This window comes from Oryza brachyantha, chromosome 3 (genome assembly GCF_000231095.2).
Source record: "Oryza brachyantha chromosome 3, ObraRS2, whole genome shotgun sequence".
Classification (NCBI taxonomy): domain Eukaryota; kingdom Viridiplantae; phylum Streptophyta; class Magnoliopsida; order Poales; family Poaceae; genus Oryza; species Oryza brachyantha.
The window spans coordinates 23,450,794-23,557,553 of record NC_023165.2 but is presented as its reverse complement, the minus strand read 5'-3'; the positions used below and the strand labels follow the sequence as shown (position 1 = coordinate 23,557,553).

Genomic DNA, 106,760 nt, shown 5'->3' with positions numbered 1-106,760 from the left:
CTCCAATGATATAATCTAACGCCGAGGAAGGGTAGACATGGACGTACCGAAGCCATTCACAATTTGGAGACATGGCTAGTGGTCTCATCACGTCATGTTCGTCGTAGTAGATGAGAGAGAGAGGGCGGAGCGAGTAGCCTTGCTAGTTGCTAGGCTGTTGGTGTCTTCTGCAAGCCGCGGGGATCTCGGCATAGGGTGGCGCAGGGGGATGCCAGGGAACAACATTGTGGAGGTCGTGCATTTGCCTCCCCGCCGTCTGCGAGCAGAGAATGGAGAGGAAGTGATGGCAGCAAGAGAGAAAGGAGTGAGGAGGGCATCATCCGGAGAGGGGGGCATGGGGTTACCTCACTGAGTGGCGGCCGTTGCATATATCTCTGCACCGTCCAAGCTCCGTCAGCGGCTCACTTGAGCTTCATAGGCAGTTGCCACGTTGATCCACGTCGCCCTAGCTCTGGGTGTCTTTCCTCATCGATCTAAAAGGCCATCGTTCACCGAGCTCATTCCCCCACTACTGTCGAGCTCAGATCCACGCCGCAGGAGCCCTCGTCTCCTTAATCTACGCCGCTGCTAGGGAGATGGTGACACCAAAGGGAGAGGGAGCGCAGTCAACGGTAGGGGCGGGAAGGAGTAGCGCCGGCGAAGAGGGATGTGAGAGGGGTTTGTCAGCGGTGCCAATGAGAGGAGATGAAGAGGTGAATATGTCTGTTGTGACCGACAAGGGAAAAGGAGACCTAGTCAAAAGGAGGTTTAAGCTGTATGTGACTTTCAGGGTCTTTGATGTAATTTTTAGGATTTATATGTAAATCAAAAAGCTAAAAGGATTCAAATATAATATGTTAAGGGTTGACGTGCATATCTCAAGCTATTGCTGGAGGACACTTATGCTGGGAAACAACTTTTAAAACATGTGGTCTCATTCTACGTGGCATATTAAGACCACTAGATAGGGCGGCATGCACTAAATGCCTTGGCGAACTTGCTTAAGCAAGTACTCCCTTCATATTAAATTGTATGATCTATTTTAGTATAAGAATTTGATGAAATATTATTCTATTAATATATCACATGAATATAATCATAAGAAAAATAATTTCCAATATAAATATTATAATAATAGTTTTTTTTTATTTTAATAGATTAATATTTGGTTAAACCACTTTCCTAACGAAATAAAATATGTCATATATTTTGAATAGATGGAGTACTCTCAAAATAAAGTCAATCTTCCATGTTCAAATTTAAAATAAGTTTCTTTTTCATTTAAATCTAAACTAAAAAAAACTAATTTAATTTAAGACGGGGAATAGACGATGGACATTTCTCATATCAATGCAGGCAGCTGATGTGAGTACTACGGTACATTGACAACCGGTCATCTCGGGTAAACAGACTGCAAGGCAATGTCTACCATCGATGACAATTTACAGGATACCGAACTGGATGAACATCTTACTGTAGGAGGGTAGGGTTTGTTTACCTTTCCGGAGGTCAGCTGAATCCCAACCCCAACGGTACGACAGTTTTCACCAGATTTTGCTCGAATTTACTTTTTTTTTTTGAAATTTGCCTTGAAAACTGCTTTTGATCCATGTTGAAACATTGAAGTATCGTGATTTTCAATCAGTTTCCATCAGAAAACATGAACAGAGGGTAAAAACAGAGGTGCACAGTAAAACTTTAAAGCTTTAGCTTTACAACGGTTTGACGATTTACGGTCGGCATGGTGCTAATACCATAGCAATAATTTCTTGTGTTTAGTTTCCCCCGTAATTATTTTGTTTTATCTAGATTTTTTTGCATAATATTTTATCTAGATTAAGTTTGGCTTGGTTAAGAGCATGCATACATACATACATACATACATACATACATACATACATACATACATACATACATACATACATACATATATCAACCAGTTTGGTCCTCTGCCAGAGACAGAGGGGTTGAAAGAGTTTTTTGTTTGGATGGTTACATGTATCTTATATAAGATTACATATCTTTCTTAAGTGGTGAGATTCATATGGTTTTAACTTTAATATACTCGTTGCTGAAAGACGTGGGATAGTTTATAGTAATTTCAATTAGATTTAAATAAAATCCTCACTAAGGTTGTGTTTGACTATTTAAGAGAACAAATAAGACGATATATTTATAAATAAAAATAATTTATAAATAAAACCTTTATATCCACAAGCCTATCAAATCTGGTGGCATCAAACAGTCGGATGTTGCATCACACTCACACATCTATTGGAGAGAAAAAATCTTGGATCTTGTTGGTACCGGCCCCTCCTTTCCATCCTATTCGCCCCAAAGCGAGCCTCAAAGTGGCATGTTCGGTCGAGGTGCCTTGGTATTCGAGTATATGCCTCCGGTGGCATGTTCGGCTAAGATGCCTTGGTATTCGAGTATCATGCCTCATGTGGCATGTTCGGCCAAGATGCCTTGGTATTCGAGTAAAACACTTAGGCGCTACCGGCACCCCCTCGACGATTCGGACTAGGTCAGAATACGGAAGCTTGCCCGTCACGACTCTGACGGATATTCCAGCCAAGATGCCTGGGGACCAGCTCTTAAGTGCACTCGAGTGCAGAAGACAGCTGGTATGGTGGTCCCCAAGAAGCTACTTATTTTACCCCTGTACCCTTAGGCTCTATTGTAACTGCCTAGGGGTATTTGGGTCATTGTACAAGGGGTTTTCCGGGACTATAAAAGCCCGTACCCCTACCCTGTTGAACTTAAGGTTAATGAGATATACAAAGCCGAGGCATCTTGAACATTCTCTACTTGGACTTTTTATGTATATGTGCGACTGACTTTTTCATAGTTGCATATATATTTTCATGTTCGTGCCATAAAGTCACAACATTGGCGCCGTCCGTGGGGACTCCGTAAATCTCCAAGAAGGTGAAGTCAAGTGGTAGATGTACACAAGGCCTCGGAGGAAAAGAACAGCCCCAGTCAGATATGGTTTCACTCCTAGTCCAGTGGACACCTCAAGAGGAGCAACGAGTCAGAATATGGAAGGTGGTAGCGGGGCTGGTGGAAGCCCGTCAAGGAGCGGGGAGCTGACTGAGACCGAGTTGGCAGAGATGTTGCTAGCCCAAGGGGCTCTCATGGTGAATAGAGAACAGTTTGAGGAAATGCAAAGGGAGCTGCAGAGGTTGAGAGAATTGCAGAGCTCGACTCAAATTCCCTCGACTCAAGTTCCATCGGCTCAAATTCCCTCGACTCAAGTTCCGTCGACTCAAATTCCCTCAACTCAAGTTCCATCAACTCAAATTCCCTCAACTCAAATTCCGTCGACTCAAACTCCCACCCAAGTTTTTCAGCCCAGATACCCCCAATGCAGCCCAACATTCCATTCCCATGCTCCCTCCCACAGCAATCACCCTACTTCCAGAACCAGCATATGCCTTACATTCCATCGATCCAGACACATACGACTTTACCTCCATATGTTCCACCTCAAACAGAAAGTACATCGTTTCAAGAGTACACGTCAGGAGGGGGCCAGTGGGGGTTCAACGTACCGTAAACACCAGGCTTGCATGCTCCATATCAGCCAACACAGCCAACGCCGCAGCAAATGGTGAACTTGCAGCAGTTCTGGGCAAGTTAAATGAACATACCTCAGCAAACTCAACAGATGTACATGCCACACCAGCAAACGCAGAATACGAAAGGACTCTTGGATACTAGCCCGCGCTAAGTCCCATGTTGCAGTTGGCACCCTGGCCAATCAACTTCAAGATACCAAATATTACAAAGTATAAGGGAGATTCCAACCTAAGTGAATATCTAAGGATATATGAAACAACTGTGGAGGCAGCAGGAGGAGATAATGTGACAAAGGCTAACATGCTTCCCACCATGCTAGAAGGTGTCGCTATCTCTTGGTACATCACGTTCCCCTCGATGTCCATATACTCGTGGGAGCATATGAAGGATATCTTCAAGGCAGGCTTTATTGGGGCATATGAGGAACCAAAGGAGTCAGATGATCTATATGCGGTCAAGCAGATGCCGGGAGAAACCATAAGGGAGTTCATGTGCAAGTTCTCAAGAGTGAAATGTCAAATTAAAAAAGTAGATGATAGCATAGTCATTGCAGCAGCTAGAAGGGATTTGCTCAAAGTGCCATTGCGTTTTGACATAAACAAAGACATGCCAAATTCAGCAAGAGAATTGTTTGAAAGAATGGAGAAGTTTGCAAGAGCAGAAGAAGATGAATTGCGCATGGACGCAGAACGCGGACCCGTTGTGGTGGCACCTACACCTCAACCGGCAACTAGTTCAGCCCAACAACCCCAGCAACAAGATGACCAACAACAAAATCAAAAACCCTGGAAACAATTCAAGAACGATAAGAAACAAGTCAACAACATCAAAGGGAAGCCTAACCAATGGAAGTAGAGCAAGAACAAGGGCAATTTCAAGAACAAGCAGAATGACAACAGGCAATTTGACAATTCGAAGTATTGCAGATTGCATGGCCAAACTAATCACACGACGAATGAGTGCCGAACAATTCCTTTCTTATACCAGAGGCAAATGCAAGGGTCACAAAATAGACAACAAGCTCAGAATCAACAACAACATGCTCAGAATATGATCGAAGCCCCTCAGGTCATGAAGGTGGAGGTGATTGAAGAGCCACAAAAAGAGTAATTAATACGATCACTGGAGGCTCGTCTTCAGGGATGAGTTCAAAAAGACAAAGAAAGGCATACGTGAGGCAAGTTAACCATGTTGCAGCAAGCTTCAAATATGCTAAACCAGCACATGCGCAAACAGTAATTTCATTTGGCCCAGAAGACGCAGAAGGTATAATTTTTCCTCACCAAGACCCCCTGGTTACATCATTGGATATAGCACAATGTGAAGTACGAAGAGTCTTGGTAGACGGAGGAAGTTCGGCAGATGTTCTTTTACTTGATGCATTCAGGAAGATGCAGATACCTTTGGACATGCTAACAAGGTCAGAGGTACCATTGCAAGGTTTTGGAGGGCAGCAAGTGGAAGCGATTGGCAAAATAGGCCTCGAGGTGATATTGGGGCAAGGGGCTAATGTCAGAAGTGAAGTTGTGGTTTTTGATGTGCTGGACGTCCCATACCAGTATAACGCCATATTGGGAAGGTCTGCCATCAACAAGTTTGAAGCGGTGATCCACCACAATTACATTTGCATGAAGTTGCCAGGCCCTCAAGGCGTCATTAAGGTACAAGGGAGTCAGCTAGCAGCCAGGAAATCAGAGATGGTTGGGACACCAAGTAACAAAGGTATTCACATGGTGGAGCATCATGTGAAAGTGAACATGCAAGAAAGGAATGTTGGCCAAGCCGCCTACACATCAAAAAGACCAACCCCAGAGGGAAAAACGAAAAAAGTGATTGTGGATGAATCCAACCCGGAAAAGTGCATATTAGTGAGGGAAAATTTGTCCAAGGAAGAAGAAGATGACATCATGAAAGTCATGAAAAACAACTTTGATGTTTTCGCCTGGTCAGCACAAGAGCTTAGGGGAGTAAGTAGAAACTTAATACAACATGAACTTGCAGTAAACGGTGAATGCAAGCCAAAAAAGCAAAAGTTGAGGAAAATGTCGATTGATAGGCAAGAGGCCGCCAAAGTCGAAATAGACAAGTTGCTCAGGGCAAACGTGATAAGAGAAGTCAAACACCCAGAGTGGCTGGCAAATCCAGTGTTAGTCAAGAAGGCGAATGGCAAATGGAGAATGTGCGTCGACTTCACAGACTTGAACAAGGCTTGTCCAAAAGATGATTTCCCACTGCCACGGATTGACCAGCTAGTCGATTCAACCGCTGGATGCGAGTTGATTAGCTTTCTGGATGCATACTCAGGATATCATCAAGTATTCATGGTACAGTAGGATGAGGAGAAAACATCATTCATCACACCATTTGGAACATACTGTTTTGTGAGAATGCCTTTTGGGCTAAAGAATGCAGGCGCCACCTTCGCAAGGCTAGTGGCCAAGGTGCTAGCTAGTCAACTTGGTAGAAATGTGGAAGCATATGTGGACGATATTGTGGTAAAAAGCGTGAAAGCAAAAACCCATGCAGATGACTTACAAGAAACATTCAGCAACTTGAAAAAGGCGCAAATGAAGTTGAACCCAGAAAAATGTGTTTTTAGTGTCCAGGCGGGCAAGTTGCTCGGATTTTTGGTCACGAAAAGAGGAATAGAAGCGAACCCAGAAAAGATAGAAGCAATTTGACAAATAGAACCGCCCATAAATGCAAGGGAAGTGCAACGTCTCACAGGCAGATTGGCCTCCCTAAGCCGATTCTTGGCAAGATATGCGGAAAAAGGCTTACCGTTTTTCAAAACCCTGAGAGGGGCATCAGAATTCAATTGAACAAGCGAATGTCAATAAGCATTTGATAATCTAAAACAGTACTTGCACAACATGCCAACTTTGGTAAGCCCAAAGACAGGAGAACAACTGTTGTTATACGTGGCAACAACAATGGAAACAGTCAGTGCAGTGTTGGTACAAGAACAAGATAATAAGCAAGTACCAATATACTTTGTATCGGAATCATTGCAAGGTGCCAAAATGAGATACTCTGAAATGGAAAAGTTTGTATATGCCATTGTGATGGCATCAAGGAAGTTGAAGCACTACTTCATGGCTCATGAAATCAAGATTCCGTCTTCCCACCCTCTAGGAGAAATAATAGGAAACAAGGAGGCAACGGGAAGAATCGCTAAGTGGGCAATGGAACTGGCCCCATTCGACTTAAAGTATGTGGCGAGAACCTCCATAAAGTCACAGGTACTGGCTGATTTTATGGCAGAGTGGACTTCCACGAAAGCTGAGAAATCCGACAAGGAGGAACAACCATGGGTCATATACTCGGATGGATCTTGGAATGACAAAGGTGCAGGGGCTGCAGCAGTGATCAAGACGCCAATGAAGCAGACGTTGCGCTATTCCGTGCAAATACTCTTCCCTTCCACAAACAACATGGCAGAATATGAAGGAATTTTGTTAGCCATGAGAAAAGCAAAAGCTCTAGGGGCTAAAAGATTGCTCATCAGGACAGACTCCAAGTTAGTGGCAGGACACTTTAGCAAAACATTCGAAGCAAAGGATGAAACAATGCAGAGATATTTGCAAGAAGTAAGGAACAAAGAGAAATATTTCACAGGAATAACAGTAAAGGCAATACCAAGAGGGGAAAATAGTGAAGCTGACGAATTGGCACGTGCAGGGTCATTAGGCGAACCCTTGGAAAATGCATTCTTTGACAAATTAACAAGCTCAAGTGCGCCTAGAGCGGAGCAAGTTACATGCATAGAACATGCCCAAAAGGATTGGAGGGAACCGATACTCAAGTATCTTGTGAGTGGAGAACTCCAGAAGACAAACTAGAGGCAAAAAGAATGCAAACAATGGCCCGCAAATACAAAGTGATCAATGGGCAACTATATAAAAGTGGAGTAACAACACCATTGCTGAAATGTGTAGCACAAGAAGATGGAATGGACATGATTAGAGAGATACATGAAGGTGCATGTGGAGCGCATCAGGCGGCACGCGCAGTAGCTGCAAAAGTCATAAGGCAGGGCATATACTGGCCTACAGTAATAAGAGATACAGAGAAATACATCAAGATGTGCAAAGCATGCCAAATGCACGGGCCAGTCACAAAGGCGTACCCGAATGAATTGCAAAGCATACCACCAGTATGGCCTTTTTATCGATGGGGAATTGACATTGTGGGACCCCTGCCGAGAGCGAAGGGGGACTTCAAGTTCGTCATTGTGGCCATCGAGTACTTTTCAAGATGGGTAGAAGTAGAGCCTGTAGCCAAGATCACTTTCGTCGCAGTACAGAAATTTGTGTGGAAAAACATAGTTTGTCGCTTCGGTGTTCCAAAGGAAATTGTATGTGACAATGACAAACAATTCGAGTCTGGCAAGTTCAAGGAGATGTGCCAGGGGCTGAACCTTCAAATCGACTTCGCTTCCGTTGGACACCCTCAAACCAATGGTGCAGTGGAGAGAGCAAATGGCAAAGTTGTAGAGGCAATCAAGAAAAGGCTACAAGATAAAGCAAAGAGCAAGTGGCCAGAGGAATTGCTCTCAGTACTATGGGCACTTAGGACAACACCAGTAAGGGCGACCGGAGCGTTTCCTTTCAGACTGGTATATGGAGATGAGGCAATGACCCCAAGAGAGATAGGAGCCTTTTCCCCAGAGTCATTTTTGACCAAGGGTCCTTGGATGATAGAAAGATATCCTTGGACGAAGTGGATGAAGTTCGTATCAAGGCATTGCAAAGAATGGCACGTTATGCCGATGGAACAACAAAATACTACAACAGCAAAGTGAAACCAAAAATTATCAAGCAGGGCGACCTGGTGCTGAAGAAAGTACTCAATGAAGTATCAGTTGGGAAGTTGGAATCCAAGTGGAAAGGACCGTTCATCGTCAAAGAACAAGTGCGGGTTGGAACTTTCAAGTTGGCGACCCTCAAAGGAAGAGAGTTGGACCACACTTGGAACACAATGTCACTCAAGAAGTTCTATATGTAAAAAAGAGAAGAGAAAAAAAGAGAGAAAAAAAGAAGAGAAAAGGAAAGAAAAAAAAGAGAGAGAAAGTAGATCACTTGTATAGGAGGCACGCGGTGTACATACTCACAAAAGTTATGGTAAGTAAACACAGGACGTAGGGCTATTATCCGTAATGGAGGCCTGAACCTGTATAAAACAAGTTTCCTAAACAAAAACTTAATAATGTGCAACTAGAAGCACATTGCCTCATTGCCTCAACAAGACGAGGCAGAAAAGTTTTTGAATATGCATAAGAAGCATATTCTCCTCAACAAGATAAGGACAAAAACTTAATAATGTGTAACTAGAAGCACATTGCCTCATTGCCTCAACAAGACGAGGCAGAAAATTTTTTGAATATGTATAAGAAGCATATTCTCCTCAACAAGATGAGGACAAAAACTTAATAATGTGCAACTAGAAGCACATTGTCTCAACAAGATGAGGCAGAAAAGTTTTTGACTATGCATAAGAAGCATATTCTCCTCAATAAGATGAGGACAAAAACTGAATGTGCAACTAGAAGCACATTGCCTCAAAAAGACAAGGCAGAAAAGTTTTTGAATATGCACGAGGCATATTTCCCCAGCAAGATGGGGACAAACTTAATAATGTGCAACTAAAAGCACATTGCCTCATAAAGACGACGCAGAAAAGTTTTCGAATATGTACAAGAAGCATATTCCCTCAACAAGACGAGGGCAGTACAGCAAAGATGCTCTTGCCAAATTTTCTAAGTGAACGACATAGTCGAACTGCGACCGGCGCTTAGGTCGAGTTCGAATTGTCAAAGTCGAACTCAAAAACTATCTCCTACGCCTATCCAAAAGGGTGAGGGGAAAGGCGAGCTCGAGCATAATGATACTCTCGCCAAATTTCCTAAGTGAACGGCGTAGTCGAACTACGACCGGCGCTTAGGTCGAGTTCGAATTGTCGAAGACGAACTCGAAAACTATCTCCTACGCCTATCCGAAAGGGTGAGGGGAAATGCGAGCTTGAGCATAATGATGCTCTCGCCAAATTTCCTAAGTGAACGGCGTAGTCGAACTGCGACCGGCGCTTAGGTCGAGTTCGAATTGTCAAAGACGAACTCAAAAATTATCACCTACGCCTATCCGGAAGGGTGAGGGGAAAGGCGAGCTCGAGCATAATGATGCTCTCGCCAAATTTCCTAAGTGAACGGCGTAGTCGAACTGCGACCGGCACTTAGGTCGAGTTCGAATTGTCAAAGATGAACTCAAAAACTATCTCCTACGCCTATCCGAAAGGGTGAGGGGAAAGGCGAGCTCGAGCACCAAGTTGCTCTTGCCAAAAATTTCAAATATGTACGTGGCGTAGTCCAAATATACTAAGAGCGTTGATTGAATTCGAGTTTTCGTGATCAAACTCGAATACTATTCTTGTCACCTACCAAAAGCACATATGCTCAGCATGAACACACACAAAAGCAGAGTGAAGCACAAGGTGTCGTATTATTCAAGATTATTAGATTACAACAAGTACATGAATCAGGCATCCAAATCGAAGTAAACGTTTAGGGGAAAAACGTCTGTCTCAATGGGAACAGTGGAATAGCGCCTCGCTCGAATACCTAGCTGTCTGAGTGACGGGACAAAGTAACGCCAAAAGCTGGCGCAACCCTCCTCTGTAACTTCACGCTGACGGCGACACTCGAGTACATATTGCCTCAAACTACCGTTTTCGTGTTCACGGGACCATCGCAGAAATCGAAGGGTAAACAATCTTTGCTCGTCATAATGCGCACATGCAATTCCATGTGTGGAATCATCGGGTGAATAACACTTCTCGAATGAACGAGAAGCAACATGCTTCAGATTAAACTTAGCCAAAACAGGGCATCGCCCAGCAGTGCATTTCCATCGATGTTCGACCTGCAGCTAACAATCCGAACACCAGCAAAAAATAGTTTAATTACAAAATGAGGGGGACTTCGATTCGAGTTCACCCACCCAACTTAAAAACATGTCACACCTGGCGCCCAGTGTCGGCATCCCTAGCTGGCGATTTCGGGCCAGAGGTAGATGCACCAACAGGTCCATGTGCGAGCGAGGCTTTCAAGGCTTCGAGTGCGTCAGACAAACCACGTGGATGCCAGTATAACACTTGAAAAGCTCGAACAGTCGAAGTGACAACATCTCTCCGAGCTCGAAACTTGGCGTCGTCAGCAAGCAGACGGTTCATCACGGCTGGGATGTCGTTCATATGAGTACATCTGGAGGAATACTGAGCGGCAAGTAGCGCCTCAGTCGCAACCCTCGAACACCTGGCAGCCAGGGAAGGTACGCCAGCCTGCAAACCTGTAGAAGCTTCGATTAACCAGTCAGCAAGCTCTGGAAAACCTTGGGTGCCTTCAGGAATGCTTGATTCGACTCCTATGGCTTGAAGGGTCTTGTGGACTTCTTGGCAGCAGGCGGAGAGTTGTTGGTTCATGTTATTTAAAGCAGTTACATACTGCTCGAGCTCAAAGAAGGTTGATTTCTTCACATCCTCGAGTTGCAGAGCAAGAGTATAATTTGATTTTTTCAGCTCCTCGTTTTCAACTATCAAGCGCTCGAGTTCAGCCTGTCGACTTTGCAGCTTGTGCAAAAGGCGTCGTGCGCCTTTTGCGTGTCCTCGGCGATACGGGGCGCGTCATCCCTCTCGATAGCTAGCCTATCAGCCCGAGCCATGATGTCACGCCGTGATGACTCGAGGTGGCTGACTCGTTCTCGGCTAGCCTGCCCTCGGGTCGAAATGTCGCGTAGAACCTTTTTTGTCACGACACGTTGAAGGCGGGCCATGCACAAGTTCTGCAGGTAGCACGTAAAAAGTGTAATCTTGCAAGCACAGCAAATCGAAACAAAACTACGGACAGACATAATTCGAAAACGCACCTTTGCGGCAGCAACCTCCAAAGCATTAAAAGCAACCCCAATAGGATACTTAGATAAAAATTCACGCTCGAGATCGGGGCTGACAAGGCTCGAGGCAGCAAGACCGGCAACTTGACTTAGGGGAGACCGGTTCGTCAAGTCATCAAGTTTAAAAGATTCTGCCACCATTGAAGACGAACCTGTCTCCGGAAATGTCGGAATGCCAAGACGCCGAGCGCCGTCACCATGGCATATACGAGCAACCGTACAAAGTAATTGATTCACGATGTCATCACAGGGAGTGGCCACTCGAGGCTCGTCGAAAGAGCCGATTTCGAGTTCAGCGGAACATAGCTCCACAATCTGCTGTAGCCCAGAAGCTTTAGGCACAAGAGCGGGGGCCGAAGGAATGGTAACGTTTTCGACTCGAGTGCTAACAGCAGAATCTTGAGCAATGGCAGGACAAGGTGAGCCGGCGGCTGTGCCAATTCGAACAGGAGCCAGGGGCACAGAGGGTGACTCGGCTCGAACAGAATTGGCAACGGCGGGAGCTTGATCACGTTCCTCCTCCGATACCTCTAGAGGGTGAACAGGAACGGAGAGAGGAGAGGATCAAGGAGGAAGGGTGAAGTCAAAATTATCTTCACGACATACACTGGAAGGAGCAACTCGAATTCGCTTCAAGCGTCAGCACCTTTACCTTCAGCGGACCGGAGCGGTTTGGCAGGGATGGGAGACGTGTAAAGGCGGCTCGAAGAAGATGAGTCGTCACCGCCGCATTCGCCGCCGCTACCGTCAATGTCGACCTCTACATCATCCTCGCTACCGCTGCGGTCAGCATGGTCGGAGCTGGGCGAAGCCCTCCTTTTTCTCGAGGCGCTACTGCGACCGCGGGAGCTGAGCTCTCGAACTGGGGCGGTATCACCCTGAGAAAGCAGCACCTGGTTACGGCGCAGGTTGCTTTGGGGACCAACGAAGGCATCGTGCTCCGAGATGGTATACGGACCAAGGAGGTTAACACCAATCTTCTCGGCCTTTTCAATCGGTAGAGCTGGAAGGAAACGCAACAAGTGCATAAATAATAACGAATAAATAATAGCAAGAAAGAAGATAACGATTGGACTTACTTTTCGAGCTATCAACGGGCTCGAAGGGAGGCAGCAGGTGGACTTGGTCAGGTTTGTAGAGTCAAATACCCCAATTGGCGAAAGTCGGCCACACCCTCAAAGTGGCGAATTCCTCAACCAGATCTCGAACACTGTATAGGAAGCATAACTCCTTAACACGGCCCTCAATTTGTTTGAAGTCAGCAGACCGGGAAACCTAGGGCTCCGGCACGAAATCAGTTACGTCGCCACGAAACTGAAGAATGCGGTTCCCGCCAGTCCCATCAGGAGACCCAACCTTGTGGTAAAACCAGCGAGGCTGCCAATCCTTACCCCACTTCGTTCGAATTCCAGAAATGGGCCACAGATGATTTCGCCCGCTGCGAGTAAGAAAGTTCATCCCCCCAAAGTATGAGTTCCGCTGCGTATAATGCCTGATGTTGTGAATGTACGCAAAGTCAACACCATGAGGTTTCCCGCCACAGCTTCGAATCATCCACCCGAAAACGCCTAACTGAATAATAGCGCTAGGCGCGAGCTGACACAATTCGATCTGATAAATACTCAACACTTCGCCTATTAACTTGGAGCAAGGGAAGCGGAGGCCAGCATCGAAGTAGGATTGAAACACGACGGTATAGCCAGCATGTGTGGTAACCGGGAACTCCTCATTCTCAGGAAGGATAACATCATCCGCTTTCCGAATCTGTTTCAACTTGATCATCCGGGACAGAATACTTGAGTCCATACTGGTCAGCCCGAGCAAACTGCTACTACCACGCGGCGAATAAACCAGAGTTTTCGACTTGCCCCGGGGAGCAGGAAGCTTACTGTTCTTCATGCTCGAAAGAATGAGAATGGTCGACAAAAGCGAAATGTTGAGGACGCTGGGACAATCAAACTCGAAAACCATTGGAACAGAACGGCGAAGTCAAAGAACGTGCAAGGGGAGAGTAAGAATCCTCAGAGGGGCACCCCCCTCCTTTTATAGAGGACCCGGTGAGAGAATGCGACGGTTCGATTACCGAGGAGTGGTAAAATAATAATAATAATAATTAATATATATATATTAATAATAATAATAAATAATAATAATGAAAAATATAAAGTAAATAAAAAATATATAAAAAATAATAAATATATATATATGTAAAGTAATAATGAACATAATATCTGCATCGACCTTTTCGGTCCAAGCATGCCACTTGAGGCTCGTTTCGGCCGAATAGGGGAAAGGCGAGCCCGACATTCTCGAAGGAACACGTGTTCAGCCGAAGCGAGTTTTCAACCTCACCCGTGAGGGGCTTGTTGGTACCGGCCCCTCCTTTCCATCCTATTCGCCCCAAAGCGAGCCTCAAAGTGGCATGTTCGGTCGAGGTGCCTTGGTATTCGAGTATCATGCCTCCGGTGGCATGTTCGGCCAAGATGCCTTGGTATTCGAGTATCATGCCTCCTATGGCATGTTTGGCCAAGATACCTTGGTATTCGAGTAAAACACTTAGGCGCTATTGGCACCCCCTCGACGATTCGAACCAGGTCAGAATACGAAAGCTTGCCCGTCACGACTCCGAGGGATATTCTAGTCAAGATACCTGGGGACCATCTCTCAAGTGCACTCGAGTGCGGAAGACAGCTGGTGTGGTGGTCCCCAAGAAGCTACTTAGTTTACCCTTGTACCCTTAGTCTCTATTAGTAACTACCCAGGGGTATTTGGGTCATTGTACAAGGGGTTTTCCGAGGCTATAAAAGCCCGTACCCCTACCCTGTTGAACTCAAGGTTAATGAGATAGGTTAATGAGATATAGAAAGCCGAGGCATCTTGAACATTCTCTACTTGGACTTTTTATGTATATGTGCGACTGACTTTTTCATAGTTGCATATATATTTTTATGTTCGTGCCATAAAGTCACAACAGATTAAAAAAATAAAAACAGAGAAATTCTCTTCCCATATATTCATTTTCAAACCATGCACCGAGAATCTTTGACCCCCCACAGACCCGGGGCCTAGCTGCAGCAGCGGCACCACCACCAGTGAACAGACTGGAACTAGCAGCAGGCTACCGGCATCTCGATGCTGAAAAACAGCAAAAAATCGCCGTCCCCGTCCAACCTTGGGCCACGCCACGCGACCGGCTGCCGTTGCAACGAACCCTCCCCACCGCCCGGCCCACCCCCCGCACCCCTCGCTGACCAGTGAGCATCGGTCTCACTGTAGCTGCAGCCCGTGACCCCACTTCTCAGTCAAGCCGCGGTCTCTCACTGGCGGCCAAACCGACCCGAGCCGTGAGCCGCAAGGCGAGCACGCGCCGCGCGAGTCGAGCCCTCCGCTTCCACTACATCCGCTGCGGCTTCGGCCGTGTCCCTACTAGCACGCGCTCTCTTCTCTCTCTCTCGCTCTCGTGTGGACTCGCGCAGTATCGCTTGCTCGCTCGGCCGCCCCCACCACCTGTTCGACAGAACGCCTCCCCGGCGGAGGGCGGGGAAGAGGAGAGGGAGGGGAGGGAGGAGATGGTGTTCAAGGGAAGGTTCTTCTCGTCGCGGCACAAGTCGTCGGAGTCGTCGAGTCCGACAGACGGGAGCAACAGCCCGAGGACGCCCACGTCCGCGCCGGCGACCGCGGCGGCGGGGTCGCCGGCGTCGTCGTCCAGATCCGACAAGAAGAAGCCCAAATCGGAGACCCCCAGGAGGCGCGACAAGCTGTTCGGCTCCGCGTCCGGGTCCGCGGCGGCTGGGTCGAAGGGCGGGGCGGGGGCGTCGGCCTCGGCCTCGTCGAGCCCGTCGGCGGATGGGAGGAAGGCCGCCGCGGCGCAGCTTAGGGATGGGGGCGCGGGCGGGGCGTCGGCGGCGGCGCTTTCGCCGATCCTGGCGTCCTCGCTGGGGCTCAACCGGATCAAGACGAGATCCGGGCCTCTGCCGCAGGAGGGGCACCGCATCGCCGCCTCACTCGGGAATAGTAATCTATCGCGTGGGCAGGCACAGGCGGACCCGTCGGCTGCTTCGGCTGGCGGCGGCGGGAGGAAGGCTGGAAGCTCATGGGCAGATTCGATTAGTAGTAGCCGGGGGAAAGGGAAAGCGGCCGAGCATCCAGTGCGGGGTGCCGCAACAACGAACATGGAAGGGAAGAGCTCTGCAAAAGGTTAACATCCTGTTGATGTAAACTTGTTTATAGTTTTTTGCATCATGATCATGCAAGCTGGCTACTGATTTTTGGAAGCTAGGGATTAGCTTCGCAGTGCTGATCTCTCTTGCATTGGCAGTGAAGGGGAGATAAACCTTAAGCAACTCAATTCAAGCTCCCTTTGGAGCTTACTGAGTCGACTGTAGTTTTTAAAACCAGTAAAGACATAATAATTTGACCTTAGATGTGCTGAGTTATCAGGAGATTAGCTCTCATGATTTTCATTTTGCTACATGGTATCTAGATGACTAGACACTAAACTTGAACAACCGATGCTACAGGAAGGCTGATTCTTACCATTTAAGTAAGGAGGACCTGGAAAATTAGCAAGGTGTAGACAATGTATTCAAAGTTAGTCATTGCTTGCTTATTTTAGCAGTTGATCATAAGTTATTCTTTATGAGCTCGTGATTGAAAACAATCTAATTGTATGCACCTGCTAATTTCTGTATACACAGCTCATTGTATATATGACTTGAGTGAGGTGCTCATTTGACTTGTGGTAGAGTACTCACAGTTGCACTTTAATACTTATTCTATAATATGTGCTTCTAGCATTTTATGTTACTGCTCCTCTCATATGAAACAGCCTTTTTTTAGCCGCCCGTAGCACATTCAACTTTATTCAATGTGCCTTGGTAACTATAGCCGAACAACTGTATAATATTTCTATAAATTAGAATCAAATGCTTCTTTTGTAAATTGAGAATCTGATATGTGCATGCCCAATCTATCTCATACACAGTCAAACCGAATGCATTGCGGAACCATTCTGGAGATTTGAGGACTCCAACTCACATACCAGATAATGTGGTACTGCTGCTTCTACATGACCATTTCACAATTCAGATTAAGCAAATGATGACGAAATCAGTTTTTGCTCTTTTCTTAAATGTCATATCTGTACTGACATCTTAATCCACAGTGTGCATATGATCCCTGTGAAACGCCAAAGGAATCAGAATCTCCACGCTTTAAGGCCATCATGCAAGCTACCAGTGCTCCAAGGAAGAGAGTCCCTGCAGATATAAAAAGTTTTTCACATGAGTTGAACTCCAAGGGGGTCCGACCGTTCCCTTTCTGGAAACCTCGGGGCATTTATAACTTGAAGGTATTCTCAATTCATGGCCTTCGTGGATAGTGATTAGTATCCTTCATATTATTATTCATTGAGCAGAAATAATCTTGTCTTCTGTCATCAACACAGGAAGTGTTAAAAGTTATTCAGGTGAGATTTGAGAAAGCAAAGGAAGAGGTAAATTCAGATTTGGCAGTATTTGCGGGAGACTTGGTCGGTGTGATGGAAAAGTACGCAGATTCCCATCCTGAGTGGAAGGAAACTTTGGAAGATTTGCTAATACTTGCACGTAGCTGCTGTGTAATGACACCGGGGGAATTTTGGCTTCAGTGTGAAGGCATAGTGCAAGATTTAGATGATCATCGTCAGGAGCTCCCAATGGGTGTGCTGAAGAAACTGTACACTCGGATGCTTTTTATCCTTACGAGATGTACAAGATTGCTTCAATTTCACAAGGAGAGTGGCTTTGCAGAGGATGAAGTTGTTATGGATCAACGTGATAAAATCATACAGTCTGCTGATAGGCAGATATTGCCTCAACCTGGTGCAGATGACACTACAACCAGAAGCAGTAAAAGTGATGTAAGAAAATCATACAGTCAAGAGCAGCATAATTTAAAATGGAAAAGAAGCCAGGAGATAAAGCCTGTTAAGCTTCTTTCTCCACTTGATACAGATGCTAAGAAAGAGGCTGTCTCTCCAACCAGGGAGCGTTTTTCTTCCTGGAGACCTTTACCGTCACCTGTTGCAAAACCCCCCAAAGACCCTACCCCTATCAAAGAGGAATCACCTAATAAGAAAACAGATACACCCCCTGCAGTTAGTAGCCGTGTGGAATTAAACAGTCCAGTAGAATCTACATCACATCAATCTCTTCCGCCCAAGCATCAACACAAAACTTCGTGGGGTCACTGGTCTGACCAGCCAAATATTTCTGAAGAGGGTTCAATTATGTGTCGCATATGTGAAGAATATGTCCCTACTCATTATGTAGAAAATCACTCAGCAATATGCGCAAGTGCTGACAGGTGTGACCAAAAAGGTGTAAGTGTTGATGAGCGTCTAATCAGAGTTGCTGAAGCACTGGAAAAGTTGGTAGAGTCTTACACACAGAAAGACCTTCCAAATGCTGTTGGCAGTCCTGATATTGCAAAAGTTTCAAATTCAAGCATCAATGAAGAATCTGATGGTCCATCTCCAAAGCTTTCTGATTGGTCTAGAAGAGGCTCCACTGATATGCTTGATTGCCTCCAGGAGGTTGATAGCACTATTTCACTGGATGACATAAAAAATCTTCCTTCAATGACATGTAAGACTCGTTTTGGGCCAAAATCTGATCATGGAATGGCCACATCATCAGCAGGAAGTATGACCCCTAGATCTCCACTAACAACTCCAAGGTCAAATCATATAGACATGCTTTTAGCTGGCCGAAGTGCAATTAATGAGAGTGATGATCTTCCTCAGGTAAGCTCTCTCAGTCACATGCACATACATTACATGCTGATCATTTTGCTATATTATCAAACTATAGAAAAACAATCAGTGTTTATGTTTATACCCTAGACCATGATAAAATATTTTGTGTATGAAAATTTAGTTTGTATTTGTGCAGAATATATTTATATTGTTCCAATCAGCCACTGTGTTATATGTACATTATGATGGCTGGTGGCTGGAACAAATGTGCATGTATGATTGTGGGCTCAGCTGCCCCAGGCCACAGCCACACATTAGATATCATTAGAAATGCTGTTAATTGATTTGCTTGCTTTGTTATCAAGTATGCTTCATAGTGTTGATTTTATGTCTTATCTGCACAATTTGGGACCTCAAGGGGGATTTGTTTTCTTCTAAGAATTAAGAAGAAAGGTTAAGAAATTCATTTCTCATGTTTACTTCCCTTTACAAAAGGACTCCCCCCTTCAACCATCAAAGCAGTCATCCTCAGGGTGGTGTTTTCCTCGTAACTATCTAGGATCGCTGTGCGTGACCTGCTGATATAAGTGATTTTACAATATAATGCAACGCGTGCTGATTAACAGTGTCCGTCAATCTGTGCAGATTGCTGAACTTGCTGATATTGCACGATGCATTGCAAATACTCCTGGAGATGAAGAAAGGGCACTCACACATTTGGTTACCTGCATAGAAGATCTGCAAGAAATTGTGAATCGTAGGAAGCATGAGGCTCTCACAGTACAAACATTTGGCACGCGTATAGAGAAACTCCACCGGTCAGTCTCCTGATTTCTGTGCGCAAGTGACCTTTTGTAGTTGACATTATTACTCAATAACAGCATATGAAAATAATTTTTGAAGGTTGCTTTAGCAGTTATGTTATTTCCATTTTGTAATTTCTCTTAACATTTGTTTAATTTTTTAGGGAGAAGTACCTACTGCTTTGTGATTCGGTTGATATGGACAAAGTTGATTCAGCAAGTACTGTGATGGATGAAGAAGATGATGTTGTGCGTAGCTTACGAGCTAGTCCTGTTCACCCAGTCAAGGACCGTACATCGATTGATGACTTCGAAATTATTAAACCTATCAGCCGCGGAGCATTTGGACGTGTTTTCTTGGCCAAGAAAAGAACTACAGGAGACCTCTTTGCTATAAAGGTATTTGCTGGCATATATTTGTTCCTTATGTTCCCAGACATGTGTCCTTGGTTGTACCTGTAAAGGTGTAGACACTGGTGACCAAAAACTAAAATTTATTGCTATCTATCTAATTATCTGTCAGAGATGTAAACCAGAACTTTTCCATGCAAAAAAAAGGAAAACGAAATTGTTTTTGATGTAAGTACTTATAGATTTTCAGTCTTTGCTCTCCACAATTCAATAAAGCACTCTCAATAATATTTGTTCTTGTTGATACTCGGCTGTAGTTTTGTTTCAGTTGATAATCCCACCATAGTGCAATAGATTGCAAGTTTGCAATGATAGTCTAGAAAAAAGCCTTGAGGTTTTGTGCATGTATGCATACATTTCAGAACCACACTTTCCTATGAGAACCACTAGCTAGAATGCATTCATAATTTAAGATCAAGATCCACTTGCAATCAACATGACATGGTCAAATAATTGAATTGAAATCATTTGCATGCTTATTTACCTAAAGAAAGGAAATACTTATTGGGACTTCAATGTTCAGTGGGAGATTAGAGAAATGTATAATGTTTTTCTCATCTGTGCTTCTTTATATGCTCCTAGTTGGCTAGTTGACTAAATAAAAAGAGATGTGGACTTATTCTTAGTTGTCTTGACACTGTACTATTTTTTACACCTCTTTGTTTTTGACATCTGCCATTTTGTTAGCAGCTGAATTATTTTCTAATACTAGCATATTGCTCCTGCGTTGCAACAGGATTTTATTAAAAAAAAGTATCATTAGAATGCTATAACATTATTTCTGCATATATCACCTCTTAATTCCTGCAAATATTTGTTACTTACATGTGGACCCATTAATTCCACATCCCTTTTTTCTTCCCACAAAAAATAGAGTTGGTGGGGGTGATTGACATGTGGGTTCCTCAGTAATTTTTCCTTTCAAATAAATAGGGAGTTTGTGGTGGGGTGGGTGGTAGATTCACCACTCACCACCACCACTACTTTTAAGAGGAGTATAGATAAAACATTATGTGGGCACATAGTCACACATGCAAGAACTGTACTGTAATTTTCTGATGGTATGATTTCTCCCCTCTACTGGTACCAAGCACTAGTTATCCTTAAGTTCTAAGGTTGCGCTACCCATAACCATAATACATAAACTTTGCTGTACGACTTGCTCCATTGATTGTTTCATGCATAAACATTCCTTTTCATTTGGTAATTGATAGATGTACTCGATGATATGAATTATACCACCTTTTTTAGATAATGGAAGCTTTTATTGAACTTAGTCAATTACATCATGGCGATATAACCACATTGAGATCACTCCTGGCCTTTGCATAGCTAAGATGCACAGTCAAACTCGCACGCACAAAAGTTTTAAAAGTTAAAACCAGAGCTTTAGGAAGTGCTAAGGATCATCAATACGTAGACTAGGGCTGCGTTCGCTGTTGGCGTTAACTTAACCCCCTCGTTTTTTGCGCGCATGCTCTGCTAAATGGTGTATTTTTTGCAAAAGTTCTCTATAGGAAAGTTGTTTTAAAAAATCATATTAATCTATTTTATATTTTTAATAATTAATAATTAATTAATCATGTACTAATCTATTACTACGTTTTCTATGCCGGGTAAGTTAACTTATCTTCCCCACTTACCGAACACGGCCTAGATCATGACCCTTGTTGCCCGGTAAAACACTCTTTGAACACCTGCTCCATGTTTTGACAGACGGCAGCAACGAACTGCCCATGAATTATATCACTTACTCTAGAATGGATTCAATTTCACTACTTCGGTCTCCCTTATTTTTGTTTAAAATCGTATCTGCCTTTTGTTAGATAAGTAACAACGGTGTAATTACAGGGCAAGTTAACATTATATGAACTGTTTTCTTTAAACAATGACTAATTTGGAGCTGGTTCCTGTGGGATCACACTCTAGTTGCTCCTGTTAAATCATTATACTGTTACCGTACTTTCTAGACCATGGTGTAGATTTACCTGCATCCTTAGAGTCATAGTAGCTTACTAACAAAAATTGGATCAAACATGACAGTGGAGCAGTCTGTCGTGATATTTGTGCTCTACTAGCTGTGACAACTTTACCATCATAGCTTTTATATTGAAGAGACTTCAGTTCCCACGAATGATAAATAGTCTGCTCAAAAATAGAAGAATGATAAATTGGTAATAATTTGGTTATGTCTTGCTGACCATGCGACACCTGCCCAGCATGATAGCTCTAAGGTGTCAAGCAGTAGTCAGGGGCTAGTTTGACTGCTAAACTCCCATTGTTTTGGAGAGAGAAGGGGGTGGTTTAACAGCATGGAGTGGTTAGTGTAACCATCTTAGATGTAACTACTGAGTTGTTAAAGTCAAGATGTAATAGAAAAAAGCTCCTGTACCGCTCTTTGTTTTCTTTTGTCTGTGTCGTGGTGTTTGGCTAAGTGCACTATTTGCAGAGGCTGGATGCTTTCATTTAGTTGATGAAATGTCCATTACCTAAAAAATTACAACCTCCGTCCCAAAATAAACGAATTTCTAAGTTTTTCTATAGAATTTTTGTCTCTTCATCTTATTTGAATTTTTTTAAGATTAATATTTTAATTGTTATCACATGATAAAACATAACTAGTACTTTACGTGTGACTAAATTTTTTTTAACTTTTTCATAAATTTTTCAAATAAGACGGATGGTCAAACGTCAAACCTAGAAAACTCAGAAATGCTCTTTTTTTGGGACGCAGTAGTATGGTCTAACAGCAATTGCGTACTTTTCAAGCAGGTACTAAGGAAGGCAGATATGATTCGAAAAAATGCTGTTGAGAGTATATTGGCTGAACGTGATATCTTGATTACAGTGAGGAATCCTTTTGTGGTGAGGGAACTTACAAATGCAACTCTTATTTTTTGAAAGTTATATGATCCTGAAAATGGTTATGTTTTTTTTTAAGGTTCGTTTCTTCTATTCCTTTACCTCCCGGGAAAATTTGTATCTAGTCATGGAGTACCTAAATGGAGGGGACCTGTATTCTTTACTGAGAAATTTAGGGTGTTTGGATGAAGATGTTGCTCGCATATACCTTGCAGAAGTTGTAAGTCTCTTCTAACAATTTCTGTCTACCCATCTCATTTCTACTCTGTCTAATAGTCACTTTATCCTGCAGGTGCTAGCTTTGGAATATTTGCACTCCATGCATATAGTTCATAGAGATCTAAAACCTGACAACTTATTGATAGCGCATGACGGGCACATAAAGGTACTTACGTGTGTGCATGGTTGTTAATCTTTCTTCCATTTTTCTTGTTTTATGTTTGATGTTACATATTCCCTCCATTTCATATTGTAAGAAGTTTTGGCTATACAATGATTCATCTATATACCAATGTATATTGTTTATATATATAGAGTGAAGTGCACCAGTGGTCCCTAAATTTGTATGCATGTGTCATCTAGGTCCCTAAACTCTTAAAATGTATTTTTGGGTCCCCGAACTTGTCCAGGGGTGTCATATAGGTCCAAACGAGCTCCGACCCGCTCTATCCGCTGACGTGGCATGCCACGGTGGCGCCTACGAGAAGGGAGAGAAAAGAATAAGGAGGAGAGGGAGAAACTGACACGTGGGACCCACGTGGCACCACCAACATGTAGGTGCCACCGTGGCATGCCACGTCAGCGGATGGAGCGGGTTGGACTCGTTTGGACCTATATGACATCCCGGACAAGTTCGGGGACCCAAAAATGCATTTTGAGAGTTTAGGGACCTAGATGACACATGCATATAAGTTTAGGGACTGCTGGTGCACTTCACTCATATATATATATGTGTGTGTGTGTAAATTTATTAGCATCCATATGAATCTAGGCAATACTAGAAAGTCTTACATTATGAAACAGAGGTAGTACATGATAAACTAACATTCATTCACATGCCTCTTAAAGGTAAGCTCTTTTCTCTTGTCTGATTACTGGAAGATATATCACTATTTTTAGTTAAAGCAACCAAAAGAGAGAATGAAACAGCAGTTCATACCATCTGTCACAGTGGCATGCTCTGGTGAGACAAATAAACACCTGTCCTACAGACACCTCCGAGGAGAATCAATTTTGGATCTCGTGATGCATGATTAGAGAACTTGAAATGCCAACATAACCTTTGTTTTGGAGCGAGGTTTAAAACTTGTGTTGCATTAGGCAATGCCTAGAAACTTTGATAATCTGCGACATTTTGGTTGCCACACAAGTCAAATATATGCTGATCTTAGCTCCGTAAGGTCATCTCTAATTGGGTGAATCCATATTTTAATTGAGTGAATCTATATCTTAATGAATTGATGATGATGCTACGCAGATTCTTAGTTCTCATTTCATTTAGCCTGCAATTCTTATAGCGACAATATTATGTACATGAAAAATATTGTTTTGGTTCCTTCTCAAATATGCTTATCAATCTTAATTTGTCTCCAGTTGACAGATTTTGGGTTGTCCAAGGTTGGTCTGATCAATAGCACAGATGATCTGTCTGGTCCTGCTGTTAGCGGGTCTTCATTGTATGGAGATGACGAACCTCAGATGAGTGAATTTGAGCAAATGGATCATCGAGCACGCAGACAAAAGCGCTCTGCTGTTGGAACCCCAGATTATTTAGCACCAGAGATCCTTTTGGGGACAGGACATGGTAAAATACCCAACTTAGTTTTCTTTTAACCTCTGCATTTTCCCCTCATTTTGACTCACTGTTGGTTAATAACTAATATGTTCTGTATATTATCTTCTCAGGTACTAGTGCTGATTGGTGGTCTGTAGGTGTTATACTTTTTGAGCTAATTGTTGGAATACCTCCATTCAATGCAGAACACCCCCAGGTTTCATACTTTCATTTATCAAATAGTTCTCTGCCATTCATGTGATGTTAAATAAAGTTCTTTACTTAAGCACGCAAGACTTTATGTGCATAGATACTTTGCAGTAATAAGTCAGAAGTAGACTGTTTGCCTCTGTTGTTGTGCGGATATTTTGGTAGGTTGATTTTGTGCAGTCATGTGAATTTTCTATAATGCCAAGGCTTTTTGTTAGTCTTTCTGTAACTTTCAACATGCCCATAGCATAAGGCTATCACTGTAACACAAATGAAGTGTTACGACACAGGCGCACAACCCCATAAAGAGAGGAGGGAGAAAAGTCAGCCAGGGATTAACTAGGTCTGCTAGAAAATACTACATGGCTTTCATTCATTTAATACAAAATGTTGGTTATAGGAGGACCTTTCATGATCAGAGTATCAGACTATAAGATATTTGCTATAACTCAATTTTGGTTTTTGCTATTACCTTTGTTTAATATTATAAGATGTTATAGCCTTATGTAGATTCATATGGATGCTAATAAGTCCGGACACATATATAAAAACTTATACATTGATCCATGGATGATTTAAGGTAGGGCCAAAACATCTTATATTATTAAACGGAGGGAGTATATGAAACTGAGATGACTTGACATTCTTGTTGTACTTGGTGTAGACTATTTTTGACAATATTCTGAATCGCGAAATACCTTGGCCACATGTCCCAGGAGAGATGAGTTCTGAAGCTCGGGATCTAATTAGCAAGTAAGAAATGCTGCAAAGATTTTAAGAAGGCAGTAATTCATGTTTTGGTTTTACAGGATTGTATGTTACTATTTCTTGTTTCCAAGTTTTAATATGATATATGATTGTGCTAGATCGTCATAGATTTTATGGCACTGAGGGTCAATGGTCCAATTATGTAATAAAGTTCATGTTTATACTACATTCTTCTTTGTATTATCCCCAATGACAACTATGTGATTTCTGTGCTAAAACCGATAAGGAATTAGTTATCACTACCAATAAAAACTGAAGCATGAGCTCCCTTATTTTTACTATAAATTACCATGTAAGTTGCTCCAGATCATTTTTCTGGTAGCGAACATCATAATGTTAATTGTATTATGCAGGTTCCAAATTACACATGACTGTTTGGATCAATTAGGGCTGTTTGGTTGCATGCCTCCAATTGCCAAGCCAAACTTTAGGCATGCCACACATTCTTAGTTAGTTGTTTGGTTCATGCCACAGTTATGGCTGACCACGCATTTCAACCTTTGTGACCCCACATGTCAATGACACAGTTTCCTAGCTAAGCTTGCCTAAGGTGTGGCAATGGGTCAAGGCCCTTCGGTTCTTTCATAACCCTACTTAACCCTTAAAACTTTAGCTTAAAATCTATAAAATTTTGGCCTAACTCATTTTGGACCCAACCCTTAAATTTTGTAGGAAAAAAAAAAGTAGGACCCACTACCACCCCTAGGTGTGGCTATCATTTTGCTGGTCACACTTATTGTGGCAAGCCACATTTTTCCTAAGATGAGGTTTGGCAAATTTAGCCATCAACCAAACAACCTGTATATTTCAGGTCAAAGTAGGCAGGGCGACTTCTGCTCTACAATGGTATTACATTTTATGACATGCGCTATATTATTTGAGAGTCTTACGCAAGTCCCTATCTTTTTTTTATCCGGTTTCAGCCTTTAGGTTCACAGTAGCACACTGCTATATTATATTATTATATAAGTTCAGTTTTGTTCTGTGGTTTATAATATCTGCTTCCTGTTTGCTCGAAGGTATAACTGTGTACTACGATTTGTATTTTGGATTATTTACACACATGATTTAGGCATATTATTACAAAGCTCCCTATCCATGCTTAATTTCAAAATCGTTTTGCCAAGTTTATTGTGGTTATGGTTTTCATATCTCTAATATGATTCTACGACTACTTCATGCAGACTATTGACGGAAGATCCTCACCAACGGTTAGGTGCAAATGGCGCCTCTGAGGTATTGACTTTTGAAGGTGTTAGAAACCTTCATCTGTGGTATGCATTATTCAAACTTCTTATGATACAGACACGATTGATGCTGACAATTCTACTCCCTTCAGGTTAAGCAGCATCAATTTTTTAAAGACATTAGCTGGGATACCCTTGCTAGGCAGAAGGTGGGATTTACTATTTATTCATGAAACACGAATTACATCTCCATTGTAAAGATATACCAGGGATAACACAGAATCATGTGCAGGCTGCCTTTGTCCCCTCTTCAGATAGTGCATTTGACACGAGCTACTTTACCAGTCGTTATTCTTGGAATCCATCAGATGAAAACATATACGAAGCATACGAATTTGAGGATTCCAGTGATAACGGAAGCCTTAGTGGCAGCAGTAGCTGTGTGAGCAATCACCAAGATGATATGGTATGAATCATTTGTTGTGTTACTTGACAAAAATCATGTTCCATAGTAGTTATAGGGAGGGAAGAAAAACACAATTAGTATGTCTTCCTTTTAATTCTTCGGTCACTTCGCTAAATGATTATGTAATTGTGCAAATAGGGGGATGAGTCTAGTGGCTTCACCGAGATTGAATCTGGTTCAAACGTTAACTATTCTTTCAGCAATTTCTCGTTCAAGGTAATCCTACAATTTCACAGATCATTTATTCATATCCTTGTAATAATTGAAGCTTGTCGATATGCATGATGGAGTTGCCATGGTGGATAACCTGTTTTTTTTCTTTTCAACTTTCCATTCAAAGGCCTACAGCTTGACAGGCCATTCATTTTCATTCATGTTCTTAATAGAGTAAAAATTTTAGAAAACCACAATTATTTTGTCAAAACTATCACTTCACTACAACTTTAAATTGATATTTCACAAAACTCAAATAATAATAAACGATTGTCATAAAACTGCAACTTTACCCCATCTTTGTGTATGACATACGGGGCCAACTTACACCAGCATGTATGTATGACATATTAGCCCAAAACTTTTCAAACAATAATAAAATCAAACACTAGTGTTACAGTTTTCTGAAATGTCTAGCTAAAGTTGCAACAAACTGCTAATTTTAATAAAAAAAAGTTGTAGTTATCTGCAATTTACTCTTCTTAATATGATCAAAGGGATTATCATGAAACCCAGCCTATTCTTTAAAGTGATTGTGTTATTCATGTCCTTCTCTTATGTATGCAAAAGTTTATTGGCAGCTCTTCACATTTCCCTTTTATATCTCCTCACGGCCAAGTCATCAATATTTGCATTACTGAGCAATCACATTGCTAGAAAATTGATGTTATTGGTATAACCCAAAATAATCAGTAATAGTCAACGTTTACGCTCAGAAGCACATGTCATGTAAAACTAGTTGAATGCCCGTGCTTTGTTATGGATAAAATCAAATGTATTATAGTACTGCCTAAAATAAATAAAGATATATTCTTTTTGTGAAATGCGTTACCCATATTTTTTTCTAGGGAATAGTCACCTTAATTTGATTTTGTATGTGGCTATCAATTTAGATTTGATCATTTCTTAATATTAAGAAGTTCAAGGGTTAATTTGCAAATTTTACAATGGGAGTAGGTGATGGTGGCAAACTCACTAGCATTGTCACTACCCTATTTTAAAGGAGTATAGATATATATAGTTCGATGATCTTCTTGAATATATTACCTCTATTTCATATTATAAGGTGTTCTAGCTGTCTTTATATTTATATGTATGCTAATAAATCTAAACACACATCAAACATACACATCTATCTATGGATAAATCTAAGGACCAAAACATCATATTATAATATGAAAGAGGGAGTAGCAAAATTGTGCCAGAGAGTGAACAGTACGTTGTTCATAGGAAAATAGCACCTAGATGCTTGTGTCCACTGAATATTTCATCTCATCAAAGACTCACTAACGTGGGTAGATGAGACAATGAGTGGGCATATGAGAAATCCTTAATTCACAAAGACAAATCGAAGTTCTTAATTTAAGTGGTCCAACAAAGCAAATACACTTTTTTCTAGTTATGTTTGTGATGGTCAGGTTTCAAACACGGTATCAATCCTTAAAAGCAGAAAAAAAAAAATTTATCTTCTGCACCCCGTTTAACACTTTTAGCCCTTTTGTGCCTATATTCTCCACACCGTTCTAACTTCTTTTGCTGCAGAATCTGTCACAACTTGCCTCTATCAATTATGATTTACTCTCCAAAGGATTGAAGGATGATCCCCCAACAAAATCTGAAACGTAGCAGTTTGTGTTACATCAGAGTTTATTCACTTGAAGTAACCAGACAATTTACAAGGTGCTCGCATGGTGTAGATCTTGTACATGTAAGTATGCGAGTCCTTCGATGTGCAGTCAATTGTCGTTCTGTTTCATGATTTAATCCTGTGGTTATTACAAATGCTGCAGATGAAAGTGCGAGGCATGGGCTGTTCCTATTGAGGTCGTTCCTACATCTCACGGAGCTGAGTACAGTTTTGATGTTGCTTGTTTTGAAACAATTGCTGTGTCACCATCGATGAGACATCCTTGACCAAAAATTGGGATGAGTCACCTAGGAGCGCTGTTTTTTTTTTCCTTTTCACTTTTCGCACTTCATCGGCCTTGGGTACCACCAATATTTGGTCGAGGTTACTGTATGCAGATAGAACTCTTTGAAGATGTAGATGGTCTGAGCAATTTTTCATTGTGGCATGTGATTAGGAATAAAGTTCCTAAAGCTGACATCTTGGGAGGTTTCCCTGTACCCAGAACTGTCAAAGCAGTGCCCTAATTTTCTCGGGAGCAGGTATCCTGCTCTGTTGGTCAATGGATCCTGAGTTCTTTTTTCCTCGTTGAATGGTGAATCTAATACTAAAAACTTTGGCCAATTTCCATTTTTAGCAATACGCAGTTATGCATGTCCTTCATTGTCCTCCAGACCATTCTCCACAGGCTTCATTGTTCTCCAGACCATTCTCCACAGGTTTGTCATAGGTGTTTAAGAAAATTCATTCTGTACAACCGGCTCTAGTCCAATTCAATAATTTTGTCAGTGACTTTGCTCAGTACTATAATATGCCATCGATTTTTCTTAACTTCTATGATCTACCATTGCTGTCCAGATATCCTCTACTGTTTGTTTTTGTTATAATGATCAAAATATCTTTGGATCAAAAACTTTCAAAATTTGGAGAAAAATTCAAAATATCAAATTCTATCTTTTCAGTCAAATTTTAGATGTTTTACAATATAATATTTACAATATGAAATTTTAGAACATTTAGAAAAAAAATAAAGTTTTGTCCTAAGGAGTTTCAGTCATTCGTTAAAACAAAATAAACAGTACTAACAAGAGGCTAACGTGGACAGTGATGGCAAATTATAGAACTTAAGTAAAAAACAATGGTATATTATAAAATTGAACAAAATCAACAATGGTATATTATAAAATTGAACAAAATCAACAATGGTATATTATAAAATTGAACAAAATCGGTGGCAAACATTGAACTAAAACAAAGTCGGTCGGTGGCATATAGCAGATTCTCTCTAGGTGTTTTGGCTTGGTGCCAAAATTTTGACGATATAACAGAAGTATAGAGGTAATCGTTTAGGTTGCTACCTCTGTTCCAGGATTTAAATTTTATATCACGACAAGATATAAGCATTCGTGCGCTAACTTTCATGATTTTAATTATTTTAATAATTCCATATCCAATTAGATGTGTAGAAAGAAAATCTAAGCAATTTAAATTCTGACCATTAAATTGATTAAAAGAAAATATTTTGATCCAAATTTAATGTTTACTAAATAATCTAAAAATACTTGTATTTTAATGGAGGTAGTACCTTGTAAAAACTTTGGCATTTGAGGTAACTAAAGACGAAAACTAATAACGAATGGATTTTAAAATCCTTCTGAATTCTTAAAATTGTTCAATTTATACTTTTTCTTTTTTGAAAAAAAATCAAGATTGAGATGAGAAATAATTATGATTGGTTGAGTCAAGAAATCAGTTGAAGAAATTAAATGAGGTAAGGTTTTGATTGGTCGATATGGAAAGGTTGACGGAGTAGTACTCTCTAGAGAATATTTTATTTTGTTAGGAAAGGGTTGAACTAAAAATTATTTTATTAGAATATAATTTTTATAACACGAAATTAATAATTAGACTGGTACTCAAAAGTACTTTCTTATTTTTATACTTTAATTTTTATACTTTAATGTAACTTTTATACTTTCATGTTAAAGGAGTAACTTTGGTCAAACATCTGTCTTAACGAAACAAAATGACATATTTTAAAATAAAAATAGTGTTATGAAATAAATTTAAATCTTGTTTTATTATATTTTAAGATGGATGAAATAGCTAATATAAATACTCGTCACGACCCAGAACGTGAACCAAACCAGCTACATACAGATACAGGTCGGGCCGTCGCGGGCTCAAAACCACCAGGTAATGCGAATTTGTGCCGATAAGTTCAAAAACCTCTCCTTAAGTTAAAAAAATTAATCCCTAAAAATGATAACTTGATCAGAGTGTGAAAGCTCCGACAGAAAATAATTTGGACCAACAACAGAAGCTCTCACGATGTGCTTTTCCCGGGAGCTACAGTAGCTGAACATGTTGATTTATGGAGCATGTCGAAACGGCAGAATTCGAGGGCATAAAGGATTATAGGGCAGTAATTGAGTTTATACGGGTACTGTAAGCTCCAAAATGCAGCTTCAGGTTATATTCTTTAATCTTTAGAAAGGAGAAATACTTTGGTTATTTGCACCTCCGAAAAATAGCATGGTCGGGGATGGAATGGAGGGCTAATCCAAAAGGAGTCAGCGCAAACACAAAGGATTGTGATTTTACACAGCTAAACAGCATCCATAATACATGTTAAGGCAACACAACAATTTCAAAATCACATATCATGTCAAAGCACGAGCATTTTTAGACCAGAATTGAAGAATTGTTCTTACTAAGGTGACTACTGGTTCTCATTGAACTTATGACGACAGTCTCGGCACTCAAAGAAAACAGTTTGCCCTTCATCTGCTGAGCGTAGCTGCAATTACACGTTTCATATGGTAATAAAGGGTCAGAACTAGAAAACAGAAATTTGAACTGATTGACCATCAAATGTTCAAAGATCATTAGCTGACCTGCTTGGTGTAATATTCAAGTTCATGATATCCGCATTCTGGGCATAATCTATTTATCTAATAGAGAAAAAGACTTATTAATATGCTTAGAAATTCAAAATACTATTGGACTACATTTTGATGAAAAACTTACTGTAGCTCTTTTGACAGCTGTCTCATCCTTCAGTGTTGATTCAAGAACCACAAATGGATCAAGTTTTAGGTCCCTTCTAATATCCTGTCAACAGCATGCAGTTCAAAGTCAACTACATATAAATACCATGAAAATCCAATTCAATATCTGGTATTGTACAAGATTAGCATTCAAGAGCCGAGCATATCATTAAAAAGGCAGGATCAGTGGTCCCTAAAATTAAAAGTTTTCATTTGGCAAATACTGTTAGGTGCCATGTACTTGGTAAGCATAGCTGTACTGCTATCTAATAGGAGTATGTCTCAATCAGACTAACCTACAAATGCCATAGAAAATAGCATACCTGCTTATAAGATATTGTGTGCGATTTACAATGTTCCATTACCACAGGACAAAAAGGAAAAAAAAAAAAACAGGTGGCATTATCCCAGGCATGGATAATTGCGATAATTTTTTTGTTGAGAAATTCAAAATTTAAGTTAGCAAGACAATGCAATGCAGAATCAGCAATCGCAAAGTCAATCCCTCTCGATGAAATATGATATAGAAGTACGATATTCTTTTGTCTAAACGAAAAAGATTACAAGATTGAGTTGCTTCCCCGAATAAACCATATACTCCACTTCTCAAGTAAACCAAACTACTGTTATCTCTTAGGTTTTACTACTCTCATAGCATCCTCAACAGTTCATCTAAATTTGATCATCCATATCTTTATTTAGATGATAATTTAAAATAGTTTTATTCTTCATATCTGTTTGTACTTCAGCAGATCATCGACATCCTCCATATTTCTTTGGAGGATGGAGAGAGAAAAGATAGAGTTTCTCTCTGCTGATATAGATATAGATGACATCTACAAATAAAAAATGCGATAGATGTTCGGTTCAGCGGAATAGAAGAGCTGTTGGGGATGCTCTTAGGTTTTACTTCATTGGACTGTAGGAGGAGGAAGCGGAGAAATCCATGGGAACGCGCGAGCTACATAGAGAGAGAGAAAGCAGTCGGCCGCACCTCGCCAGTGACCGCGTACCGTGTCTCTTTCCCTTGGATCTCTGCATCGACAAGGATGCATCAGCCGCAGGAACACACCGAAAGCTTGTAGAGAGAGAGGGGGGGGGGGACCTTTGGTCTTGCGCTTGAAGCCGCAGAGAGGGCAGGACGCGTAGTGGAGGGAGTCGAAGGTGAGGAGGGTGCCGCACACGCCGCAGAACAGGAAGTCGCGCGCCTGCCAGAAGGCCATGCCGCCGCCGCCGCCGCTCGCTGCCGGCGAGTGCTCCTTCTCAGCTCTCTCCTGTGGCTTGGCTGGTGGTGACGGCGTGTTTTAGGGTTTTTTCTTTTGGGCCGGGCTCGTTGGTGGGCCTTACGGGCCTACAAGCTCTTTTGTTTTCTCACGCGGCCCACTGAAGTGATGAACTGAACAGTTGCACATTGCGTCCTGTTTGATGTGCCATCATGAGGGCCATGACCCGGTGCAGAATTAGGGACAAAAAGGTGGATTAATTTTATTGTTATATTGTTTTCATAATTATAAATCGATTTTATTTAGATTAGTACAGGAACTAAGAAAAATGATTTTCCCATCACGTCGAGAAAATGGGTCATTTCTTTATATAAGTATAAGTATTTTTTTAGATACGCAAAACAGATTTGGAAAGAGCAAATGAAAAAACTTACTTCCCCGTCTCGAGATATCCACACTTCTAGTATAATTTAAATACATCCCATAATGCTATACCTATCTCATCATCTCAACCAACCAAAACCTTAAGCCATTTTTTTCACATACTTTCCTATTTTAACCATCATTTCTCACAGCTTCTATTAACTTACATCTATGTGTAGAAAAACAGAAGGTAGTACTAAGACATTCTAAACCGGAGAGGACATAATTGCCCTTGCCGTAATCATTTTCAATGGCTATAGTTATTTTTCCTAATAGTATTTTATCCATTCTAAAATATACTCCATTCCATCAAAAAAAATTATTATAGTTTATAATGAGATTTGGTCAAACTTTTAAAATTTTGAAATTTTTTTATTAAAATAAATTTATGATATTACGATAGTATTTTTTAGAGATATCACTGTATGTAAACTAATATTTCTAAGAAATTATAATGGAATTTTATAAGTTTGACTAAATCATATTTTAAGCAATAAATATGTTTGTAAACACTCAATCATAAAGTATTTCCAAATTACGACACATCCATGGATCAAACCAAATTTAAGGCACTAAACCAGCACCGACTAATCCAGATGATTAAAAACTATTCACCTTAACGAAATTACAAAGGATCAATCAACTGTCGCCACCACGCAACACCATCGCTTACCGTCGTCGCAAGTCACGTGAAAACGACCGCGAAACTCGCATCAAAGTCGCGTGCATCTGATGAGACCAACCCTTTCCCCCTCGTTAGCACTTCGACGAAAACCAGACGAGCGCGAGACCACGTCCATGCGAGCGAGCGCCGAGCGGTTTAGGCCCAGTTTGATTCAGCTTATGATTATTATAATTTAGCTTATTAGAAGTAAGCTCATCCAAATATGTTTTTTTAATTATTGGGTAGCTTTAGACCTACTACCCTACTATACTTTAAAATAATTATTCATATTTATCATTCGTTTTTACTTTAGCTTATAATAATCCAGCTTACAGTAATCTGACTTAATAATCCAGATTACAATAATCCCTAGCTAAAATAAACATGGCCTTAGCCAAACCACGCACGCACTAATCACCAGCTGCGCGGGTGCGTTTAGACCGTGAAAAGAAAATTTGTGAGTGTCACGTCAAACGTTTAATATAAAAAGTGGTTTTTGACACGAATAAAAAAATAAAATTTATATCTCATACGAAAACCGCGAGACAAATCTTTTGAGTCTAATTAATCGGTCATAGTACACGGGGGTTACTTTAGTACTTGTGGCTAATCTTGGACTGATTAGGCTCAAAAGATGCGTGTTATGAGTTCTCCGTAACCGTACAATTTATTAATTTTTTAAAAAAAAATCTTAATTTTTGATACGATGTTATTGAAAAAAAATAAACGGCCGTGAGCTGACCCAGAAAACCAGCAACAGCAAACCGGGTGGTGTAAAAGACCAGACCGGACCGGGGAGGCGGGGAGGGAGGTCGTCCGGCCCGGTACCACCCGACAGATTCCTTGTCTAAACTGTACTTGCATTCCATTCCCCCGCAGGCAGCGGCCGCTCGCTCTCCCCCGCTCAGATCCGCGTCGCGGCGGCCCCAATTTTCCCACCTCCCAAATCCCACACGCGCACAGCGCAACGGAGGAAGGAGACAGCGCCACCCAGGCAGTCAGGCAGCCACCACCCAGGCCAGGGAGGGAGGGAGGCAGGGATGGCCACTTCCACTTCCAGGGGCGACGAGTCGCCCCGCGCCGCCGACCTCGTCCTCCCCTCCTACCCCGAGGCAGGCGCTTCCTCTCTCTTTCTATCTCGCTCTGTCTAAACCCTAGCTGAGTGGGCCGCTTTTGCGGCCAGATCTGTGGCTGATCTCGCCGGAATTGACCGGTTCTTGGTGTGTCTGCCTGCTTGCCTGCTGCAGATGATCGTCGAGGCGATCGCGTCGCTGGCGGAGGAGAACGGCTCTAGCCAGGCCGCCATCGCGCGCCGCATCGAGGCGGCCCGCGGCGCCGCCGGCGGGCTCCCGCCGTCGCACCCCGCGCTTGTCGCGGCGCACCTCTCCCGGATGTCGGCCGCGGGGGAGCTCGTCGCCGTCGCCGGAGGGAAGTACGCTCTTCGGCCGCCGCCGCCGTTGCCGCCGGTGCTGCCAGATGCGGCGGCGGAGTTCCCCACCGACGACGAGTCAGAGGACGACTTGCCGCCGTCGCCGCCGCCTCCTCCCCCTAAGCGAGGTCGCGGTCGGCCGCCTAAGGTGCGTTCCCCTGGCTACCCAGGGTTACCCGCCGCCGTCTCCGCCCCTGTCGTTGCGCCGGGTGATGGGTTACCCGCCGCCGCCGCTGCCCCCGCCGTGCCTCGCCGGCGAGGCCGCCCGCCCAAGCCGCGGGACCCGCACGCGCCACCCAAGATCCCACGCCCGCGAGGGCGCCCGCGCAAGAACCCTCTCCCGGACGGCATGGTGCTGCCACCACCGCGTCCGGGCGCGGCGGCGAAGCCGCGTCCGCAGTTCGCCGAGGTCGGCTTCGTGTGAGAGGGCGGCCTTCAACCCAAGGCCGAAGAGGAAGCGGGCGCTAACATTTCACTCAAGTTTATGCTGCTGCTGTTGTTTGATGTGGAGTTCTTTTTTCTTCTCCGTTCGTGTTGTTCTAATTCAGGGAGGAGCGTGTAGGTGCTGGATGACGCCGGCGGCGGTCAGTCGCCGGAGATGGTGTGTCAGTTCGTGGTGTTGATGCTGTCTTGGTCGCCGGAGCAGTTTGCTCCGGCGGTGTATCATGTATCTGTTGTCACGCTCAGGAAATTGCAGTGCAATTAGTTGATCATTTCGATTTGGGAAGATCAGCTCGGGTTCGTGATGCTACCTTTCAGTGTATGATCAATTGATCATTTAGTCATTAGCTTCTGTTCAGATCGGTTGACATGTAATGTACTAGTGGTTTGATTTCAAGCAAGAACAGCAAAGGTCTCACAGCATCTCTGTTGCTTCATGGTGTTCTTGCTGCATTATTATCATGCTTGAGCTTGAGCTTGAGCCTTGCTTTAGGATGATTTTCACGGGAATTGAACTAATTCCTGTAAAGTTTCTACCTTCCGTAGGAGGCCTGAATTTTGTTGATGAAATGTTCCAATGTCGTTGCTTACCTTCATATACTGGTAATCTATCTGCTTATGTTCCACAAAACTGTGTTGTTCTTCTGTAATTACAGTGTGCTGATCAGCTGATGCTCCATGGTTGGAGCGTTTAACCTGAACGCAATCTGCTACAATCAGATAATCTGGAGAAACTTCAGACGAAAACAGTACCGAAGTTGCTATAATCGCTTGGGATGGGCGCGGGATGACTTAAATTGCAGTAACCGCTAGGGATTGGTGCAGTTCGCAGGTCAACCCCGCGGATAATTTAGGATCAATTTTAATTCAACTAAATAAGCTAAGGTGGTGTTTTAGACAAGGGATTTATTTTTAGTCTCTTGTCCCATTGAATATTTAGATGTTTATTATAAATAGTAAACGTAGACTATTAATAAAACCCATCCATAATCTTGGACTAATTTACGAGACGAATCCATTGAGCCTAATTAATCCACGATTAGCCTATGTGACGCTACAGTAAACATTCTCTAATTATGTATTAATTAGGCTTCAAAAATTCGTCTCGTCGATTACCACTCATTTATGTAATTAGTTTTTTTATTAGTCTATATTTAATATTTTAAATTAGTGTTCAAACATCCGATGCAATATAGGACTAAAAAGTTTAGTCCCATCTAAAACAACCCCTTACACTAGTCGACTTCTCGACGACCAATAATTCCACGGAATTTCCTGTGCCTCAGATGATGCAGAGAATGTGATGTTCCTTGCTTTGGACCGAAACTGAGCGATCTGCTGACGCAGAGAAAGAAGCATCACATGGCAAAGAGGATCTCAATCAGCTCTACACCGGATAAGATGCATAATAACGATGATACTGATCAAGTGCGTCATTGTTCATGTGCTGCTGCTGCTGGGTGATGGCGACACTGACGAGGTCCCAGGTTTCATCGTGGCGTGCCTTGATGTCGCAGGTAGAGGTGGTAGGTAAGAAGGGTCCCTGGACATCACAAGATTTTCACAGGGTCTCACGCTTACCGGTCACGCAACGCTCGCACTGGGCAAGATCTGTTCCAGCTCGCTCGCGCGTGCGTGGTTGTGTTTTTAGCTCAGTGATTAGTGCTTCTCACTTTCGGTATAGGTGGCTTTGTTTGTGGTGAAGTCGTAGCTGCCTTTTGGAAAAAACGGAGTTTGTTGGGGGAATTTTCAGGGGCCCTGGCCTGGCCGCATTCAGAGACTCGCAGGCTGTTACCTGTCCACGTCCGTGTCCATGCCGTTTTCGCGGGGTGCATGTGGTCAGGGCGCTTCTCCTGGACAGTACAGTACTCCACTGCTGGATTTGGATGCGTGGGATCGGGATCAGCTGCAGGTAGTGTGACGGTAACTTATTCAGCGTACTCTTATCGTTGGATTCAGATCTAAGGGCTAAAATTTGTTCTAGACCTTAGCATGTACGGTGGTGTACTGTTTATTGCTGTAGCCCACGGTCCAAACAGGTCATCACAAAATTAGATTTGGATGCGTGGGATTAGGATTGGCTGCGGTTAGTAGTGTGACCGTGACTTATTCAGTCTACTCTTGACCGTTGGATTCAGATCTAAGGGTTAAAATTTGTTCTAGACCTTAGCATGTACAGTGGTGTACTGTTTATTGCTGTAGCTCACGGTCCAAACAGGTCATCACAAAATTGGACTTGGATGCGTGGGATCAGGATCAGTTGTGGCTAGTAGTGTGACCGTAACTTATTCAGTCTACTCTTGACCGTTGGATTCAGATCTAAAGGCTAAAATTTGTTCTAGACCTTAGCATGTATGGTGGTGTACTGTTTATTACTGTAGCTCACGGTCCAAACAGGTCATCACAAAAATTGGTCGGACGATAATATATGCAATAGCTTTAACGTCCGGTCTGTATTGGCACTGCACATGATTCCAATCCATAGTTATATCGAAGAGGATGTGTTGGCTGGATCTGACTGGTTGGAGAGCAACGGTGGAGATGGTCTCTGGTATCAGTAAAAGGGTTAAAAGATGTTCATTGTTGTCAGACCTTTGACTTGCTGAGTTGTTGTGAATAGCAAGCTTCACTATATGGATGGAAGTTCACATAAAAAAATATTTCGACAAAAAGATAGTATGTATGCATATTGCAATCAACAAATGAAAAGCCATACAATTTAATTTCAACAATTGTGATATTCCCTCATATTTCAAATATAAGTTTGTCGTTTTTTCCATGAAGTTTGTATGTACAGTAATGGTTTTATCGATGTTCGTGCAAACTACATATAATACGAGTCATTTTCATAATGCTCTTGGGCGGTCATCCAACGTGAGACGATTCATCAAATGTTGCCCATATACATATTTACCAGTCTTAGTGAAATCAATGCTTCTAAAAACCCCATGCCATTGGTCTCACTAGAAAAGGCGGAAGAGGAGGAGGTGCACTGAGTGTGTGCACGCTAACACCTACTTTTGCACCAAGACATGCCATGGCTGCGTCACGAGAAAAGTGCACTACACAATCAACCATGTTATCTTTGGGACAAGCGAAACCATAAGCACAAGCAGCATTGGCGATTGGATTATACGAGACACGAAACATCACAAGTGCAATCGCTCACTACAACCTCCTGCGTTAGAAGGCAACATGGCCTTAGGTGATGGCGGCAGTAACTTCACGAGTAAAACCTCCTTGTCATGGTTCTAGTTATTAATCATGTGTGTTCTCTAGCTAGGAGGGCATGAGAGGTGAGTGAGAAGATGAGGAATACCACAATGAGGAGGAAAGCAATGTCAACGACACTAATAATCATTCTTTGCAGACAAAGAATATAGAAGAGGAAGGTGGGCCAATTGGGTAGAGAGGACAGCGGTGGGGATCAAGCAATGGTGGGTAAGGGTCAAGGAAGAGTGATGCCGCATTTGTAGGATTTTTTTCCATATATTATTTGATGTTTCAACAATTGAAATATAATTTTTCATCTGCAAGAAGCAAAATGTTTAAACCGGAATTTGGTTTTACTAGCTAGAAGTCAATGAGCAAAAACTTAAATTTGACGTTGTTTCAAATTTTTATATTTATTATTATTTATTGCACAATGTTTCTCAAGATTATAGCGTTATTTCGTCAAGCAATATGTGAGGACGTCCCAAAGCCTAGGTGGTGCAATGCTCCGAGACATGTCAGCGCGAAATATCTGGATGGATGGGGTCTCAAAGTAAACCCAAATAATTATGGTAACCATCTAACCTCATCGCAGACCCCGACATGTCTTGAAGAGGGCACTGCAAAGGCTCTAAGCCATCGGATATGAAATAGAAGACATAACCATTGGAATAGCCACGTCAGTCATCTACGTCATACGCCCGTCAACCACTCGATGGTGGCCATCAAAAGCGTACCCCAGAGACCCGATCTCAACAAAGGCATATTCCCCGGTTATCTCAACCATTTCAAACCCATCCTCATGTGGGACTAGTTGTCCAGGAATGCAACATAGTCTCACATAACTCATCTCAGGCACGATATCCAAATTATAAGTGGTTCTAAGCATAACGCATAAATAGTCTTAATAAGTTCTAAGTAGTACTTGGCGACAAGCCATACATATTGGTTCATGCGGTAAGCGTGCTACCCAAAAGCCCACAGGCAAACCGGCTAGGGTAAATCCCTAGTTAGAACCATCCTGGAAATCACAAGCTGCATCAAACTACTCATCCAAACAGTCAATACATGCAGCAGGGTCTGAGCCAAAAACAAGTAAAAGAAAGCAAGAAATCAGTACATTAATCAAATTAATGTACTGGCAAGTCGGTGACAACCCTAGCATGCTACATGTTGGCCATATTCAAGGATAAGCTGTGTATAGGTTAATTTGCATAAATGCTAGTTTTAGTTCACAACATTTTCTCAACGGAATTTTTTTTAACAATAGTATAGAGTTAGTAAAACTTGTAATGTAAATGAATAAATAACACGCGTCTACCCCTCAAGGTAGATCATCACCACTTACCATCATATCATCACCATTCACCGAACTTTACCCAAGTTCACCAACAAAACATTCCAACCATTTTTCAAGTTCACAAAGAGTTTATCAAAATCACAAACTATACTCATGACACTTTACCATGCCGCTCATGACCGTGAGCACGGCTAATCGATTAGTTTTAGACTCTGCAGAGTTTGTACAACTTTTAAGCCCACATGATATGGTTCGCTCTAGTTTGTCCGATACCCGTCGGTATCATCACATTCTACACATTGAGTGTGATCTAGAGGTCATAACAAAACCGTTACATTGTTTATTGTCTAGCCTTGCACCAGCACGATGTGTGTTTTACCCACGCTACTAGCAAAGTAGCGCCACTAGGTAGCGGGCCCACACTTTAACCTAGCGCCGTAAGGAACCCTACCCGGAATCCCTCATGAGGCACGGCACCGTTGTATTGGACAGACTGCCCGCTCAAATCATCACATACCACATGTCGTTAATAAACTTCATCACAAACCATAGGAAGTTCCGATAAGTTACCAAAACCCGGTAACCCATACCCTTCGGCCTACCCAGATGCAAGGCTAAACTCTAAACAACTTAATAGGTTATGGCCAGCCCATACTTAGCACATGTGGTTTGTACTGTTTTCATTAGTTGGTGACATAGAGTGAGGTCCTTAATCGACCAGGGCGAACGCTCCCCCTATCGGTGCACATCTACTACCATATGTACACCACTCGTCGCCCAAGTCTAAAAACAAGTTTCCTCCATTTTCTATTCACAATACTCACACATTTAAAATTCTGTCCAGCAGCATCAAAATAACCTTTTTCACATATAACATTTATCAAAATGAGTAATTTGTAAGGCGGTAACCGAATATATAAGCATATAGCGGCAATATAAGCATAGCATAATCCCAAATAACACAATAATTGTATCCAAGAGCACTCTATGGTTACAACCAGCAAGGATTCAATATTTCAAGATAGATTATGCAGCAATTTGGTCATATCTACCATTCCCATATTTATATAATTTCTTTTTCTAAAATTAATACTAGCTAACGTATGCATGTTTGCAATAGAATCATTTAGCCCAATAAAACATAGGATCAAAGTGGTCAAAGGAGGGGCTGACTTGCCTTCGTCCGCAAACACCTGAACCTGGCCTTCAACAAACTCACCCTCTTCTTCTTCGACGTATTATTCCTCTATTCAAAATACGCGTATACGATAAATACAAAAATGTATAAAAACAAAAAATGCATGAGACTTATGCAGTGAGTGTGTGCTGGTCTCAGGTGGCCTCTAGTGAAGAAATTTTTATTTTATCACTTTGTTTTACAGAGATATGCATTTAGTAATTAAAAAGGTTTAAAAAGGGCTAAGTTTTATTAAGCAACATTTTTGTACAGAAGTGAAGAAAATTACTTTTACAAAGTTACAGAGCATGATTTTAGAAAATTAACAGAAGTGGTTTCAAAATTTTTAGAGCTATTTTCAATTTGTTATGGATTTAACAAGCTCTAGGAGACATTTAGGGCAAAACAAAAATAAAGAAAAAGTTTGTACAAAAAGTACCAAGTTTTATATTTTTCTAAAATAGTTCACAGCTCCACGGATCTAACAAAACTGGTTTCACAATTTTCGGAGTTAAAATGAATTTTCTACAAAATTTTGAAGTTCTGCTCATTCTCAGCTTAAAAAAAAATAGAAATCAGTTTTCAAAATTTAATTTCAGCCGGGCCCACATGTCAGTGAATGGCGTTTTCTGAAGTGAGGGGCGTTTTGCAGAAAGGCCCTCGTAAGATAGGAAATCAACCCGTACTCCCTTGCTACAGTAATATGTGTCTACGCAGTTTTCGGATAGGACCCTAGCTTTAGTCGAATTCTCCGAAGGAGGTCCCTGGTCGGCTCAAACAAGGGGCAGCCATGGGTGAGTTGGATTTTTAGCTCGCCGGCGATGATCGGTGGCCTGAATCGATTCGAGCGCAAAAGAGAAAAAGTAGAGGAAGTCCTTGCGCATCCGTGAGTGGTGGTGGTGAGGGAAATGGTGGTCCGTAGCCCATGAAACACGAGCAACAATAGTGGTATGTCTTGGTATGGCCATGCATGTGCTTGTAGTGGCTTGGTTAGTGCATGCAAGGGCTCGGTTAGTGCAAAATAGTTAGTGCCAGAGATGTCTCAAGGTACTAGGGTGCTCACCAAGCGAAGAAACGGATAAAACGATGTCCACGGGAGTGGTGAAGACGTTGGCCGGCGGCGAGGTCGGTGACGCCCACCACGTGTTCGATAGATTGCTTCTTGGGCAAAAGAGGCACGGATGAGCTCGGCGTGATACGTAGATCACGTTCCATAGGAAGAAAGTGAGAGGGACTCACCGGGGATGGAGAACGACGACGCCTAAGTTGCCGGTGCCGGGAAAGACGGCCGAGCTCCGGGCAATCTGGGCATGGTATGCGTTTGCTCGGGCTTGGAACGCGATGTGGGGAGGATGCCCTTGCTACTGGCGCGCTGGCTTGTGAAATAAGCGAGAGTGAAGTGGGGGGAGTGAGAGAGAGAGGGGTGGCTAGTGAAATCATGGGGTTTCTTGGGCTCCCATTGGGCATGGAGGGCGGTGGAGGCTGTGAGGAGAGAGTGGGAGGCTGCCATGTGGGTCCTAGGGGTGTGGGGCCCACTTGCCATTGAAAGAAATTTAAAATCTGGCTTGAAGGCTAAGTTAAGAAGAGTTGGCTGCAAAGGATTTTTGGAGGGGATTGAAGGAAGATTTTGTGCAGCAACAAGCGTGTACTAGTGATCCTCTTGGTCGGGGGTGATGTGGAGAGTGAAAGGGCTGAAGTGGTTTTGGTTAGAAGTCTTTGGTTTAGGCTTAATAAAGGGATGAACATGGGTTGATAACATGATTAGCAGCCGTTGACAGTGCAGTTAGTAGTTGATTCGATTTTTGGAGGGAGAGAAGAAAGGGTTAAAGAGTGATCCATGGTGTGACACTCCTCGTAGTGTTAGAGGAAAGTTAGTAGAAGACTTTGGCTGAAACAAAACTTCAAAAAGAGGTTTTTAAATAAATTTTACCAAGAGAGCAAGTTTGAATCTACTAAGCAGTTTTTCAGGATTTTTGAGAGATTAAAATAGATCAAAGAGATAGCAAACCTTAATGAAAAATTTTGAAACTTTGAGGGTTGATTTCTGACATATCAAGGTATTTTTCAGAATTTTTGTAGAATTTTTGGATGCACATAAATACCAAATTAATTATTTTTGTGAATCTAGGTCTATTATTGCATGTGATGATGAGATGATTAAGATCCAAAAATAATTAAAATCACTCCCAACCACATGATGCATTTACGTTAAGTTTAGTTCTCGGGTTTACGGGCTTGGGTATGTTACACAATATTTTCTCATATATTTTTATTTTTTACTAAATCTTTTGTTTTACATTGTACAACTATATGTTTCAATGACGATTGGCGTAAATATTTTGGCTATTTGATTTCTAGGGTTAGATCTAATGCCAGATTCCTAGTTTCCTAGTATTTCCCTTGTTTGTTTACAATAATACTATCAAGGATGTTTTGGTAAATGGACAAAAAGATGAAAAACACCTGAAAAATCGAAAGCAAATCACATTTGGGATTAGAGAATGCTCTACAATCTATTTGCTCAAGCTGGCGAGCTGTTTTTCTTTGAATTGAAATGTTTGGCTTCCATCATGACATATAAGAGCATGCTATGTACTCCCCCCGTTTCATAATTAATACTTTTTAGCATTGTCTAGATTTATATGGATGCTAATGAATCTATATATATATATAAATTATATACATTCATCGATCGATGAATTTAAGTAAGACTAGAAAGTCTTATAATATGAAACGGAGGTAGTATCTAACAATTAGGTCACTAATCCTACACTCCTAGTAATTCCATAGTAGTGTTAAGTACTCCATCCATTATATATTATAAAGAGATATCTCGACCTCGTGGTACCAAATCGTTTATGATTATTAGATCTAACAGTACATATCCTACTCAGCTAGATCCAACGGTGAAAAACGATTTGGTACCTCAAGGTACTGTTACTTCGAGGTATTTTTGTTGGACCAGGCTAATCTCTATTATAAAACTTTTCGAGCTTGTTAAGTTTCTTCCATGTATCAATCTATATGTGTCTAGATTAATTAACACAGAAATAAATATAAGTAAGCTAGAAAACCTTATAATGTAAAACGGAGGGAATAACTTTTGTGCATCACGGATTCTGATTTTTTTTTAAAAAAAAGAATTGCAGCTGCTGGAGTGAAGGAAAAGGAGGGAAAAGATCCGCCGTTGGTTGCTCCTTGGATGGCTGGATCGGAAGCGACTGCTTAAGCTGCAATCTCACAACCATACCATCCTGTCTCTCTCTCTCTTCCCCCTCTCCACCCCGCCCCAGATCCAGCACCTCCTCCTCCGCTCGCCTCAGGGGCTCGCCTCCGCCGTCGCCGTCGCCGGGGACGACGAGCCGGGGCCCAGCGAAGATGCTGACCAAGTTCGAGACGAAGAGCAACCGGGTTAAGGGGCTCACCTTCCACCCGCGCCGGCCATGGATCCTGGCCAGCCTCCACAGCGGGGTGATCCAGATGTGGGACTACCGCATGGGCACCCTCCTCGACCGCTTCGACGAGCACGACGGCCCCGTCCGCGGCGTCCACTTCCACGCCACCCAGCCGCTCTTCGTCTCCGGAGGTAAGCAGGCCCGCTAGATCTCGGGCACCTGCTGCGTGATTTGCCACTCGCGGGGTTGTGGCCTCGTGGCGTATTCGCGTGTTTGCTCGGATCCTGCCTTGGATCGGACGACGTATCGAGGTTTTTAGTTGCCTGCGTGATCCATCGAGGTTGCTTTGCTACGCGAACACTCGCGCTGCGATTAGATCACGTTTGATGTGGAGTGATGGTTGGTTGTCAAGGGATCCTGGTTGGTAGGGTGGGTTGGTTGGATCTAGTGCTTGTCTAATCTCGGTTACTCTTAAGTCTTAACTAGTTAGTGAATTGTTGGTTTGGAACATTCAAGCGCCATTTGGTTCCTGTTTATGGCCAGGATCTCCATCGATTTTACAATCCTTCCAATAAGAGGTAGGGTAGGAGCTAGACTGAGTCGATGTATAGTCCTTAACTAAAGAGTAGCAGCTTCCATGCGGTCGTGTGTTTCTGATACCATAGTCCATAGCAATGCCGGGGTTGGCAATTGACCATTTGGATTGGAACTTGAAACTAAGTCACACACCAGTTTCGTTTGTATTTCTGGTGTAACAGTAGCCCCATATGATCGCAACATGCCATATGATAAGATCGAACAACTTCAGAACTCATCTAAGTTTTCCATGATGCATTGCAGGCGATGATTACAAGATTAAGGTGTGGAATTACAAGACACACCGCTGCCTCTTCACGCTTCATGGTCACCTTGACTACATTCGCACGGTGCAATTCCACCATGAGTGCCCGTGGATCGTAAGTGCTAGTGATGACCAGACAATCCGGATTTGGAACTGGCAGTCTCGCACATGTGTGGCTGTGCTGACTGGGCATAACCATTATGTCATGTGTGCATCTTTCCACCCTAAGGAAGATCTGGTTGTGTCAGCATCACTTGATCAGACTGTCCGTGTCTGGGATACTAGTGCTTTGAGGAAGAAGTCAGTGTCACCTGCGGATGACATCCTGCGTCTTACCCAGATGAACACAGATCTGTTTGGAGGTGTTGATGCGGTTGTAAAATATGTGTTGGAAGGGCATGATCGTGGGGTCAACTGGGCTTCATTTCATCCCACGCTACCACTAATTGTTTCTGGGGCAGATGATCGGCAAGTGAAGTTATGGAGAATGAATGGTAATACTGGTATTATGTCATGAATTTTTTTATTATTGTTTTCATAGAGAAACAACTTCAATATTTGTGCTTGATTGCATCGTTCTTCCATAGAATAGGGCTGCAGAATTATGAATTAGGTTTTCTTATGAATTGTTTTTGTGTTGCTTGATTGGTCTTACTTTGACAGAAAAATTGGCTACAATTTCTCCCATATGGCTAAATTAATCTGAAGTAACTTGTCATTAAAACAAGCAGAATGCAAGAGATGTTTCACAACTAGTAAACAAGTGCCAGCAGGACTAAAGATGATTCACTCTCATCATATTGGTCAAACATAAATTGCCAATAATCGAAATATTCGAAACCAGTTAAATGGCCGTGTGTGCTGCTTGCGACAAATAAAAATGAATCTTGCATGTGCTAATATTATTTGAAGCGCATAACTTGTGACATTTTCGTTCAACACAACCTTCAAATTTTTTTGTGTCATTTTAGGTACAGGTAGCACTTGTCAATTTTTACATTACTCTAATCCAAAATAGCATGTTTACTGAATAGATGTGTCGGTTTCATCGCCATTGACCTTTTCCAAGATAAACATGTTTTTCAAACGGGAATAAGATATTGTCAACATGTAAAGCACCCTTTGCAATAGTAAAGAGCTTCAAGGAATAGTTAGTAACAATTATCCTGCAAAGTTGGTAGGGGCGGATCACCGCCATTACCACAATTGCATTCTTTAAAAGTATTATAGATAATGCAATCTAATTGTGCTATTCATGGACAGACACCAAAGCTTGGGAAGTTGATACTTTGCGGGGGCACATGAATAATGTGTCTTGTGTGATGTTCCATGCAAAACAAGACATCATTGTGTCCAACTCAGAGGACAAAAGCATTCGCATATGGGATGCCACAAAGCGAACCGGTGTTCAAACATTCAGGCGGGAACACGACCGTTTCTGGATTCTTGCTGCGCATCCTGAGATGAACCTTCTTGCTGCTGGTCATGATAGTGGCATGATTGTGTTTAAATTAGAGAGGGAACGTCCAGCTTTCTCAGTGAGTGGAGATACTGTGTTCTATGTGAAGGACCGTTTTCTTCGGTTCTTTGAATACTCCTCACAGAAGGAAGTTCAATTGGCTCCAATAAGAAGACCTGGATCTGTAAGCTTGAACCAGTCACCCAGGACACTGTCCTATAGTCCAACTGAAAATGCTGTCTTGATTTGCTCTGATGTGGACGGAGGCTCATACGAACTCTACATTGTTCCCAAGGATTCTGCTGGCAGGGCTGACTATTTGCAGGATGCAAAGAAGGGAGCTGGTGGGTCAGCTGTTTTTGTGGCCCGCAACAGGTTTGCTGTCCTTGAGAAGAGTAGCAATCAAGTTTTGGTGAAGAATCTTAAGAATGAAATTGTGAAGAAAACCCCTCTTCCTATTGCGACTGATGCAATTTATTATGCTGGCACTGGTAACTTGCTGTGTAAAGCCGAAGACCGAGTGACCATCCTTGATCTGCAGCAACGGTTAGTTCTTGGTGAGCTCCAGGCACCTGCTGTTAAATATGTTGTTTGGTCAAGTGATATGGAATCTGTTGCATTGCTGAGCAAGCACGCGGTGGTTATAGCAAACAAGAAGCTTGTCCATCGTTGTACGCTGCATGAAACCATCCGTGTGAAAAGCGGTGCCTGGGATGAGAATGATGTGTTTATTTACACTACGTTGAACCATATCAAGTATTGTCTTCCCAACGGAGATAGTGGGATTATTAAAACCCTTGATGTTCCTATTTACATAACAAGGGTTACTGGGAACAACATTTTCTGTCTGGACCGTGATGGGAAGAACAAGCTGATCACAGTTGATGCTTCTGAGTACATTTTCAAGCTGGCACTTCTGCGAAAACGATATGATCATGTGATGAGTATGATTAAAAATTCTCAGCTGTGTGGGCAGGCTGTTATTTCTTATTTACAACAGAAAGGGTTTCCTGAAGTTGCCCTCCACTTTGTGAAAGATGAGAAGACCAGATTCAACCTCGCTCTTGAGAGTGGAAATATCCAAATTGCAGTTGCTTCTGCAAAAGAGATTGATGACAAGGATCATTGGTATAGGTTGGGAATTGAGGCCCTGAGGCAGGGAAACGTTGGTATTGTGGAATACGCGTATCAACGGACAAAGAATTTTGATAGGCTTGCTTTCCTGTATCTTATTACTGGTTTCATGGACAAGGTGGGCTTCATGTGCAAAATTGCTGGACAGAACAATAACCTGATGGGGCAATTCCACAATGCACTGTACCTTGGAGATGCTAAGAAAAGAGTGGAGATCCTGGAGAACGCTGGACAGCTACCCCTTGCCTACATTACTGCTGCTACTCATGGGCTGACTGAAATTGCTGATAGGCTTGCAGAAGAATTGGGTGAGAATGTTCCTTCTCTACCTGAAGGAAAATCTCAATCATTGTTGATCCCTCCTGCACCTCTAATGGCTAGTGGTGATTGGCCATTGCTGAGGGTGATGCGTGGTATCTTTGAGGGTGGACTGGATGCCACTGGGAGGGCGGAACTTGAGGAAGACGATGAAGCTGCTGGTGCTGACTGGGGTGATGAGGACCTGGATATGGTTGATGTGAACGAAGCGATGGCAAATGGTGGTGATGGTTTTGATGCTGAGGAGGGTGAAGAAGCAAATGAGGAGGATGGCGAGGAAGGTGGCTGGGACCTTGAAGATCTAGAACTACCACCTGAAGCAGAGACCCCCAAAAACGCTGGCAATGCTCGCTCGACAGTCTTTGTTACTCCTCCACCAGGCATGCCTGTCAGCCAGATTTGGACTCAGAAATCTTCTCTTGCAGGGGAGCACGCAGCTGCAGGCAACTTTGACACAGCAATGAGGTTGCTTAGTCGACAATTGGGCGTAAAAAACTTTGCTCCCCTGAAGCCCTTATTTCTGGATCTGCACATGGGCAGCCATTCGTATCTTCGGGCACTTGCAGCTACACCCATTATACCAGTTGCTGTTGAGAAAGGTTGGAGCGAGTCATCAAGCCCTAATGTGAGAGGCCCTCCTGCACTTGTTTTCACCTTCTCACAAATGGAAGACAGACTCAAGGCTGCCTACAAGGCCACTACAGAGGGCAAGTTCCCGGAAGCTCTGAGGCAGTTCCTTAGCATCTTGCATACCATCCCTCTTATCGTGGTAGACTCGAGGAGGGAAGTTGATGAAGTGAAAGAGTTGATTGAGATTGTGAAGGAGTATATTCTTGGCCTTAGGATGGAACTGAAGAGGAAGGAATTGAGAGACGATGTCAACCGTCAACAAGAATTGGCGGCATACTTCACTAACTGCAAGCTTCAGAGAGTTCATATGAGGCTTGTGCTTGCAAGTGCTATGGCTCTGTGCTACAAGCAAAAGAACTTTGCCACTGCAGAGCATTTTGCAAGGATGCTGCTGGAGAACAGCCCTAATGAGGGCCAAGCAAAGAAGGCCCGACAGGTGCAGCAACAGTGCAGTGGGAAGAAGGATAGCTCTGAGCTGAACTATGACTACAGAAATCCATTTGTTGTCTGTGGTGCCACGTATGTTCCAATCTACCGTGGCCAGAAGGATATTTCCTGTCCGTACTGTGGATCCCGGTTTGTTCCTTCTGTTGAAGGGCAGCTTTGTACCATATGTGAGCTTGCCGTGGTTGGTGCGGATGCTTCTGGCCTCCTTTGCTCCCCTACGCAGTTGAGATAAGTGGTCTTAAGGTAGATCTCCCCTACATTTTTTCTAGTCTTTAGAACACTTTGTTATGATATTTTTACCATGATTGGAGGATGTTTACTGATTGTAACAAGTATTATATATGTCATGTTTACTTTGTAAAATCTTGTTCGAGTGTTTTTTTAAAAATTTTTGTTATTGAAATTTCATAATTTTTATATCAGAAATGAGAAACAGCTACCAACCACATGATTGCTTTCTGTTTTTTCCTTTCTATGTAGTACTATAGCTGTATCATTTTTATATGCCAGCTCTCTAAAACTTTTACTGCTGGTAACCGTAGTTTAGTAGTTTTAACAAATAGTTATTTTGCTGTATATCTCATTATCTTCATGTCAACATACACATATGGTGATTGTTTTTGAATTAGGTTGTCCGATGCTTCAAGTGGCCTGAAGCCTACTGATAGTAAATTTTGTACTCTTGTTGGCAATGTTGTTAGAGTAATATGATCGTTGCATCCACTACTGCTGCTATTTAGTACCAGAAGGAAATCCCTTGGTTCTTAGCTAATATGTTCATTACATGCCATACTAGGCCTGTAGAGGCCCTTATATTTACTTGTACTAAATCTCTTTGTTTCATGTATTTCTTGTACTGTATCTAGTAAATGTTTATTTGAGTAATCTTCCCAAACAATATTGCTTTCTGTATACTTCTGTTTGACAAAAAATACTATGCTTGTATCCTTTCTTTAGTTGTTTATTTGAATCTTGTTTCTGTATACTTCTGTTCGACAAATAATACTATGCATGTATCCCTTTTTAGTTATTTATTTGAAACTTGTTTCTCAATGAAGCAGTAATAGCTACATAGCAAATGAGTTAGCTTACAGATTTGTGCCCTGTTTATATATTGATTGCCCTTTTGTAACAATTGGACTTGCAGTAGCTAGTAGTATAGTATAGACAATGTGCTGTTACAGTGGGTGTCGCCACGTCTTAAAAAATTTGATCTATCAGAGTATTGATAGATAATTGAATTTTCAGGGTTCAAGTTAGAGGAGAAATCTTGTGCAGTTCCAGCAATACGATTATCAGGAGAAAAAAAATCCAAGTTCCTTTTTGTCCATGGAGAACACTCGGGAGGGTCTGGTGGCAGTGTTACAATGTCAGGAATTCACGATATTAACAGACCAGCTAGCATGGCTCTTCTTGCCCGTATGTAAACTCCAGCCTTATTGTTTTGACTCTTCATCATTCTTGATCAAGACTTTGTAACCCCGTGTGGGATGTGGATGCATGACGATAGATACTGAATTTGATTTTTGAGGCTTTGATGATAGTGTTATCATATCATAAACTTGGCTGTTATGAATGATACCCCACATTGACTTTTGTTTATTTTACTACATGTTCATAAATCAAATGTACCATTATGACCTTAGTATGTGGTGTAGATTATTTATTATTATTTTCATGATTATTCATGATGCAGTAAAGGATTCCCCATTTCCATAATTTTCTGAATTCTCTGTATGTTGGCTTTTTACGTTTTATATTTTTCTGGGTTTTCTGATGAATTTTTCCACTTCATCTCGATATTCCCATGCCTTTTTCCCTTCTCCCAAATGAGCTATTAGTGTTTTTTTTTTTTTGCTGTCTTAATGTATGCAATGTATGTTTTCAGCGTGAAACCATGAAACAGGTAATTTCACCGTAATCAACCTCTGACGGGGCATCACAAATATTCATGTACCATGCCTAGGCCCGTTTGATCGGGCTTGTGCTTCGATTTTTGGTCCGCAGGCCTCAGCTAAAAAAACGGGAAGGCCTCATTGTGTATATAATTGTTGAAATATCTTTATTCATGATTAATTGGTTCAAAATACACTCTAATCCAGGTGGAACAAGGCATCCTAGGTCCAACTGGCAGGCCTGTTTGGTGAGCTTCTCCCAGCAGCGGGAAAAGCTGTTTCTGTCAGAAGCTGCTCCAAACGGTTCTTAGCTTATAAGAATCTGTAGTTACAGATTCTGAAAAATGAACTAAGAATCCAGAAGCTGGGTTTAGGTACTTTTTCAGATTTTCAGAAGCTGGCTACCAAGCAGCTGCTTCTCAGAATTTAAAACTTCCCCAAACAAACCTTAAGCCCTAAAACTTCCCCAAACAAACCTTAAGCCCTAAGACAGAAAGCCTTGGGCCAAAGTCCAATCGTGAAACATTAAAGTCTCCTTTGCATTGGAGGATTTGAATGCTTAGTTTTTTTTCCCTGATTGAGATGTTTGGTTTGTAGGATTATGAGCTGTAAAATTTCTTTGGAATATGCTTGCACGCCAATCTCATACTCCCTCTGTCCCATATAATATGGGATTTTGACTTTCTGTTATGAATGTTTGACCACTCGTCTTATAAAAGAATTTAAAATATTATTTATTTTGTTTATTATTAAAAGTAGTTTAATTATTACTTATAAATTTTTATATTTACACTAAATTTTCAAATAAAATAAATAGTTAAAAATTACAAGTAAATAGTTAAAATTCCATATAATATAGGACGGAGGGAATATATAACTTAAAACTCCTCATCGTTTTTGTTTCTTTTGCGAACTCTAATGTGATATCTTTTTCTCCACTCACACGCAATTAAACGCAATTAAAGAGTGTGTTTGTTGGAGATGATTCCTCTAACTTTAAATGTGATCTGATGTGGCCACTGACACTTAGGTTTGTGACCATGAGACCCGCATGTCATCTACCATGTCAAGGTACAGTTATGTTATGAGATCTCAATCTATGTTCCTTTGGGGAGGTTGGGAGTCTTTTCTCAACACACAAAATGGAGCAGCGAATTAGATTAAAAAACTTAAAAGTTGGTTAATATTATTTTAAAAGCAACTTTCTATCGAAGCACTTGAAAAATAAGGGATTAGAAGTTGGGAAAGAGCTCCTTCAAACACAACCCAAGTACCCCAATATATAGTTCCTATATGTTTTGAGTCATGCGAGCACATGGTTTGAGGCTACCATTGTTGCGTTTTTCTCATACTTATAAGTCAAACTTTTGATTTTAAAATTAGACTTTGGAGCTATTTTGTGTTTCACCATTGTTTATTTTAGAATATTTTTAAATAGCCATGAACACATATATAAAAAGTTTTACCCATAATTTATTTCTTAGTTGCTAGTTATGTCTTATTCTTACAACAAACCAAATGATGGAGCCTAAGTAATTCATGCAGCTACGTTTCATGTAGAATCATGTTGGATTGGACATTCAGATCCTATATATTTTTTTATTTATGTAGTTTTGGATTCTTGCATTTCAAAGGGTCTCTAACTCTCGTTAGAATTGTCCAATTGAAAAATGTCATCCTAGCTTGGGTTTGGTGTCAAATATCTCTATGCTCCTAGGGCTGCGTTTGAAACAGCGAGCCACAAAAGCTAATTAACAGCACAGAAAACGATAAACGTAATTAACACATGATTAATTAAGTATTACTTATTAAGAATTTGAAAAATAGAGTTATTTGATCTTTTAGAACAATTTTTATATAGAAAATTTTTGCACGAATACATCATTTAGTAGTTTGAAAAGTGTGCTAATAGAAAATGAGGAGAAGTTTAGTCCAACCTGCCAAAACGAACGCATCCTAGGTGTGGTAGTCATTTGTGAAATGATAAATTTCTTCTATGCCAACAAAAACATTGAATTGAGTGAATTTTCTAACAGCATAGAAGGAATTGCCTCCTGAATTGGTGAAATGGTGTGTAAGGATGAAAAACCTATTGACGGCACTAAAAATGCTTGCTTTGTTGTTAATAAAGAAGCTAAATATCGATGCTTTACGATGGGTATACACATGCAAATTGAGTTTTTTTAACTTGTTATCCATGTAGATGTTTTTGCACAATAAATTAGTAGCATGTATTTATAGTTGAAATATGATATATCCACAATATGTATAGGGACTATTTTGTAATATGAAAGTAAATCAAAGACTAGCGAGTACAAAATATAAAAACAAAGTTGGCGAGGTGACAAATTTCAGTCATCGCCACTGTCTTCGTTTAGAAGAATAAGAGTACTGTAGATACGTGAGGGAAATATTTTTCTGATGATGTAGGATAAGAAGCATCCAATCAACCTAGCCTCGTTGTGCCAATGTCTGCAGTCTAAGACCTCGTTGTAGCCCAACACCCTAATCTTGCACTTCGTGGAACGCACGGTGCTTCCCCGAGACAACGAGTGGTATACAAGATTTCAATATTTTATTCGGTTTGGAGAAATTTTAATGTATAAGAATAGGAAAAGTGGATAAATAGTAATGTATAATACTATCAATCTATAGGAATTTTTCTAATTTAAGTGGATAAAAATTTCCTATATTTTCGCTCCGCAACCTGCAGGAAAGTAAAGTTCTTTTTAATTTTCCTATATTTTATTCCTACGAATCAAATGGTTTTTTAACATAATCCAAAAACGAATAGTCCCTAAACTAAGCTACTTCTTAGCGAGCATTTAGCCTCCATGATCTAAGCTGTGATCGATGTTATATAGAGCAGTAACTTTGTAAAACTGAATATTTGTTTCTCCCTCCTCCTTTATAAAAAAGCGCAACTCCTGCATCCTCGTTTTTTTAAAAAAAAAATCATAATAAAGAGCTTAAATCAGATTATTGGTGGGTAAATTTCAGCAGCGTATTGATCATTCGATATATTGTTTCCTTGTAGTGCATCTCGATCGCTTTCGACCGAATTACTCCCCAGGCTCGATTAGGCACAAACGTCGAGTTCACCCTTGCTCTCAGTGACAAGATTGACAACAGTGAGGACACCCTTGACGGCAAACATGAGGGTATTCACAGTGCAGAATACTGCCTCGAGTGGTCTTAGGTTGCCACGTCAGCTAAGATCATAGACCCAAATTTTTGTTTTCCTCACAATGCAAGTGGTTCTAGGCATGTCAGCCCCTAACATTTCATACTTTAGTCCTCTTTTTTTTTTCAATTTATGAAGCGGTATAATATTTTGCACTACCACCCTACAAACCGGAAAAGAAAATAAATTACATCCCAACCATCTCCATCAACGGTCCGACACAACCACTCATCTATCAGTGCTACGCCTCCTCCGCCGGTGTCGTGCCCCCGTCCGCTGCCGCCTCCTCCTCCAACATCGACACCGGTGCAGGGTCAGGCTGCTCGACAAGGGGCTCAGTGGACGGCGGATGACGACTGCTCTGCTTCTCCAGATCTAGGGCGGCGGGTCGACGCGGTGGCCGGTGACGAGGCTCGGGGTGGCGCGCCTCCCTTTGTTGGCCCCGTCCTCCCTTCATCGGTGTCGTGCCCGCCTCCCTCCACCGGCGCTGCGCCTCTCTCCGCTGGCGCTGTGCCCTCCTCCGCCAACTCCTCATCCTCTTCCTCCTTTGTCACCCCCGTCCTCCCTCATCCTCTGCTTGCCCTGTCCTCCCTTCGTCGGTGCCGCGCCTCTCGCCGCCGGCGATGTGCCCTTCTCCACTGACGTCCGCGTCATCTTCCTTCTTCATCGACCCTGTCCTTCTTTCGCCTGTGTCGTCCCTTCGATCTCTCTCCATCGGTGTCGCCCCCTCCATCTCCTCTCTCCAAATCACTCGCCGAAGCCATGAGCTCCATAGTGCGTAGATAGGGCGTGCCTCCGCCCAGCTCAAGGTGAAGCCGGACGCGTCTTCACCAAGCTCCGTGACCTTCCATAGGGCAACGGAAATGTGGGGCCCATGTGCACTGTGGCCAATGTGGCGGGTCGGGGGCCCTCGCCATGTCGTCGCAGTCGCAGTGTGAATGCCTTAAGAACTGTTTTTAAGGGGAATGTGAGCATGGGTGTGGCTCGCAATCGCATGGTGCTGCCTTTTTTTCCGTTGTTGTACTATCAAATGCATTCTAAACATGATTCATCTATAATGCAATATTTCACATTTTTATATGGACTACTTAGTCCATATACATGGATCTACATATGTAAACTTTTATTATTTTAATTTACACAATGTATAAAGATAACCATATCCAGTAGTCCGAGCTCTCTCATAAGAGAGAAGAGAGATGAAAACGATAATATATTTTAATTTATATGGGTAGTCCATATGGCTAAAGTTAGATCATTTTATTTTATTTTCTAATGCTCCTCAGGATGGTAAAATAGTCTATATAGAGCTATAAGGAGTATGGATGTCCTAAGGCCTCCTCCAATGGATATCTATAAGTTATCTATAATGTGTCCTATACAATTTTTTAATAGAAGAGAGATAAAAACTATCTCTTAATTAAGAGATAGACTTTTGCACATATTTTAATGTCAAGTGAGAATGAATTCTGAGGTCATTTGTATTATGAGCTATTTGCTAAGAGCTAGACTATTGGAGAAGTTGTCTTTTAGAATGCTGTTGGAGGTGGCCCAAGAGGTGACCCGAAGTACAGTTTACACAAAATTAAATAACAGATTAATATGTTCGCAGAAAATGCTTCCGAAGCTGTGTACTCACCCTAAGCTAGTCTACGGACTCTGAAGATCCCGGCACACCCACGCCAACGGCCCCGATCTCCCACTCCGAAGATCCAACGGAGGGCAACACCTCACCGCCGCGTCCGAAACCCCAGATCCCCCCTTCCTCCCCCGGAGCCCGAGATCTAAAAACACCTTCGTCCTCTCCACCCAACGCCATGTCATCCTCCTCTCCCCGCTCCCCCCTCCTCCTCCTCCTCCTCCTCCCCCTCAAGCGAGATCCGCCACCGCCTCTCCCCTCCGCTCGCCTCAGCGGCTAGGTGGGGTTTCGCTTCCGCCGTGAGGAGCAGTCCTTTCGAACGAGGCCCGGCGGGGGGGGGGGCGAACTAGCGAAGATGCTGACCAAGTTCGAGACGAAGAGCAACCGGGTGAAGGGGCTCACCTTCCACCCGCGCCGGCCATGGATCCTGGCCAGCCTCCACAGCGGGGTGATCCAGATGTGGGACTACCGCATGGGCACCCTCCTCGACCGCTTCGACGAGCACGACGGCCCCGTCCGCGGCGTCCACTTCCACGCCACCCAGCCGCTCTTCGTCTCCGGAGGTAAGCAGGCCCGCTAGATCTCGGGCACCTGCTGCGTGATTTGCCACTCGCGGGGTTGTGGCCTCGTGGCGTATTCGCGTGTTTGCTCGGATCCTGCCTTGGATCGGACGACGTATCGAGGTTTTTAGTTGCCTGCGTGATCCATCGAGGTTGCTTTGCTACGCGAACACTCGCGCTGCGATTAGATCACGTTTGATGTGGAGTGATGGTTGGTTGTCAAGGGATCCTGGTTGGTAGGGTGGGTTGGTTGGATCTAGTGCTTGTCTAATCTCGGTTACTCTTAAGTCTTAACTAGTTAGTGAATTGTTGGTTTGGAACATTCAAGCGCCATTTGGTTCCTGTTTATGGCCAGGATCTCCATCGATTTTACAATCCTTCCAATAAGAGGTAGGGTAGGAGCTAGACTGAGTCGATGTATAGTCCTTAACTAAAGAGTAGCAGCTTCCATGCGGTCGTGTGTTTCTGATACCATAGTCCATAGCAATGCCGGGGTTGGCAATTGACCATTTGGATTGGAACTTGAAACTAAGTCACACACCAGTTTCGTTTGTATTTCTGGTGTAACAGTAGCCCCATATGATCGCAACATGCCATATGATAAGATCGAACAACTTCAGAACTCATCTAAGTTTTCCATGATGCATTGCAGGCGATGATTACAAGATTAAGGTGTGGAATTACAAGACACACCGCTGCCTCTTCACGCTTCATGGTCACCTTGACTACATTCGCACGGTGCAATTCCACCATGAGTGCCCGTGGATCGTAAGTGCTAGTGATGACCAGACAATCCGGATTTGGAACTGGCAGTCTCGCACATGTGTGGCTGTGCTGACTGGGCATAACCATTATGTCATGTGTGCATCTTTCCACCCTAAGGAAGATCTGGTTGTGTCAGCATCACTTGATCAGACTGTCCGTGTCTGGGATACCAGTGCTTTGAGGAAGAAGTCAGTGTCACCTGCGGATGACATCCTGCGTCTCACCCAGATGAACACAGATCTGTTTGGAGGTGTTGATGCGGTTGTAAAATATGTGTTGGAAGGGCATGATCGTGGGGTCAACTGGGCTTCATTTCATCCCACATTGCCACTAATTGTTTCTGGGGCAGATGATCGGCAAGTGAAGTTATGGAGAATGAATGGTAATACTGCTATTGTTGTTTTCCTTAGATAAGCAACTTCAATATTTGTGCTCACGTCCATCGTTCGTTTATAGAACATAGCTACTGAATTATAAATTTGGTTTTATTACGCCTACAACTTTTTCTATTATCATTTTCCATAGATAACACTTACATGTTTGTGTTTCTATCTGTTCGTCCTTCCATATACTACTACTACAAATCTATGAATTTAGTCTCATTATTATGAGTTTGTTTTGTTTGCTCAATTTATCTTACTTTAACAGAAGAACTAAGTAGCTTGTCACCAAACAAGCTGCAACAAACAATTTTCACAATTATGCAAACAGTAACTAGCTCAAGCCATTCAGCATGTCACCTTTTGTTTTGGGACAGGCGGTTATTCTTGCTGCGTAGTACCTCCATTAACTGCATATTGGTAGACTAACCGAACACAAAGTATATGCATAACACTATCATGGTATTTGAAATAATGCAATCTAAATGTTCTGTTTATGGACAGACACCAAGGCCTGGGAAGTTGATACTTTGCGGGGCCACATGAATAACGTGTCTTGCGTGATGTTCCATGCAAAGCAAGACATCATTGTGTCCAACTCAGAGGACAAAAGCATTCGCATATGGGATGCTACAAAGCGAACCGGTATCCAAACATTCAGGAGGGAACATGACCGTTTCTGGATTCTTGCTGCCCATCCTGAGATGAATCTTCTTGCTGCTGGTCATGACAGTGGTATGATTGTGTTTAAATTAGAGAGGGAACGCCCAGCTTTCTCTGTAAGCGGTGATACCGTCTTCTATGTGAAGGACCGTTTTCTTCGGTTCTTTGAATACTCCACACAGAAGGAAGTTCAGCTAGCTCCAATAAGAAGGCCTGGATCTGTGAGCTTGAACCAGTCACCCCGAACACTGTCCTACAGTCCAACAGAAAATGCTGTCTTGATTTGCTCTGATGTGGATGGAGGCTCGTATGAACTCTACATTGTTCCCAAGGATTCTGCTGGCAGGGCTGACTATTTGCAGGATGCAAAGAAGGGAGCTGGTGGGTCAGCTGTTTTTGTGGCACGCAACAGGTTTGCTGTCCTTGAGAAGAGTAGCAATCAAGTTTTGGTGAAGAATCTTAAGAACGAAATTGTTAAAAAAAGCCCTCTTCCTATCGCCACTGATGCAATTTATTATGCTGGCACTGGTAACTTGCTGTGCAAAGCTGAAGACCGAGTGACCATCTTTGATCTGCAGCAAAGGTTAATTCTTGGAGAGCTCCTGGCACCTGCTGTTAAATATGTTGTTTGGTCAAGTGATATGGAATCTGTTGCACTGCTGAGCAAGCATGCGGTGCTTATAGCAAACAAGAAGCTTGTCCATCGTTGCACACTGCATGAAACCATCCGTGTGAAAAGTGGTGCCTGGGATGAGAATGATGTGTTTATTTACACCACGTTGAACCATATCAAGTATTGCCTTCCCAACGGAGATAGTGGGATTATTAAGACCCTCGATGTTCCTATTTACATAACAAGAGTTATTGGGAACAACATTTTCTGTCTTGACCGTGATGGGAAGAACAAGCTGATCACAGTTGATGCTTCCGAGTACATTTTCAAGCTGGCACTTCTGCGAAAACGATACGATCATGTGATGAGTATGATTAAGAATTCCCAGCTGTGTGGGCAGGCTGTTATTTCTTATTTACAACAGAAGGGGTTTCCTGAAGTTGCCCTCCACTTTGTGAAAGATGAGAAGACCAGATTCAACCTCGCTCTTGAGAGTGGAAATATCCAAATTGCAGTTGCTTCTGCAAAAGAGATTGATGACAAGGATCATTGGTATAGGTTGGGAATTGAGGCCCTGAGGCAGGGAAACATTGGTATTGTGGAATACGCGTACCAACGGACAAAGAATTTTGATAGGCTTGCTTTCCTATATCTTATTACTGGTTTCAGGGACAAGGTGGGCTTCATGTGCAAAATTGCTGGACAGAACAATAACCTGATGGGACAATTCCACAATGCACTGTACCTTGGAGATGCTAAGAAAAGAGTGGAGATCCTGGAGAACGCTGGACAGCTACCTCTTGCCTACATTACTGCTGCTACTCATGGGCTCACTGAAATTGCTGATAGGCTTGCAGAAGAATTGGGTGAGAACGTTCCTTCTCTACCTGAAGGAAAATCTCGATCATTGTTGATCCCTCCTGCACCTCTAATGGCTAGTGGTGATTGGCCATTGCTGAGGGTGATGCGTGGTATCTTTGAGGGTGGACTGGATGCCACCGGGAGGGCAGAACTTGAGGAAGACGATGAAGCTGCTGGTGCTGACTGGGGTGATGAGGACCTGGATATGGTTGATGTGAACGAAGCGATGGCAAATGGTGGTGATGGTTTTGATGCTGAGGAGGGTGAAGAAGCAAATGAGGAGGATGGCGAGGAAGGTGGCTGGGACCTTGAAGATCTAGAACTGCCACCTGAAGCAGAGACCCCCAAAAACACTGGCAATACTCGCTCGACAGTCTTTGTTGCTCCTCCACCAGGCATGCCTGTCAGCCAGATTTGGACTCAGAAATCTTCTCTTGCAGGGGAGCACGCAGCTGCAGGCAACTTTGACACAGCAATGAGGTTGCTTAGTCGCCAATTGGGCGTAAAAAACTTTGCTCCCCTGAAGCCCTTATTTCTGGATCTGCACATGGGCAGCCATTCGTATCTTCGGGCACTTGCAGCTACACCCATTATACCAGTTGCTGTTGAGAAAGGTTGGAGCGAGTCATCAAGCCCTAATGTGAGAGGCCCTCCTGCACTTGTTTTCACCTTCTCACAAATGGAAGACAGACTCAAGGCTGCCTACAAGGCCACTACAGAGGGCAAGTTCCCGGAAGCTCTGAGGCAGTTCCTTAGCATCTTGCATACCATCCCTCTTATCGTGGTAGACTCGAGGAGGGAAGTTGATGAAGTGAAAGAGTTGATTGAGATTGTGAAGGAGTATATTCTTGGCCTTAGGATGGAACTGAAGAGGAAGGAATTGAGAGACGATGTCAACCGTCAACAAGAATTGGCGGCATACTTCACTAACTGCAAGCTTCAGAGAGTTCATATGAGACTTGTGCTTGCAAGTGCTATGGCTCTGTGCTACAAGCAAAAGAACTTTGCCACTGCAGAGCATTTTGCAAGGATGCTGCTGGAGAACAGCCCTAATGAGGGCCAAGCAAAGAAGGCCCGACAGGTGCAGCAACAGTGCAGTGGGAAGAAGGATAGCTCTGAGCTGAACTATGACTACAGAAATCCATTTGTTGTCTGTGGTGCCACGTATGTTCCAATCTACCGTGGCCAAAAGGATATTTCCTGCCCGTACTGTGGATCCCGGTTCGTTCCTTCCATTGAATGGCAGCTTTGTACCATATGTGAACTCGCGGTTGTTGGTGCAGATGCTTCAGGCCTCGTGTGCTCCCCTACACAGTTGAGATAAGAAGCGCTAGGTAGAGGTCCCTTGTATTCTTTCTTGTCTCTAAGACTTTGCTATTATATATTTTACCAGGATGTTTACTGATTGTAAGGAATAAATATCTATACATGTCAAGTTTTTGTTTCTCCTTTCACCTTCCCCGTTCTTGATTTTTGTTTGCCTTGAGGCTGTTGTTACACTTGATATATGCCTGAGGACTTCTGATCTACTCATGCAGATCTTATGGTCGGGACAAAATGTACCACAATGTTTATTTCACTTTAGGAATTTTTTTGTTCCGTGGTGTTGCATTCACTCTTCTGTATGGTTGAGGCAAAATATCGATGGATAAATCTAGGTAATATCATAAAATCTTGTAATGTGAAACTGAAGGATGATATTGATTTTTCTTGTCCTCTCAATCATTTATTAGGTTGAGTTGACACCTTCTGGTGAGAAATCTATTTAGGCCCTATTTGTTTCGGCTATGAATTATTATAATCAGGATTATTGAGTTAGATTTATATAAGTTGGATTATTATAGGCTAAAGTAGAAATAAATGATAAAGATAAAGAATTATTTTAAATTATGTAAGGGCACATTTGGATAAGCTTATCAGATTATAGTAATTTGTGTCTAAATTATAACAATTTGTTATAATAATTCATCTGTTAATCTCAAACTCGAATGAAACAGGGCCTTAGCGAAGTCAGCAGCAAGCCCTCGCTCATGCTTACAAGTCAAAATTTAAAATTTTAACCTTAAATTTGGAGTTGATTTGGAGTGGAGGTTTACTGAAATTTATTTTTCGGTTTTGGGTTTAGATAAAAAGAATACGTATATAAAAAATTTAATTTATAAATTATTTTTTTTTACATATATGCAGTTCAATAAGTTACCAAAGAATCGATACATGACACCTTACGTAAGTTGTATTGACAAACAGACTGCATACAGTGATATAGGTTTGTCGTCCAGATGTATACAAACTATAGGCCCTGTTTAGTTGCCCAAAATTTTTGGGTTCTTGCAAAAAAATTTGGAACATGGCAGGTTTTTGGGTTTTTGGGGGACTAAACAGCTAAAACATTTTGCAAAGTTCCATGTGAACACAAAAGAATGAAGTCAAAAATGCCCAACATAAATGGCCAATGTGAACAACATTTAAATGACCATGTGATGGTAAAGTGGTGTTTAGATTGAGGAAATTTTTGGGAGAAGTGTCACGTTAAATATTTGATCGGATGTCGGAAAAGGTTTTCGGACACGAATAAAAAAACGAATTTCACGGCTAGCCTAGAAACCGCGAGACGAATCTTTTGAGCCTAATTAATCCGTCATTAGCACATGTTAGTTACTGTAGTACTTATGGCTAATTATGGACTAATTAGGCTCAAAAGATTCGTCTCAAGATTTCTTACATAACTGTGCAATTAGTTTTTTGGTTCATCTATGTTTAGTGCTTTATTTAGGTGTCTAAAAATTCGATGTGATGTTTTTAGAAAGAAATTTTAGGAACTTGTTAAGGCCTAAATACATGCAGCACCGAGGGGTAGAGGTTGTCCAGCAAATATCAATCCTCCTGCACAGTACGTGTGAAAGCAAAATTTTTTGCCTCCCCCCTTCAGTTCCCAAAGTCCAAAAAGGCCTCCCTCTAAATTTTTTTGTTACCAACCCCAAAATTTTGGGATCTAAAAGCTGCCATAATATCAAAATTGTGTAGCTCACCGACATCCATGGGGCTACAACATTGTAGTTGATACTTGACGATACCCTTTTCATTTAAAATTTAGGTGTACAAATTTTTGCTACGAAATATATGTGAAAACAATATTTGATGAAGACGTGCTCTGTATGAAAATATATTTACTAAGATCTAGAACTCCCTAGTTGATGATACTTTTACTTAAAGCTATTTATAGTGACAAGCAAACGTTGCGAGTTTTGGAGAACTGAAATTACAAAGAATAGCACCTTCGATAGTGAGGCAGTAAAAAAGAGTGCGTGGAGAAATATCTTGTCACTATAAATTTTTGCTACGAAATATATGTGAAAACAATATTTGATGAAGACGTGCTCTGTATGAAAATATATTTACTAAGATCTAGAACTCCCTAGTTGATGATACTTTTACTTAAAGCTATTTATAGTGACAAGCAAACGTTGCGAGTCTCGGAGAACTGAAATTACAAAGAATAGCACCTTCCACAGTGAGGCAGTAAAAAAGAGTGCGTGGAGAAATATCTTGTGTTTGGAATCTTACATGTACATAAAGGGGTGATCGTTTAGGTCTTTTATGACAAGCCAAATGGTATATTTCGGATTAAAAATAATTTGTGTAAAAACTTTATATATGTATTCTTAGTGACTGAAAAGTAAGTTTTGGTAACAAACTCTAAAATCAACTCTAAATTTAAGGTTAAAAATTCAAAATTTATCAAATAAGTATAAGTATAAGCAAAAAAAAGATGAGGGTAATTTTTTTTCATATATAGTCTTTTAATCTAATTGCAAAAAATATTCATTTATACAATCCATTTGTTAGGCACATCTTTGAAAACACGTTTCCTGACAAAAAAAGAGAGAGAATATTTTTATGATTTGGGGTCTTCTCTTTAGGATGTCCGCAGCAAAACTGAGTCAGCTAGCTATTTGGTTGTACACATCAGCATGCATTCTACGTTGAGGAAAGTGAAGTTGTATAAAAAATCAAGCCGGTGACTCTCTCGTCGCTCATCTCGCACACACGACGATGCGCTAAATTACCGGCATCCTCGCCTTCTGCTAGCTATTCTTTGAGCCATTTTGCTCGGACTCAGATCCACTGTGCGCACAAAGCTCACTCCTTCTTCCCTCTCCCGCGATGAGCCACAAAGGTGATGCGCAATGTATCTATTTTCTCTTTGTCTGTATGAAACTATTAAAAGTACAATAGCTAGTGATATAGATAACTCTTTAGACTGCTTGCTATTTTGTTCATGACGATGACATGGACATCTCCTAGCTAGCAACTAGCAACTAGCTAGGACTACTGCGGACACCCTTAACGACTATTGAAGCATTAGTGTCGGACCAAAGTTATGCATTTATTGCAATGTATATGTATTTTTTCTAGTTGACAGTCATATGTCAATAAAATGTAATTATTTGTCAGATACTTCTATAAAAGCCAATCGATCATTTCTACATTTATTTTGTTAAGCCCATATCTAAAAACATGTTTTGCCTGTTTACAATTTTTCTTTTATAAGGATATAGTGAACTATTGAAGCATTAGTGGCGAACCAAAATATATTTCTAGTATTACACGTACCTATATAGTTCTTATATTTGTTGTATTGTACATACCTTTATTATTACTATGTCTGTGTAGCTAGATACATGTATCAAGTCTATTGGTTTGCGAAACAAAATCCCTTAGCTTCTTTTAAGTTATAACATATATTTGATTGATACTCTTAACTTATCACACCCCATTATATTTTCTTACGTTATGATTTTATGCATTAGTTCAACACTAACTTACTTAATTTATCTTTTGTACTATCCAACACATCAGCAACTTAGGTCCTGTTTATATCCTCCAAAATAGCAAAAGTTTTGCTATTTTGAGGCACTTTTTTGGTAAAATGGATCTAAACAACAGAGTAAGAAAACAATAACTTTACATTTTACATTTGACAGTCTAAACTAGTAAATTTCACCAAAAAGTGCATAGGAACGCGGACCATCTCTCACCTTTTACAAAAAAAATGACAAACTTTTACATGCCTCTAAACACCAACTTGCAAAAATACAATACCAAAATTTTTGCCACAAAAACTTTTGTCATTGTCATTTGACATTTTAAATGTCTCTAAACAGGACCTTAAATTTTCTTGCCTAAAGCTCATATAAGATACAATCAATATTTTGCTAGCTATACTTCCAGCAACGACTTGTTAAGGGCCTTAAGGCCCATGGCTTAATTAGCTCGTGTAATTCCACTCTAATTACGAACCAAACGGGTGGCCCAAAGCACCACGACGGATCAAACCGGCAAAACCAACCAAACAGAAAAAAAAAGAAAAGAGAAGAAAATAACAACCCCCGGCGGGCGGAGCCGTCCCCCTCCGTGCGATCCCCGCTAACCTCCCCCGAGCCTCTCGTAGTCTCGTGCACCGGTTCATCCCTCTCCCTTCCTAACCGTCCCAACTGCGAGTCAGCGACGGCGACGCCCTCACGTTCCCAACGCACGCACCCCCGCGCCGGCGCCAAAACAACCCTCCCAGAAAGCCGAACCCTTCCGCTCCCTCGCGTCGCGTCGCGTGGCGTGGCGTAGCGTGCCGCATCGCATCGCATCGTCGCGTGCGCCCTTCGCCCACCATAGCCAGCCAGCTTGCCCCCGCCCCGCCCCGCCCCACCTCCGCTCCGCTTCGCTTGCCACCCCGTCCCATCCAAACCCCGCAAAACCGCGACGAGGAGACCCGGCGCGGCACGGGGCGGAAGGAGCACGCCGCCGCGGGCGTTCCGGGCCACGCCGAGGTTTGTCGTCCGATCTGCCCGCGTCGTACATTCCTGCTCTCTGGGCGCGGGGGATTGGGTAGAGTAGGTTAGGGGAGGGGAGGGGAGGGGACGGGAGGGGAGGCGTTGGTCGTGGGGGAGGAGGGGGCGGGTAGGCTGGGCGAGTCGGTGATTGTTCTGCCCTAGCCCTAGGATCAACCGGGAGTCGGGACGGTTTTGGGCAGGGATCTGGTCATCTGGTGTTTTAGCCCTCGTGCTGTGGTAGGGTGATGTACCGGCGTAGTCTGCGTGCTTTCATTACCGTGTTCATCTTATGTGAAATCGCAGGGTTGTGTTTACCACCCTTTATGTTTGATTGTACTTGAAATTTGCGATCAAGTGAGCTCTCCCGCGAGAGGTGCGTAGTTTTGACTTGTTGTAAGGCAATGGCATATCGTTTTACTGTGATCTGGTACAATATTTTTTTGGGTGATGTAATATCGATGCTAATGAAGGTATAAGAGGACTAGGCACTTGCTATATTTTGTTGGATGGTTTCGCGCCAAACCCCGAACCCCATAAACTCGACATGTTTCTCGATTCCTCCTACCCTGATGGTTTTTCTTATTATAGTTGTTTTGCTCTCCTAGGGTTCCTGGTGCCTGCTTGATCTGAATGGCTGACCTGACCGACATAGGCTGCTGTAGTTGTTTTGGCTTTTTAAGGAAGCCCAGGGTATCTGTAAGTCGACCTCAGGATGTTGATGGCATCCTATCTGAAGATCTGTTGAACCATAAATCTATTGAAGATCCTGATGGAAGCTTCTACACCGGAGATGACCCTGATAGAAGCTTCTACGACAGGGATGATCTTGACAGAAGCTTTTGCAATGGCGATGACCCTGACAGAAGCTTCAATGATGGAGATGATCCTGATCATCTTTATGGAAGTGATGATGGGCAGCCAAGGAAGAGATCTGAAGATATTATACTGGCAAGAGCTCAGAATGGCTTTGCATGTAGAGAAAGTCTAGTTAAGGAGACTAAAAAAGTATTCCGCTCAGAGGTACGATCCTGTTAGATTGAATTATTTACCACTGTTACTCTATTTGCATTTCCATCTTTTATACCCCTGTGTGTGCATGGAGGTTTAGTCTTATCTAGTGTAGACTTCTTTTACAAGCTAGCCCGTGCATGAGAAACTGTCACGTGGACCATAGTTATAAGAACAAGATTAGCTAGTAGTTTGACTGCAAAAACAGGTAAAGGTCGTAGTTCAGTGATCAGTCCTATTCGAGTTATTGAATCTCCACCATGCAGGATCCAAAATATTGGCGCCTCTCCTAGGTTGTGAAATTAGAATCTTCTGCAATAAATAAATAAATAAATGCTAATACTGCTAGCTGTCTATGCATTATGCCACTTTCCTTTTTGGACAATTAATAGTTAATCCATCCTTGTAGAATAACTGTAATTTGTAATTTTGTGCCTCAGCTAGGATTAGAATGTGAGATCTCTTGCTTGGAAAGGGATAAGCTGAAGCCCACTAATCGATCATGGAAAGGCTAGATTATTTGGTTGCTATATAACATACTATTTCGGAACGATCGATAATTAATCTATCCTTGCCATTATATTATTTAGTAGAGTAGCAACATTTAAATTATTGCAGATAACAGCATCATTTGTATTATACATTTGTAAAATTAATTGTTTAAAACACCATTTCAGATGATCCACTATTTTTATTGGTCTTGCCATGACCATTGCAAATATGTCTAATGTTTATAGAGTTGCATGAGAGCTTTTACCTTTGTGCATGAACACTGCCATAATGTTTTCCTTTCTGCACATTTAGGATGAAAATGGCAGAAAGATGGTCAACCAATATGTCCACTTGGGGAAGCTTGGTGCTGGAAGCTATGGCAAAGTGGTAAGATGGCTCAAAATGTCCTATTAAGTGGCTTCCCGGGATAAACATCTAAATCTTTTATTTTTTACTAAAAAGGTTTTATACCGAAGCATGAAAGATGGAAAGCGGTACGCAGTGAAGGTAGTGTGTTTCTCTATTCTTATGTGCTCATAATTAGATGCCTTTTCTATGAATCATTTCTTTATGTTAGTTATTGGTTTTTATCCTTGCATCAGAACTTGTTAATATCTAGCTGCTAGTCTGTGCATTTACTTTTACTTGTTCAGTGCCATTATTCTTATGCTCATACAGTTACATTTATGTTGCATGTGCAGTGCTGGCATCTAACGGATGCGATTTTACCCTTTCCCCTTCTATTTCAGGTTTTGAATAAATCTTACATGATGAAAGTACGTGTTGTACGATCAGAAACTGCCATGACAGATGTTCTTCGGGAAGTGAGTAACTTTATCAGTTTATTTGTCATCGTAATACATGTCATTTACTTTTATTTTTGTCATGACAAAACTCAAATACTCTGGAAAAGCGGTGCAACATATGGTTTCTAGACCCATCCAGCCCTTGACCCAGTTAATATCTTGGGTCAGTGGTTGAACTGTGCATTCTATTTAAATGTGAAAAATGTAAATGTGGTATTTACTAGGTAGCATCATTCTTACACTCAATATGGACTTGCATAAGTCTCAGTATACAGTACATATGCAAACCAACAAGCCTAGTAGCCTACTTAGTCCATGCATGCTGCATGCACCAGGTCTTCCATGTGAGCACTGGTAGATCCATGCGGTGCATTATTTTTTTGCATTTTTTTATGCAGGGCTGGGTTTTCTGGTTCATATTGACTTGCTAACTCTTAAACCAGCCAGTTCAAACAAGTTTTCTCCTATTCAAAGTAGATGACTTGTAAGAATTGCCTGAGGAAGCCCATTATAGCGGAGGGTTAACTTGGGCCCCTTTTTGGTTAGACTACTGATCTGGGCTGAGCATAGTGGAGGGTTGACTAATGTCCTTGGATGTGTGCACTTTGAAGATGTGTTGCTACCGTAACATTGATGCTATCAAACTGACAACATGGTAACCAAGTTGCTGTGGTTCAGAATCATGACAAGTAAGCATTGTCGGATTATAGCCAGGCTGTGTTGGCTCCTAGGGATGAGGGGAGGACTTAGGATTAGATGATGAAGATTCAGAAGAGACTAGATTAATTCTTTTTCATTGCTTAACGAATGAAGATACAATCTCATCCTTATGTAGATGGGATGACTTGAGCTTGAATGAGCCTATCTGCAAGGTTATGTAAATAACTAACAATTGATCTGATCTGAACACTCGTCTGAGAAGTAACCAAACTGCAGTGTTCACAAGTGCATCCTATAAAGCAACTTTTCCTTGGCCATGGGTCTTTGGCCCTGAGCCCAATGCCCATGATACAAGTTTGAGTGTCCTCACTGACTTTGTTCTGTTCATGATATGAACATGACAAAGAACCTTTTTTTTCACGTTTTGTTGATCAATTTGATTGGAACAAAATTGCTTGCTTACAGAATCTTTATTTACTAATACTATTTAATGTCTAAATTATTTGACAGCATCACTCTTTGTATTGGTGACAGGTTTCAATCATGAAAATGTTGGATCATCCCAATATAGTAAATCTTATTGAAGTGATTGATGACCCGAACGCAGATAAATTCTACATGGGTATGCCCTTTTCTTTAAATTTACTTTCCTTTTTTTATTGTACCTTGGGATTTTCTGGATGGTGTGCTTCATATTATTCTATCCAACATTTTCCATTGGTATTGCTAGTGCTCGAGTATGTTGAAGACAAAATGATCTGTGGCGATGGTTTAGGAGAAGCTACCTCCAAAAGTTACTTGCGTGACATAATCTCCGGTCTTATGTATCTTCATTCTCATGTAAGATCTCAAATTTCTTTAACTCAGATTTGTTTCATCCTCATGAATTCTGTGCCATATATCAGGGTCTACAGGTCGTAAACACAGATAGTATACGAATGAAGCTTTCATGATAGAATCAATTTGCCAGTCTCTTTCATTAGCAGTTGTATCAAATATCATATAATAATAGTTTTTTGTACAGAAACATCTGAGTAACTTCAAGTTCATGCAGATTAATGGAAGCAACATATTTTAACTTTCACTTTTTTTAAAAAAAAAATCACCTAAACTTAGTCATATTGGCAACCAGGTTGAGCAGTAGCTGTGATCCTGTGAAGTTATCCTAGCAATCAATTACTATAATTTTAATCTATGCTTGTAGGCTGTAGTCTAATTGCTTGCTACTTTTATGTTCCTTTAGCTACTTACCGTCTTTTAGGTAACTTGTTGCATTTGCAAACATCAATTTTTTAAGCCCAGCCAAGTGGTACTGTTTGAATGGTTATGATTTCATAAAGAAAATCTCAAACCATATTCTAGTTCTAGATTAGGATTGCTGGAGATTACACATTTCTTCTCTTACACTGTTTAATGTATTGAAAATTGAGTTCATACATAGTTTTCTGGTTAAATTTATCTAGAAATATGGCATTGGTAAACTAAAATCATTACGTTGGTGACATGCACCAATTATTTGGTGCAAATAGCGCGTCCAGTTCTTTATCTCAATTCTTAGTTTATGCATGCTCTTATGTGCATTATGTATCTTGGTCACAGTTTACTTGCCACTTGACTCTTTAACCCAACAATCCTTTACTTCTTAAGTTGGCATTTTTTTTTTGCGGAGTTTATTTGGCCCTTGTTGATGTTTCTATTTCCCCAATTTTCACATATTTATGTATTACAACCAGATACGTGTGTGCTCCAGTTACACAGTTCATGTGTGGTTTCTATCTATACTTAGACATTGAATTCTTCCTGTCATTATACGCAGAATATTATTCATGGTGATATTAAACCAGACAATCTGTTGGTCACAAGCACTGGCAATGTGAAGATAGGGGATTTCAGTGTTAGTCAAGTTTTTGAGGTAGGTCTTATCCTGTAACTTCTGTATTGGAATGAATGTTATTTTTCTTGTCATGGCGTAAATGACTTTTTAGTTTAATGGACCACTGGAAAATTGAGTACATGATTTAAGACTATAGGATGTCTATCAAAGCGCAATTTTGGGACTCAAAATTTCTTAGGTCTTCTTTTGATTAAAACAGTTGAAATAGATGTTGCTCACTTCCTGCTATCCTGAATATATCTTAAGATTAGTCAAGAATATGATTACATGCTGCCTTTTGTAGTTAAGCATGCCCATAACGTAATACATGATCTAATTGAACTTTTAATTTATGCCAATGGATAAATGCATGTAGCAAGTGTTCTCTAGACAATGTCCTGATGTGATCACGGAGTCCAATAGATTGGTGCTGTACTGAGTATAGCATGATTGTATTGCAGGATGATGATGATTTGCTTTGGAGGTCTCCAGGCACTCCTGTTTTCACTGCACCGGAGTGCTGTCAAGGTATAACTGCCTACCTTTTATTTGAGTTATATTTACTGCATATAGAATCAGTCAGTTACCAAATTATCTAAATGAAGTGCAACAGTCGTTAGACAAATAGCAGCGGACCAGCTGTAGAAGTTCCCCAGCTAGTTGATTGTAGAATAGAAGATAAAGTAATCTGTCGTCGCCATAACACCCAACAGGCAGCTTATGAGTCCAGTCTTACACCATTTATATTTAGAATGTGATGTAAACGAATTAGCATGACCATGAATTTGTGCTGATGATTATTAAAGACTAAAAGGGCAAAAACCACGGTTACTTTGCCATTGGATCAAATTACAACATATGGTTGTGCTCTTTTAGCCAAATTATTCTCAGCTTTTTCCTCGGTTTTTGTGTGTACGTTTTCCGAACTGCTAAACGGTGTATTTTGCAAAAAAGTTTCTATATAGAAGTTTATTATCTCATCTCATCTTTCTAGGGTAGATTTTCAACTTCGCAGTAGTTAATTTCATTGTTTATATCAATAAATAGATATAAAAAAAATAATAATCTTTCATCACCAAAAGAACACAGACTTTGGCCATTGGTGCAGGTTGCTAAATATTAAATCTACTTCACTTCAGGTTCAGCCTACCATGGTCGGGCATCTGATACATGGGCAGTTGGTGTTACTCTATATTATATGATTTCTGGTCACTATCCATTTCTAGGAGATACCTTGCAGGAAACTTATGATAAGGTACAAAAATACATCCCTTCCATTTCATTTTGCTTTACCTGTTTCATTGAACTCATTCAAGCCATTGCTGTGGAATAGATTGTCAATGATCCGGTGCAAATACCAGACAACATGAACCCCCAACTTGCTGATTTGCTGGAAAGGCTTCTTTGCAAAGGTTTTTTTTTTCAGAAAAAAGAATGCTTTACCTCATGATTCTGGCACATTTGAGTCTCGAGTACCAACATAATTCTCTACTAACAAACATTTTATGTGATTCCGCATGTGGTTGCCTTGCAGATCCAGCAAATCGTATCACCCTGCAGGCTGTAGCTGAGCATCCTTGGGTTGCTGGGGACCAGGGGCCTGTTGTTGAATACTTCTGCAGATGTGGATTTGGCCGGAGAAAGCGAGCTGATTTACCGGGAGATGTACAATAGCAGATCCTTATTCACAGTTTATCATCCGATGGTTTACAGTAGATAGGCGATAGTGTGTGGCAAAGCAAGAAAATGAGATGACTGACGAACCGTGTTACTTTTTTTTTGTGTGTTCTTTCTCCCTTTACCGATTGACCTGTTGGTTCCTTGCCTCACCTCTGCAAATTTTCGTGCTGAACCGAGGCGGGAGCTCGTGTTCCATTTTTACTGTAGATCAATTTTGGCTGCTGAAACATGTAAGCTTTTCATTTGGTTGTTGAACCCAGTATAGCAACCATTCATAGAAAATATAGTGCAAAATTCTTTGTGAAGGCTGTAGCCCGTTCTGTCAATTCATGAGTAGGGATGGGCGCGTGCCGATCTGCGGGTGTCTAGCAAGATTTAATTCATTCTTGTTGAACCGGATTGGGTTAAGTGATACCCATAGGTCGGCCAGTGCAACCCCATTGTTCATGGCGAGTGATGTCTATTGTCCACAGAAATTGCTGTAAGTTACTGCATATTTTCCGTGAGGAAGCGTACTGCAATTACAGGCTAACAGCATCTGACGGTGCAATCGTGTATATCAGTTAATGAATGAAGAGTTTAAGTTAGCAAAACAAACACACACGGACACACAAAAGGTGGCATCACCGCCAAGGAGATCAGCCTTTGGCAAAGTTTAAATCTATGTGAACGAGCCTTCTGCTGCCTTGGTTTACCTCGCAAATGGTGGTTGCAATGTTCCCTTTTATATATGGCAAATATTGAGCAATATCCCCAGTTTATTAGACAAATGCCTCCGTTGTTCATTCTTTTAGAGGCTCAGACAAACATGTAATGTACAATCGATTTTGAAGCAATGAAAGCAAATATTCGGTAGAATTATGACCATTTAGTAATACCACCGTTTCACTGTATGAGATTTTTTCAGCTTCATCTACATCTATATAAATACTAATGAATATATAAAATATAATATAATATAATAAACAATATATATCAATAAATAGATAAATCCGAGTTAATGAATCCATGTACGTATATAAAGTATATCCAAATATAACATGGTATGATATATATTACCTATCATATCTGGCTCGCATAGTATAAAATTATCACTAAGTTCAAGTTAAGCGAAATTCGGGATTTCCTACTGGCTTGTTTCTTTAGCATGTTTAAGATGATGTAATCAGGGATGCGGGTGTCAAAATATTAAAGTTATATCATAAAAATACCGCAGATAATAAATACATTAAAAATATCATACAAATGCCGTAGTTACTATGATACCATCTGCTTTCATCCGTTTTCACCCCAAGCCTCAAACAGGCACCTAATTATTGGTTTCAGACTTTCAGAGGACAAAAAATTGACGTCCTATCCCATTTGCCGTTTTGCAATTTTCCATTGCCTGCTTGTCTCTCGCGGCCCCTCAACTCTGTCCCAACATTCCGCGGAGCAGAGTCAACCAACAAAAAATTTAATTAATTAATTAACTAAATTAAATTACTAACAAAACAAAAGCCACCCAAATTACTTACCCCCACCATTTTGTCCTTCCTCGGCTCCCTCTCTCCGCGAATTACTCTCGCGTCGGAAAAAGGACGGGGAGTCTCCTCCCTCCCCTCCTGTCCTCCCTCCGTCTCCGCCTCAGGCCTCGGCATCGTCCCCATCGCCCTCGGCCTCGCCCTCCCTCCTCCCCCGATCTGCTGCAGGCGGCGACCCCGAACCCATGATCTGACCGCCATTGCCGCGGCGGAACCCTCATGGAGGCGCTCAACGAGCTCTGCGACCTGGTGGCGGCGCACCCGGATCTCCTGCTCGCCGACAAGCTCGCCTGGCTCTCCTCACGCTGCGGGGCCGCGCCGGCGCCGGGGGCGGCCGCGCCGGCGGCGAGGGCGTCGCGGGCGCACCTCCACTCCCTCCTCGCCCTCGCGCGCCTCCTCCCTGCTGGGGCCGGCGGTGGATCCTCCTCGTCCCCGTCCCCGCCCCCGCCGCCGCTCCTCGCGTTCCTCGCCTCGCACGCCTTCCTCTCCCCGTCCTTCTGGCCGCAGTCGTTCGCGCCCGCGCCGTTCCTCTCCAGGCTCCTCCCCCTGCTCGCCGCCGCGCCGGCCTCCCCCGCCCTCTCGTCCGCGCTCTCCGCGGCGCTAGTCTCCGCGCTCGACGTCGCTGACCCGGCTTCGGCGCCTCTCGCCCGCGCGTTCCTCTCCGCGGCGGCGGCCAGCCCCCCGACGCTCCTCCCCGCGGATGCCTCGCCCGTCGCCGCTCGGCTGTTTCTCGAGTTCGCGGGCTCTGAGGAGGCGCCGCCCAAGGCCAAGGGGAAGGGGGAGTACGCAGCGGGGGAGGAAAATGGAGGGGTCAGGGAGGTGGTGCTGAAGTTCGAGGAGGAGGAGGTGGTTGCCCTGGAGCGGAAGGAGGTCGCCTTTAGGCTGATCGTGCATATGTTAGGGGGCGAGGGTGGTCTGGAAGCCGAGAAGGTTGCCAAGGTCAGAAATTCCGCCGCAAGGCAGGTCCGGTCACTCTCGGAGTTCTTGAAGGTGAGACTGGAATGTGGATTTCCCTACGTAGTTCATGTGCACACCAGAGGTTTCTGCATTTGCACTCCTTGTTGTGTACATGCTGGCAAGTTGGGTGTATACTTACTTGCTGCTAGCTTATGATTGATGGTGATGGTTTGGCACTTTGGCAGATTAGGAAACGAGACTGGAGAGAGCAGGGTGCGCAGCTGAAGACAAGGATAAATACCAAATTGCTCTGTTGCCAGGCTGCAGTAGTGGTGCTGGTAAGGAGCGTTTCTGCCATGGACGCTGATAGCAAGGCCTCCAAGGATATGCTCCAGCAGACTCTAGCTTGGTTTATTGAGGCCACTAAGTCATGCATCCTCTCATCATGGCGCAAACTGAAGATATGTGAGGAGCTATTTTGCACACTGCTCAATGGGATCAGCCAGATAACAGTCTCCCGAGGGGGCCAGCTGCTGCCAGTTCTGCTGATTCCTTTGAAACCTCTCGTCGTGAGCACTTGTTCACAGGCATGTTCTTTTGCACCACCCTCACTTGGACTGCTGAAATATATGTGTTTATAGAGATGCTTTCTGATGTGAAACCGACCACTTCTGTGCAGGCCGACATGACAGGTAGTAGCCCTGGGGCTTTGTTTGATGCAGTGGTTAAGTTAAGCTGCGAAATTATAGAGTTTGGCTGGACAAAGGATAGAGCTCTGGTTGACACGTTCATTATGCGTTTAGCTGCGTATGTCCGTGAACGGAATGATTATGAGGAGGAGGTATTCCTTTATCTTTTTGGAATTTTTCTAGTTAAGTACGATTTGCTACATAAGCGTTGTTATGTTGGGCACTAGATGAGCATGTTTTGCCATATATTATTAAGTGTTGTACAAAGCAATCTTACTAGGCATTAGTCATGCATGTTTGTGAAGACAGGATTGCTTTTTTTTTTTAAAAAATAATCAATTAACATGTGAAAGTTATACCTAAGGCTACTTACTAGTTAGTATAGTAGCCAACAAATTGAGAATCTGTAACATAAAAATAGTTTTCTCTACCTTATTACCGTTGAATGGAATGCACCCCAATTATTCCAACAATTATCACATCAGCAGTCTTTCAACATGCCAAGTTGCCATATTGCATCATTGGTAACTGTTAGTATCTCTATTGTTACTCTCATTGGAGGATGTTAGTATCTCTATTGTTACTCTCATTGGTGAGAGGATGACACTCAAACTTGGGGCAATTTTCTGTTTACTTATCACCAAATGTCATGCCCTTCCCGGGGGAGGGTTGGATACATATTTATAGCTGCCTACTAGTCTAAAAGATGCTGTCTTAGAGCATCTCAACAACCTGTCCTAGAGCATCCTAACCACCCGTCCTAGAGCATCCTAACAACCTGTCCTAGATGCTGTCCTAGCAACTAAAAACTGAAAAACAAGGGTAGGACACCACAAGACCAAGACTAAACAGCCTAAGACTTATTCCTTCATTACACCACAAGACCAAGACTAAACAGCCTAAGACTTATTCCTTCATTCTCCCCCTGAGTCTTTGTGCGTCGTCTTGTGGGAAAGTTGAGCCATCCCGATCCGGGAGCAAAGCTCAAGGAACTTGATCCTACCAAGGGGCTTGGTAAGCAGATCCGCAAGCTGGTCCTTGGTGTTGATGTAGCTTGCCTTGATGCTCCCTTCCTCCAAGCAGCCTCGAATGAAGTGGTACCTCACCCGGATGTGCTTGCTCCGTTCATGAAAAACAGGATTCCTTGCCAGGGCCAGAGCGGACTTGCTGTCCACCCTAATCTCCACCGCTCCAGTGTCTCGGCCGAGGAGATCACCGAGCAGTCGAGCAAGCCAGAGTGCCTGGGTCGAAGCAGTGGAGGCCGCTATGTATTCGGCCTCGCAGCTGGATAGGGCCACCACCTGCTGCTTGATTGACTGCCAGCTAACGAGGCACTTGCCGAGGAAGAAGAGAATCCCGCTCGTGCTCTTACTAGTGTCGATATCACCGGCGTGGTCGCTGTCGGTGTACCCAATGAACTGTGCCTTTCCAGGGCACCTCGGGTAGTAGAGGCCGTGGTCGAGAGTCCTCGCAACGTAGCGGATGATCCTCTTCACAGCCTGCTGGTGCTCCGTCGTCGGTCGCTGCATGAACCGACTAACGTAGCCGGCGGAGAATGCCAAGTCCGGCCGTGTGTGGGTGAGATAGCGAAGACTCCCCACAAGACGCCGGTACTGCGTAGCGTCCACCTCCTCCGCCGTGCTGTCCCGGCTCAGCTTCAGCCTCTCCTCCATCGGGGTGAGGGCTGGGTTGCAATCGTTGAGCCCAGCGAGCTCAACTACGCGCTTGGCGTAGGCAGTCTGGCGAAGTGTGATCCCGGAGTCATCTTGGTGCACCTCGATCCCCAGATAGAAGGAGAGGGGCCCCAAGTCACTCATCTGGAAAGTGGCCTTCATGTCTTCCTTGAACGCTGCCACCTCCGTATCCTTGGTGCCGGTGATCACCAAGTCATCAACATAAACACCCACCAGCAGGGTATTTCCTCCATTTCCCCGCCGGTAGATAGCAGCCTCGTGCGGGCTTGGCTCGAAGCCCATCCTCTTGAGCGTGGAATCCAACTTGGCATTCCACGCCCTCGGTGCCTGCCGCAGGCCGTACAAGGCCTTGTGCAGACGTAGCACCTTGCCCTCCTTGCCGGGGATCGCAAAACCCGGCGGCTGGTGCACGTAAACCTCCTCCTTCAAGTCGCCGTTGAGGAACGCCGACTTGACGTCCATGTGATGGATGCGCCAGCCTTCCTGAGCTGCCAGCGCAAGGAGTCGCACGGATTCCATCCGTGCCACTGGGGCGAAGGCATCGTCGAAGTCGATCCCCTCCTGCTACACGAAACCACGTGCCACCAAGCGAGCCTTGTGCTTGACGATGACTCCGGCTTCATCCCTCTTCAGCTTGAACACCCACTTAAGAGAGATCGCACGATGACCATGAGGGAGGTCAGCAAGCTCCCAGGTGCGGTTCTCCTTAACCGCATCCAATTCCGCCTTCATCGCGGCGCGCCATGCCGCGTGTCTCTCGGCCTCTGCGAAGGACCGAGGCTCGCCGTCGTCGCACGCAAGGTGCAACTGTTCCTCCAGGTCATGAGGCACCAGTCCCGGCACTGGCTGGTCGCCGAGGAGGTCCTCCATCGTACGGTACCGCAGGGGCTCTCCATCATGGTAGGCGTCGATGCGCTCCTCATCGTGTGAGAGCGGAGTAGTGAACTGCACCGGGCTGCGCTCGACGTGAGCTGGTGTTGGTGTGGACGTGCCCGGAGGGGTGGCTGTTGGTGTCGGAGTGCGTGGGGTCGCCAACTGTGGTGGTGTCGGCGTAGAGCTCGGCGCAGCCAAAGTCATGGCTCGAGAGCGTGGCGCTGCCGAAGTGGTGGGTGCTGGAGTTGGTGGAGAATCGGAGACTGGGGTAGGCACGCTCGGTGAAGGGGAGCTGCCCACTCCCCCAGCTTCCCTGAAGTGGATGTACTCGACAGTGAAGTCGTCATACGTCGGAGTAGAGCCGTTGTCCACCGTCTTGTCCCATGTCCATCCGCGCCCTTCGTCAAACACCACGTCGCGCGCCGTGCGCACACGCTGTGTCGCCGGGTCGAGGATGCGGTAGGCCTTCGAGCCTTCCGTGTAGCCGATGAACACCCCTGGGATGCTCCTGTCGTCGAGCTTGCCGATGTGGCCAAGCTCCTTGGCGAACGCGAGGCAGCCAAAGACTCGCAGGTGGGAGACCGATGGCTTGCGCCCATGCCAAGCCTCGTACGGCGTCCTGCCATCGAGAGCCTTGGTAGGTGAGCGGTTGAGGATGTAGACGGCCGTTACCACCGCCTCCCCCCAGAAGAGAGCCGGCATTCCTCTCTGCTTGAGGAGGGCTCGAGCCATCCCCACAACCGTCTGGTTGCGCCGCTCAACGACGCCGTTCTGCTGTGGGCTGTACGGCGCGGAGTAGTGGCGGTGAATACCCTCATCGGCACAGTACGACGCGAATTCAGCCGCCGTGAATTCGCCACCGTTGTTGGTGCGCAGGATGCGCAACTTGCGGCCGCACTCCGCCTCCGCAGCAGCCTGCGTGCGCCTAATGGCGTCCGCAGCCTCTCCCTTGCTACCGAGGACCGTCACCCACATGTAGCGAGAGAGGTCGTCGACGAGCAGCAAGAAGAAGCGTCGTCCTCCTGGTGTGGCCGGAGTCACCGGGCCACACAAATCCCCGTGCACGAGCTCGAGCCGCTCCTTGGCTCGGAAGCTCGTCTGATGGGGAAAGGGGAGCCGCCTCTGCTTCGTCAACACACAGACGTCGCAGAACTGCTCCACGTGGTCAAGGCATGGCATGCCTCGCACCATCTCCTTGGTACTGAGCCGCTTCAGGGCCTCGAAGTGGAGATGGCCGAAGCGCTCGTGCCACTGCCACGCCTCGTCATCCCGGCGGGCGACGAGGCACACGGGTTGTGCTACCTGCACGTTGAGGATGTAGAGTCGGTTGTTGCCTCTGGTTACCTTGACAAGGAGGCGACCACGGTGCTCCCCGATCTTGCGCCGATCCCAAATCCTCATGACTCCGTTCTTGATCACCACGCATGAGCCTTTCTCTTCTTCCAGCTGTCCAATACTGATGATGGAGTTCCTCAGCGCGGGGATGTAGTAGACTCCGGTGAGCAGCCTGTGCTCGCCGGACTTGGTGGTGAAGATGACGGAGCCGGTGCCCTTGATATCCATGCCAGAGGCATCCCCAAACTTGACGAAGCCTCGGATGCTGGGATCAAGCTCGGTGAAGAACTCCCGTCGACCGGTCATGTGATGGGTGGCCCCGGTGTCGAGGACCCATCCATCAGTCTTGTCGTTGGAGTCGTCGCCAAGAAGGGCTCGTGCCTTCGGCTCTTCTAGGTGGAGGAAAGCCGATGCGGCCGGTGCCGCTGGAGATAGCTCGATGCTTGCGTGTGCCAGGAGCAGGGCTGGTTCTTCCTCCACTTGTGCGGCGTTGGCTTGGCCTTGTCGTGGTTGTCGGCAGTCCTTGGCCCAGTGGCCAGACTTGCCACAGTTGCGGCAGGCGTCGTCTCGCGTCGGCCTGCGGTTGCTGGTGGTGCCGCCCTGGACGCCTCCGCGGGCTCCACCCCGGATGCGTCCTCGCACCCTGACCCGGACGCCTCCGCGCCCCTTGTGCAGATTGCCGCGCTTGCGGCCGCCTACCGAGGAGGACTCCCCCTTTTTCCCATCACCCTGGCAGGCCTCCCACTGCTCCCGAGTGAGATGGAGCTTCCCGCCAATGGTGATGGGCCCGGAGAGGGGCTGTGGCTCATCGCCGTCGACGACCTTGAGGCGACCAATCGCCTCCTCGATCGTCATCGTGGATAGGTCCAGCAGAGACTCGATGGAGCGGGCAATCTGCTTATACTTCTCTGGGATGCAGCGGAAGAGCTTCTCGACAGCTCTCTCCTCGTTGTAGGTGTCGTCGCCGTACTGCACCATTTTCTGCAACAGAGTGTTGAGACGGAGGGCAAAATCATCGATGTCCTCACCTGGCTTGAAGGCCAGGTTCTCCCACTCCTTGCGGAGTGCTTGCAGCGTGCTCTTGCGGGCGCGATCGCTGCCAATGCGTGCCGCAGCGATGGCATCCCAGGCCTCCTTGGCAGTCCGCTTTTGCGAAAGGGAAAACTGCATCTCGGATGGAAGTGCAGCGATGAGGGCATCTAGCGCCCGTCGGTCTTCATCGTAGTCGACGTCGCCATACCGAACTGCCTCCCACATGTGCCGCACCTAGAGCCTCACCCTCATCACCGCGGCCCACTCGATGTAGTTGGTCTTGGTGAGGGTAGGCCACCCACCACCGGGACCAAAGTCCCTGACCACCGCTTGGATGCCGTGGTAGCCATGGCGCCGGTCAGGGGAGGGAGAGTCGCGTTGCCTGTGAGGGCCGCGCTCTCCGTAGATCCGGCCGCCATCACCGGGAGGGTAGCCGCCGCGGCGTGTGTTCTCTGGGTTGCCGCCGGCACGTCTGCGCCCATCTGGGCTACCGTTGCCGCACGCGCCCTCGCTTGGGGCGCCGTCGGCGGATGCGTGGTCACCTGGACCGCCGCCGCCATGGGGGTGGGCTGCTGCCCACCGTATTGTCCGCTCCCGCACCCTTCCTCTCGCCAACTCCTCAAGGTCTCTGTCGGCGGTGATGTCGCCGACGATGGAGCCGTTGATGCTGCTACGCAAGGTCTCAACCTCAGCCTCCGCCGCACGTGCTGCATCTTCCGCCTCCTCTGCTTCTGCCTCCGCCCTGATCGCCGCCAACTCCGCTGCTGCCAGCCTTGCTGCCCTTGCTGCTGCTACTGCGGTCTGTGCCGCTGCTCGCCTGCGCTCTTGCGCTGCAGCGAGCTCGGCGTCCTGCTGACGTCGTGTGCTCGAGGCGCCCGAACGCCGAGACTGTCCGTCGGACATGGCGCGCCTCCGGGGGGCTGCTACATGGAGAAGGGAAGGGGAAAGGGGAAGGAGGAGCAGCCGGTGGTGCTGCTGTTGAAGGTGGCTGATTGCTCACTCGAGCTTGGGAAGGGGAGGAGCAAGAGATGTTCAACCTACAGGAAAGTGTGGCTCTGATACCAGATGTTAGTATCTCTATTGTTACTCTCATTGGAGGATGTTAGTATCTCTATTGTTACTCTCATTGGTGAGAGGATGACACTCAAACTTGGGGCAATTTTCTGTTTACTTATCACCAAATGTCATGCCCTTCCCGGGGGAGGGTTGGATACATATTTATAGCTGCCTACTAGTCTAAAAGATGCTGTCCTAGAGCATCTCAACAACCTGTCCTAGAGCATCCTAACCACCCGTCCTAGAGCATCCTAACAACCTGTCCTAGATGCTGTCCTAGCAACTAAAAACTGAAAAACAAGGGTAGGACACCACAAGACCAAGACTAAACAGCCTAAGACTTATTCCTTCATTACACCACAAGACCAAGACTAAACAGCCTAAGACTTATTCCTTCAGTAACATCATAGGCTTTTGTTCTATAATTATATGTTATTAAGGCTGTAAGGGTGTAAGAGAATCTTGGTCTTTTTATAAGCCATTTTCACTCTATGATATGGTGGTTACTCGTGATTATACCATGAAACCAGAGAGATTCAGGTTAAAATTGAAGTTTTGATTCTTTTTGCTTCTCGCATTCTCCATGATACAATTCTGTCTGTTACCATCCTTGATTTTATAGTCGTAGAAAAGCACTTCTGACTGCAGTCTTTTTTTTAAAAAAAATAGATTTCAATTGCTGGTTGTTTTCTTGACCCTGAACCCTTTCAGGATGGCAAAGAAAAAGACGCAGTTCCGGTGATGCGACTTAATGTTATACGCCTTCTTGCTGAGCTATGTGTATGCTTGAAAAAATGGGAAGTTGTAGACATGATTTTGCCTCTTTTCATTGAACATTTAGAAGAGGGTGATGCTTCATCTCCAAGTTTGTTGCGACTTCGGGTATGGAACTTCTGTATCATACCCACTACTATATCTATTCTTGTTCAGTTGTTCACTATCTCTTGCTCCTTCATATGGTCAAATTTAGTGGTATTGCTTGCGATTCTTAAACAAACACCCTTTTTATACTCTATTGCAGTTGTTAGATGCAATATCTCGTGTGGCATGCTTGGGTTTTGAAAAGTCATATCGTGAGAGCATTGTCTTGATGACAAGAAGCTATCTCGATAAAGTTAAAGCTGTAGGATCTGCAGAAAACAACACGATGCCGTCTGAAGCAACGACTGAGAGAATAGAGGTATGCGATTAGTCACTTAAGAAACTTACTTTATAACTTCTGTTCCATGTTCCGTGCTAATAGTGTCTACAAAATTCTAGACTCTTCCTGCAGGTTTTTTGCTTGTTGCTACCAACCTCACTAGCACAAAACTCAGGTCTGATTACCGTCATAGACTCTTGTCTCTATGCTCAGATGTGGGGTTAGCTGCTGAGTCTAAAAGTGGGAGGTAATATGATTGTTGATACATATTGTTTTCATGATAATTGATGTTCAAACTTGAATGGTGTATTTTTATGTTCTTAACTAATTAACTGCAGTACTGTGTGCATAACATAATATTTCTATTACTGTAGGAGTGGTGCTGATTTGATGGGTCCATTACTTCCTGCGGTTGCTGAAATATGTTCTGATTTTGACCCAGTTTCCACTGTTGAGCCATCATTATTGAAATTGTTCCGTAATTTATGGTTCTACATTGTCTTGTTTGGACTAGCTCCTCCAATACAAAGCAACCAGGCACCTGCAAAACCAGTTTCCACTTCATTGAACACTATGGAGAGCATCAGTGCTATAGCCCTTCAGGCTGTTGCTGGACCCTACATGTGGAATAGCCAATGGTGTGTAGCAGTGCAACGTATTGCACAAGGAACTCCACCACTGGTAAGTTGTTTGGAGCCATAGGTGATAGGGTTGGGGAACAGATTGTTTCTTGTGCAATAAGTAACTTGCTTTCATTCATTTCCTGGTACTACTGAACATAAATTATTATTGAAGAGGGACTTATAAGTTACCTCTTCTCATTTCAGGTTGTCAGTTCGGTGAAATGGCTTGAAGATGAGCTAGAGTTAAATGCTCTCCATAATCCAGGTAGTCGTCGTGGCAGTAGTAATGAAAAGGCTGCTGTTGGACAGAGAACTGCGCTTTCTGCAGCTTTAGGAGGTCGAGTTGAGGTAGCAGCAATGAGTACAATTTCAGGTCAACGTTTACTCCCTGTTGAGTCATTCGCTGCTCATGCAGTTGTTTATTTTGTCTCACACAATTAATTTACTCAAGATTAAATTTCACAAAATCATATTAACCTCCAATATAGTAACGTCATATTAGTGTAGAATTGAGTTCATTGCATTTAGGTCCTTAAACTTCACAATCATCTTTACAGTCCACTAGCAAAATGTCTTGTGTACACACTAGTGACTAGTCCTGTTACCAGAAAATGCTAAGTTGATGAAGTATTTATCAAGAAATCTACATGTAAGATCTTCATGTATCAACCTAAATATTTAGGCCTTCTTTGTTTGGGCTTAAGAGCCAGGCTTATAAGCCGAAAGCCCTACAAAAACAAGCAGCCTTTTCATTTTGGGGCTTTTTTAAAGCCATAAGCCACTCGTACACTGTTAAGCCAAAAGCTAGGTTCAATTAGCTTTTCTTTACTTATTTAAAGTAGAGGTAGGACTTATAAATGGTATAAGCCAAAAAGCTCACTTAAAAATCTAAGCCAATAAGCCTAAGCTGAAACAAGGGGGACATTAAAAAGACATTGATAACTCAATTTTTTGAAGTCTGGGGGCATCTACGTCCAAAACGGCATGTATTTGTGATTGGAGGGAGTTCTTTTTGGCCTTGTGCAAAGATTAATTTGTAAAAGCTAAAATCTACAGTTTCTGAAGAGAGAAGGATGAGACTATGAGAAAATGTTCATTTTCCCTTACATTTTCATAACTAGAAGTTTAGTGCTTAACTTGATTATTGGACTTACATACCAGTGGCTTTCTTTATGAAATGTTACATTTTCGTCTGTAAGCATCTAACTAATTTCCTTTACATTATTTCAGGGGTTAAAGCTACGTATCTCCTTGCAGTTGCATTCCTTGAGATATTGCGTTTTAGCTGCAATGGTGGCATACTTTCTGCTACCTCTACGTTGAATAAATCAAATAGCGCCTTCAGTTGTGTGTTTGAATACCTGCTTACCCCAAACCTGACACCAGCAGTATCTCAGTGCTTGACTGCAGTTGTGCATAGAGCTTTTGAAACAGTGTTGTCATGGCTGGTACAGTTCACATTCATCATTCTTTTGAGAATATAAGTCATCATTGATTGATGTCATGTTCACTATGTTTAGCTATGTAGTATTGTGGTCCATTGTCTCTAAAGTAATTCACTTTCATTATTAGCCCAACTCCTTGTGTAAATAAGATACACAGATTTCTATTATGACGAACCACACATTATCACCCATTGTTTGCAGTTTTGATCTTGTGACAGCACTAATATCTTCATTACTTCAGATATGCCTGTTTGTACATAGAATTCTTGTTGAGATATAAGCTAGAAATTGTAGCGACTAGGTATTCATTAAAAATGTGCAAACAACTGGTTTCTTGATCTGTAATTAAATATATTGTCTCCCACAAGGGCATGCTCATGCATTGATGGGTAGGATCTTTTGTTTTCCCCTGAGTAATATTATGAAGCATCAACCAACAATAGCATTTTTCTGTCCAATAAATGGAATCTGCTTTGTATCTTATATCATACTTTAGGAGTTTGTTTTAAATTATGTTTTGTGTAATCAGGAGTTGGCCCACCATCCATTCATTGACTTTGTGTTTTAGTCAGTTTGGTGATTATTACTGTTATTGTCTTACTTTCCTAGAGCACATGATATTTTTCTAACTTGTAGATGTGCACTGGAACAATTACCTTTTTGTGCCCAGGAGGATCGTATATGTGACATAGGAGAAGGAGCTGATATAAGGGAATCTGTTACATCTGTTCATGCTTGCTTCCTTATAAAGAGCATGTCACAGAGGGATGAAAATGTTCGTGACGTGAGTGTCAAGCTGTTAACTCAGCTAAAGGAAAAGTTTCCACAGGTTTGCTCAACTGCTTTGATTTGGTATCTTGTGTTTTATTTTTTCTTGGTTTGAGACATACTCACTATACTAAATTTTCAGATCCTCTGGAACTCATCATGTTTGGATTTACTTCTAATCTCTGTTCATAATGAGTTGACCTCTGGTCCTGTTAGTGATCCTGCTTGGGTTGCCACTGTACGCTCACTATATCAGAAGATTGCGAGGGAATGGATAACGAGTGCTCTTTCATATGCTCCATGTACAACCCAAGGCCTTATACAGGTTTAGCAAATATAATGTTATTTTGTCTTATTTTATCCAGCAGCATCGCTATATGATGATGATGCATTTCTTGTTAGTAGACGGTTATTTTCCTGTCAATGACAAGGTTGCCAATCGCTTTCTGGTTGAGATTAAGGTTGCTATCTCATAGATGCCTTTTAACTTTCACTAGATATTCACATAGTGGTCCTAGTAGGTTCTTTAGAGTTCAGACCCAAGTTTGAAAGGGTTTGAGTGTCTGATTGGCAGCTTCTCTATGGGAATACTAATGAGTAGCAGTATGGTATAAACTAGCCATTTAGTTGTACCACCGGAAAGGAATTACTAATGAGAAGCAGTATTTTTATAACCAGTGCATCACTATACTGGCCAATAAGCTCATTTGAATAACCTATATTAGTGAAAGCATGTCCATTGTTGTCATCCAGTGGTCATGGGATACACATTTAAATCATTGAGTTAAAAAAAAGCTCTGAGATAGTAGCAACTGCTGGTCTTTCTGTAATTATTTATTGCAGAAACTTTATGCCATGGGCATCAAAAGTTATACTCAGTACTGTTTCCACCCAGCGCCTATAATGTTTGATAAAGGTTTTAATTTTGTTTAGGAAAATTTTTGCAAGCCAAGTGGAGCACAAAGATCACAGCATACAGCAGATGTCGTCTCACTTCTATCTGAAATACGTATTTGTAGCGGAAAGAATGATTGGAATGGCATTAGGACAGCCAATGTCCCTGCAGTTATGGATTCTGCTGCAGCAGCATCAGGGGCCAAAAAAGAAGCACCTGACATCACCCTGGAAGTACTGTCAACTGCGGTAGTGACTGCAACTGTTAAATGCAACCATGCGGGGGAGATTGCTGGTATGAGAAGACTATTCAGTACTATGGGAGGCATAAACACAGGCATGCCTCCCCTTGGTACACAGTCGGCACAGCCCCATCAATCGTTTGACGAAGTTTTTCTGTCAAGATTTGTTCGCCTTCTTCAGGACTTTGTTGTTACGGCAGAGAAAAATCAAATAGATAATACAGTGTTCCGTGAAACTTGTTCTCAGGCTACAGCATTACTTCTTGATCATATGGTAAATTGTTTGCACATGTTTCATAATACCTTATTATTGTTTATGATTATGATTGCATTTGCTAATGATGTGTAACACACAGGTATCGGAATCGAGAGCAAATCTAGATGGATTTTCTCAGCTTATACGCCTTCTATGCTGGTGTCCTGCTTATATATGCACTCCTGATGCTATGGAGACTGGGATATTTATCTGGACCTGGCTAGTATCTGCAGCACCTTCCTTAGGTCCTCTTGTGCTCGCAGAACTTGTTGATGCATGGCTGTGGACAATAGATACAAAGCGCGGTCTGTTTGCGTCAGATATGAATTACTGTGGCCCTGATGCAAAATTGAGGCCCCATCTCATTCCTGGTGAGCCTGAGGCACCACCAGAAAAGGATCCAGTTGAAGCAATAATAGCCCATAGGCTCTGGCTTGGCTTCTTTATCGACCGGTTTGAGGTGATAGCCCTCACTTTGTTTATTTTATAGATCTCTTACAGCTGGACTGTTTCTCTAAGATATCGGCATGCATGCAACCTAACTTCTCTGCAAGCTTGATGAACTTTTTATTTGTGTCTACATAACACCCTAGGCTACAAAACTGTCCACTTATCTCCCTAAGATTTTAAGATCAATGCATTGAACTCTTGGCTAGTTTTAAGGCATTTTTGCCTCCATGATGGACACAATCTGGTAACTTACGATTACTCCGGAACATTTTTTTATTTAGGTGGTTCGGCACGATAGCATCGAGCAACTTCTACTTCTGGGTAGGATGTTGCAAGGGACAATGAAATCTGCAACTCATTTTTCTCACCATCCTGCTGCAACTGGCACTTTCTTTACTGCAATGCTCCTGGGGCTGAAATTTTGCTCATGCCAGTCTCAGTCTAACTTGCAGAAATGTAATATGGGACTTCAGTTGTTAGAGGACAGGGTATACCGGTAATAATCATTTCATTACACATTTTTCATATTTGAATACTATGCTCTCTTTCCATGCTTCTGAATCTATATTTGTGCAATTTGGTGTTACTTAGAAATGTTGATACTTCAGGGAATAAAAAGAAAAATGGGAGTTACAGGGTGTACTGAAAATTTTGAATTTTGATATATAATATAGGTTCTTGAAATAACTAAATCAGAATATGTTACCGTAGTAGTTTGGTATTTAGTTTATAGGGTGCACTGACTATGAAGTTGATATGTGATACACTGATATATTGACAACAGACTTGGCATTCATTTCATTCTGAACTTCTGGACAGTAAGTTCAGGCATCGATTTCGTGTTATTAAGCATGATATATTAATATCTCAATTGTTACTCTTATTGGTGAGAGGACGACACTATGATGTTAGTATTTCAATTGTTACTCATTGGTGAGAGGATGACACTCAAACTTGGGACAATTTTCTGTTTACTTATCACCAAATGTCATGCCCTTTCCGGGGAAGGGTTGGATACATATTTATAGCTGCCTACTAGTCTAAAAGTTGCTGTCCTAGAGCATCTCAACAACCTGTCCTATAGCATCCTAACAACCTGTCCTAGATGCTGTCCTAGTAACTGAAAGCTGAAAAACAAGGGTAAGACACCACAAGACCAAGACCAAACAGCACAAGACTTATTCCTTCGTTACAACCCAAGACTTATTCCTTCATTCTCCTCCTAAGTCTTGTGCGTCGTCTTGTGGGAAAGTTGAGCCATCCCGATCCGGGAGCAAAGCTCAAGGAACTTGATCCTACCAAGGGGCTTGGTAAGCAGATCCGCAAGCTGGTCCGTGGTGTTGATGTAGCTCGCCTTGATGCTCCCTTCCTCCAAGCAGCCTCGGATGAAGTGGTACCTCACCCGGATGTGCTTGCTCCGTTCGTGAAAAACGGGATTCCTTGCTAGGGCCAGAGCAGACTTGCTGTCCACCCTAAGCTCCACCGCTCCAGTGTCTCTGCCGAGGAGATCACCGAGCAGTCGAGCAAGCCAGAGTGCCTGGGTCGAAGCAGTGGAGGCCGCTATGTACTCGGCCTCGCAGCTGGATAGGGCCACCACCTGCTGCTTGACCGACTGCCAGCTAACGAGGCACTTGCCGAGGAAGAAGAGAATCCCGCTCGTGCTCTTGCTAGTGTCGATGTCGCCGGCGTGGTCGCTGTCGGTGTACCCAATGAACTGTGCCTTTCCAGGGCACTTCGGGTAGTAGAGGCCGTAGTCGAGAGTCCCCGCAACGTAGCGGATGATCCTCTTCACAGCTTGCTGGTGCTCCATCGTCAGTCGCTGCATGAACCGACTAACGTAGCCGACGGAGAACGCCAAGTCCGGCCGTGTGTGGGTACGATAGCGAAGGCTCCCAACAAGTGCCGGTACTGTGTAGCGTCCACCTTCTCCGCCGTGCTGTCCCGGCTCAGCTTCAGCCGCTCGTCCATCGGGTGAGGGCTGGGTTGCAATCGTTGAGCCCAGCTAGCTCAACGACGCGCTTGGCATAGGCAGTCTGGCGAAGTGTGATCCTGGAGTCATCTTGGTGCATCTCGATCCCCAGATAGAAGGAGAGGGGCCCCAAGTCACTCATCTGGAAAGTGGCCTTCATGTCTTCCTTGAACGCTGCCACCTCCGTATCCTTGGTGCCGGTGATCACCAAGTCATCAACATAAACACCCACCAACAGGGTATTTCCTCTATTTCCCCGCCGGTAGATAGCCGCCTCGTGCGGGCTTGGCTCAAAGCCCATCCTCTTGAGCGTGGAATCCAACTTGGCATTCCACGCCCTCGGTGCCTGCCGCAGGCCGTACAAAGCCTTGTGCAGGCGTAGCACCTTGCCCTCCTTGCCAAGGATCGCAAAACCCAGTGGCTGGTGCACGTAAACCTCCTTCAAGTCGCCGTTGAGGAACGCCGACTTGATGTCCATGTGATGGACGCGCCAGCCTTCCTGAGCTGCCAGCGCAAGGAGTCGCACGGATTCCATCCGTGCCACGGGGGCGAAGGCATCATCAAAGTCGATCCCCTCCTGCTGCACGAAACCACGTGCCACCAAGCGAGCCTTGTGCTTGACGATGGCTCCGGCTTCATCCCTCTTCAGCTTGAACACCCACTTAAGGGAGATCGCACGATGACCATGAGGGAGGTCAGCAAGCTCCCAGGTGCGGTTCTCCTTAACCGCGTCCAATTCCGCCTTCATCGCGGCGCGCCATGCCGCGTGTCTCTCGGCCTCTGCGAAGGACCGAGGCTCGCCGTCGTCGCACGCAAGGTGCAACTGTTCCTCCAGGTCATGAGGCACCAGTCCCGGCACCGGCTGGTCGCCGAGGAGGTCCTCTATCATACGGTACCGCAAGGGCTCTCCATCATGGTAGGCGTCGATGCGCTCCTCATCATGTGAGAGCGGAGTAGCGAACTGCACCGGGCTGCGCTCGACGTGAGCTGGTGTTGGTGTGGACGTGCCCTGAGGGGTGGCTGTTGGCGCGGGAGTGCGTGGGGTCACCGGCTATGGTGGTGTCAGCAAAGAGCTCGGCGCAGCCGAAGTCGTGGCTCGAGAGCGTGGCACTGCCGAAGTGGCGGGTGCCGGAGTTGGTGGAGACTCGGAGACTGGGGTAGGCACGCTCGGTGAAGGGGAGCTGCCCACTCCCCCGGCTTCCTTGAAGTGGATTTACTCGATAGTGAAGTCGTCGTACGTCGGAGTAGAGCCGTTGTCCACCGTCTTGTCCCATGTCCATCCTCGCCCTTCGTCGAACACCACGTCGCGCGTCGTTCGCACACGCTGTCTCCGGGTCGAGGATGCGGTAGGCCTTCGAGCCCTCCGAGCCGATGAACACCCCTGGGGTGCTCCTGTCGTCGAGCTTGCCGATGTGGCCAAGCTCCTTGGCGAACGCGAGGCAGCCGAAGACTCGCAGGTGGGAGACCGATGGCTTGCGCCCATGCCAAGCCTCAGTACGGCGTCCTGCCATCGAGAGCCTTGGTAGGTGAGCGGTTGAGGATGTAGACGGCCGTCACCACCGCCTCCCCCCCGGAAGAGAGCCGACATCCCTCTCTGCTTGAGGAGGGCTCGAGCCATCCACACAACCATCTAGTTGCGCCGCTCAACGATGCCGTTCTGCTGCGGGCTGTACGGCGCGGAGTAGTGGCGGTGAATACCTTCATCGGCACAGTACGACGCGAATTCAGCCGCCGTGAATTCGCCACCGTTGTCGGTGCGCAGGATGCGCAACTTGCTGCTGCACTCCGCCTCCGCAGCAGCCTGCCTGCGCTTGATGGCGTCCGCAGCCTCTCCCTTGCTACCGAGGACCGTCACCCACATGTAGCGGGAGAGGTCGTCGACGAGCAGCAAGAAGAAGCGTCGTCCTCCTGGTGTGGCCGGAGTCATCGGGCCACACATCCCCGTGCATGAGCTCGAGCCGCTCCTTGGCTCGGAAGCTCGTCTGATAGGGAAAGGGGAGTCGCCTCTGCTTTGTCAACATGCAGACGTCGCAGAACTGCTCCACGTGGTCAAGGCATGGCATGCCTCGTACCATCTCCTTGGTACTGAGCCGCTTCAGGGCTTCGAAATGGAGATGACCGAAGCGCTCGTGCCATTGCCACGCCTCGTCGTCTCGGCGGGCGGGCGGTGAGGCACACGGGTTGTGCTACCTGCACGTTGAGGATGTAGAGTTGGTTGTTGCCTCTGGTTACCTTGACAAGGAGGCGACCACGGCGCTCCCCGATCATGCGCCGATCCCAAATCCTCATGACTCCGTTCTTGATCACCACGCATGAGCCTTCCTCTTCTTCTAGCTGTCCAATGGTGATGATGGAGTTCCTCAGCGCGGGGATGTAGTAGACTCCGATGAGCAACCTGTGCTCGCCGGACTTGGTGGTGAAGATGATGGAGCCGGTGCCCTTGATATCCACGCTAGAGGCATCCCCAAACTTGACGAAGCCTCGGACGCTGGGATCAAGCTCGGTGAAGAACTCCCGTCGGTCGGTCATGTGATGGGTGGCCCCGGTGTCAAGGACCCACCCATCAGTCTTGTCGTTGTTGGAGCCGTCGCCAAGAAGGGCGCGTGCCTTCGGCTCTTCTAGGTGGAGGAAAGCCGATGCGGCCGGTGCCGCTGGAGATAGCTCGATGCTTGCGTGTGCCAGGAGCAGGGCCGGTTCTTCCTCCTCCACTTGTGCGGCGTTGGCCTGGCCTTGTCGTGGTTGTCGGCAGTCCTTGGCCCAGTGGCCAGACTTGCCACAGTTGCGACAGGCGTCGTCTCACGTTGGCCTGCGGTTGCCGGTGGTGCTGCCCTGGACGCCTCCGCGGGCACCACCCCGGATGCGTCCTCGCAGCCTGACCTGGACGCCTCCGCGCCCCTTGCGCAGATTGCCGCGCTTGCGGCCGCCTACCGAGGAGGACTCCCCCTTTTTCCCATCACCCTGGCAGGCCTCCCACTGCTCCAGAGTGAGATGGAGCTTCCCGCCAATGGTGATGGGCCCAGAGAGGGGCTGTGGCTCATCGCCGTCGACGACCTTGAGGCGACCAATCGCCTTCTCGATCGTCATCATGGAGAGGTCTAGCAGAGAGTCGATGGAGCGGGCGATTTGCTTGTACTTCTCTGGGATGCAGCGGAAGAGCTTCTCGACAGCTCTCTCCTCGTTGTAGGTGTCGTCGCCGTACTGCACCATCTTCTGCAACAGTGTTGAGACGGAGGGCAAAATCATCGATGTCCTCATCTGGCTTGAAGGCCAGGTTCTCCCACTCCTTGCGGAGTGCTTGCAGCGTGCTCTTGCGGGCGCGGTCGCTGCCGATGCGTGCCGCAGCGATGGCGTCCCAGGCCTCCTTGGCAGTCCGCTTTTGCGAAAGCGAGAACTGCATCTCAGACAGAACTGCAGCGATGAGGGCATCCGGTGCTCGTCGGTCTTCATCGTAGTCGACGTCGCCATACCGAACTGCCTCCCACATGTGCCGCACCTAGAGCCTCACCCTCATCACCGCGGCCCACTCGATGTAGTTGGTCTTGGTGAGGGTAGGCCACCCACCACCGGGACCAAAGTCCCTGACCACCGCTTGGATGCCGTGGTAGCCATGGCGCCGGTCAGGGGAGGGAGAGTCGCGCTGCCTGTGAGGGTCGCCGTAGACCCGGCCACCATCACCGGGAGCGCCGTCGCCGCGCGCGTGCTCTGGGCTGCCGTCGGCACGCCTGTGCCCGTCTGGGCTACCGTTGCCGCGTGCACCCCCGCCTGGAGTGCCATCAGTAGGCATGCGGCCCCCTGGACCGCCGCCGCCGTGGCGTTGGGCTGCTGCCCACCGTGCTGTCCGCTCCCGCGCCCTTCCTCTTGCCAGCTCCTCAAGGTCCCTGTCGGCGGTGATGTCGCCGGCGATAGAGCCGTTGATGCTGCTGCGCAAGGTCTCAACCTCAGCCTCCGCCGCACGTGCTGCATCTTCTGCTTTCGCCTCCGCCCTGATCGCCGCCAACTCCGCTGCCGCCAGCCTTGCTGCCTTTGCTGCTGCTGTGCGGTCTGTGCCGCTGCTCGCCTGCGCTCTTGCGCTGCAGCGAGCTCGGCGTCCTGCTGACGCCGTGTGCTCGAGGCGCCCGAACGCCGAGACTGTCCGTCGGACATGGCGCGCCTCCGGGGAGCTGCTGCGTGGTGAAGGCAAAGGGAAAGGGGAAGGAGGAGCAGCCGGTGTTGCTGCTGGTGGTGGTGGTGGCTGAGTGCTCACTCGAGCTTGGGAAGGGGAGGAGCAAGAGATGTTCAACCTATAGGAAAGTGTGGCTCTGATACCAGATGTTAGTATCTCAATTGTTACTCTCATTGGTAAGAGGATGACACTATGATGTTAGTATCTCAATTGTTATTTTCATTGGTGAGAGGATGACACTTAAACTTGGGGCAATTTTCTGTTTACTTATCACCAAATGTCATGCCCTTTCCGGGGAAGGGTTGGATACATATTTATAGCTGCCTACTAGTCTAAAAGATGTTGTCCTAGAGCATCTCAACAACCTGTCCTAGAGCATCCTAACAACCTGTCCTAGATGCTGTCCTAGTAACTGAAAGCTGAAAAACAAGGGTAGGACATCACAAGACCAAGACCAGACAGCCCAAGATTTATTCCTTCATTACAGCCCAAGACTTTTCATGATAATGCATCGATCAATGATTTTTTTTATGATTCATCTATATCATCAAGGAATGAATCTGTATAGTAGATTTTTGCTTTACCCTTTATGTGCTTGCATCATCTTCTTTTTTTTTGTCAACTGTAATATGTAACTTGGCAATATATTTTAATTGTACATCTTTTGTTTCAGTGCTGCTTTGGGATGGTTTGCTTATGCACCTGAGTGGTATGAATCTCAAAACAAAAGTTTTGCTCAGAGAGAGGCCCAATCCGTATCAATATTTGTCCACTGTCTGCAAAATGAGCGCCCCAGTGGCTCAGCTGATCCTGGTTCGAAGTTACAGGGACGTGAAGGTGAAGTCAATATGGTATGGTGTGACTTGTATCTTTGTTCCCTTTTTGTTCCTCTGACCTTCCCCACTTAAAGAACTATTTATTTGATGCGTGGCTTGTTTGGTATAGTGCAAAGACACTAGGTAGGGTCCATAGGGCTTGGCATGTGGGGAAGATGCACAACCGAGAAAGGGATAGAGATGGAGTAAATGGCATTTAGTTTGTTTTCTCTGCTTTAAACCAACGTATAAAGGCACTATTCATAGGAGGAGACCTAATGAGTTGACTACTCAATCCAGCTAATAGAGAACTAATAGGTAGCTTAGCGCTTAGGGAATGCATGCGCCTAGTCGGCTGCCATGTGCTGATGTCTAATGCTGCTGTCACTGCCCTCTTGTGTGCATGCCTCCACCTTCACTAGCTATCCCCCCCCCCCCCCCAAAAAAAAAAAAGGTTAACCTTGTCTTTTATTCATTTATTTGCAGCTGGATCAGATACACCCAGTCTGGGGCTCAGTGGATAACTATGCAACTGCACGAGAAAAGCGTAAGCAATTACTTCTTATGCTTTCTCAGAATGAGGCAGACAGACTTGAAGTATGGGCACAACCAATAAATACAAAGTAACTATCGTTATGGATTTATTTTATTTTTTCTTGTCTATGCTTTGAGTTCAAATTCACATGTATAACATGTCATATATGGGCAGAGATGCGTCAACATTTCGTGGTAAAATTAGCTCAGATAAATGGATTGATCATGCGAGAACTGCTTTTGCTGTTGATCCTCGAATTGCACTCTCTATGATTTTGAGGTTTCCTACAAACTCAGCATTGTCATCAGAAATTACACAATTGGTACAGGTATGGTTTTTGCTGGTTTCTGCTGCTACCTTTGTCAACAGTTTCTACCATTATTTTCTTGTCATGCAAGTTTTGTTTAAAAAACTGATTTTCTTGTTTATCTTTATGTGTGTTTTCAGCTACAGCAGGGGAATAGTTATCTCTTGGTGTATTTATTCAATTAATTTTAATTTAATATGGCATATTTATTCAGAATATATTAAGATGCCATCTTCAAGAATGATCTTTCTTGAAACAATTTTAAAGTAGTCTGAAAGTTATAGGGTCACAAATTCTCTTAAAGCAACCATGCAACCACATCGAGGACAGCAACTGATGGTGTAAAAAATTATAGTTTTAGGTTCTACTTCCACTTCCACTTGAACTTGTGTAACCAAATAAACGGCACCTGAACCTAGTAAAAGTCAAATTTGCTCATGTCTTAATTTTTGAGTCTCTAGGCATTAGGTGCCCTGTAGGAAGATACTGTATCTGCTGACTGTGTTGTGTGTTTGATTTTTTATTGTGCATTTCATAAACCATTCTTAACTGCTAGGAGAATTTTCTCAGTGAGAAGGGCGCCATATTTTACATTTTACCATGATCTGTTTGTCTTTGCAGACACATATATTGGAACTACGTACAATTCCTGAAGCATTACCCTTTTTCATCACTCCAAAGGCAGTAGATGAAAATTCATCGTTGTTACAGCAACTTCCACATTGGGCTCCATGTTCTGTTACACAAGCATTGGAGTTTCTTACCCCTCCTTATAAAGGACATCCCCGTGTTATGGCATATGTTCTCCGTGTCCTGGAGACTTACCCACCTGAGACTGTTACCTTTTTTATGCCACAATTGGTTCAATCTCTCAGATATGATGAAGGGGTGAGGGTTCTTTCAGTGATATATTTATGTTATCAATGCATACAAGGAAAAGTATTTATATATCAGCCTGCATCCTTGCTTTATTACTCCTTGTAAAGAATGTAATGCATTCATCTCATCTTTTCTTGCCTTTGAACTCATCAGAAATTGGTTGAAGGATACTTGCTTGGAGCTGCTCGGAGAAGTAATATATTTGCTCATATCTTAATATGGCATCTGCAGGTATATTTTATTTATTTATTTGTTCTGTTATATCAAATTATCATATCCTACTCTATTCATGTAAAAAAAACATGCTTCATTCTCCAGCATATGCCTAGTGCAATGTTATATACCTGAGTTATTTGTTGATCTACAAACGTAAAATTGCAGGGAGAATGTGTTCCCGAGGAATCTGGGAAAGAAGCAGTTGTACCAAAGGTATATCATGTTTTCAGATTTGTGTGCCAGTGTGCTTCTGCTTTGATATTCTGTTGCATCATCACCACCCCAGAAAAAAAAAATGTCGTTCTATTATACCCCTTTCTGAAAGTTCATCGAAAGGATTGGTGCTTTTTAAAGGCTTAAAAGTCATACATTGGAGAGCCAGATATTCAAAATTTAAATATGAGTTATGCTTGTCTGGTCAGGCGTCTGAAAGGATTTTTTGAAGGGTTTATCCTCTTTTACCTCACTATTAAGCACCATTTTTCTTTCTCTTTCAGAACTCCTTTTTTGTGATGATAATTGAAAATCTGGGATGCCAGAAGTTTTTTTAGCCATTATTGTCTCTGTTTGTAGTAGTGCATTATAAAGAAATCCATATTGCAATATTATATTTAGACTTTTGGTGGTCATGGTGTGTTTAAAACATAACATATTTATCATTATGCTTGTTGCCCTTCCTATCTGATGCTTTTCTGACAAAAACGGTAACTTTTATCTTGTAACTTGTTCATATGAATTGTTTTAGACAACCTTGCGCCAATATCATACTGTGTTATTTCCTGCCCCTCCTTCAAGCTTGAAGATGCATAATATGGTGTTAATAGTTTCCCTTTATTTTTCAGGCCACTGCGTTCCATTCCTTGCTTCCTGCTGTTAGGGAGAAAATTATTGACAGTTTTACTCCGGAAGCTCGTGACATGTTTGAAAGGGAGTTTGACTTTTTTGACAAGGTCACCTCGATTTCTGGTGTTCTTTTTCCTCTTCCCAAAGAAGAGCGGCGAGCGGGTATTAAAAGGTACTTAAGAGAAACTGCTGTAATGTTTCTCTGAGGATTATGACCTTGCTACCTATGTAACTTCAATCTTCTCATGTGGGTTCCAAGTAAAAATGTCCTCGTTAGTATGTTTTGGCACTGAACTCGTCATTCTAAACTCGTCCTTGCAGGGAGCTGGAGAAGATTACTGTGCCAGGTGACGATCTGTACCTTCCTACTGCAACAAACAAGTTTGTACGGGGAATTCAACTAGACAGTGGTATTCCTCTCCAATCTGCTGCAAAAGTTCCAATAATGATTACTTTCAATGTGGTCGATCGTGATGGGAACCCAAATGATGTGAAACCACAGGCTTGCATTTTTAAGGTAAATATATCTTTTGCAGTGAAATCTCCACAAACAATGTGTTGTAACCTATGAATAATTATCATATATATGGAGCTATAAGCCTCACTTCATGAGTTCTTTGAAAAGTCAATGTGATTACTTCATAAATTAATTAAACATAAATTACAACTTAAATGATAACTAATTTTATTGAGGTGTGAGGCAAATGTGGTAGGAACCATCTTATGACTGCTAATTTTCTAGCATGCGCCATGCTTCGTAGTTGACTCTAGCAATTTCTATGTTACAACAGGTTGGTGATGATTGTAGGCAGGATGTGCTGGCACTCCAAGTTATTGCTCTATTGAGGGACATCTTTCAAGCTGTTGGATTAAACCTTTATCTCTTCCCATATGGTGTTTTACCCACTGGACCAGAGCGAGGCATAATTGAGGTGAGCATGTATCTGTATCTGTAGTTGTTGGTTACTTACTTGTATCTATATGGACTATGGATCACCTGCTACTGATCTTGGACAAACACATGAATAATCGAAATTTTTTAACACTGTTATGTCATGTTTAGCAGTAAAATATCCCTGCAAATGTGAACTTCATTAAATTCAACAGGCAAATTTTACTTTGTTATTGTTATATTTTGACATTAGAACAACTAAAATGTGCATGGTTCAAAAACATGCTTGGACTCATTCTCCAAATTTAATTAAATGACTCCAAAAGATTACTCAGAAACAATTCTGAATCTGGTTTATTATTGTATTTTTATTTTCTAGATATGTTTGGAGGGTTGAAATTTTACAGGAATTAAACTGCTTATAGTTTAAATTAAATATCGTGGTTAGCATTTTTATGGCAAACTGATAACTTCAGTAACAAGTCAAGTCAATAAGTTTTTTCATGGCCGGTTAGTGTGCCGTGGTGCATTCGTTGTTCACATATTTTATTGGTTTCCTCTTTTCATCCATCTTGATCCTATCACATTGCAGGTGGTACCAAATACTCGGAGTAGGAATCAGATGGGTGAAACAACTGATGGTGGTTTGTTAGAGATATTTCAGCAAGACTACGGCCCTGTAGGTTCACCTTCTTTTGAAGCTGCTCGTGAAATGTTCATGATCAGTAGTGCTGGATATGCTGTTGCTAGCCTACTCCTTCAGCCGAAGGATCGGCATAACGGCAATCTTCTCTTTGATAGGTACAAGTTACTTTTCTGTCCCAAACTGAATGAGTAAACCTTGAATTACATGCTTAATCATCGGCTTGCTTGTGCAGCCACGGGAGACTAGTCCATATTGATTTTGGATTTATTTTGGAAATTTCACCCGGAGGAAACATGGGATTTGAAAGTGCACATTTCAAGCTAAGCCATGAGATGACTCAATTGCTTGACCCATCTGGAACCATGAAGAGTGATACTTGGAATCATTTTCTGAGGTAAACATTTTTCATCCATTTTCATCTATTGAAATATAATTCCAGTTGTTGCACGTGTTCTAATTCAAGCATTTGTTCTTTCAGATTGTGTGTCAAAGGGTACCTAGCAGGAAGAAGACACATGAATGGTATTATTACCACAGTGCAATTGATGGTGGACAGTGGTCTTCCTTGCTTTAGCAGGGGAGATCCTATCGGTAATCTTCGAAAACGGTTTCATCCAGAGATGAACGAGCGTGAGGCTGCTAATTTTATGGTCCGAACATGTGTTGATGCCTACAACAAATGGACTACCGCAGGGTACGACTTGATTCAATACTTGCAGCAGGGTATTGAGAAATAGTCCGTTTCTCCTTTTTTTTTTTTTTTGTAAATGGGGGTCGTGTACATCAATTGTATGTAGCCACTAATTCTTTTATGTAGAATTATGTTGTTGAGCGGTTCATTGTATGGTAAGATCGATGATTTCAAGCGATTAACAGAGAGGGAATATCAGTGTAAGTTAAACAGAGGCCATTCTTTTTTTCCCCTGTTGTAAGACAGCCGAGCTAGTAATTATATTGGATCGCTAACTGAATCTTACATGTCCATTTTCCCCCCCTTCAAAATGAATGGGTCTTTGTATCTTCCTTCTGCGAATATGTGGACATCTTTTATCACACTGAGTACTACTCCACTATGCAATGTTAACATGGGCATATATTGCCTCCTGTATATTAGTTGTTTTAAAAACGGGATCACCATAGATTTGTCAAATAAGAAAGGGAACAAAATATCAACCACTTGATAGATGAATTTTGAAGAATGTACGTTAGTAAACCACACAACGGAGATTCATGTGACGCTAAACCAATGCAAATATAATAAGTGGTGCGACTCCTAAATCATGCATCCAATCTATGTTTAATTATTTATTTTCTTTTACAAATATATAAAATTATACGGCGGGATTAAAGTATCTTTAACGATAAAATAAATCATACCAAAATAAATAGCATGCCTATGACTGCGTTTGGCAGCATGGATAAGATATCTAACTCCTCTCGTTTTTTGCGCGCGTGTTTCTTGAACTGCTAAACGGTGTATATTTTGCAAAAATTTTCTACAGAAAAGTTGTTTAAAAAACCATATTAATCTATTTTATATATTTTTTAATAATTATTAATTAATCGTGTATTAATCTATTACTACGTTTTCCACACCTGATAACTAACCCACTTCCCCTCGGAGCCGAACGCGGCCTATGTTGTTTGTCCATTGCCAAAGTAAAGGCTCAAGAGTATGTAACTGGCATGGATATCGATAGTTGGTCATTGCCAAAGTCGGGCTCAAGGGTAACACTAGTGAATAATGGCAGTGAAACGTTATGCTCAGTGGTCATCTTTTAGGTGTTTGAGAGAAAAGCAAAATTCATACTTACAAACAAAATATAATTTATGAATGAAACTTTTATATATGTGTTTTTAGCAATCTGAAAGCGAAGACTGAAAAATAAACTATAACAAAAAATCACTAAATTAACTCCAAATTTTAAGGTTACAAATTTAAATTTTGTTTTATAAGCATAAGCAGAAAAAAAAAGACAAAACCATCGATGTCTTCCCTGGTGTCAAAGAACTAAATATTGTTACAACTGATCAACTATCTTATGCATACAGAACATATGCGGCATAGCTCAAACAGATTTTTTTTTTCATCCTGCCCTGGTGCCAGAGAAATCATTTTTTATCCACTAATTTTTAAAATATAACTAAAACTATGATTTAGCGGGCCTCAAGGCCCTAGAAAACGAAGCAATCTCACCCACCACCTGCATCCCTTGCGAGCCGCATCAAATAAACTAACAGACTCAAAATGTAGAGAGATGCACAACAACTTTTTATCCAATAAAAATATATATAACACTAGATCTAGTAGAAAATCATGTAAAGATGGGATAGATCAAATTACAATAGAGTATAGGAAGGCGTGCATTTTGCATCCATGCACACAATAACACTAGCCGCTTCCCCCTCAACGTTCTCTGGTTACATAATTTGACACCTGCATTCAAGTTCCCCAATATATACTTTAGGGGATGTGCGGGGAAGCTTAATATTCTGAACACAATTGGTAATAATTGAGAAGCTAGTTTATCGGATATGGAAAAACTGTCTTTTTAACTACTAGTTAGCTTCGTTCGTTTCATATTATAAAATATTTTAACTATGTTTAGATTTATTCATTAATTATATAATATATATATATATATATGCGTGCGCTAAGATCTATTAGTATCCAAAAAATTATAAAAAGTCTTATCGTTCTAAAACGTAATAATTCATTTTCTGAATTGTACTATTCTCATTCTCAAAAGCTACGCATAGTTCCTACCTACTTCTGAAGGTTCTGTTAGAAATTGCAGTTGCCAAAGCTCTACTAAACATGCCCTTAATCTCAAACAGTAAACACTATATATATCAGTATACATATATAGGCCTTTACATACATGACGATCAAAATCTACAACCTTTGTAATTAGTAGGACCTTTCTTACAGAAATGAAGAAAGTACACATCCTAGCCACCGCACGCATAACTTAATTATATACTTAATCTGCACATGAAATAATTGTGCACAGGCACAACCGGATTCATATTCTTTAGTCTGCATGCATGGTACGTAGTGGTAGAGCGCCCTAATTCACAAGGATTAATTCTGCCCAAATCTAGCACTACACCGATCAAATCAAACCTGAAACGAACAAGCTACGATCGAGAGGAGTCGACGAGTATGTATGTATGTTTGTATATGTATTTACTACTTATTATTGGATCATGCATCAATGCATGCGTGCATGCATGTACGCATTCGTTGGCGCCGAGAGGGCTTGCTCTCAAAAACGGAAGCGCCCGTGCGCGCCGCGGGGCGCGAGCATCACCGTCACCGGCGGCAGAGCGCGCGGCGGCGCCGGCGGCGGATGCGGATGCGGCAGCTTCTGCTGCTGCTGCCTGGGCAGTGGGAGCGGCGGCAGCGCGGCGCGCTTGACGAACCGGCCCTTCATCCGAGGCCGCTTCTCGGCGTTGAGCTTGCGCACCTCGTACCGGATCTTCTTGGCGAACAGCCGCGTCCGCCGCTTCTCCCTGTACCGCGACACCCGCGCCTCGCGCTCGCCGCCGGTCACCGCCGTCACGGCCGCGCCGAGCCCTCCCCGGCTTCCCGCCTGCAAGCGACGAACAACAGTTCAGACGGTCAGACCACGAGCGAGCTAGGTCGTGCTAATGGGAGAAAGCTAGATTCGCGTCGGAGCTTACCGGGAAGTCCGACCATGGCTCGCCGGCATCGAAGCGAGGGCGCTCGCCGTGGAACCATGGCGAGGCTCCGTCGCGGAACCACGAGTCGATGACGCCCTCGTAGTCGAGCTTAAGTATCATCTCCGGCCGCTTCCTCTTCCTGTCGTCACGTTCTGGAGGCGCCGGTGAGATGGAGTTGAAGTCCGTATCCAAGTCCATTTTCACCTGAGGCTTCTCTTCGTCCAAGAAACCCAGATCATCGAACCCGTCGTCGACTCCCATGAGGAGGCTCTCCATGTCCGCCGCGAAGCTCGCGAGCTCCATGTCCGGCACGTCGAAACCGGAGAGGCCGTCCGCCTCCACCGAGCCGGACGCGAACTCCGGGGACGGCTCTGAGAACGGCCCGAGGCGGGCGGGCTTCTTCTTGATCTGCTGCTCCCCGTCGTCGGCCACGGGGTTGTAGAGCTCGGCGAGCATGGGGTCGAACACGGGGACGCGGTACAGCAGGTCCTCGTCGTCCTCCCCGATGTCATGGTCGATGTCCCCAACGATGCCGGACTCCTCCGCCTCGAGGTCCGGGACCGCCGACGCGGCCGCAGCAGCCATCGTCGCGGCGGAGGGGTCGTGCTTGCCGCCGCCGCCGCCGCCCCCGGGCTTGGACCGCGGCGTGCGAGGCCGCCGCTTGAGCCCGTGCAGCCACGCAGGCGCGTCGGGGTCGTCCACCGCGCGCGGGGCAGACCGAGGGGAGGATCCCGGCGAGGAGGACGCCGACGGGAGGCACACCCGGTGGTGCCGCCGCGCCAGCGGGTTCGCCGAGTGCACGGATGCGTCGCACGCCTGGCACAGGAAAGCATCGTCCGCGGGGCAGTGCCACCGCGCCCGCCGCCGCATGCACCCGTCGCACGCCCGCGCCGTGCGCGCCCCCAGCACCGCGCCCGTCGCCGCGGCGGCGCTCGTCATTTCCCTCCGTCGAACACCCCTCCTCCTCCTCCTCCTCCCCGCTTAAACCGCGGTGGTTAACAAAAAAAAAACCGGGAACAGTGTGGGGGGCGAGCGCCCGAGCCGTTTTCCTTTATAAAATTGCGGGCTCGGCCCCGGCCACCGGGCCCACACGTCAGCGACCGTACGTGCCACTGACATGGTGGACCAGGCAGGACGGGGGCGATGTGGGGTCCCTGACTACGCTTTTGCGCCACGTGGCGGGCCCGGAGGAGGGCGAGGCGGGGAGGTGGGGCCCGGGAGGACGGTTATCTGGAACGCGATTGGCCGGCGGGGCGCGCGGAATCCGGAGGGGTGGAACGCGATTGGGCGGGCTGTCACGCCGTGCGATTTCTGGTGGGCCCCACGCGAGAGGATGGGGCGCGAGGCGAGCGGATTACGACGAGGCGTCTGCGCGCTGTGTTGTGTGTGTGTGTGATCTTCTGTGGGTTGGTGACTCATCGTCAGCCGGCAGCCGTCCGATCACATGATTAACCCGCCCGTGATGCCAGCTATAGCCAACTACTCTCTCCAGTTTATCTATAGTGTAAATCATATAATAGTTATTTACATATTCTTAATACATAATATCATATATCATATACACATTAGTTTCGGAAACCGTACTACAGCTAGCTACAAATTACTCCCCAGTAGCCTACTACTCTTCTCTCCTCACTTATCTTTTAAAATATGTTTATAGCTGGTTTATAGCCTGCTATTGTACCCGCTCTGATGGATCTAGGCATTTCAATTTATCTGTGTTCACATTATTTAATTTACTTTTATATAAGGTGGTAAGACTATATATAATATATCCGCACGTGGCTAATCTAATCATGGATAATGATGAGATAGTCTCTAGGTTGAAAAAAATACTTGAAGAAACTATCATCTTTTCGCTTCGCTTATACTTATAAGCTAAAATATAAAATTTGAACTTGATTTTAAGATTTTTTCATCGTAGTTCATTTTTCAGTATTGGCTTTTAAATCTATAAGAGTCACGTATTTAATTTATAAAACCTTTTTTTCGTTTGCAAATGTCATTTGACATTTTTTTTCTAAAAATACCAATTGATCTCTCCTTATAACTAAATTATAATTGTATTGGTTTAGCAGGAACGAAGGAGTTTTATTTAATTAAGAAACGTGATTGCGATGTATGAATGAGAACAAATATGTGTGATTATTTAATTCCTAGCCAGAAGAAAAACAGTGCTAAGGTTGGAATTGGATCATACCATAAAGGCATAGATTCAGATGTTTGTTAATTCACATATACTTATCCGCGCTGCTAGCAATTTATACAACCTCAGTTTTGCCCTTTAGGATGTTATACATGTCAAAATTCGAGCTTGGACAACAACTTGGTAAGAACTGAAACAATTTGCCAAGTGTGATTATTCTTGTCAATAACGACGGTGTAAAATTATTGAAAAGGACAATCTAGTACTTAGATCTTATTCTTTTCTTCCGAAGATTTTAGATTTATGGATTATCTAATTTTTTGTTTTAGTTATTTAAGGACGTAAATGACTTAACTAATTACCACAAAATTAAAACTTTGTCTTACAAAAATCAGATAAGAAACATTTATATAGAAAATATTTACAGGAAACACGCCGTTTAGATATCCTTTTGAATTGGAAACTAGTAGCTTATTGTGGAGTTGAAGTCAGAAAAAGGGATAGCTAAAACACAATATATTTGTTCACGAATGTGAAGATGCATGGGTGCGGGATATCATTTGAGCATTATTTGTTTTAGAAAAGGGATGAATCAGCTTTATTCTTCTAAAATCCCTTATAAGGTAAACTTCAAAGATAAATTCATCATGTTGAAATTATATTCATTTTTAATTTTGGGCGGTTATGAACTTACGATATAGAGAGTTTTTTTAGTAAAAGGAATCATAAATATTAAAATTTCAGGAGAAAATATGCCTGTAATTTACTGGACTTACTAATTAAGGTACAACTCAACGTTTATCCATACCTTTGATAAGCCAAAAGTAACTCCAAGATCTTTCTAAAAGTAAAGGAGTATTGTTCTTGTTGAAAGATCTGAAAAGCAGCAAGAAAGCTGTATTTGTTCCTTCGCTCTCACGGTCTCACATAATAAATAGATAATCACCTACCTAGTTTTTACCTTCTTTATTCATGATAAATGTGACAACTTTCTATTTTCTCTAGCCAATTCTTAAATCATTTATTGCCAATGGCATGACTTTCCTGGCCGTTCCTATCGTACAAGGTCGGCATCTGCTCGCTGACAACACATATTCGCGAACCTTACACTGTATGCATGGGACTATGGGAGGTCCTCATCGAATAGTACCACTTGTATTTTGGCTGAGTGAGAATAATAATTCTTGTGGAGAGTGTTCCACTCCTTGACATATTTGAAAAATATAACTAACTATGTGACTTTGTTACACCACCATACATTATTCTACCATGCATGAAGAATAAATACTATGTGGAGCGCGAGAGACAGGCAAGCTTAGGTTCATAAAAGATGTGGTTCTTTGACCCTAGTTGGTCCTGACTCCTGAGGAGATGCAGAAGGCACGTACTATCCATAAACTTCAGCTAATGACATTAAAATTAAAGATGGTATAAGCAAAAGATGGATGGTATCCTATTGACACATAGTATGTAATTCATATCAATTATATTACTGCTCACTTTTATATATATATATATATATATATATATATATATATATATATATATATATATACACACACACACACGGTGGTATGTAAAACTTAGATATCAATGAGCAATGTTATAGAAGATCTCAACTCTATGCATATGCATATGGAAGAGGCCAGTTGATAGATCCTCACCATAGATATAGCAAGCGCCAAGAACGTACGGAGCATGGACAACGCAGATAGGAAGCGGTGTGCCAGCCACGTCAGCATATCAATACAGTAAGGCTAGCTAATTGAATTAATCAGAAAAAGAAGCTTGAGGGAGAAACTATTCTTCAGTGCAGTTTTTCTTGGGGAAAGTTTAAGAGCAGAATCAATAGAAGAATTAACTGTTAGCTCTATATCTTTTTATATCATTAAGAGCTAATATAAAATTAATTTATAAAATAGTTACCTATAAATATATACTAACGTATAATTTACCTCTCGTACATATGAATTATCTTGGATTATATGGTATAGTTGGCTATAAATTTATAACTAATTTTTCTTTTATCTCATTTTCTCTTATATCCACGTGAAAGATGATGTGCTAGTTTTCAGAGCTCGCTTATTTTACTTAATTGTACTCGTTTTATGAGAGAAAGACAAACAT

The 106,760-nt window shown here is 43.7% G+C and overlaps 8 protein-coding genes across 8 annotated transcripts; 6 read left to right on the top strand and 2 right to left on the bottom strand.

The window, feature by feature from the left end:
* The first annotated feature begins 13,980 nt into the window (after positions 1-13,980).
* LOC102712515 (probable serine/threonine protein kinase IREH1) lies at positions 13,981-29,325 on the top strand. Its single transcript, XM_040521800.1, has 19 exons — positions 13,981-14,049; positions 14,813-15,707; positions 16,495-16,562; positions 16,675-16,860; positions 16,957-18,294; positions 18,892-19,064; positions 19,214-19,448; positions 22,233-22,325; positions 22,402-22,542; positions 22,615-22,707; positions 23,916-24,126; positions 24,228-24,313; positions 24,971-25,059; positions 26,259-26,310; positions 26,414-26,470; positions 26,554-26,727; positions 26,866-26,943; positions 28,483-28,648; positions 28,731-29,325. Exons 1-18 carry the CDS (start codon positions 13,981-13,983, stop codon positions 28,564-28,566), a joined length of 4,122 nt encoding a protein of 1,373 aa, XP_040377734.1. The 3' UTR covers positions 28,567-28,648; positions 28,731-29,325.
* A 1,671-nt stretch (positions 29,326-30,996) lies between these two features.
* On the bottom strand, positions 30,997-32,889 carry LOC102712238 (DNA-directed RNA polymerase I subunit RPA12-like). The gene is made up of 5 exons (XM_040522376.1): positions 32,723-32,889; positions 32,612-32,652; positions 31,598-31,681; positions 31,465-31,521; positions 30,997-31,367 (listed from the first exon to the last, which is right to left on the bottom strand). Exons 1-5 carry the CDS (start codon positions 32,838-32,840, stop codon positions 31,290-31,292), a joined length of 378 nt encoding a protein of 125 aa, XP_040378310.1. The 5' UTR covers positions 32,841-32,889; the 3' UTR covers positions 30,997-31,289.
* Positions 32,890-34,755: 1,866 nt separating this feature from the next.
* LOC121053909 (HMG-Y-related protein A-like) lies at positions 34,756-36,220 on the top strand. The gene is made up of 2 exons (XM_040522425.1): positions 34,756-35,039; positions 35,175-36,220. Exons 1-2 carry the CDS (start codon positions 34,968-34,970, stop codon positions 35,778-35,780), a joined length of 678 nt encoding a protein of 225 aa, XP_040378359.1. The 5' UTR covers positions 34,756-34,967; the 3' UTR covers positions 35,781-36,220.
* An 8,536-nt stretch (positions 36,221-44,756) lies between these two features.
* On the top strand, positions 44,757-51,420 carry LOC102711957 (coatomer subunit alpha-3). The gene is made up of 4 exons (XM_006650424.3): positions 44,757-45,073; positions 45,723-46,217; positions 46,987-49,954; positions 50,960-51,420. The coding sequence occupies exons 1-3, from the start codon at positions 44,866-44,868 to the stop codon at positions 49,941-49,943; spliced, it is 3,660 nt and encodes a 1,219-aa protein (XP_006650487.2). The 5' UTR covers positions 44,757-44,865; the 3' UTR covers positions 49,944-49,954; positions 50,960-51,420.
* A 5,225-nt stretch (positions 51,421-56,645) lies between these two features.
* On the top strand, positions 56,646-61,835 carry LOC121053809 (coatomer subunit alpha-3-like). The gene is made up of 3 exons (XM_040521661.1): positions 56,646-56,992; positions 57,642-58,136; positions 58,639-61,835. The coding sequence occupies exons 1-3, from the start codon at positions 56,785-56,787 to the stop codon at positions 61,593-61,595; spliced, it is 3,660 nt and encodes a 1,219-aa protein (XP_040377595.1). The 5' UTR covers positions 56,646-56,784; the 3' UTR covers positions 61,596-61,835.
* A 3,918-nt stretch (positions 61,836-65,753) lies between these two features.
* Positions 65,754-73,174, top strand: LOC102711414 (serine/threonine-protein kinase GRIK1-like). The gene is made up of 12 exons (XM_040522091.1): positions 65,754-66,096; positions 66,705-67,119; positions 67,912-67,986; positions 68,062-68,106; positions 68,349-68,423; positions 69,600-69,687; positions 69,796-69,905; positions 70,882-70,977; positions 71,400-71,466; positions 72,078-72,193; positions 72,272-72,350; positions 72,473-73,174. The coding sequence occupies exons 2-12, from the start codon at positions 66,730-66,732 to the stop codon at positions 72,610-72,612; spliced, it is 1,281 nt and encodes a 426-aa protein (XP_040378025.1). The 5' UTR covers positions 65,754-66,096; positions 66,705-66,729; the 3' UTR covers positions 72,613-73,174.
* Positions 73,175-74,352: 1,178 nt separating this feature from the next.
* Positions 74,353-99,784, top strand: LOC102712902 (phosphatidylinositol 4-kinase alpha 1). Its single transcript, XM_006651677.2, has 26 exons — positions 74,353-75,131; positions 75,284-75,625; positions 75,718-75,879; positions 82,429-82,599; positions 82,739-82,897; positions 82,978-83,105; positions 83,233-83,539; positions 83,686-83,854; positions 84,712-84,929; positions 85,597-85,755; positions 85,837-86,019; positions 86,628-87,104; positions 87,187-87,546; positions 87,818-88,032; positions 94,341-94,518; positions 94,969-95,105; positions 95,192-95,345; positions 95,946-96,212; positions 96,357-96,434; positions 96,585-96,632; positions 97,262-97,434; positions 97,584-97,779; positions 98,054-98,194; positions 98,747-98,955; positions 99,033-99,194; positions 99,279-99,784. The coding sequence occupies exons 1-26, from the start codon at positions 74,361-74,363 to the stop codon at positions 99,535-99,537; spliced, it is 5,823 nt and encodes a 1,940-aa protein (XP_006651740.2). The 5' UTR covers positions 74,353-74,360; the 3' UTR covers positions 99,538-99,784.
* A 1,840-nt stretch (positions 99,785-101,624) lies between these two features.
* On the bottom strand, positions 101,625-103,472 carry LOC102712625 (zinc finger protein CONSTANS-LIKE 16-like). The gene is made up of 2 exons (XM_040522848.1): positions 102,488-103,472; positions 101,625-102,396 (listed from the first exon to the last, which is right to left on the bottom strand). The coding sequence occupies exons 1-2, from the start codon at positions 103,424-103,426 to the stop codon at positions 102,070-102,072; spliced, it is 1,266 nt and encodes a 421-aa protein (XP_040378782.1). The 5' UTR covers positions 103,427-103,472; the 3' UTR covers positions 101,625-102,069.
* Between the last annotated feature and the right edge of the window lie 3,288 nt (positions 103,473-106,760).

Coding starts and splice junctions, on each gene's coding strand:
- LOC121053809 (XM_040521661.1), top strand. CDS start 56,785: ATGCTGACCAAGTTCGAGACGAAGAGCAACCGGGTGAAGGGGCTCACC. Junction 56,993..57,641: donor GCCGCTCTTCGTCTCCGGAG/GTAAGCAGGCCC, acceptor GATGCATTGCAG/GCGATGATTACAAGATTAAG. Junction 58,137..58,638: donor GAAGTTATGGAGAATGAATG/GTAATACTGCTA, acceptor GTTTATGGACAG/ACACCAAGGCCTGGGAAGTT.
- LOC102711414 (XM_040522091.1), top strand. CDS start 66,730: ATGGCTGACCTGACCGACATAGGCTGCTGTAGTTGTTTTGGCTTTTTA. Junction 69,688..69,795: donor CGCAGATAAATTCTACATGG/GTATGCCCTTTT, acceptor TGGTATTGCTAG/TGCTCGAGTATGTTGAAGAC. Junction 69,906..70,881: donor TTATGTATCTTCATTCTCAT/GTAAGATCTCAA, acceptor CATTATACGCAG/AATATTATTCATGGTGATAT.
- LOC102712238 (XM_040522376.1), bottom strand. CDS start 32,840: ATGGCCTTCTGGCAGGCGCGCGACTTCCTGTTCTGCGGCGTGTGCGGC. Junction 31,522..31,597: donor CAGCTGTCAAAAGAGCTACA/GTAAGTTTTTCA, acceptor TTTCTCTATTAG/ATAAATAGATTATGCCCAGA. Junction 31,368..31,464: donor TTGAATATTACACCAAGCAG/GTCAGCTAATGA, acceptor GTGTAATTGCAG/CTACGCTCAGCAGATGAAGG.
- LOC102712515 (XM_040521800.1), top strand. CDS start 13,981: ATGTTCGGCCAAGATGCCTTGGTATTCGAGTATCATGCCTCCTATGGC. Junction 25,060..26,258: donor GCTCGGGATCTAATTAGCAA/GTAAGAAATGCT, acceptor TACTTCATGCAG/ACTATTGACGGAAGATCCTC. Junction 26,728..26,865: donor GCAATCACCAAGATGATATG/GTATGAATCATT, acceptor TTGTGCAAATAG/GGGGATGAGTCTAGTGGCTT.
- LOC102712625 (XM_040522848.1), bottom strand. CDS start 103,426: ATGACGAGCGCCGCCGCGGCGACGGGCGCGGTGCTGGGGGCGCGCACG. Junction 102,397..102,487: donor AGCCATGGTCGGACTTCCCG/GTAAGCTCCGAC, acceptor CGTCGCTTGCAG/GCGGGAAGCCGGGGAGGGCT.
- LOC102712902 (XM_006651677.2), top strand. CDS start 74,361: ATGGAGGCGCTCAACGAGCTCTGCGACCTGGTGGCGGCGCACCCGGAT. Junction 88,033..94,340: donor TTAGAGGACAGGGTATACCG/GTAATAATCATT, acceptor CTTTTGTTTCAG/TGCTGCTTTGGGATGGTTTG. Junction 96,633..97,261: donor AAGAAGCAGTTGTACCAAAG/GTATATCATGTT, acceptor TTTATTTTTCAG/GCCACTGCGTTCCATTCCTT.
- LOC121053909 (XM_040522425.1), top strand. CDS start 34,968: ATGGCCACTTCCACTTCCAGGGGCGACGAGTCGCCCCGCGCCGCCGAC. Junction 35,040..35,174: donor TCCTCCCCTCCTACCCCGAG/GCAGGCGCTTCC, acceptor TGCCTGCTGCAG/ATGATCGTCGAGGCGATCGC.
- LOC102711957 (XM_006650424.3), top strand. CDS start 44,866: ATGCTGACCAAGTTCGAGACGAAGAGCAACCGGGTTAAGGGGCTCACC. Junction 45,074..45,722: donor GCCGCTCTTCGTCTCCGGAG/GTAAGCAGGCCC, acceptor GATGCATTGCAG/GCGATGATTACAAGATTAAG. Junction 46,218..46,986: donor GAAGTTATGGAGAATGAATG/GTAATACTGGTA, acceptor ATTCATGGACAG/ACACCAAAGCTTGGGAAGTT.